This window comes from Sciurus carolinensis, chromosome 15, assembly GCF_902686445.1.
Source record: "Sciurus carolinensis chromosome 15, mSciCar1.2, whole genome shotgun sequence".
Lineage (NCBI taxonomy): Eukaryota > Metazoa > Chordata > Mammalia > Rodentia > Sciuridae > Sciurus > Sciurus carolinensis.
Window position 1 is genome coordinate 61,658,608 of NC_062227.1, and position 144,179 is coordinate 61,802,786.

Below are 144,179 nucleotides of genomic sequence, written 5' to 3' on the forward strand. Positions count from 1 at the left end.
GTGAGGGTGTCGAAGTTCATCTTTCTGATCTTCATTGAGAAAAATACACACATTTAAGCTACTAGGCCTCAAGGAATTTTCTTTATTTGTGGTAGACACTTTTCCTGCAAATCACTCTTATTTTGAGAGCCTGATATACAATACTTTGAATCATTTTCATAAACCTTTGTTTCCAACTCTAAATATCTCCGTTATGAAAACCCAGATTTATTGAAATATAAACAGAATGATAAGGTTCTATGCTATACTTAAGTTCACACATATATTCCATCTGTTGATATATGATTATATCTATGGGTAGTATATGTATTGTCAGTTGATATATGATTATATCTATGGGTAGTATATGTATTGTCATAGTGACTTGTAGGAAATTATATTCTTTCCTATATACTTAATTTTTATTAATATGATTGCCTTCTGTTTGACATTGTAATTGAGACTGATTAAACAATCTTGTGATGATAATTATGTCCACAATTATAGAATACTGTTCTTGTCAAGGGGTCTGAGATCACTCACAGGCAGAATCATGGTACACTCAACTGCTGTAGCTTCTGGGCAGTCAAGAGCTCACATTAAAACTGTGTGTAAACACTGCTCATGAAACTAGGCCCTTCCGGTAGCACGTTCCTTGAACGTAGAAAGCAAAAATTCAATTAAATTACTTCCATATCGAGTCTACATGTATCTTCGTTTTACATTCTAGGAAAATGAGATGAAATGAGGTTTAGAAACAGAAAGCTTATAACCTCATAATTGACTAGATGTTCTGTGTACAACTGTAAAAATAAGTCCAGTGTAAAAACATATCTAAAATAAATCTTAACTTGCTTCACATTTAAGGTAATTTGCTTCAGCACACATATTTCTTGAAGTTCCATCCTTGAAAGTGGTAGAACTGGCATGGCCCGGGAGTCCAGTCTTACGACCTGTTAGTCACACTGTGGGCTTTCCTCAGACTGGGGAGAGGTTGATCTGGGTCTGTGATTAGACTTCACAGGACTGACGATCAGCAGGAGGTGGAGGCACACCTGTGCGTGACTCCAGCCTAGCCTGCCCTCCCTGCAATCCTGGGCAGGCAGAGGGTTAGTCTGGAAATTTCTGATCTCATCAGTGTGGGGGGGTCAAGTCAAGAGCAATTTTTAAGAAGATTTTGAAGGATAAAAGGCACTATCATGATCAAAAAAGCAGTCATGTTGCCAAGAACAAGAGAGCAAAAAATCAAATATATTTGTTGTTTGAAGTTTTAAAATACTCATTTCTCTCTTGAGCACTTTTATACTTCCTTCTTGTTCTCTACTGTATTCTTCATGCCTAGCAGAGTACTGTGCAAAAGTTGCTTCATAAATGTTTATTGAATGAATAAATCATTGTGCCAATCTTTTAAATCTGTCTTGATTCTGCACCCCAAATTCACTTTCTTCACTGCTTGTAGGTTATTATATTAATAGATGCAGATACTTCAATAATAAAACGTAATGCTATGTCTCTTGAACAAACATGGTTTGTTTCCACTTGTATATTTACTTCCATTCATTTTATTTTTATTAAGGTAATAGATTTCATAGTTCAAAATGAAATAAAATGTAGTTTTAAAGTTATTCTAAAGTGGCCACAGACCCTCTTCTAAGCTCTGGTCCCAATTCCCACAGGCAAACATCTGATTCGTTTAGGGGTTTCTTATTGTTTTTATGTGTTTCTATGTGGTTTGCTTGTCCTGCTATTTTTTATTTAGCAATTTTGAGCATTACTTATTTACTTTATATTATCATCATTTAGGATACATATGCACAGTCTTCACATACTTTTACGGCAGTTTTTTGTCAGTCTTCTCATTATTCTGATTATATCCACATCTGAATAAAATAGTGTTCTATCACATTTTTTTCTTTTACAGTGTTTTGTTTTTCCTGGAGTTCATAATGTCCCTTGAGAATTTATTTAGCATACTTTTAACCAACAGTAATTTATTCCAAATTGCCTCCAAATTATCTTTCAAATTGTGACAGAATCGTCTAATTGCTGTAACAACCCCTGAAATCTTGGTGGTTTTATGCAAGTTTATTTCTCGTTCATGTCACAGTTCAACAGGTGGCAGCTGGGGTTTCTATGGATACAATCATTAAGGGCCACAATTTTTTTTTTTTTTTTTTCATTCAGCAGCTGTCATGTCTCCTAGGGTCTCAGAGCTCTTCATTGCTTCTGTTGTCTGGATCCCATAAGGAAAGGGAGAAAGCATGGAGGGTCTCTGGAGCCATTTTGTGGGTGTGGCCTGGAAGTGATGCTCGAAGATTCTGCCACACTCTGTGGGCTAGAGCTCAGCTGCATGCCTCTCCACTTGCAAGGCGCTTAAAATGAAATCTACTCGGGTGTGCAGGATAAAGAACATGGAATCTGATGAGTGCTGCCAGTTTCCACCATTAAAAAAATAATTGATAAATTTCAAATGCACGGCCATACCAAATCATCACTTTCTATCTTCCTTGGAAACATTCCCACTGCAAGTCATCCTCCTGCTTCTCTGTAGGACTGCTTCACTACCATTGTTCTGGAAATTCCCTTTTCTGTCTCCCATGTTGGACTGACATTTATTTATTTTCATCTCTTCCTCTTTCTTAATTTATAAGCTTTTCTGGAAGAAAGGGACTCTTCCTTAAAAATGGCACGCAGGAAGAACATTTTTTGAGTTCTTACATGTATAGATGTCTTATTCACACAGGTGACAGTATGTCTAGGTATATGATTCTAGGCTCAAAATTGTTTCATTTTAAAGATGTAAAGGCATTCAAACTTCTGGATTCATTATTGATCTTGAGAAATCCAATGCAATTTTTACCCTTTTACTTTGTTTCTGGAGGATTTTTGAGCTTCCTATTTCGTATTCTTAGGTTCCTATTATTGAAGAATGATGTATCTTGGAGTGTTTTACTAATTAACTATTTAATTTGAAATTTATTCACCTGGACTTTTAGTAGAAGTTTTGATTCCTAAAGTGCTTGATATTTACTTCTGGAATTTTAAAAGTCTTATTTCTTTTAGTTAATTTTCCATTCCTTTCTGTATAAAGAGAACTCTATTCTGGAACTTTCTGGTATTGCTGTTAGTTGATCTTTTCCTCTCCACTTTTTTTATATAGTTTTTTATTCTAATTTCCTGTTTGTTACAACTCAATTTTCTATCCCATCTATACATTATTAAAATTTTCAGTATATTGTCAATTTTTTAAAGATCTAATCTCCTGGAGGCTGAACTGAGCAAATAAAGGAATTTATTTATTGTTGATTGATTGCATGGCAGTAGGGAAGGAAACTTTGGGTCCAAATATTCTGGAAACAGATATCTAACTGAACTAGTTCTCAGGAGAACTGGCTTGCTTCTTGTCTGTTATGCTTTCTGTAGACACACTGTGTGTAATCTATGCTCTATCAGGTACCAAGCATCCAGCTGATTTAAGTTCTTCAAAATAGTCACTGTAAATTATTTTAACTGTTCGTGTTTCTTCTCCCTTTTATTTTTCATTATGGTTTAAAAACATTTTAAGATTTTCATTTCTTTGTCAAAGAAGTTTGAAGAAAGGACGATTAAATGTGATCAACTGACCGTTTTGCACTACAAGTCTCCTAAGTACATTTATATATCTGTTGATCTCAGAGCTGTTTTATTGAATCAGACAGAAATTACATCTATTTAATTTGTGCTGCATAAACTCCAGGTAGAGGAAAGCTTTATTTTATTATTATCAGAACACGTGATACATCCCCTTGTTTTTACTAATATTCAGAGTTTTTGATTCTGCTCTACCTCTGGTCAAAGTGACTTTTGTGAAACAACAAAATAACATTTCTCTCTTGTCCTCTACCACCCTCTCCTCCTGGGCCTCCCTCGTTGCACAGGGAAGAAAATGTTGCCATTCTTCAGAGGTGTCACTTTGGGACACTAATGGCTCTGGGTCTCAGAATAAGAAAGACAGTACTGTATGTGGCTAGTCATTCCACCAGAGCTGTCCCTGCAAGAGCCAACCTTACCAGGCAAGTGACAAACTTATCTGGGGGAAGGGTGACACAGACAGCAGATAATAAATGTGTGTGTTAAATTTGCTCGTGGCAGGGACTTTTCCAGAAGTACTAGGGAGGCAGCAAAATATAGTGACCACCATGAGCCCTACATAGGGTAGATCCACGTTCTACCGTTACTGACCTTCATGATTCTAGATAAACTATTGGAACTTCCTCAACCTCAGTTTCCTCATTCTTAAAATGGGGACAATAAATATAATAGAGGCTTTGCCTATTTCAGAGCACTGTTGGGAAAGTCAAATGAGATGATCTATGGGCAAGGGCTTTATAAGCTCTATTGCATACAAGAAATAACGATTAGGATTAATACAACTAGTGAACACATTAAGTGAATAAGGAGATGAACTAACATTGTAAACACAGAGCCATTTTAAATCAATGCATAAAATAAAATCAATAATCAATGTTGTACTTTCTTTTCTCTCCCAGAGGTGTATGAACACATACTTGTTATATGCATACATATTGTTGAAGGAAAGCACCATGGATTTATCATTAACTACAGACTTCTAAGACACATATTGTGAAAACATACAAACTAAACTTCCTATAATTTCTCCTATCAAATTCAAAACAGTTTTTATAAATGGTATCATGCCTTGGGAGAATGGAGTAGATTAGGAACTACTACATCAATAAGCCTAGACAACATATCTGTAGAACTTCTTGTGTCAAGCACCATAATAGTCATCTTACTGATATGAACTGAGTTACTCACAATGACACCGTGAAGGAATTATTATTATCCCCATTTGCAAGACAAAAACACATCCAAAAAACAGAACATCTTCCATAGATTTCTAATAGAATTGACAAACTTCTGTGAGAATGAATGTTTTCTCTAATTCTCCACTATTTCACTATAGTTTGTTTGTATAGGCTTTGGTTTGGGGCTGTTCCTCTGTCCCTTCCACAAAAAATTCTCTGGAATACACTCCCAGTTGACAACAGCATTAAGTCTCTTAGACACCCAGTCGGAACGGTTAAGCAATTAAAATTTCAACGATTATCTCATTGCTTACTAATAAAAATGCAAACAATAGGTTTGGAATATTTTAATTTTCTTAGAGGAATAAATCGATTGTAATTACAGGTATTCTTACCTTTACCATGTGTCTGAAAATTAGGAATGTCAGAGTATGTCCAAAATGCAATCCCCAGAAGGCCACCCAGGATCTTTGCTTTGAGAATAAACCTGAAGTGTTCAGAACAGGACCTACCACGTAGTAGGTACTTAGTAAATATTTGTTCAATGACTGTGTGTGCTCATTATTTTTTAACAGTAACTTACTGATCTCTGGACTGGTTTTAGGAAGCCAGGATTAGGTTGGTGCAGTCAATGTATTCATATGCGCACATTCTAACTTTTAAAATGCAATTTCTTTCCAACCCCCTTTTATTTCCCGAGGCCTTTCTCTGCCCCCCACCAGCACCCCTGGCTCTCTGTGTATTTATAGACGCCCCTCGGAGGAGAGCAGCACGCCAAGCAAGCGGTTCTTAAGGTGCCCTGGGCCCTTTGAATATATCAGAGAAAAATAATGAATCAAAATGAGCTGTCTGCTAGGGCTTGTAGCCCACAGTGCGGAGAATTTAACCAGGAGCCAAATGCGTTTCTTATTGCAGCGGTTGAGTCACTGGCAAGATCTGCCTGAGGTGAGCTGGGCACATCCGCGTTAGGACTCGGAGACACGCCTTCTTCTCACACAAACCTTCCTGATCCGAGTCGCCTCGGCGGACTCCCAGGGGTGGTGCTACCAGCCCTGCCACTTGCAGTCCTGACTGGCAGGGGCTGGGGACCGCCTGGCTTTGGATCGACCCGGAGCCACAGGTTGGAAAAAGAAGGAGCCTTCCCCATGCCTGTCGCCCTGTGAAGCAGACCGTGCGTGGTGGCTGGTGGTGAAGCCCGGAGTCCCAGGGCTCGGGAAGGGAAGGAGACGTCTCTGAAATCTGACACCAGCCCTCTCGGCGCGGAAACTTCGCAGGCTGGTGAGTTGGGGAAGGCGGGCTGTGGTGGCTGGAATGCGTCCCCACCCACTCTGGGTGTTCGGCGGCTGCCGGCGCCCGCCTGGGGATCTGGGACGCGGAGGCCCGGAGGCTGAGCCGGGCCGGCTGCGCTGCGAGCGCCCCTGAGCGCAGCTGCAGACACGGATCCGGGCCGAGACCACTGCGCCCGCCGCGCGCCGCGCCAAAGCACCGGCCAACTCCGGCTGGCTCTTTGTTTTGGTCATTGCCTATCCAACAGCTGGTTAGGGACAGAAAACAAAAACACTGGGTACAGTCATGCCCGTCATGCCAATTCCCGTCCCTGTGTGTCTTAAAAACAAAATACCGATTGATCAGAATAAGGATGATGATGTGTTCAGAGCTTCGTTGGGGAGAAGTGACTGAGTAAGGCCAGCCTGGCAAGTGGTAGGACAAAGATTTTTTTTTTTTTTTTCTTCACTTCCTCCGGTGACTCAACCATAGAGAAATCAAGAGTAATTTCTGTTTTTCAGTTTCTCAATGTTACTTTCGAATTTTGATCTACGTGTTGCTTGTACTATGGTGTGCATACATGATGCGAGTGTGTGTGTGTGTGTGTGTGTGTGTGTGTGTGTGTGTGTTCCTTCAGGTGGTCACAATAAACTAGCTTCCCAGATTTTCCCACCTGGTATGTTATCTAGTTAAGCCCCTGAAGACTATTGGAGCAGGTGAACTGTAAGCACAGACTCCCTTCCTTGGAAAATCTACCTTTGGTTAAAATTGGGTAGAGCTGTCACCTGTAACTTGTTTAGCAGCATTTTTGGGGTCAAGATCAAAAAGTTAAGATATAGGATTCCAATTATTTAAATGGTATTCATTCTAAATAAATAGCATGTAGTTTCAAAGTTGTTTGCAACAGAATTCGTTAGGTATGAATTTTGATTCAGTTCTGTGTAAAAGAAAGACATCTACATTTCCCAATATTTATTTATATTCACACTTGCTCATAAGATGATATGTATAGAACATAAATGGTTTATAGTTTTAAGCTTCAAAAAATAACAGAAGAGGTGGACTTCACTATTGTTACAAACTCAGGTGTGTAAGTTTACTGAATTTTCAAGCTACCACAAAGTCTATAGTATAGTCATGAGAGTCATAATAAGTTATACTCCATGTGTAAATAATATGTCAAAATATACTCTCAAGTGAATATACTGTCAAGTATATCTAAAAGGAACACATTTTTAAAATACAAAAAAAAAAGATGCTCAAGTATTTGAAATTTTGAAGTATTTCCTTAAATGATCTGAGTTGGGGCTGAATTATTGCATACAATAATAGAAAGCTCATTTAAATATAAACAAAATAAATAAAACGAGAATCAGGCTCGTCTAGTGCCACACCCCCCAGATAGTTACTTTTCATAGTTTCCTATCATACATAATCCCCTGCCCAGATGAGATCAGCCACTCTTGAAGGCAAGAGGAGATGCCTATGGATGACCAAAAGGGTGATCTTGCCTGGTAGTTCAACATTAATGAGGCTTTTCTGCTTCAGAAGTAACTGTGGACTCCCTTACAATGTTACCATCCTTGCTTTCGAAAGGAAAACAAAACTTTTCAGATGAAACTGGATTAGCCTGTTTTCGTGGTTGCCAAGAAGGAATAAAGGGGATCTGTCAAATGCAAGTAAACCACAACTCTTCTTTCTCATAGGTCATTTCTGATCAGGCACATTTGACCTGATGGGGAGGTAATACAAGGAGGGTAATCTCAGTTACTGGGTGTACCACCCTGTTCTAGAATATTCTTCTGCTTTCAGACTCACTGCTCATTATTTATCTGTTCTTTAAGAAATATGGACATCATCCAAAGTCTCAAGTGATTCAGAACAGAAATCTGCTCTTTTCCTACCCTCCTTCTTGAACATTTTGGGTTAGGTTTCTGGTCCCTCTGGTCAGTAGAGTATGAAATGTAGATCAACTATTCACATAAAGTTTGTGTCACGATTAATTTAGTTTCTTGAGTTGACTCATCAAGACTGATTAGCCAATAGTTTGACGCTGAAGCAAATAATTGTTATGTCGAGATACAGGAAAACAATTACAATAAAAACAGACAGGACAAGACAGATGTTTCCTATGGAGAATGTCACTTTCTAAAGATGGCTGCTGAATGGGGAGTGATTTCTTTTTTCCTTAATGGGAATATATGGGCTCAAGCTTATTCTATAGACATGGAAGCATCAACAGCACTGAGCAAAACAAGTCTATTTCAAACCTTGCATATGGAGTGGAGACTATGACCTAACTTGTTTCATTTCCTTCACAATAATTATTCACTCTCTCCAAATATTAACCTTTACTCCCCGTCCCTCTTTAAATGATAGGCTAGATTATCAATGATGAGAAGAACTCTTCAGTAGAAGTTCAGTCTTTTTAACTAAACAACTATTCAATATACTGAGAACATATTATATTAAGTAGATTGTTTATTTATTCAACATGCATTTATTAATAGTGTCAAGCACCATTCAAGACTCTGTGTGGACAGAAGTGGACAAAACAGCTAACATTTCCTCACCCTATGGAGCTTACCTTTCCCATGGGAGACAAGAAAATGAACAGGATGAGCAAGTTAAATCAATGGTGCCTAAAAGAAAAGTGCTAAGGAAAGAGACTAAAGGACAGTCATTGGTCAGCTGTCACTGGCAGAGGGCAGGGAGTAAGGGAATGGTAGACCAGGGGCCCAGGGCAAGCTTCACTGAGCTGGTATTTTAGTATTGATCTGAAGAAAGGGGAGTGATACCTGTGGATAAGAGAAGGAAGAGCATTCCAGACTAAAGGAATAGCCAGCAGGGGTTTGCCTGGCATCTTCCAGGACAGTAAAGAAACCTGTGTATCTGGCTCAGAGAAAGTGAGGAAAGGGCCGGGAGAAGGGAGGGAGGAGCATAATGGGGTCAAGTCATGGAGGGCTTTGAAAGTCATAACAAATATGTTGGCTTTTGATTTTCTTTGGGGTGAAATGAGGAAAAACAAAACCACTGTGCTTTAGATACAACCTGTCAAACATTTTTCGAGAAAAACTTTCTTGAGCACTCTATGAACTTTAATATTCCTCTAAGCACTGTGGATAAAATAGATTAATAAAACATACTGGGTCTCTGCTATCATGAAAATTACATGCTAGTGTTGGGGGGATATAAGTAAGTAGACAAACAATTCTACAAGTTTCCGTGTTGTTAAGGAAAGCATGTTAAAGAGCAAAATAATGGCAGACCTGAGGGGCTCTGTATGAGGTCAGGAAAATTCTCTGGAGGTGGAGGCTGATTTTTTTTTTTAGTTTTATTTTATTTTTTATTGACAGACAATAACCATACATGTGTGATGTTTAATATATGCATACAGTTGGCCCTCTGTATTGGTGGGCTCCACACCCCCATATTCAACCAACCACGAACCAAAATATTTGAAAACAAACTACATCTGTATTGAACATGGACAGACTTATACTCTGGTTTGAATCAGGAATGTTCCCTAAAGCTCATCTGTTGAAGGATTGCACCCCAATGCAGCAGTGTTCAGAGATGAGGTTTTTAGGAATTGATAGATTTTGAGGGCTGTTACCTTGTCAAGTGACAAAATCTGTAGGAGGTAACACCTAGTTGAAGGAAGGGAGTAGGTCCTTGGGGGTGTGCCTCTGGGGACAATATCTGTCCCTGACTGCCCTGTTCTTTGCCTCCTGACTGCCATGAGGTGAGCAGCTTTGCTCTGCCACACCCCTACATGATGTTCTGCCTCATCACAGGCCCAGAAATAAGAGTCAAGTGACCACAGACTGAAACCTCTGAAATTGTAAACCAAAATGAATCTTTCCTCCTCTAAGTTGTTTTTCTCAGGCATTTTGTCATAGTTACAAAAAAACTGACTAGCACACATTATTCCCTAAATACTGTAGTGTAACAACTATTGGCATAGCATTTATACTCTATTAGGTATTATAAGTAATCTAGAAATGAGTTCAAGTACACTGGAGGGTGGGTATAGGTTCTATGCAAATGCTGTTCCTTTTTCTGTAAGGGATTTGAGCATCTCTGGATTTGGGTATCTGCATGAGGTCTAGGAATCAATTCCTTCCAGAAACTGAGGGACACCTGTACATCGTGTAATGATCAAATCAGGAAATTTAGCATATCCATCACCTCAAGCATTATTTCTGTGTAATGAAAGCATTCGTATCTAAGGAAGTGATCTTTCTACAAAGATCTCTCTGCTTCCTTGAGTGCAGTGGGTTGTGTGTTGACTGGAGTAGAAGATAGAAGGCCAGTTCGGGAGAATGGAGATGATGGGGCACGGAATAGGATGGGAACCAGGGTCCTGGAGAGAAGTGCATTTGTTCAGAAAATATTTGAAGGAAGAGCGAAGAGGATTTGCTAATGAATTGGCTAAGGGTAAGAATGATGGAAAGAAAGGGCCAAAATGATCACCAGGGTGCATACTGAAGATACCCAGGAGATGGTAAAGCCATTTCCTTAGTTGGGTAAAAGTAGTGAAGAAAAAACTTTGCAAGGGAAATGCTGAATTCGTTTCTAGCCATTTGAGGTATTTTTAGATGCCCAAGTGGAAATATCCAAATGAGCTTTTGCATATATGAATCTGGAACCTTTAGAGGAAGTCATAGCTGAATATAGACATTTCAGAGTCCATTGCTTTTGGATACTGTTTAGAGTCATAGTCTTAGGGACATCACCCAGAGACAGATTAGAGAGAGAGATCTTGCACAGGAAGAGTCAGTAAAAAGCCAGTTAAGTGGGCGGTAAATTACCAGAAGGCAATATCATCATGAACTCAAGCCAGGATGTTTTTCAAGAATGGTGAGTAGTGTCAGACTTTTCTAGGATAAAAGGTGAGATGGAGAGAAGGATATGATGATTGCATGTGACTATGTGGAAGCATTGGCAACTCGTTTAAGTAGGGGATGGACCTCTCAAAATAAGATATTGAGAAAGGGAAACGAGAGAGACCACTGGAAAAACTCAAGAGGTTACATGCAGGCTTGAAGGCAAATCAATTTTTAAAACTAGTTTGTAGGACAAATCAGCATAGGAATGTATAAGTAGAAATGCTGGCCCAGGTGTTGGGTGAGCTGTCAGCATAGTGTGAGGAAGACTGGAACCCAGAGTGGGTTGAAGTTTGGGAAAAAAAAATACTGAGAACCAAAGATTCTGTGAGCGTTGTGCAGAATAACACCATGACTGAGGGGGGTCACCTTACGTCATGTGAGTGCTTGCAAGAGAGAGTGAATTTGCTCAATCACTGTTTCGCGTCCCTCCTTTTTCTGTGTAAAAGAAAAAAGTGTTCAAAGTTGAAGGGTTAGACAACACTAAAGGAAAATTAAAATCTAAGACTGTTAAGAGGTCATCGTGACTGCATGTAGCTTCTTTAAATGGGAACTAATAATGGTGGGAGTGGTCAAGAGGACTTGTACGAGGAATTAGCATTTCAGCTGAGAGCTAAAAGACATCTGAAGACGTCTGACAGGTGAAGAATCAGGAAAGAAGAAACCACATCAAGCAAATCACTGCTGAGTATCAAACCTGGCATAGAGCTGGGTGCATTCAGAGAAAAGTGTGGAGAGTGCAAAGCAGGTGGCAGAGAGGGCCAGGGTGAGGTTGGAGACACCACTTGGGAAGTCACTGCAAGAATCAGAACAAGGAGGACCAAGACCGGCAGCCCCCCAAGATTTCCTAGTCAGAGGCATTGTGAGATGGCTGCTTCTGGGAAATGGAACTCCCTGGCCTTCAAGCTCTCTTCCAAAGATGTGAACCTACAAATGTAAGAACACAATTTGTATAATATTGGGTAGATATTATAGATCAAAAGTTAAGAGCTGAGAGTGGAAGTTTAGTTATAAGAAATAAAAGAGATTAAAGTAAATTAAGTTATAGCTGCCATAAAAACCAATTGCAAGGTATCTAGAAAAGCAAAAGCAACACTTTAGGTCTGTAAAGCTATATTCAAGGATACTAAGATCCACCCACATAATTTTGGAAGCAACTTCATAGGAAACAGATATAGTCTTATAAATTTGTGAACTTTAAGTCCAATAATTATTTTACTCTATTATTAATCCAATATTGTCAGTGTTGCAAACTGTATAGCCACAGCTGTGACATAGTTTCCTTAAGATCTTGATTTTCTGCTGCCTAAAATGAAAGGAATTACTGATTATTTTAGCATTTCTACTAACTCTAGACCTGGGGAACTTGTAATTCTTGTTTCAATTTTAGTTTATTCTTTCCTTTTATGTATCTATTCATTTAGATATACAGATGTATATATCTATAAGTACATGAGTGTGTGGGTGTGTGTGTATGTGTGTGCATGTGAACACACACACACACAGAAATAAACTCTATAAAAGAAGAAAAAAATCATTTAAAGGTATTTAGAAAGAAACTACCAGACTTTATTTTAGTCTTTTTGTAGCACACAAATTTATTTCTAATTATAGTGAATCAAGGGGCAACATCTTTTATTGTTGCTTCCTTAACATTCTCAGAAAAAATAAAACTGTACATTAAATCTGACCTGAGGGATACAGCAGAATAAGAATAATTAGAAAAAGTAATTTAGGAGAGATAATCAGAGCCTGAGAAGTCTATTGAAAAAGTTACTCAGTACTTAGAACGTTATTTTCACAATAACATGAACAGTTGATAAATACTTCTGGTCCTATCAAAACATTCAAAATATAGAATGAAGTTAGATTTTTCAAAGAGGAGGGGGAGAAATGCTGGGCATCTCAGTGATTTAAAAAAAAAAAAATGTTGAAACCTTTTCCAATACCAGGGGTTGCCACGTATTGACTCAGGTAACTTCTTGACCGATTTGAACTCTGATTTGATGAAGTTTTCCCCAAGAGGCAGCAAAATGCAGAAGCATCACAATTAGTTTGCTAATTTCTTAATTCCTGGAGTGAACTAAAGATATCTCCCATGATCTCTATGGGAAAACTCTTATTCCTGTTTCCTGTACTGTCCCTCTCTCTCCCTCTTTGACCTTCATCTTCCTGAATTTAGTAGCACTGCCTGCATTCTCAGATGTTGCCTTCAGGGTTTGGAGGTAAAAGCTTCTTTAGAAACCACACTGTCAAACATAGCTCAGGGGAGATCACTGCGCTGCTGATGTTCTCACATGTGTAACAGGGTGAACCAAATGACACTTGCTAAAAGTGCCCCATGGGAGGAACTGTTGCTATTCCATCAACTGGAAGAGGGGTGCTAGCTGATAAACACCCCATGGTAGTACTAAGACAGATGAGCAGCTCCAGGTTGGGCTTGGGACTGCACTAGGCCACCATTACCTACTGCTGATCCTGAAGTGGGCCCATACAGTCTCCCCACATCTCCCTTGCTTGATTTTAATTTCTCACTTAGCTACTAGAATAAACGAGCAAACAGAAGTATAAAAGGTAGCTCGTTAGTAATGCTTCTGATGTCCTTAATAGGAGTGCCCTTTCTCTGCCCCAGGTGTTTACAGAAGTGATGAGAATTCATTCCATCTGAGTTTATAAAGAGTGCATCTAGATTTTAAAGGGCAAGATGAAAGATGGCGCATGAGGACTTTTGTCCAGTCTCTTTTGTCCTCCTCCAGGTAGAGTCACAGCAGCCTGCAGACGTGGTCCCCTCTACAGACTCGAACAGCCCTGGTGGCATCTGTTTCCTGCATGAGCTCTGGGGCAGTTATTGAATTCTATCATGTGGTTTTCTCTGTAAAATGATTATATGATAATAACTGAGTAGTTATGCAGATGAATTTTCTCTGTGTTGTAATGTTCTTTCTAGTTCCCAGTGGTATTTCTAATCAAGTCTCATGGTTCTGACTCCTTAGAGCAGTCACCCTTTCGGCGTATGCTTTGACTTTTAAAGTAGACTGGTGCATGAGCCAGGGAGTCAGAAGACGGTTCCCTAATCTTCGGTTCCTGGTAGGTGTGATTAGAGCCATCTTAGTGAAGCAAAGTCTTGAGGTATAGCATAAGCAGTCTGAAACAGGGGGTTGATTCTTAAAATCAGATCAGTCGACATTCAGACACATAAGGATCAAGGCTTGGCACCTTGAGAACAGAACTAATTGAAAATAGAAAGGGAACATTTGAAATTCATACATGTTGCCCATAGAGTTAAAGAAAGATGTACTGTTTGCACCATGACATTATATAATTGGTAGAAACATTTTTTAGGAATCATGTTTTTAAATGCACAGGAATCAGAATAAAAGGGTTTAAAAATAACTCAAAACTGCTTCTAATCAGGCATTTTCACACAGTAAACATGTGTTATGGATGGTCACTGGATAAAAAAGATAGAAATAACAGATTCAAGAATTAACATTCTTTGGGAGCACAAATTCTGTTTATGGAATGGTATAAACTTTAAGGAAAATGTCAAGGTAGTTAAGTGGCATTTATTGCAATAAAAGACCTGGTTACCATGCTATACTTGCAACAGCAATGTAATATCCAATATAATTTTTGTCTGTGTGAAGTTTTTAACTAATAAATTTATTAAGGTCGTATGTAGGATCTGCTCTGAAAGAGCTTAGAATCTGGAGAGGGAGAGAAAAGGGTGCAGGTGATTTTAGTGAAAACTGTCAGGTTCCGCTCATCATTTGGATGTAGGATTGTGGTCATAAATAGGAAGATAAATTTAAGAGAATTAAAACTGTAGAGAGATCCGTTAGGAATGGAAAATTTTTTAAAAAGATCCCAGTGGGCATTGACCAGATATTGGGAGAAAGGAGAAGTATGAAGTCTCATTTGCTGGTTTCATTTAATAAGAAAATTGATAGATGAATAGTGGTTCCCAAATTGAAATCAGGCCTAGACCTGGGGAAGCAGATTGGGGGAAGAAGACACACTGCTTTGAGGTGCTTGTGGTCCTTCTATTGGGTCTGTGGGGAAAAGACGGCAACCCAGACCTCTTAGGAGAGGTCAGGCAGTGAATAGTGTCTGGGAGTATTGGTGTGCAGGTCATCACTAAAATCCATGGGACCAAATGCCCCCTTTGACAGTGGCCCTGGGGAAAGGCAGAAAAGGGAGGCAAGAGATAGGAATAATGTTTTTTTCTTCTTCTTCTTTTTTTTTTTTTTTTCTGTAAGCATCACTCTGCTTTGACTAATAATGGCATTTAAGTTCTGGAAGGAGTACAGGGAAGTGTAAGATATATAATCATGTATACTTACCAGTATTATCATTGTTGCTGTTAGATCGGAAAGACATAATTTAGCCTGCAGTTCTTCAAATGTGAATACGGCATCGTTTATTCCTTTATGTGGTTCAATCTGTTCACCTGTATTCATTCACCCAGCCCCCCCTGTGAAAGACAAGGTGTGTCTCAATTAACTAGAATATGTGCTAGTACTACAGAATGGGAAGCTAACAGATCCCTGAAGTGATTGAATCTATTGATTCAGGCTCGTTAATATCATGCCTTGGAACTGACACCCAACTGCTATTAATTTCAGAGCAAATTAACTCTTGCTCTTCATTTTGCTTAAAAGCTTTGTTCTAGCTCTGCTATGATTAAATTTATGACAATTTTAATCTCAAGACCTACCTACTAAAGCAAACAAAATATATTTTGACATGCAAAAATAATTTTAAAAATTCTCTAGTAATAATTATATTGTAGAATCCAGTAACATGTAAAATATTGTCAAGTGATTGATTCATAAAAACATGACAAATGATTAACCAAGTTGAAGGAAGTTGTTCTCTCTCATTACCTTCCCTTCTTCATCCATCTTTGTCTCTATGTTAACACTCTTTCCAGTTGGCTATTTGAAAAAAGTTTGGAAAACATTCTGTTTATAGTAACTCTTTGCATAGCCATCTGGCTGCTTCTCACTCTCCATCATAAATATTTGTGAATATTAAATAATTACTCTGAGAACATACTGCGTGCCTACTTGTCCAATTTATATGCTCTCTGTGTTCCTTGTTCAGGTATGCAAAGGTTTCTTTGTCATGCATGCATCAGAGAGACATCCAATTCTGAAAAACTGTGTTTTTCATAAAAGCTCCTTGTAATTTGCCAGGAGCCTGGTTATTTGCTTTTATTATAGACAGAAAAGTAAAATCCTAAAAAAAACCCTCAATGACTCATGTGTGGTTGGATACACAATCCAGATCTACAAATATCCCAGTCAAGACTCTTAATAAGAACCCTGTTGCTTTTAACCCTCCTATTCTTTTTCTCCTCTAGCCTTTGCTTGCTTATGTTTTTCTCTCAGCTATTATCCAACTGTGAATCTTTTCCATTAAACCCATCTGTAAATTCATCAATACGTCTTCAGGAAAGATCAATGTGGTGTGTGTCTGTGTGTCTGTGTGCATGTCTTGTTTGAGTTTTGAGTACAGGTAAGCTGACATGACATTATGGGCTCAAATTTCTTGTTTTGTAAAGCACGTGGACCCGTATGAAAGCATAATAATAAATTTGACAACACAGGCACAAAACATGATTTCTGCAGAGGAAACGTCCTCCCAGGACTTTGCTCCACCTTCCTGAGCCTCTTTAAAGGGTGACTTTTGGACCTGGTTCTCAAGTGTGGAAAGCTGCATCATGTTGTGCCCTTAATTTAAGACAGACAGGAACCACCATCATTTCCAGCTTTGAAAACCCAAAGCAGGCGTTCATCACGTGTGACAGTCTTCAGGGCTTCATAGTTGTGCAAGAACATCACAGGTTTGGTAATTTGGGCTTTAAAGGGCACAGTTTGGCAAGTTCAATTTGTTCTTACTACTGTTTCCTTTTGGGGTCATTTTTGACATACAACTTGTTGAGATTTCAGGGCTTTTCTACAATGTACATGCAAAGTATGAAAAAAATGAAAGAGGGCCAAAGTAAAGAAATATTCCCTCCATGCTACACATAATCTTTCTGAATTCAGTTTTATTTAATACAATTCCTGAAAATGGGCTCAAGAAATGATTTAAAAGCAAAACTGAACTAGACGATATAAATGACAGGTCTTTTCCAAAATGCAAGGTTCCAGGAAAAAGGGGATAAAGAGACATTTTTTTCAAACTACTAAGGGCCTTTTTCTTGGTCTAATGTTATCAGCTGCTTGACGATCACACGCCCCGATACTGAGAGCATACATTAAATCCACTACCAATAAATAAAAATCTACAGAGTGGACTGAATGTTGAATAATATTTTTTTCTTTTTTCTTTTTTAAGCAGAAAATAACACTTGAGTACCGTGACCTTAAAATTACCTGTTTACTTGGGTCTGAAATGAATCAATACTAGAATTAGAAAGAAGTGAATAATTTTATGATTTCAATCCCAGTGACAAGTTTCCAGAATACATTTATACAAGAGCATTGATGTCTACATATAAACATATAAATCCATAACATTCTTAAGAACGTTTACTTTTGACATGAAATTTTGTTAAGAAAGAAACAAAAGATGCAAACTTTTTAGAGAAATAATATGTCCTCAGCTTCTCCTACTTAATTGGGAATAATGAAACTTTTTGTAAGGCTAAGTATGCCTGAGGGCTCCTAAATTACTCTCTGGGCAAATAACCTTATTACATGTCTGCTTTATCATGCAGGTAAGATTGTCTCCTTGAGTCTTTTATCTTTGACATTCATTGAGGGTAGAGAAAAGAACTTACTTTTTAATACAAATCATGTGTAAAATTGATCTTAAATGGTACTTTTATCTCAGAGCCCATCTTTCTTTCTTTTGATATTTTTCTACATTGCTTAGTGGCATTTGTCACTCCCAAGCTGGGGAAATTAATGACGTGTGGACCAATCTTTCCGATTAGTTGATTTCTGCTAAAGCACCTGTGGCTGAAACAGCTCATAAATTATACTTCCCAACAAGCATATTTGCTTCTTTACATGCAGTAAAAATCCCAAGACGTGACTAATCTTAGAAGTCCCAGGCTTGAAAATGGAATTTTAAGGAAACATTTTGAAGTAAAAAGAAGCTTTGTTGGTCAAAGCTAAGGCGGCCTATGTGGAGGACATTGCTATGACCTGGAATTTGCCTCCACTTCAAATCTTCCAATATATCACTGACTTAGGGCTCAAAAGTTTGGATCCCCAGTTCTGAAAATGAGGGCACTATCCCTCCTTGGGGAAAGGGGCTTTGGTCTCCTTTCAGCGCTCAAGCAGCCTGAGCATTCTTGATTTGCCATCAAGAATGGTGACTTTTTTTTTTCCCCATGAACCAAATTAGGCAAGAATAAGGGGCGGGTTTATGAATAAATGTAGGCTCTGCATAGGTGTCACAGTTGCAAACTCAATGGCTGACTTCCCAGACGCATGATAGCTGAAGATCTCTTGGTTGATTGTGCCTTGGTAATTTTAGAGTAATCTGAGTGTAATTTTTTGTCCTCTGAAATAAACAACAATATATGATTAGGTCCTATTTCTAGGCTACCAGCCTAGATAAACAGATTTATCACATAGAATAAAATGGTTCAAAAATCAAGGAATTATAAAGAGATGACAGCTCAACTTTTGTTAAAGACAAAAACATACCTTATTGGTTACAGTAAGCAAACTGGTGTCTCACTCTCACCGCACTGAGATATTTGGAAATATGAAGTAAAAAGTCAACTTAGATGTGTCATGGGAGAAGACTGCGATCTAAGCAGTAGCCCTAAAGCAAAACAAATAGGTCATCGGGAAAATTTGGTTCTGATTCCATTCCCTCCCCTCCCTCCCTCCCTCTATTCCTTCCTTCCTCCCTCCTTCCCTTCCTCCCTCCCTCCCTTCTTTCCTCCCTTCCTTCCTTCCTTCCTTCTTGAAATTTTATTTGGTCCTAGTTTTCTATATGTACTTGACTTACCTCCCAGTAATATTCGATCTCAAGACAGTGAAATTTAGAAAATGGTGCAAAACTGATTATCTCGCAGATTTGTAAGAAAGCATGAAGTTTGTTGTTTCCTCTGCCATAGGAAAGCCTGGGTCTGGGTCTGGTAACTTGAAATTCTTGGAGATGTTATGGGTCTTTTTTTTTTTTTTTTTGCAGAACCACTAGGGCACTTCATCCAATGCACTGAAATAATTTCCAGTCTCATTTCAAGGGCACAAGTTTTTAGAAAAAGATTTCTGTAAAGCTGTATGTGTGAAACAAAGTTAGGATATTTTCATCTAATCTTTGAGCATAACCTGATTTGTCAGGATCTTCACAAGTTCCTTAGAACTTAGCTGATAATATCAAGAAGGACCAATAACTTAGCCATACATATCATTAGGGCAGGTAGAAATTGTTTTCCTGTGCAGAAATCAAAACATTGACAAAAATATATTTTATAGCTATTGCTATTATCAGGTTTTATCTGTCTTTACTCTCAAGTGCAAAATGTTTATTTAAAAAATATTCTTAGATTGCCAGGTGCAACAACTAATAATTTTGTCTTAGATTTGCTAATTTCAGACAAAACACAAGTATTGTGAATTCATATACTCTTGTATTCGTGTCTTTTAATGAACGGACACTAAACCTGGTCTTCAGATTCATTTGTATAATTGTTACTGTGTCGGTTGTTAACATAACCTGACTAGAGTTTGCAGTAAAACTTTCTTGGGTAATTTTATTTCAGGAGGGCATAAAAATGAATTACTGACCTATAGAGTTGATATTCATGGAAGTTTGGTGGTGATAATGTTTATTTTCAATAAAACATTGTTATTATTATTATTATTATTAGCACTGGTAAACTGCCCTACTTTTAAAAGATGCTTTTAAGTGCTGGGGATGTGTGTCAGAGGCAGAGCACTTGCCTAGTCTGCCCTAGGCCCTGGCTTCCATCCCAGTACCAGAGGTGGGTGGGCAAACGTCAAAAAACAAATGCTTCTAACTCATTGCAAAAAGAACTTACACGTGAAGTCATTGGAAAATAGTGTCAGGAATGAATTTGTACTTATCTCTTCTGTTTCCTCTACCAATCAACAACATATGTTAAATAAGGTGTCATATTAAATGAGGTTACATAAGAATCCCATGATGAAAATGTTGTGACCAGAGACTGGAGGGAGCCTAAATCTGTGTTTTCTCTAAAGCGGTGGCTCAGAATTCCCTAATTTCATGTTTGAAGCAACTTTATAGAACATAACTACCATGAAAAACAAGAACTTACTCTATTTACTTCCTCCCATGGAAAGATTTGTGGTAGTTTAACCTTAGAGATAAAAATGCAGTCAAGTGCCTAAAGGAAAAATAAAATCAAACAGGAGCTGAACCATATGGTCCAGAAGCAGAGAGAGAAAAGGTAGTTTCAACAGAGAACCTTTGATGTTTATTACATTTGAACCAAACCTGAACTCTGAGGTTTCAGGAAATAGAGGTTTAAGGAAAAAAAAAAAGATAAAAAGCACTTTTTCTTTTCGGATTAAGGACAGTATGCCAGTTTTTTTGAGTGAAGCACATTTTTTTTTTTATTACATTCTAGGAGTAACATTATGTCATGAGGTCCATAGTGGACAGTGTTACTGATAGTGGTTTTATAAATGAAGTGGAAATGGACTTGTAGGACTCTTTCTTGACAGCAGCAAAGCCCAAGGCATGGACACTTTTCCTGTTCTGTGAAGGCATTTCTACCAGGGTTTGAAGTTCTGCATATTTCTGTGATTCTGACATAAAGTGTAGTTCTATCACGCACCTTAGGTTGGCCAAAAGCTTCGCATGAAATTATTCTAATGGTAGAAATACCCAGTTCTCTGATTGGAGGAGGGGTAGCCGCTGTTTGGGACCTCCAAAACCACTGGGAAAAGAGCCTAGCACCTGCAGAGACCCCTGGGGCAGCCCAGAGAGATGAGGAATGCTATCCTCTCTAACCCTTCCCCAACCACTCCAGTTAGGAACGTGCCTTTAAGCACAAATATCTATATAATTATTAATTATTATTAATTATGTACCTGAAATGCCACTAAGACCCTGACTTTAAATATCCACACCTATTTAATTTATCAATTTGTTCTACCACTGTTGCTAATCATTTGCTGATATGATACAGAGAAAGGTACAGAATATAGACTCAAATAACTAGAAAAAATGTTAAGAAAAAAAACAAAGATTGAGCAAAGACATAAATTTACTTAAACCTCTCCACCTGCATTTCATAGATTGATTGCCCAAATTCTTGAGCTTTATTTGTACTGATTTTCCAAACATGATCATTAATCTAACTCTGGTGAGACTTTATAAAGGTAAGTATTTATGACTGCCTCATAACTCTAAATTATTAGGAATTGTTTTAGATTTTTATATTGAGTCTTGAGTTCTTCATATCCATAAACTATTAAGTGGGAAAAATTCATGTAATTTTTTTCGTGAATAGAGGTACATATATTTCCCAAATCTCTAGATAGAAAGCCATTGAAATAAAAATGGGATAGTGACTTACGTGGGGAAATGAGGGCTTTAGAAAACAGGGAAGAAATTTTAAGCCTATCATGGTTCATAAAAGATATTAGCAATTCAGTTCCCTGTTTCTTAAAATTAAGAAAAGTAAACAAAAAACTTGATTCAGTTAGATATAACAAATATGATTAAATGGAGATGCAATTGAATTTATTTGAAATAATATAAGTTTTATGCAGAGTAACTTCAGACAGTACCTTACCAGTTCATAATGCATTCTGGAAGATATTTCCTGAATCAAACATGGGAAGATATAAAAAATTCCATGGTGGAAGCTAACTGTGATATGAGGTCCTCCATTATTTACTGCTCTTCAGACAGGATCCTTGACAATGTAGATCTCACATGTTAGGCATGTTCTTTAATTTTGTTTTGTCAAAGAAGATGCTCACTTTGATGAGGAATAAAGAAGAGAATAAGTGGAGTCCCGAGATGGTGGTGTACAAGATGCAAAGCTGACGGATGAGCCACAAGTGGGTCAGTAGCAGCTCAGGGGCATGGTTTTAAATGTTCATTCCCTAGTTGGGTGTTTAAAAGCCTGCAGTAGGATTGTAACACTGCCTGTTCAGAAGTGTTGGTTGGTAATGGCAGAAAGTACACAGCTTGAACACAGGGGTAATACCTGGTGTATAGGGAAAATGGCTTAAGTGTTAGTCATTGTTATTACTATAATCTGTCTACCCACATTCAGTTTTGCTCCTCTCTGCTAAAGGAATGAACACACACACACACACACACACACACACACACACACACTTTAACCCATGTCCTGCTTTGGTTCCTGAGAGCAGGAGAGGACTGGCAGGCTGGTGACCTGCCTAATGTCCACATTGGTCAGGCATCATGACAACTATTCATGGAGCCTGATGCTCTCTTCGTCGGACAATGGCTCTTGGTAAGCTGTTTTAAAAAGTGTTAAGCTTACAGAGCTTCAGGATTAGTTTTCAATAGTTATCCAATGGATAGTCCTCTTTCTTCACACCCCTCCAAACTCATCAGCACTAAAAAGGTAGATCACCGGAGAATGCATGGAGTGTAGAGACCGAGACAGATTTTGAAGAAATCTTTTAAAAACCATTCACAACAGAGAACTGAATAGCCCTCTAACATATTCCTGTCTTGGTAAATTGTGAAAACAGTACTGGTTTGATGAGTTAAGTGACAAATTCTGCTTCTCTCTGGAAAATATTTACTCATACTTTTAAAACAATAATTAGCTAAAGGCTAATGATAGAAACTTAACCTAATTAATTCCTTTGTAATTTAGCAAAATGTCATCTCCACACATAAACCACCAATCACGTTTTGTATTAAGACCTTCAATTCTTAGCAAACTCTTAGATTATTTCATTTTGCACCCTATCTAAAAACCACTGAACTGGGGTCAGTTGAATTACAAAAATCTCTGACCATTTAAAAAAACATTTATCAGAGAACTTGTCTAAAAAGCAGACTCTCAATTTTATCCTAAATATGATGACATTTGCATAAATTATATTTATAAACTACTTTCATGAAACAGGAGCATTGCCCAAAGTGAAGTATATTTGTATATTTACTTATAACCAAAGAAGGATGGAAGGAGGGAAGGACTTATTAGTGTAAGATCATTCATATTTCAGTGACTGATATGAATTTATTCATTGTTTTTTCTCTTTGCATTGATTTTCATCACTAAAGACAAGTGTTCTTTTTAGAAATACATATTCTACCAAATAGCCTTGTGTTGGGTTGCGTTGTGTGGTGTTGTGTTGAAAAGGAATAGGCTGTGGATTCTCACAGACCTGGATTCAAACCCCAGGTCTGCCAGTTAGCAGCTGCGTGGTCTTAGGCAAATGACTTACCCTTTCTGAGTTTCAGCCTTTTAATTTGCAAAGCACCAAAGGATTCTTGTGAGAATTAAATTAAATACTACTATGTGTAAAGTGCTTAGTAGAGTAGCAATTCAATGGGAGATTGCTAACATTAATTGAAATATAGTCCATCACCTTGACAAGTAATTATCAATACTTTGCCTACATCTAACTACACTAAAAAATTAAGGTACAGTAAAATAAAGTATTTGAGCAAATTCCTATTAGTTTTGTTTTCTAAGTGTACCATATCTTCTTACATTAATATTTTAGCTCTTATCAGAAATTATTTTTCAATGTTATATTTGTTTAAAAATATGTACAAATACATTCTTGTGATTCAAAATGCACAAAACATCTACATTAAAAGGTGTTCTTTCCTTTCTTGCCTCCTACCAGAGTTCCCTTCCCCAGAAAAAGACTTTCAAAAATCTGTGTCATACATATACAATGAAACAATATCCACCTCCACCTTTTTTTGCATGAGACTTAGCATACTATTTAGGGTCACCAAATGAGATAGGGTAATATTTGGGGCATACCCTAAAATCTCCAATATTGGTAGTATATGCTAAAAATTTATAGGTATTTTATCTGAAATTCAAATTTAAGTGGTTGCTCTGAATTCTATTTGCTAAATCTGACATCCCTATAGTACTCTTTACACTATTTTGCATCCCGTTGTCTTTTCATTTTTATTTTTTTCCACATTAAATCACCTGCGATAGTTTTAAAACTCCCCAGGCCCAAGTCACACACCCCAGAATCATTTCAGCAGAATCTCTAAGGGCTAGAATTGAGCAACAGTATTTGTTTTCAGCAGTTGTCTTTAATTGAGAAATCATTTACACACACACTCACACACAGATACACACACACACATAACCAGTGAACCCATTTTAAATGCAGAGTTAGGTGAATTTTGACAAATGTATTCCCCTGTTTTAAATTAATAACGTATTTTGGCAATCACTCAAAAATCACTTCTTAACTTGTAAGCCGTTTAGAGTGAACATGCTTCTCTTTCCTAGGACTTCTGTGTTTCAGACAAATATAGGTTGACTAGTTCTTTATTGCACTTGGTATTTAGTTTTAATGTACAAAATGAGAAATGTTATTAGTGTTTGCGACTGTAACACTTATTGCCAAGAAAGAAAGATTGCAAAGAAAAGCTTGCAAAGTGCTCCACATCAAGAGATCATCTCCACTTACTCCAGGTCTCTCATTGACTGAAGGGAATGCTAGTTGATTCGTGGTGTTGTGTGGCCCCGTGCGTCCCCATTGACACAGGAGGACCCTGAGACCCGGGTTAAGAAATTGCCCTCATAAGTAACCAGAGGAGCTAGGATTCGAACTGCATGTCCTGACCCCAAAGTCTTCTTAGGGTCTGTTCTTAATTTGTTCTTGATTTTGAGATTCCACCATTCTGAGCATAATTCAGAGACTGCTGTTCTTTGTTGGAAAGAATGATTCAGGACAGTGGTTTCTGTTTCTGAGCCCATGATTCTCGGCCAAAATACCTTCCCGAGAATCAGCCAATTGAAATCAAACAGGTAAAATTCCTCTGGGCTCAAGTTTCTTGATCTCCACTAAGTCATTACTAGGTGGCTCTGGATTTTGTGTTTGTTGGTTCACCTGCCTTGAATCACCTGAGCGTGAAGGGCTAATAAAAGAGAATTGCAAGGATGTAATTACAAATTCTGACATAGGGGAAAGGCAGTTGGGTCTTTTGCTAATGGACTTTATGATTCTCTTTGAATTGTGTGTAAACCACACCCATGTGTGATGCACAACTAAAATGAAGGAATTACAAAGCCAAGGTTGAATAGCTTCTTCCTGCATGTGCAAGATGTCTTTTTTCTCTTCCTTTATGAACACTTGTTTTTGACATGCATGCTATAGGGATAGGTCACAAGACCATTTGAGTTTCTGCAGCAGAACCCACAACGTAAGTGTCTATTTCAGGTCATTTCCTGATAATGATGTCTTCCCATAAATTTGGAGGCTTAAATTCAGGGAGGAGGGAAGCTGAATTCTGTTCCTGGCTTTGCTAAGTTCATATGTCTCTGTTTTTACAGCAGTTTTGAACGTCTCTTACATATAATCGATGTTCAGTAAATATTTATTGAACTATTTGATGTTTGAAACCTGAGGCTATGCTGTATTTTGGGGTCATTTGGAAATAAGGGATATCAGTGAAATCAGTGGCAGGGGGCGCTGCAGTGGGGTCTTAAATTCTTAATTTTGACCATCTCGATTTACTTAGAAGACCTTTAGAAGATCAAATAAACTCAAAATCTTAACATTCAGCAAAAAGTAGATGAGAAAACACTACGTTCTGGGAATTTCAGAGAGCCACACAGGGCATGATGCCAGCAGTGTGTGGCAACTTGTGGATTTGCTTTAAAAAAATCCCTGAAACCACAATTTGGGTGATTCCAGTAGTTTGGGATTGAGTCTAGGCCCAGAATCCAAAGAATAAAGCTACAACAGCAACAAAGACATTTTAAATATAATTTTCTCTGAGGACTATTTTAAAAAGGAAGAAAAGTAGGGGCAGGTTACCTTCTGGGTGTTTTGCTTATGCTGAAGATTCTCAGCTCTTTATTTTTTTTTTTTTTTTGTTGCGTTGCTGGGGATCGAACTCAGGGCCTTATGCTTGCAAGGCAAGCACTCTACCAACTGAGCTCTAGCCCCAGCCCCTCTGGATTCTCTTTCTCAGAAGGATGGTGGTCAGGTGTGCGTTTCCATTCGGTGGGTTCTCCCCTGGTGGTAATTGCTAGTCCTCCTTCTTTTGGTTGACATGCTGGCTGTTACAAGCTTAGAATGATGTGTAATTTTTGTCAGGAGTTTTAAGTTACCCCCTTGGCCCACCTCAGACCTCTTTCTTCAACTTGCTTCCATTTGGATTTTGGGGTAGCTTTTTGCCTGCGGCTCCTTTTACGTGCAGAATCCAGTAATGCCACATCTTCATGAATGTACTTAAGCGGAGCTTTGTGATGTCCCCCTTTCTTCCCACCATCTCGTTGCTCCTAGCTTCGGCACACAGCTCAGACGTAGTGTTTTAGTAAAACTGCAGATTAAAGTCGATTCAGCTAAATGCCACTGGTAAAGGACAGAGTGGTTTCCCTAGGTTAATTATTTACAATAGCTAAAGAGCTCCACAATTGTGTGCTGAGACCAGCTACAATACAGTATTTAGAATTTGTTTTAACAGTGCCAGGGCCAACGGGGAACAGAATTATGAAGGAGGGGAGACCAGGCCTTGACTTTGAGCCAACCCCCACTTTTATTTTTTCCTTCCACCTGCCCCTTGACCTTATTCTACTGTTTGCTGTTTCTCCTCTGCTTTCCCGTTCAGAAATTTCACTGATAGAAACCCTTTGTCTCTTTTTCGTTATCCCACAAATGCCTCTTTCTACCAGAACTCTGCTAAGGGCACCCTCCCTTTAGTAGATTATGGGAGGTAATGAGTCATTTAATGAGTTTACCTAGTCAATACAGATGAGAGGAACCAGGTCATATGTTCCCTCCTTGGGGACCTCTTGCCCTAGTACAGTTAATATCACTTTTCCCTCTGGGCCTTTTAGGAATGTCATCTCAGGAGAGTTGAAGCCAGTGTGGCCTAGCAGATGCTGAAGGCCAAGGCGGTCTTTGAGTGTCCCTGAAAAAACTGTCTATTGAGGCTAATTGTAGGGAGGAACAACTCTGGGGGGAGAAGGGAGAACAGGAGATTTGTACGAGTTTGCCTTCCTATCACACAGGAAGGTCAAATATAACATTTATTTAAAAAATATGTTGAAATTGAATAATATAATAAGATGACTAAATAAGGTTTCTATAACATGGGTTCTGAGAATTTATAGCAGTAGAAATTTGTCTCTCAGTAGACCTTCCTTGTGTCCCGTTCTTTACTGAGCCCTTAATTTATCAGCTGTTGAAGAATCCAGTCTAGAGTAAAAACAGTGGCAGAATACAAACTTCATCCTTAGGTTAGATGTACTGTGAGCTGTTTACACTCATGGTGATAGTGTTTTCCGGAATCTTCCTGAAATGCTAGCCATTTTTATGCATCAAAAACATGATTCCTGCTGGGCACAATGGCACACACCTCCAATCCCAACAGCTCAGGAGGCTGAGGCAGGAGGATCTCTAGTTCAAAGCTAACCTCAGCAATTTATCAAGACCCTAAGCAACTTAGTGAAACCCTGTCTCAAAATAAAACTATAAAAAGGGCTGGGAATGCAGCCTGGTGGATAAGTGTCCTGGCACCAAAAAACAAACCAAAAACCATGATCCCTGCTTTTATTTGAGGTACGGATTTTTTGTGTTATGTCTCACCGTGATGTATCCAGCGTGAAGGGTTGCTGCGTGCACTGCCTTGCATGCGGTGGCAGAGCTGAGCGTTGGAGTCCATGCTTCTTTCTCTTGGATTCCCACTTTGATAACCTTACCCTGCAGCACCAAAGACTCTCCAGCATCTCATCAAAATCCTCATCAAGTATCTTTACCAAACATGGTTTGGGAAACCAAGACAGTAGAAGTACTATCTTAAATATTATCTTAAAAACATCTGTTGAGCTGAGTGGTGGCCATGCCTGTAATCCCAGTGGCTGGGGAGGCTGAGGCAGGAGGATTATAAGTTCAAAGCCAACTTCAGCAACTTCAGGAGGCCCTCAGCAGCCTAGCAAGACCCTGTCTCAGAATAAAATATGAAAAAGGCTGAAGATATGGCTCAGTGGCTAAGTGCCCCTGGGTTCAATCCTTGGTACCAACCCCCGCCAAAAACAAAACAAAACAGAACAAAAAAACAGCTGTCGATGGGATTGGGCACTGTAAGCTTCCTCATCAGGTTCTTTGATTTTATAGCTTCCTACTAGGGCATTTTAGATTGGTTTCGTCTTTGGATTCAGTATTAGGGTAACTGTTTCTTAAATAAAGTATTCAGTTTTCTTGTCTATACAACCAGAAATTCTCCAAGAACAGCAGTGTTTAGTACATACCACACCAAATTTGGTACATCAGAGCATGTATGAGTGTATTCACCAAACTTCTGTTGAGTGTGTGTTTTGATCTAGGATCCAAAGTGAACAACGTGCACAAAGATTCTGCCCTGTTACTTGCATTCTGCAGGGAAAAGGGGAAGTGATAATAAACCAGAAGACAGGTATCAGCTAGGGTGCACTAAGGAGCAGGGCTTTCAAAAGAATTAAGATAGGCAAAGCCTTAGTAGTTGGTGGGTGGAAGATTTTTTTTTTTTTTTTTTTTTTTTTTTTTTTTTTTGGTACCAGGGATTTAACCCAGTTGCACTTAACCACTGAGTCCACATCCCCAGCCCCTTTTTATATTTATTTATAGGCAGGGCCTTGCTAAGTTGCTGAGGCTGGCTTTGAACTCACAATCTTCTGCCTCAGCCTCGAAGCCTCCAGGATTACAGGTGTGCACCATTGCGCCCAGCGGGTGGAAGACTTTTCTAGATATGCATCTCTGCAAGATCTCTCTGAGGAAGAAACATTCCTCATGGATGATAACAAGGAGACAGTTTGTGAAAATGGAGGAGGAAAAGTTATAGGTAGAGGGAATCACAGGTGCAAAGGCCCTGAGGCAGGCTGAAACTTTGCTCCTTCAAGGAGTATTATTACAGTAGGCAGAGAGAATTAGTAGAGATCATCATAGAGCACTTTGTAAGGCAGACCAGAGACTTTAGGTTCTATTTTCAGCGTGATGGGATAGAACTGGGAAATATTAAGTCGAACAGTAAAGTGGTCTCACTTGCACTTTTAAAAGCTCACTCTGTTTTGGGACAATGGATGGGGGAGTGCAAAACTGGAGGCCAGGAGACAAGTCAAGGAGACTCCTTAGTTGCAGGGACCATGCAGTTTATCCACACGAGGATCCTGCTGAGTGAAAGTGGCTGCTATTAACAGAACAGGAGATCTAAACAGCCTGTGCAGAGGAGAGGGTCTTGTGGAATTTCAACCATCACAGTCATCTCCATAGGGACAGGAGAGTGGAGAGTGCCTTTTATGTCATTTCTTTTAATCCCCATAATAAACTCGATATGCCCAGTGCATAGTAGGTGCCCAATAAGTGTTTGCTGGTGAGTGACCGAGTAAGCGAGTGGGTCTGGGGCGCCGCGGCGTCCTTGCTTTGTGAGGGTAGCGGTGCCAGGCCTTGCTGCGACGACGTCTGCTTCCCGTCGTGAGAGCAGCGCCCCCTGCAGTTCCTCGCACAGCGTCCCTTCACCTTTGCTGTTCAAATGCTCTAACTCTGTGGCATCGATCTCTCCATTTTCTTCCTTTATTTCCACTTTCCCCTAGGTTGAGCGTTCCACTTTCAGAGATTCCAAAAATGTATCAGCTGTGCCAGTTTTTATCAAAGGCAGGGATCAGAGAGACCATGGACAGTAGAGTCCTCAGGTGACTTTTGATCTTTCCTTTGAAGGAATCCCGGCCAAGTCTGAAGCCCAACCTTAGCAGCCGGCCACGTGGCCCATCTGTCAGGGTTCCTTCAGCCAGACAGGTAGTGCTTTTCCTCTCCCACCTTCTCCAGACAGCTCTCTCCTTTGTCCAATTTCCGATTTGAAAATTTGGTAAGATTTGTGTTGTCAATTTTATGTATTTCTGGATTACTTTCTAAACATTTGAAGTGGGCACATCTTCTGACAAGACCAACTTAAATAGAAGCCTGGCTTTTAAGGAGTGGATCAGAGTCCTCATGATCCTCCAGTGTGTGATGTGTCTGTGCACATTGTGTGTGTGTGTGTGTGTGTGTGTGTGTTCATGAGCGCATGTGTGTTCTGCATGCCTGCAGGTGTGACCCCACTGCCCCCACTGTGACCATGCTAGTCCTCCACAGCCCGGTTAGTACTGTTTGCTGGAAGACAGTATTGTAGCTCCTGTCCTCATACTCATCCCTTATATTTTATCCTATTTATTTGCATTGCTGAAGAAACTATAAGCCCATCTACCCTGAGGGAGAGAGAATTTCCTCAGCCAGCATTTGTGAGTATCCCACAAAGGTGACTTACCTGTAGCTGAATTTAGGAAACCAGGTTCTGTTTTAGATGCCAGGGAATGCAGCTCTTTCAGATCGTGCTGGGAGACTTTCGGGTGTCCGTTATCCAGCCTTTGCTTGATTAGGAAAAGGACAATGGAGTCGATATTAGCCTGTGTTGGTCCTTCTGTAACTCTGAGCTGGATGATGAGCTGCTGTCTAACACTAGGAGAGAAAGCACATTTGAAGAGAAACCTTCTTTTAAAGTATGAACCCTCTCAGAGTCACATACAATGCTATGTTCCACTTAATGTAGTCAAAGGGAATGCGGAATCAGAGTACGTGCAAAAGCATTTTTATTCTGTTTTTATATGTACTTAGAATTTATACTCCTAAAATTTAATATGTAAGAATTTAGCTTCATAATTACGCCTCTTTTTGGAATAATACTATTTACCAAAACCTTGATTTTAGCTATAAGGACCTCTCATTTATAGTTAAAGCTCCTAGAATATTATGAAGTATGATATAAAAGAAAGATTTGGATTAAATTTGGACTTTCCTTTTTAAAAATTGGAGGAAATGGCATAAGAAGAGCTTTCTCTGACATTAGAGGAATAGACTGCAAGAATTTCTTTGCTATGCAGACCTTCCATAAACTGCGATGTGTCAGGTGTGGCACATGTGTGTACTTGGTGACAGCTTATTGTGATTTTTTCCACTATATGGTTTACATTAAGTATTTAGTATTTGATTTAACATAGTAAGTTTATTTATCCTTTTGTTAAAATACATCACAAACTTACATGTCAACAGAGACTGTGGTCATGTTTTTTTCCTTCTTGGCCAGGAATCATCTTCAGGGCCTTGACTTTTGTGGCAGTGAGATGTAACATCACCAGTCTGGGTTCTTTCAGAGGCCACAACTGTGTCCTCTTCACATCAACACCAGAACATACAGGCAAAGCTCATTTCTTAAGCAGTCTTAAAACAAATTTATTTTTATAAGACTTCAACTCTGGGATCTTTTTTTTTTCTTTTCTTCCAATTTTGTGATTTTTGTTCAGCAAGAACAGTCACTCTGAGAAGCACAGTCGAGAGAGGGTGTGTTTCCACTCAGATTCCTTTCTCAGCTTAAAGAAAAATTGGGCAAAAGTGTAATTCGAAATTCTAAGTGGAAAGCTTTTGATCAGTGTAATTTCAGCACACAACCGGTGCTGGCCCCAATTGCCCTCTCAGCGCTTGAAGCTGACACTTGCAGAGGGGAGTCGTTGGAAAGGAAATCAGGTTTATTCAAGAGCTGGCAGGCTGAGAAGATGGGGAGAGGAACTATCACCCCAAAACAAAGACCCTCTTAGAGACCTCAGATTGACAGTCAGTCTTCACCTCCTAGGCCAGCCCCTAGAATTCTTTTTTTTTATGCCCATTTTTCTATATTGTTTGTTCTATTTAGTTAGACATGACAGCAGAATGCATTTTGATTCATTGTTTACAAACGGGGTACAACTTTCATTTTTCTGGTTGTACATGAAGTAGAGTCACAGCGATTATTTCCCTACAGGTGAAACATTCCACTTTTTAATTAAAGAAAAAGTCAGCCTCCAGTCCACACTTTGATGTTATCCAAAGACCTTCCGAAGTTCTAAAAAACTATAAAATGATTACTTGTTAGGGGGGTCCTGGGACCAGAGTTTATCTAGTCCTTTTCCTGCAATAGTTGACTCCAGCAGGTAGTGTCTCAAACAATTAAAGGTGGTTTTCTTTAGAATTTATAATACCAGATTAAGAAGAAAAAGAATAACTAGATGAGGGGAAATTTCCAAAGTAGAGCTAATCTAATAGAGGTTGGCATAATATCACTGGCATTGCCATTATGGCTGTTAAGCTCCTCATACTTTTAAATATTTCACATTTTTTGTCAACCAAAAGTTAACTTCCTCAATAATGTTCACCACCTCTAAGGTGTAAGCATATGAGAACTGCCCTGCTTTGCTAGAACACTCCATGGTTAGATCCTGAGCGAGACCCCAAGACGCTGCCTTCTGCCCTGCTCTGGTTAAACTTTAAAATGTACCAACCGGCAGGAAAGTTGGTCAGAGCTGTAAATGTCTTGATGCTTAAGCTGTAAATGTCTTGGTGCTAATGAGGGCTTTTCTCACTAGGAACAGCTGGGGGTGAGAGTTGACAAAGACCACATTATGAATGTTTTATACTGGAAAATGTTAGGTGAGTCTAAGACATGGTCCATTGATGAGGTTACTGCCAAGAAAGAAACAATAGTCTCATTAATGCTGTAATTAGTCATTGTTCACTATTGTTTTTTTAATCAGAGCTCCAGCAGGGCCTGAAATGGCTGAAATAATCTACTGCTACTTTGTTAAGTACTTTCTTAAGTAGCAGTAAAACCAGCTTTGTAAACTTTAGCCAAGGATTTTCTTTGGGTTTTCTACACTATCTTTGTTCTGAGGTGTCCAGTGACTTCATTTTAGGCTACGTTGATTGATTGATGATTTTGTGGTCAAATTTATGTATTTAGGTATTTATTTGTTTGTTTACTTATTTGTTTATCTTTACTCTATTGCTTGGCAAGTCAAGAATGGAGAGAAATTCATGGTGCATGAATGCACTGAGCTAGTATTTTTGCATACTCACAACTGCAGATAAAGAACCTGAGAATCCAGGGTTAGGTAAGTTGCCACCCGAGTGGAAATGGCTGTAATTCTCCTTCTAAACCCAGGGGTGTGGATTCTAATGCTTGCCTCTTATCATTATACCACAGTCAACACTTAACCCTGGATATCCAAACTCATCAATTGCAGCCACCAAAAGAGTTGTGCTTTCATCTAAACCCAGTGATACTGGGTCCACGTCCTGCCTCCAGGATCCCCTTTTCTCCCTTTTACCCATCAAGCTACAACTCTTGTATCACCTCCTCTGTGCAGCCCTCTTGAGTGTTTCTGTCCTTCCCTACCCATCATGCATGTGTTAGGAGTTTTTCTTTCTCCTCTGAACTCCTATCAGACTCAGCCCTAGAGCTCCTCAGGTAGCCTTCCTCTCAAATAACATATCACATGAAAGGACTTTCTCTCCAACCACATAAGATGGCATAAGAGGTGCATGCAATAGCCTTCTTTAGTTTCTATTCACCCTCATATATGTAATATATATACATATATATATATCATACATATTGCATAATATATATACATATATATTGCAGAAATAATAATTGAATTCAGAAATTTCCAGCATCTACATAATGTAGAAGGAGACTTTATGAGACAAATAAGCATTTTCTTTGGACTAACTCCCTTCTCTGTAGCTATAATCTTTGTTTTACCTCAGCATTTTTTTTTCATAATTACTGCTTATAAAATATTGACCAAAAACCCAGTAAATATTCTCTTCATAAAGAGGTCTTACAGTTTTTATATTTCTTAGCATTGGAGTCGCCTGGCTCTGTAAGTTATTCAGAATTATATTTAAATGGGAAAATTTTAGTAATATGGAACTTGTTTTCATAGTTATCTGCCTATGGATCCAGAGATGCTATCTAATTTGCTTCCTCCCATCTCAGAGGCAGAATTTGTGGGCAGATATTTTGATTATTATGTTTTTTTCTCAGATAATGAAGCAAAACAGCAGAACTTTGGCATGACTTCCTAAAAGCATCAGCCAACACGTAAATTAACCATTTTGCACAATTATTAGACAAACACCTGAAAATTTAGTGAAGTCTCTTATAAAACAAGCATATGGTGGGTGGGGGATTGGGGAGATGTGGGTCATAGAATACAAAAGTTCAGTTAGATAAGAGGAATGAGTTTAAGAGAACCAAGGTGCACCATGGTGCCTATGGTTAATTATAATCATATTCTTGACAATTGCTAAGAGAGTAGATTTTAAGTGTTATCATGAAAAAGATTTTGCGTGGTAATGAATTTATTAATTAGCTCAACTTAGCCATTTCACAACATTTCAAAACGTGTTGCAGACTCTAAATATATACAATTTTACTAGTTAATTTAAAAATAAAATGTCTTTAAAAACCACAAGTATGCCTTTAATTTATAAACCATGTCTTTTTCTATATGAAGACATCAAGATAAGCTTCAACTTACAAATATAAATGTAACATCTTTTCACATATGATATAACTCTAAGGAGAAGAAGGATGGATTGTCTCTTCAGAGTGGTGTTTCTTATAAGGCAAGGAATTATCCTGTGCTTGGTGCTGGTTCACCTTGAAGCAGGTGCCCAAAGTAGGCAGGGAAGCATCTTCCCACCCAGGCAGTGTCTTAGGAAAAGACACATCTTTAGTGGGTGTGGTCCTCTTTTCTCCTGGTAGCCATAGAGTGAAACCAAAAGTTGGCACTAGGATAGTGGTTACTGACCTTGGCGAAAGGGTTGGATCATCCAGGAAGCATGAAAAAATGCAAGTGGTTTTGTCTCATCATCAGGATTCAGATTTACTAGGTTTGGAGAGTATGGCTGATGCACTGGGGAGTTCTAAAAGCAGCCAAGCTCGAGGACTGCCAAGGTCAGAAACCCCATTTCTGCTCTTGGTAACTGATTTCAGGGAGGCTGTGGTTTATTTGCATGCACTTCCCTCATCTGTTCAACAGGCATTAGTTCTGCTTCATTGCATCACTAGGTTCTTCAGTCTTGGAAGAGATCTATGGGGAAAAGATTCTTTCACTGTACCGCTTTGCAGAATTTTAAGGAATTTAATTGTTTATTTTACATTTATTTTTCTTGGTCCCTAGCTGAAGTTCTGGCTAAAAGGATCTCACAAAACAGTAAAACAACAACAACAATAACTTCCATAGAAAAAAATGAGCCATGCAATCCCCTTGTCAACTCTAGCAGGAGAGCTTTTCAGGCTAAATATAAAGTCTTTGATAAAACTCTTGAAGTTTTGTTTACTAAATTCAAATATTCATGTAACATCTTCAGTACATGTGTTTTGAGTGGGTAAAGCTATAAGGTTTCAAGGGCTCCTCCTAGTTTTCAAGGAAACAAAACTGAATATGCAAGGAAACAAAATTCCACATAGGTGGGCAGCCTGAAGGGAACTGTAATGTTTTTAGCACAAGGAGGTATCCATCATTCGCTGTGCGCCAAGGTTTGCTGATGACAATCAACTAGAAGAAATTGCTCTAAACTGTAACCAGGTCAAATGAGATCAACTTGTCTCCTTTCTTGACAATGGGTTTTTCTACAAGGAGTTGCTGATAGCCTTCTGAAGCAGGCTGTTGATGTGGGCCTAGATAAATAATGATGGAAAAAAAATTTCCATCCAGGCTGCTGTCCTCTCCTATTTTAGGGAATATTTAATCTCCACATTCCAAGACCTGCCTGCAGACGTTTTGATTCATCCCATCTGGAAAGGCCCTGGAGTTTTTATTTGTAACCCTTCCCCAGGGAATATTGATGACCACCCATCTTGGGGACCCACTGGGTTATGTATACTCCCATGTACCACTCCAGTGTTGACAGCACCAGGTAGTCAACCCACCCTGCTGTTTCTCAGTGATTTTCAACTAATCTCTTCATTTGTGAGCACATGGACACAGTAGATTGATTATCAGGACCGTCAAATAATCAATATTTTTAAATTAATTTTTGTTTTAAATTATTGTACATGACAGTAGAATGCATTTATACATTTTGATAGCTCATACATAAATGGAGAGTATAATCTCTCATTTTTCTGATTATACATATTATAAGATCACATGGGCCATGCAGTCATATATGTACATGAGATAATAATGTCTGTTTCACTCTACTATCATTCCTACCCCCACACTCCTTCCCCTCCTTCACTCCCCTTTACCTAATATAAAGTAACTCTATTCTTCCCTAGCCCCCACATTGTGAATTAACTTCCGCATATCAGAGAAAACATTTAGCCTTTGGTTTTTTGGGTTTGGCTTATTTCGCTAATTCAACAAATGCCATAATTTCATTCTTCTTTAAAGCTGAGTAATATTGTGTATTTATATATATATATATAAAAAATATATATATGTAATTGTGTATATATATGTATATATGTGTGTGTATATATATATGTATATATACATTTTCTTTATCCATTCATCTGTTGAAGGGCATCTAGGTAGGTTCCATATTTTAGCTATGGTGAATTGAGCAGCTATAAACATTTATGTGGCTGCATCACTGTCGTATGCTGATTTTAAGTCCTTTGGATATAAACCATGGAGTGGGATAGCTGGAACAAATGGTGGTTCCATTCTAGGTTTTCTGAGGAATTTCCATAGTGCTTTCCATAATGGTTGTACCATTTTGCATTTCCACCAGCAGTGTATGAGTGTACCTTTTTCCCCACATCCTCGCCAACATTTATTGTTGCTTGTATTCTTGATAACTGCCATTATGATTGGAGTAAGATGAAATCTTAGTATTTTAATAACAAAGAAATAGCTGTATTTGTGCTCATTAGCTTTATAGCATGCATTCTACAAGCCATTTCCATTAGGTTTCAAGCAAGTATCAATGTTCGGATATGCATGATTCTTACTAGTATGTTGCTAAACATAGTATTACTGAATACATAGCTAGTAGTACTGGCTAACTTTTTTACAAAAAGTTATTTGTAAAATGAAATGTAGTATTCCCACTTTGTTGGGGTTTTAATAATAGCTTTATTGAGCTAAAATTCATGTCATAAAATCTGTTCATTTAACATGTACAATTTGGTGCTTTTAGTTTCTTCCCAAAGTTGTGCCACCCTTACTATCTAAATCCAAAACATTTTCATTTGTCTCCCTGTCACCAAAAGTCCCTACCCCTCTCACCATTCCTCCTCTCTGCAGCTCCTGGCAAACCCTAACTGACATTCTGTACGTATGAATTTGTCCATTCTGGACATTTCATATAAATGAAGTCATTAACCATGTAGCCTTTTGCTTCGGCTTCTTCCCCTTAGCAATGTTTTCAAGGCTTTTCCAGGTTGTAGCAGACCAAGTACTTGAGGCCTTTCTCTGGCTGAATAGCTTCCACTTGCGATCACACCACAGTTTGTTAACACGTTCAGTGGACGGACCTTTCTTTTGCTCCCAGTTTGGTGCTGTTGTAAGTAATTCTGTAACGAACATTCATGTACAAGTTTTTGTGTGGACATATATTTTCATTTCTCTACTTCTCATAGACCTAGGAATGGGATTACAAGGTCACATGTTTAGTTCATGTTCAAGTTTTGGAGGAATTACCAAACTCTTTTTCAAAGTGGATGCACCCACTGCATTCCCGCCAGCCAGGTGGGGGGTTCCATCTGCCTCATGCTGGAAGCCCTTCTTCTCCTCCATATTTGTGGTATAGGCTCCTGGTGGGGGTGAAGTGTCACCATGGGTTGGATTAGTACTTTTCTAATAACTGTTGCTCTTTTAGCATTGTCTTATGGCCATTTGTATAAGGTCTTTGAAGAAATACCTGTACAAATCCATTTTTTTTGCATTTTTAAAAATTTATTTATTTATTTTGTTATTTTTTATTTAGTTTTAAATTTTTTACAGACTGCATTTTGATTCACTGTACACAAATAGGGTACATCATTGCGTTTCTATGGTTGCACACAATGTAGATTCACACCATTCGTGTAATCATACATGTACATAAGGCTAATGTCTATTTTTAATTTTATTTTTTGTCTCTTTAGTGTTGAGTGGTAGGAGTTCTTTGTGCAGTTTGGATACAAGTCCTTCATCAGATATATGGTTTGAATTCTCTTTCAAGTCTGGTAGTTATATTTTCACTTTTTATGGTGTCTTTTGAAGCACAAAACTTTTTTATCTATTTTTTTGTCACTTGTACTTTTTTTTTAAATCTAAGAAACCATGGCTTAATCCAAAGTCATGAACATTGACTCCTATGTGTTCTTCTAAGAGTTTCATAGCTTTAACTCTTACATTTAGGTCTGTGTTCCATTTTGAGCTGTTTTTTTTCTACATGGTGTCATGGCACCTAAGAAAAAGACTTCTTTTCCCACTGCATTGTCTTAGAACCCCTGTCACAATTGAACATAAACGTTAGAACCAAGAGTTTTAAAGTAAATTCTCTTCCATTGACTTAATGTCTGTACTTGGGCCTGTGCCACACAGTCTGGACTCTGTAACTCTGTGGTAAGTTTTGAAATTGGGGAGTATGAGCTCTCTGGTTTTGATGTATTTTAGTTAAGATTGTTTTGATTATTCCATGTTCCTTGCACTGGCGTGTGAATTTTAGGATCAACTTGTCATTTCCAAAAAGAAAGGGAGAAAGAAAGAAAGAGAGAAAGAAAGGTTCCGATGGGAATTGAATTGACTCTGTAGTGCTGTTGGGTTACCTTAAGGTAGAGTTTAGTACTTAAAAGAGAACCTAATGTATAAGAAGGCGATATCACTGTTGTTAGATATCATTATTTTATTATTACGTGAGTTCATCTCAAATATCCTTTTCCTGTAGATTGACATTTTTTTTTCTATTTTTGCTGCAATGGTCTGTGTGTGTGTGTGTGTGTGTGTGTGACTTTTCATATTAACGATTTACTTCCTTTGATTAAAAATATTAATTTTTGTGAAAATTCTGTTAGATGGTGTGTCTTATAAGAATTGCCTAGTGAGTCTTACCTGTCTGGAGAAACAACCATAAAATCCTGCACCATCATGTTTTAGAGAAGCATCTGTAAAGCTTCTAACTACTATTTCTGGATTTCATGAGGTCTTTAACTGAAGAATAGCATCTGAAGATACTATTATTACAAATCATGCAAGAATTATTCTCCATTTGACTTAATACACTGCAAATTGAACAAGAAACCAACATTTTTCTCTTCATCTCATCATGTAAGCTGAAGATTTATGTGTATATTTAAAGCAAAATTCTTTGATTGATTTGCTTATGGGCTATACAGACATATTAGCATCCATAGGACAACTTTTTGAGGATTTAGAGCAAAATGCAACACTTTAGAGTGAGTTTAATGTTAAATGCTCATAACTACTTTGCATATATCTATAAATACATGTATCTCGTAATATTGGATAAATATATATATCCCATAATATTGTAACCAGGTGGCTATCTTTCAAAGCTAGAATTTGTAAGTCTGATATAAGCAGTGCAGGACATTCTATTTGAAACAGATGTTCTTTCCATGGTACTGTCTTAGCTATAACAAGATCTACTATCCAATTGTTAAACATTTGAAAATAGAGACACATACCTGATGTTGGCTTATCAACAATCTAGAAAATTTGTATCAGTGAAGATTTTATCCAAAAAAATAAAAAATAAAGGCTCATTATGAGTGATTCAGAATCCCATAGTTATTCGTCAGATTAGACTATAGGCAGTTGAAGGAGTTGACCAAGCAATCTGTGCAGCCTGTGCATTTTAAGTCTTGTGTTGTAGCTGAAATCGTCAGAACCAGGGTCAAGAACAAAAAGATGGACATGAAGCAGGGGAGAAGGAGCAAGGTCTAACGGGAACCCCTGAGGTCACACTGGATCCAGTAGGACAGGCGGGGCCCTTATGTCTCTCCCCCTGCAGTACTGAGTGATGCAGATGATTTGCCAATGAAGTTGGTGTCCTCCCACATTGCTGTGGGCACTGGGCCCACTTTGTGACCCAGGGCATGATGTGGGTTGCACACATGCAGGTTCCCAAGAGGTCTGTGAAGTTCTTGGCAATCTCACAGAATTAAGAAGTATTTTCGACTGTCAGCCTTTTACAGTATACCTCAACTACTTTTACCCTTCACATGGGCCTTCAGAGAGGTTTCTCTGAGTCTGAAACAGAAAGTTTGAATAGTACAATTTTGTTCCTCCTTACCAGTTATTTGCTCATTGGAAGCCAAAAGCCTGAATTGATTAAACCCTGACATTTGGGTCTCACCAGCTAACCAGTGTTCTAAGCACGCATGCCTAGGGGTTTGCTTTCTATCATGGGTACAGCTGAGCTTTAGGGCTCAGGTCAGACCTTTGCCCCCACATCCTTCTCAGAAAGGTTCCATCTAGATCACGTGTCCAGATTATACTGCAACTGGGGACAAAATAGCTTTGTGCTTGACCGACTCCTGCTAAGTTATAAAAATCCAATAGGGAAATAGATGAAAAGCATGGATCTAAGTGGATTGATATTAGTGAGCAGAGTGAATCTAAAGCTTGTTCAACTGTCAATGTCTTAAACCAGGAAGTAACTTCTTCTCTTCCCTGATAACCAGTATGGTTGGCAAGCTGCAGGGTTTTCAGCAGGAATGCTTTGTGAGCACATTCGGGTTTTAGCAACTTCAAGTTCAGAATTCCAAGAATCACTAGAATTGGCTCACAGCCCTATGTCTCTTGGTGGGTGTTGGGAACTGGGGTGAGACAGAAATATAAAAACTCATGGACCAAGAAATCATGGCTGTGATTACATTTAGAAGATAAAGTGTAGGACAATAAAGGACTTCCTATGGATAAAGTGAACGATGGCAAGAAATTGAGGATTAACAGACTAGGCTGTATTATGAGCATGAAAACTAAAATTTTGAGATCAAATTCAGTGTTTTCATATGGGAAATAAGTATTAAAATAGAGGAAATTTTAAAATTCATATAAGTAATTTGTACAATTACATTAGAATTCCTAAGTGAAATGATTAATACTCTACCAAATTATAACTTTGCAAAATTAAATAAAAACAAGATCAAATGGATCCATCACCAAGGAAGAAATAGACAAGGTGATATTTTAAAAATACTTCCACATAAAAATACTTGGACTAGATGTTGTCACATAAAAATTCTTTCAACATCTAAATATGCCAGAGCACAGAAAAAGGGACATTTTATATTTTATAAACTGAACACAATTCTAAGCTTGAAAACCAAAGATTTTTTCTAAAAAAAAAAAACCCCACAATTTTTACTAATGAATACTAATGAAACAACTATAAAAAACTTTGAAACAGTATATTAAAAATTGAGATATCATGAAGAAGTGAAATTTATGTCATAAATTTATGTAAAAATGTTTCTATCTAAGGTAATCTATTAAAATTTTATCAAAATTAAAAATAGTACTGTCAAACTCTATCAAATGAAATAAAGAGAAAAATGAAAAGATGATCTCATACAGGAAAAAAGGGCAATTGAAAAATTCAGTAATTACTCATATTGATTCAGATAGCTAAATGGAAAAATACTGGAGAATTTCCACCGAAATCCAGAACAATGAAGGCCACTATGTCTGCTTCTCTTTCATTTTATAATAGAGGTACTAACCAGTGAAAGTAGACTAGATAAAAAATAAGAGCATAAAAATGTGAAAGAAAAACTAAAACTCTATTAAGAAAGGGTATGATTGTATATCTAGAAAATTCAGAAATAGCAAATTGAAAAATCATCATCAAAGAAGAAAATTTAGCAAAGAATTGGGTAATAAAGCCATTTCACAAAAACTGATAACACATAACAAACAAGATGATAGCTGGAGCTCAAAGATAAGAAAACAAAAGTAATAGTTATACATAAACAATAAAGATATCCAAAACCTGAAGGAAAAAAAAAATCATGAAGTAATTAAGGTCATAATAGAAGATCTGACCACATGGAAAGACATGTCATGTCTTTGGGAAAATCCAGATCATAAAGATGTCAAGGAAAGAACAATGAGGAGGAGATAACCCTCCCAGTAAACAGTGCTGTATGACTAGAAAGTCAGGCTATGAGACAGCAGAGAAAAAAATCCAGAAACAGACAACTGTGTGTCTGTTGGATCTCAACTCAAGGATAAGAATGGATTTTTAAGTAAGTCGTATTGCAATGGCTAGAAGAGAAATTTGGACCAATTCTTTATACTATATATTATAATAAATTCTAGGTGAGGTAGAGATTTAAATGTAAAATTGAAACTATGTAAGGACTATAGGAACACCTGTGATTTCCTCTACGTCCTGGACTTGGAAAGCTTCCTAATTGGTAGAATTTTATCCCTCAATACCCAAAACAGTATCAGCAGTAATAACAGAAGTGCATGAACACCACAGCAAAGTAAAGAGACAAATGGGGAAAAGTATTTGCATCTTAAATAATAAAGTTTTCATGTTCCTGACATACAAAAACAGATAAAACCATTTTTAAAAATAGGCAAGGAATATGATTACTTCATTCACACAGATAAAATAACACTCAACCTATGAAAAGATGTTTGACCTTATTTGTTGTAAGTGAAATGGAGATTAGGCTATATTAATATATGATTTCTGACCTATCAAATTCTTAAAAAGTCAAATGTTTGCTCTCTCTCTTTCTCTCTCTCTCTCTCTCTCTCTCTCTCTCTCTCTCTCTCTCTCTCTCTATATATATATATATATATATATATATATATACAATGTCAATGACACCAAGGCGGAGAGATCTCATTTTACAGTTTATATTGAATGTTATGACACCTGGTATTTTCTTTGGAAAAAAAAATCTGATAGTTTTAAGGTGGATGAAATAAGATTAGCATTGGTAACTTAGAAAGTGGGTGATGGGTCTATGGGGGTCTTTTATTGCTATTTTAATTCCTCAAATTTAGTATGTGTTTGAGATTTTCCCTAATAGAAAATCAAGAAAAGAAATGTGCATAATTTCAGGGATACTGTCAAACTAAGACAAATGAAACTGTTACTTTAGAGAAAAAAAAATCTGGAGAAAAAATTACTCATTGGCTTAGAAACAAGTTTAGTGATTGGGAGCCAAGACAACATGCTGATGCAGATACATCAGTTTAAATGTACCCTGTGTTGGAGTTTCTGCCCTTTACTTCTAGGGCAAGTAAACTAAACTTCAGAGCTCGATAAATTCTGAGTTCACCTCTATTTTATATTAAAGCCTTTGCTCACAGATAAAATAGATACTCTTATTTTTTTTAAAAATTGATCCGATTGCTCCAGTAGACCCACTGACCACTGTCAGATTAAATAAACATTGTTCAGTTAAGTAGACATTGATTTATATTTGCAATTTAGTCTGAACCTTCCATATAAGCTCTCTTCTATTAATTCATTCTAAATGACCTTTCAGAAGAATTGAAATAAAAATCAGTTGTAATGGACCTTTCTAACAGAACAAAAAAATGCTGTAAAATATACTGAAGAGAATTAATTTGTAATTTAATTTTTAAAATTAATTTCAAAATCCCCCCCCCCGAAAAAAAGCATGTCTTCTGTTCCTTTGATGCATAGTTTGCAAATCCAGACTAATCCAGCCATCTGTAATTTGGTTCCAAGTTTCTGGTATATTGTAGCTATGGGAAGCAATATTTCAAGGTCAGTTAGTGGGAACCGCCTTCAGGCTGTCATTCAGTTGGTAGTGCCTTGCTGAGAGTCCCACAAGTCAAAATGTACCTACTGGAGCCCAACACAGCCAATCAAATAAAAATTAATGAGGAAATAATAAACATCTGTCCATCTTATGCTCAATAGCTTTATTTTATTGGCATGATCTACACTAAATGCACTAATACTTTATTTGCCTACTATTTTAAGCTTTCCAAAGTGCCTTAAGAATATTGAGTTGGCTTTTATTAATTTAATAAGCTGGAGTCACAGGGTCATAAGCTTGTCATGGCATTCTCAAGATCGTTATTCACTGGACTAGCAAAGAACAACACAGTTCACATGGGTAATTCCATCATTTGTAGTCATTGATACATCAAAGTGGCATTTGTTAAGCTCCCTAGTAGAGAACAAGGAGTGTACCCTGAGATCCAGGCAAAGAAGGAGTGCCCGTGGGTGTGTGTTAGATGGACAAATGAATGGATCCTGTTCTCTGAGCCCTAACCTTTTCAGCTGACAACTTTATAGGCTCTTAGCCGGCATACATCTTATCCTCAGAAAGTACAGTCCCTCTGTCTTTTGTCTTTTACTAAGGTTGTTTGAAACTGTTCCTGTGAAGACATAAATATTCTATTTTGAGAAGATCTTTGTATCTCATGCTACTTAAAATGGAAAAGTAAGTTCAGGAAGTCAGATCTGGAAAGTACCATAGTGATCCTTCAACCTAAACACTCACACATAAACAGGAATTCAAGTCCTGAATTCGGATGGATCGTTTGTACCAACTTACTCTTGAGATGATTCCATGAATCACAACATTGGTATCGCTCGGAAGAGTTTAAATATATTTTTATACTCAACAAATATGTGTTGAGCTCCCACATGCCAGCGGCTGTGCTGGGCTCTGTGAATCTAGCGTTGGACAGAGGAGATTAAGTCCCTGCACTAATGGAACTTATGGCGAACCAGAATAACAGGGGCTTGGGGGTGGGGTGCAAACAGAGGATCCGTGGGCAGCTCACTTGAGATATTCTGACTGTGAAATTATGTTCCCAGCCACACAAGGCCATCCCCTTCCCCACTGGAATGAAAACGTTTCTGCCTGTACCTGTCCCACAGGCACAAGAGTTATGGGTTTTCCTCAGCAACTTGCAGTCACTCCCACAAGTCATGTATCTTCTCTGAAGGTGGCTTTTTACTGGAAACTGAGGGGCTTGACCGTGTGATCACTTGGGCTTCTTTCTGCTCTTTAGACTCCATTCGACTGAGCCTCCGGGGTGCCGTGTATTTCAGTCCTTTTCCTTGCTCTTCCAGCCCCTTGCGGTCCTGTGCAGGGGTCTGGGTGTGGCACTCTGGTCTGTATCTCATGGTTCTCCTGACTCTGTGGTATGGCTATAACACTGTGCTGAGGACCAAGAGTCAGACATGACCCCAAACACTGCAATCTTCTAGCATTTTCTTCCTTTTTAATCCAGAGAACCAAGAAGTGCAAGATCATCTATCATGGTGCCAGAATATGCAAGACTGTTAAACTTGTCCACTTTCCACCCTTTGAGGATCATTTCTTAGCCTAGTTGTCAGAAAAGGAAACCGTGCCACGGATTTATTTTTCTTTGTGGTGCTGTATTTGCTGTGCCAAGTATAAAATATCAAGGTCATATGAATATTGGAACTCAGAAAATCACGTAGTAATAAAAAGAGGGACTGAACTAAAAAGAAAATAGGAGAAAGAAAGAGGGAGAGAGCAAGAAGAAGGTAGTGATAAGTTGACAAAAGGAACTTAAACTATGTTATACCTAGCTCAACATGTCAAATAGGGTATTGGAAAAACTAAAAAAAGGGTTTTAACAGTGCCAAGCTTGACTTCATTTTGGGTGGTATTTGTCTTAAATGCCACCAAGGGTCCACCACTCTTCATATACACAAAAGAGGCAGTGTAGGCCACAGTGAAATTGATCCATTTTAGCCTGCATCACTTGCTCTGGATTACACCTTGACCGACTGCAGCCCCACTATTATTCCAGGCAGGTTTACATTCAAGTAACAGGACACACTAGCTGCCAATCAGCACTCCATGGTAGATCATGCAGTTGGCAAGTGGCTAATAGTCTCATTTTGCAAGTGGGAAGCAATCTCATGTGCAATGATCCCGAATCTCTCTCCTCCTATTTAACTCCTCCCTGTGCTGGAGGGTTAAGTGCAATTTTGTGTTCCTGTTAAGTCTTGTTGGGAAACTGCAGTTCATAAGGGTCACTGCTTTGTTTGAATTAAAAGCACAATGATGATTTGACTCATTTATCAATCATGTTCCATCTTGAAAGCTTATGTTGTTTTCTCGCAGTCTTTCTCAAGTGTATTCATATCTTGTCTGAAGCTCCTTTAGTCATTCCATTTTTTTCAATTTTCATCTTTGGGTCTAACTCTGTGTATTGAAGGTATTTGGCTAGATTTGCTTAAGATTTAGTTTTCTTGAGACACACACACACACACACACACACACACACACACACACACACACACAAAGTGTAAGTAACTTTCAGCAAAATTTAAAGGATGCTGACTCCCTTTTGACTCCATTCTCTTCATTTACCGTGGAAACACAGTATCCTCCAGCCTTATCTCTATCAAGGCAGCCAATGGCTTTAGTTTTTATGCCACATCATTAAGGCTTACACCTGGGGACCAGTTTGCCTTTAGTTATTTGTATCTTAAAATAAAAATTTTAAATCGTCTTTGACTACTAAGTTGAATGACAAAGTAAAAACGTGGACATTATGAACCTCATTTTCTTACATGTAGAAAATTATTAGAATTGTCTAGTTTTTTAGACATGTCCATGTAATGGATTGTTATTGAAATGTAGTTTTAATCTCTTCAGAACTTTTGAAGAATGAACTCTTTTCCAGATCTTTGCAAGTAGGGAAATAATCTTCTTTTACACATAATGAGAGCAACTTTTTCCATTCTAGAAAAATCTTCAGAGGCCTTCCTCTACCTAGGATATGATAAACATTTGATTCTGGAACCCATCCATCAGAAAGTTGTACTAAATAGCAAATCATTTTTCTAAACTCGAAAGTGGAAACTTCACCAAGTATCCAGCACACGATGCTGTCATTCTTGTGTGCCCTGGTGTTCAGGGGCACCTGGCATTAGTTTGTGGCTCATTCTTGCTCAGAATCAGGAGAGATCAGAGCCCTGGAAAAAATGGCAAGTGACGCTATTCCTTCCGACAGCAGAAATTTTAGCAGGACTACCATTACTATACTTTCTGACACCTCTTCCTCTTTCCGGAGGTCTGGAAAATATACGACTATGTAGCCAAACACAGTAGAAGGTGGAGAGCAGAAGCTCTGGTGTTTCAAAAAGGAAGATTTCTCAAGCTTACTTTTAAAATGATTTCAAATTGATGTTTTAAAGGTTATTATACCAGGTGTTAAATTTTTAGAATTAAAAAGGAATATCTTGTATGCACATAATAGAGAACTCCTGCGCGATTAAATGCAAAATATACCCCTAGGCAGTTCTCTTCTATTATCTGCAAGTAGTTGCCATTCTCTCTAGCATCCCCGCAGCATCTTGCACTGCCGTTTCTGTTCCTGAAACTCTCTTCTCTCCCTAGCACCTCTTCTGATTCCAAAGGGCACTGATTTCAAAACAAATGTTTTTGGCTTCTAATTTAATTTCTGTGGCAATGGCTATTTCATATATTTTTGGGGTTAAGTGACATGACATAAAAGGATCTGTACTGAGAAAAATGAGAGTTGTGCCCTCATCTACAAAGCTGCTTTGATCAAGTTAGTTCTGAATTTGGCAGAACAGAGGCATTTGATTTTTTAATCTTGAAAATTACATTTATGTTGTATTTAGGAGGCAAAGGAAAATCAGCTTTAATCATAAAATGCTTGTTTTTCCTCTCTTACCCAGGCCCACCAACACCATCACTATGACCGATGGGGACTATGATTATCTGATTAAACTCCTGGCCCTTGGAGATTCAGGGGTGGGGAAGACGACATTTCTTTATAGATACACAGATAATAAATTCAACCCTAAATTCATCACTACAGTAGGAATAGATTTTCGGGAAAAGCGTGTGGTAAGTTTTTAAACATACGGTTATTATTTATCCTCCTGTATAAAGTAAAAACTAGGAAACTATGCATTTGCATTGGAAAGTGTTTTTAAACTCATAACCTAACATTAGAATATTATTTACTACTTTTTTGAATATAAATAACATTTTGCTTGAAAAATATTGAATGGCATTACTTCTTGTCTCCAAAAGTACACAAGGCAAATAAATAACTTTTGGATTTGTATAGTGTGTTTTCTATAAACTCTCAAAGAATCTTTCAAAATTTGAGTTATTTAGGCTCTAAAAAAAAAACATTAACTCCTTGATTGGAGTTAAATTCCTAAAAAAAAAAAAAAAAAAAAAAAGTGTAAGTCTTGCTTGTAATGAAGAGGTTAAAAGTATGATTGGCAAATAGCTGGAACATGAGCTTTGTAAGTTCTTGCTGCATTTTTATTTACATGGAGCCTCAGCCATCAATCACTGGCTTATTATGAACAGAATGTGAGACCAATTTCATGCTATTTTCCAAGATAAGGGAGTTTAAGTGAGAATCACAACCACCCCTTCTCCTGTGCTAGACACTAATGACAGGAATAAGGATATTGTGACATGTGAGACATGCAGCATAGGCCCATAAGCTTAGCCAGATTTCTTGCCACCCAAGTTTTCTTGACTGCCAAGATGGCTGTGGCTCCCAGTTGATGTCACAAATCCACTCATTCCTTGAGAATTCAGAAAGAAAACAAAGGAAATGGTTGCCGGAAGACCATTGCCCGAGAAGCTGAATCATGACCTGGACCTTATTTCAAAAGTCGCAGTGTAGTTTTAGCAAACTGGCTTGCTTCCGGTTGGCCTGAGTTCTCCCCTCCCCCTTGTCCCCACTCATCTGCATATAAACCCTTGCAAAATTTTCCCTGTAAGTCATTTTCACTAAATCAACAAGCTTACCTGAAAAGAACCTTTGAAGAAATGACTAGTTAAAAGAAGGCTTGAAATGTCCTGTGTTAACTCACCGAGAAAGTCTGTGTATATTTCATAACTAAATCATTTTGAAAGTCCATTTCACTGTTAATGAAATTCAGGTATTTGTAAAACACTTCACTATTAAAAAAATACTTTCCCATTTGTTATTTCATTTTAGTTTGCAGTAACTCTGCTAAGTAGGAAGGGATTATGGGCCTCAGTTTGCAGATAAGAGTATTAGACTCAGAGAGGTTAAATGAGTTGCTTTTTGAACCTAGAACTTGTGTCCTAAATCTGATGTTTGTTGCCTCTATAAGGAAATGATAGAAGGTGTTTAAGTTTGCAATGTGGCTAAATTGCATTGGAAATCATACTTGTACTTGACATTTAAAAGTGATATTTTTATGATACTTGTGGGAAAAAAATGGAGCAAATATTTATTCTGCACTATGAACTTTGATTATAGTAATCAAGAAAAAACACACTGGCTGAATCCAGAGAATTAGAATGTTAACAAGAATACAAAGCAATATTAACTGAAGGGAATTGTATCTTTCAGGTTTACAACACACAAGGACCAAATGGATCTTCTGGGAAAGCATTCAAGGTGCATCTGCAGCTTTGGGACACTGCAGGACAAGAGCGGTAATAGGAAATCACTTTGTTTCTAGTGACATAGAGTTGAGAAAAAATTCTTTTAAATGAATGCTGTATATTAATTTAAAAACAAATCATATGCTGCTCTTCTTTCGGTGTAAAAATGGATATGTTATTGAGAAATAAAATTAAATGATTTCTAGTTCATTAACCTTACTAGCATTGTGTAGCTCATACAGATACAGAGATCAGGTTCAAGTAACTCTGACTCTGCTTGTACTAGGAAACACCCTCTCCAGAGTTATTTGCATGAAGATGTGAAAGTGCTGTTATAAGTGCTTTTGAAGCGGGAGTTGACAGCTTTCTTGTTTCTTCCTATTCTTTCACACAGCCTCAGTCCCCTGCCAAGTGACTGGCTCTGGTTACACCTGTTCGCCACCCCCCCCCCCCCCCATCTAGAATCTTGAACTTCCTTCCCACCTTTCCTGATGTTCTCCTGTCGCCAGGCTTAGCTTGGATTCCACCTCCTCTGTGAAGCCTCTCAGAACACCCCAGCTGCAAGGAACTGCCACTATTTTCTGAACACCTGTGACCCCCTTTTACTCACTAAATTAATTAAATACCACTTTGTAAAAGGTCGATCCTTCTAATTTCTACCTCTAACTGCTCTATATTGATTCTCTTGTGGTTTCCTTATCCCATCAAAACTGTGAGCTTCCTAAGGGCAGAGACTTGGCCCAGGGCGTCAGTGCCAGCCTGGTGCAGTGTCCAGGATCGTAGACAGGAGTGTTGATTCCTTGGAGCTGGAGGTGTCATTCCATTATTTAATGAACATGCATTTCTTTGGTTCCTTTTGGATCCAAATTTTAAATCGGCAATAGAGGGGCAGCAGAGGTGTTCAGAGGGTACATACCTCCACATCCTGCGTCGTGTGTCTTAGAATGCTCTTGCTTGTAAACACTTGCATTTTTTGAAATGCATCCAAAGTGTTCTCACTTTCAGTGGGTGTAAACGCCAAGAGAGGTGCCGGGCCCTCCCTGTTCGCTTTTTTGACTGTGAATTCCATTTACACACACCCTTCAACACCACTGGTTCCTCTGAAGTCATTCCTCTGGCGAGTCTCTGTTCGTGTGTCAGTTTTATTGTCACAGAGATGTATGCTTTATAGACCAATTTAATTCATTTTTGAAGAAGTAATATGAGAAAATGTGGTTCCCATATGTCCTCACACATGAGATGTCAGCTCAGCATGATGGCAGGCTTCTCTCATCTGTCCCCCGGAGACAGCTGTGCTGTGAGGGAGACGGGGAATACTAGGGGCAGTCTTAGTAACACTTGGGTTACTCATCCCCCGAGAATGTGACATTCTGCCTATGTGGGGCGTAGCTAGGCAACAAGACCAACCATGCCTCACACCTCGGCCCTGTGCCTCAGGACATCTGAGGATGATCCAGGTATCGTGATGGTTATTAAGGAAAGTCATGTCATGGGAAAGAGGAAAAATGCATGATCCTTTTGTCACCCTAAAGGATATAGGACACAGCCTTAGTGCCAGGTGAGGGAGAAAGAACAGCAGGTGACTGACTCTGGCCTCTGTTTCTTTATGAGGTCCTAACTCTCCTCATCCTGCTGATCCCTGGGCAAAATGAGACAGCAGGGGTTGGGGGCCTGAAACTGGAAGCAAATTTCTGTTCCCCCTGGGTGGAATAGGGGTAACGAGAATACTGGACAGAGCAGTCAGAGTATTAGAACCACCCAGCACCAGAGTGTCCTATCCACACTGCTCTGAAGGAGCAGCCCAGGCAGGTCTCTGTGACAGACATGTCTTGAAGGACTGGTTGTGTCCTGGAGGCAGAGGGAGGGAATGGCACAGCCTTGTCCTCAAGTGAGACACGCACACACACTTAGAGAACAAAGAGCAGTTTTCTTAGCCACCTCACTATTACGGTTGAGTAGGAAATGATTTTGTGGGTACAGCTAGTCTTCAGAGAGAGAACCATTCAACAAAAGCACTAGAACCTCCGTGAGCTCCCGGGAAGTGGTAGAGACAAAGTCACAGAGAAAAAAAAATCGAGTAAATTTTTTGATATTTATATGCTACCTTTTTAAACCATGATGATGATCTATGAAAGAAATAACTACTTAGGAGATAGACACTAGATAAATCGTCTCTTTTCTTCTGCTTTGCTATTAAAAGTATCATTCTCTATGGAAGTCATTTTAAATATTTAATAATTTTTTATCTTTTTTATTCTTTTTTTTCTGTTACTCTCTTTAATTTTACAAATATTTTAAAACTAATTCACAATGGATAGTGAGTCAGAAACATATGCTTTCCCCTTGGAGATTCCAGAGCAGAGTGGAAAGTGGACAAATAAATGACTGCAATACTATCCTAGAACAGCAACAGGGAACCAAGAGCACTAGGTGAGCCCCTAGGAAGAGGCTGTCACCCAGATGAGGAGGCTCCTTACGGAATGCTGTTACCTCCGGTGCCATTATGTTTATGCCCACACACAGAGTATGAGTGAGTGGTATCCGGTCCAAAGGAAGGGAAGGGGGATAGGAAGCCTTTATATAAGGTCACCCACTGAAAGACCAGCATGTGTGAGAGCCCATCAGAGGAGGGTGAACTTTCTCAGAGCTGAAGAAGTTCAGCATGCCTGTGGGCAGTGAAGAGGTGAAGATCGGGGATCTGTTCCTGCAGAGCCCTGACGGCTTATGAAGAAGCTCAGGTGTTAAAGAGTTGTGCATGATCATTAAAATGTTGATAGTAGAGGATTGATGTCATCGATATGAAGCTGTGGGGGTGGGGGAGGTTCCAAACATAACTGGACTCAGGAAACCTAATAAGGGAGCCGTTGAATTTATCCGGGTGAAGGACAATGGTGTGAAACTAGTCATGGCAGGGTAGGTGGACGGAACTGAGCAGGTCAAGAGGTACGTGTCACGTGCAGGTGAAGAAGTTGTGGCAGCTGGGTCGATGACGATGCCATGACAGGAAAAGAAATCAGAAGGAGGGACTGGTTTGTTTGGGACATAGGAAGTTGGAGGTGCCTGAGTTTCCTCCAAGTGAAAATATCCAAGTCCTTAGGCACATGTGTGAAGGGCAGGAACGATCTGGATCTATAAACTATGGGTTTCTTAACAGATGGGCTATAATTGAACCAAAAAACTAAATGACATTTTCCAAGGCATACTTAGAAGATGAGAAAAGTCAAGATAGAACTTTGAACCAGGCATGGTGGCACACTCCTGTCATCCCAGCATCTCAGGAGGCTGAGGCAGGAGGATGGCAAATTTGAGGCCAGCCTAAGCAACATAGCAAGACCCTAAGCAACTTAGCAAGATTATGCCTCAAAATAAAAAAATAAAAAGGGCTGAAAGGGCTGAGAATATGACCCTTTATGGGGTTAAGAACCCTTGGGTTCAATTCCTGGTACAAAAAAAAAAAAAAAAAAAACAAAGACAAATATAAGACTAGAATTTTGAGAAAACCAACATGAAAGATCTACAAAAAAGACTAAAATAGGAAAACAGCAATTAGGAATACATTTAGGGAAGAAGGTGATTACTTCTCCATTTCAAAATCAATGCCTTTCTAAAAACCCATGGTCAATTCAAAACCTGTGGTCCCTGTGTGTGGTCTGTGGTTTTGCCCATTGCTAATGTCTCAGTGTATCTCAGCACACCTTCAACTTCATTGAAGAAGGTGGGGAACTGGAAGAGGAGCAGGAGAGAAAGGTGTTCCTAGTGCACACGGGAGAGCATGTCCTTCAGCATCTTCCTAGAAATGAGTGTTCTCACTTTCTTTCTCCAACTACAAACCTCTTTGGTCCTGGGCTCCCTCAGACACCCTAATTATCTTCTTCTCCTCCTGGATGCCAGCCCAAAGCTCCCCTTTACCCTAAGGAATGACTTTTGAAAGAATCGACAACATTTTCCTTACAAAATCAGTCTAGTTCCAACTGCTAACAGTTGTGGTTTTCTTCATATGCTTCCAGCCATTCATTTTCAGACTCCCCTGTGCCAAGTTTTCCTCTGGGCACAGGCAAGACAAATTGAAATGTCTAAGTGTAAGTCCCCACTCTCAAGTGGCTTACATTCTAACTGTGGACCATGACATGCCTGTAAGTCAAACAGAAACACGTTCCAAGAAGCTGTGTAAGCAATCATGTGATGGAACGTTACAAATGCTGTCCATATATAAGTGCCCTGGGGCTATAAAGCCAGGTCTGTGGTCTTTACAAATATCTACAACCAAACCCTGGCCTGGCCCTTCAGCCATCTTTCTGCCTGTCCTCCCATTTCTGTAGGATAATCCAGCAGGACCAGCCTCAGAGATCTCACACCTGAAAGAGAAACAATGTTGTTTGTACCGTGATCATAAGTACGTGGACTAATTCCCAAATCCACCCACTGTGCTTCCTCGTAGGTTCCGGAGCCTCACCACCGCCTTTTTCAGAGACGCCATGGGCTTCTTGTTAATGTTTGATCTCACCAGTCAACAGAGCTTCTTAAATGTCAGAAACTGGATGAGTAAGTAGGACTGAGTCATGTGTACTGGCCGCTTTGGGCTCCAACCGCACCATTGCTTGTTTGACTTGGGAGATACAGCCAGATTGGGTACCATGGTCTATCTCTGAAAAGGATAAGTCCAAGTACAGCCAGATTGGGTACCATGGTCTATCTCTGAAAAGGATAAGTCCAAGTATAGTCAGATTGGGTAGGGTACCATGATCTAGCTCTGAAAAGGGTAAGTCCAAGTATTTCCTGTGTCACTCTCACAGTGGTGGCCTTTATATGGATCACCCAAAGTGGCTTGGAATCACATTTTCCTTTGACCCTGTTCTTGGAGGAAGCCTATGCAGCTTCTTAGCAATCTATATTTAAGACCTTTTTTGTTGTAAAAGACCATTAATACCACTTGTCTACTAAGTCTCGAATAACTTCTTACAACTAAGTGAACTTCCACTTCTACGGCCTCCAACCTGGAGAGGGCACAGTGTTTTCTGAGATGGGGACATTAGCACCTCAGATGTTTTCAAGGATGAATGGGTTAAGGTTGTCAGAAACTGCTCCAGAGCAGACAGCTATGTGAGGGTAAAGCCTAGCCCGTCAGTCATTCAGCTCACATTGGAATTGACTTCTTAAGCAAGTGTTCAAATGTAAGAACCAGATTTTTCTCATATAGGAAAATCTCTACCATCCATGTATTAGGTGTAATAAAAAACTGAAACGTTGCCTGATCAGTGATGGAAGTCAGTTGGTATGAATCAACATGGGAGAGAAGTGTCAGAATTTTCCCTTATTTTTCTAAATCACTGTGCCACAAAAGAGACTATTCCATTCACATTTTTATGACAAATAAGAAGTTTGATCTAATGGGATGTACAGTTGCAGGTCAGATCTATTGCCCTGTGGGCTGGTGCTGCTCTTGTTATTTCTGGATTTGTCTGGGCTGTCAGTGGCCAGAGTGACATTGGGTTTTGTTTTGTTTTGTTTCGTGGTTTTTAAATTGTAGGTTTGTTCCTCTGCTCAGATTTCTTCTATGACTTCCCATTTCACCTGGAGAGCAAAAGCAAAGTACTTGAGGTCCTCTTTCAGCCCTTGTGATTAGATCTGACTTCTTCCTGTTCACTCTTACAAGGCCCTGGCTCCCAGGCCAACGGTCAGAGGACATGAGGCCTGTTGGTGCCTTGGGCCTTCTGCTTCCAATTCCCTCCATCTTGATTTCTCTTCTTCTGTTTACAGTCAGGTGCTAGGCACTTCTTTCCCAAGATTTTATCCAACACTTTTTCTCTTGGGAGAGGCTTTTCCTGACCACAACCCCATCTGAAAGGACACATGTCATCACTGAGTTCCTTCAACACACTTCACGACTCATTTAGTCACTACCACCACCTGACATTATTTTAAGTATTTTTGTATTTGAGTTTTTGACTCTGCACCACAAAAATACAGGCCTGGATACGTGCAGACTTGGCCTATTTCTTCCATTGCAGAATTCTCCAGCTTGGTGAGCACCTGACACAGGGTTGATGTCCCCCACCCCTCTCTCTCTGTGTATATGTTTATTTTGTTTTCCTTAAAATTAGTAGTATACACTTAATCATTAATATCTAAAACTACTTTCAATGTGAGTTCAATAATAGTTGCAACCAATGGGGAAAATATCAACAGATTCTTTCTTAATTGTTTCTCCAAATGAGTGTTTATTCTAGGATCTGTCTTTATTTCCTTTTAATATGTGTTTCCTTATCCCAATTTTTGTGGCATTATTAGATTCTGAGGAGACAAGAAGATAATAAGATTATTAAATTCTTTCAGAGGATTGTTTGTTTGTCTTTTTTCAAGGCAGATGAGACTCTGTTTTTAAGTTTTCAGAAGGATAATGTTGGGATTTAAGATAGTTAATTGCCACATCTAATTAACACTTCAATTTCTAACACTCAAATAATTGATATTATAGGGTAAGCCTCTGTGTTCTCCCTGTAGTTTTGGCAGGATTCTACACAACACCCATAAAGTAGACATTAAAGTAGCCTCTGTGATTTATCAAACACGAAGGGACAGGTTTCTTATCTTTCTTTCCTTCCCCATCTCTTCCCTCTCTCCCCTCTTCCTTCATTCTTTCCTTGTTTCTGTTTCTATCTCCCTCTCTCTCTGTGTCTCACACACACACACACACACACACACACACACACACACACACGGGGTGCACATGATATTTTCTTGGAGAAAGGAGAAAAACAAGATACCTGTCCTAAAAATGAAGTCTTGGTAGTTCAAAAATATTCCATTGCCTAGATCACCCCTTGGGACAACAGAGAAGGTAAAAATCTAGCAGCCTCCTAATGGAATAAAGAGCTTTCAACAGCTTAAAGTTATGTTCTGGTATCTCCACTTGTATCTGGGAAGCAAGTGGCATGCAGCAGCATGCGGAGCTCTGGGCATTTCCCTGGATGTAGAAGGGCACAGAGAGGTATTGAGGCAGGTCCTTCCTGGACATTATTCACAGTCTGCAGTTTGTGAGGCATTATCTCCATTTTATAGACAAGGAAACTGTGACTGAGAAGAGTAACTAACTTGGCTAATTATTACTAGTAAGCAACCAAACTGTAGATGAACAATTCGATTAGAATCTGGAGTATGAGCAGTCACTTGACTTCGCTTGTTTACATCTAACTTGCTGGTTCCATCTGCTTCCCTTCCAAGGCCAACTGCAAGCAAATGCTTACTGTGAAAATCCAGATATAGTATTAATTGGCAACAAGGCAGACCTGCCAGACCAGAGGGAAGTCAATGAACGGCAAGCCCGAGACCTGGCGGAAAAATACGGGTAAGTCAGTTCCACTGAGAATACTCTGACCTTGTGCGCTGCTGCCAATGAGTGGAGCAGACACGAGATTGGTATTTGAAGGAATCTCCTTGGATCAAGAACAGGATGTGAACTGGAGAAAACCTTCCAGAGAAATATGTGATGGTGTAAAGCACTACTTAATACTAATAGCAAGTGACATTTACTGAATCCTAATTATATGCTAGTAACCATTCCTAGACTTTTAACTCATTTAACTCCTTATAACCATGTGGAGATACTAGAGTAATACCATTTTTTACATAAAAGATTGAATCATAGTTATATGATGGAGGGCCATATCACTAGTAAACAGTAGATCTTAAATTCAGCTTGGACAGCCTAAGATAGCAGCTCAAGTGCATAAACGGTATCCTGTCGCTCAATAACCACACAAGGCTAAAGAGTAGGACCTGACACAGACAGGGTAATGTAGCCCTTCCTAACTGAGCTTCAATGGCAGCTAGAAAGAAAACCGAAAACAAACCTATGTACTTAAAAGGGGACTCCACCATAAAATTTGTCATTATTTTTTAAGCTGAAAGCAATTTCATCTTGCCAGTTTTTTACTAAAGAACTCTTATTCAGAGTTTTACATTTTACATCTTGGAATGCTTGATTCTAAATAAATATAGGCTGCATTCACCTGAATATCCATTCAATGCATGCCTCGTTTCTAAATTAGATTTCTAAATGATTGATTGGAAGGAAAGTCATATTTTAGTGGCAGTTTCAATCACAAGATAAGGCATTTCTCCCCTCCTAGTTTTTTAAAACAATGATAACACCTTGGCTTCAGCTTCCTGACAACCTCCTGTAGCAGTTTCCTTGCCCATAACACCAGTTATAGTCATACTAAACATCAGCCCACTAATTTTTACTTAACTGAAGAAAAGCAAGGGTGTTTTCCAATGTATCCTGTGAAAACATGATTTCACAATCTCTGTGCCAGCCATGTGTTTGCATGTGTGATTTCTTCCTCTTAAAAATATTTATCATTAGCATTCTGTGTGAGAACCCTGAACATCCACTTTTCTTGGCATTTTTTGAGACTACAGTAAGTTCCAGAAGTGTAATATACGGCACAGTGATTGTACTTAATAATGACAAATTGTACACTTGAAAGCTGCAGAGAGGATGTTAGCATAAAAATGATAACTGTGAGGCAATACATTTGTCCATTACCAGATTTAACCATTTCACAATGTATATACTTCAAAACATTGTTTTATGTGATACACACAGTTTTATCTGTCACTTTAACTGACAATATATATATATGATCTTTTCTCTGCTAGCATACCATATTTTGAAACGAGTGCAGCGACTGGACAGAACGTAGAGAAATCTGTGGAAACCCTTCTGGACTTAATAATGAAGCGAATGGAACAGTGTGTAGAGAAGACACAAGCCCCTGATGCTGTCAACGGTGGAAATTCTGGAAAGCTAGATGGGGAAAAGCCCACAGAGAAGAAATGTGCCTGCTAGACTCTACCTAGGGACTGACAATCAAGAACCCCACCCAAATATTCCTCCCCAAAGCAATGATAAGCTGCACAATCATTGTCGAGTAGACCATGGACAATGGCATGTCTTTCTTTTTCTCCCAGAGTATCTATTTTAAGAAATCAGAGTAGTCAACAGTGTTCAAACAAATTAACCAATTGTCCTGGAGGCCCTTCCAAACAAAAATCAAAGATTTTTAAAGGTGATCTCACCATCATGGATGCTCGATTTGTTTTTAATAAAGAAGTTGAGCCTATAAGAGAAAATATAAGAAAGAAATGTTGGTGAGTTTTAAATGAGAACAAACAGCGCCTTTTCACATTGGAGAAGGGGGGACAACTTAAAGGAGAATGTGGAAAGTTGACTCTTTTAAAAAGATTGTATTTACTTCTCGTACAGAATCTGATAACCTAGTTCCACATTTGCACTGGGGAAAATATAATAGCAACAATGGATATACAATGAAGAATTCTATATAGCTCATAAAGAATGACATTACTGTGCATACCCACTAAACTACACCAGAATGCGCAAGTACTGCTAGCGTTGTGAGAGGGTGATGGTCACATTTCTGCTAAAATAAGGAGATTGTGAACAATGTCATTTTTATATTCCTAACAAGTGGCAGATAGATCACAGCAGAACCATGAATGACAGAGTAGAAGAGAAATGCCTGAAGGAGAAAGGAAAATGTGGGGAACATGGCATTTGAACAGCTGAGATTAATTGTATCTGTTGCAGATGCCTGGAAGAGTTACTTAGCCAAATTTCTCTCAAGCCAATTAGAAGCTGACATTATCCTTTGGGATTAGGAGAGTCTCCAGAGGTTTCCATTTGAAACAAAATTTTAGGAATCCATTCAGGTGGTGTTCAACCTCACATTTCATTTTTCATAGCATATGTTGATAGTCACAAGGAGAAATAAACTATTGCTGTTTACTCAATATCTCTCTTAAAAATGTAGTCTAGAAAATCTATCTAATCCTAAAAATTTTTTAAAGATAAAATATGAAAACAAAAGTGACTCTCAATTGTGGGTTTCCTTTGTTTACAAAATCTGGGAAACTCTAAATCACATTTCTTCCCTCCATGCTGGCTTTGAATCCATTGCAGTAATACAAATGTGTCATTTGTAGATTAGCAACTTCAGAATAATGATGGGATCAATTCTGGGGTCACTCTGAATTTTCAAATTATTAATCACACAGAAATTGATGATATCTCTTATTAAATTTTTTTTTAAATTTTGCCTAAGGCAAAAGAACATCTATGGTTGAGCTGTCTTTGAGGGGTGACCAAGAATGGAGCTATATCTTATCTCACCAAAAATATGGTCAGTTGTTCTATTTTTTCACCTAAGTTGTCTTTTCTTTATAAATATGGTCATAAAAGTATTTTTCATTGGCCAGTTCTTAACGGTGTCTAAGCTAATATTACATCATTTTTTTTACCTTTGTTTCTGATAACCATTCCTATAGCAACATTAAGAATCTTATCAATAACAAAGGCAATGTAATTCAAATGTTCTCTTTCTGAGTATATGGCTTTTTGACAGCATAGTTCCTCTACGTATAATTTTTTTCCACCCACACCTAGTTTTTTCCATACTTTATGCATATTTACTTTGTTAAATCAAATACATTAGAGACAAAATCCCAGCCCCTCCCTCCCAGTTTCATAAGCACAGGCAGATCCAAGGGACCGTCTGTTTATAAGGTTCACGGGATGGTCTAGACCCAGAAATGTGCCACAGGTCAGAACAATCTGGAAGCTTTGATGGGACCAGTCCCCATGTTGCTCTCTGACCTCTGGAGTGCGCCCCCAGCTTCTAAGATGGATCATGGTGTTTTCTCTGGAGTGTTCTTCAAGATCTCAATGCCTGTACCACAAAGATAGAAAATTATTATCAAAATTTAAGATATTTCTTCTGGAAAGAAAGTGGAGAGGAATGATAAAAACCACTGCTATGGCAAAGTTTGGCGAACTTTTGTGGTCATGATAATAATTTCTTCTTTGGATTCAAATTGTGATGTCCCCTGCATTTCCCTAATAGGGAGTGTTTGGTCTCTATAAAATGCCAAAGCAATTATTTTGTTTTGATACATCTTTTAGTTCCTCTTCATTTTCCAGTTACATGATTGATTTACTTATGCCAAGATTCTGTCACTGTCAGTTATTTAATGAGTATTTTTTTTCAGGGTCTTTTTTAATATAATTATTTGATAGTTGTAGCGTGAAGCAGAAGGTGATGGTGCCTGTAATTATAGAACTATGCTTGTAAAAATAACAGTTATTGGGTAACAATCTCAACAGGAATGAAATTTTAAGATTGGCCAAAAAAATGAACATATTATTCTACTTACAAATAAAAAACTTGCCTAAAAAATATTTTCTCAGGAAAATTTGACACCTGACCCCAAATCTCTGTAATCCATTGTTAGAATTTTCCTCTGTCATTATATCAGGATTAATAGCTCTGTATTAATTCATTTTATAATTTCAAACTGATCTGATACCATGAGTATAGAATTTCATATTATTTATCCCAGAACAACATATATTTTTAGCCACGATGTGTCCTGTTACTAATTATCTCCCAGATGCTTTAGTAAACCATACTATATTTTGGAGACATATTTTAAAAGTACATGAAACTCCTTCCTGATACAGAATTCACTTCTGGAGTTTACACTGGTTTGATGTTTACATTTCCCTAACTCAGTGCCTAAGATACCTTTGTGACCAAATTCATCTCCAGCCACATAGCTCACTTCCTCTAAGCTTATGTTTTAGGAGGACTTCACAGAGACAGACCCCACACAGCTAAAGGTCTTCTGAGATCTTCAGCAAAAGATTCAAGGACTTCTTGGTATCAGGTGATAATCACCCCTTTCTCTTAATTTCCTAGCTTACTTCTCATGGATGGGAATTCCTTGAGACTCTTGAATGTGATTAGGTACAAGGCTATCCTTTCATGTAAAAACAGGTCTTTTGAAAAATGTACCAAAAAGAGTTGAGAAAATGTAATGTTTGCCTTGATCAGCTGATGGAAGCCAGTCATGAATTAGCAAAGAAAATGCTGAATGTTGGGAGCTGCATTTGTGTCTCTTTCCCTAAGAGTATTCAAATTTATAATTTATCTCTCCAGCCAGTTGTGCTATCACGTCCATATTATCAGCTATCACACCACAAAAAAACTTCAAAACCAGCATTTTCTAGTACTTTATCTGTTATTTTTAACCAGATGGGCCATTCTGTGTCTCAGTCTTTGTCTTGCACCTACAATAAGTTCTTGTTTGTCCATCTCTTTTTCAACAGATAAGATGAACTGGATCAGCCTTATTTTGCTCCCTTGATAGGAAAGAGAAGCTTGACTATAAGGAAAGATACATTAAATATTAATTCAAGAGCAGCCACAATACAAAGTTCTTTAACTTTACTAATAAAGTATTAAGCTGCACGTTGAGTGTGCTGGGACTCAACAAATGTGACGGAGCCCACGTCTCTTCTTGTTGCCAATGAGCGAGTACAGATGTTAGGGTCTACACGGTGCACGGGTGAAGTGAACGAGGAGGCATAGGTGTGACCCAGAATCTTGTCCCATGAAACAAGTTCACTCCCCATTCCTGCTTCTCTGCTCACTTAAGGATGTGCAGGCTTTCCTAGTGGTGTATCACACCAGAAATTTGAGCAAATATCCTCCTACCTAAGGATTTAGAGTTATACTCTCAAACTCAAACTATCAAAAATAATTTTCCAAGTCTCTGGATTCCTAAAATGCATAATAACTCTAAAAGGGAGATTTGAAAGCTGTGATGTTAGCCAAAGTGTTAGAAGAGTTCTTTCACCTTCTATCGCCATGCTTTATAGCATTAGAGGAAGTCTAGGTGTTTGCATCTTTTAGAGGAAATATGAGCTATATCATATTTAAAGATGTCAAGATACTGTCTGTATTTGAAAAGGTTGTCTAAAAATCTTCCATAAGTTATATTTTCTTGATTTTTTGAGATATCGGCTTATTTCTGGGAGAGTGCTGAGCTCTTAAACATGAAAGTGGATGTAGAATATTCTCTGCATGTGGGCTCAGTGCTTTATAAATCTCTGAAGCTGCTTATCTCATAATGTAGAGCTTTAGATAAAAATTGTTATATATACATAGGAGATTTTATAAAATTTTTGCCTTTGAATTCTTGGGTAGAGACCCAACCACAATGATATTGGTGAATAAGAACTAGGAAGAACAACAACAACAAAAAAAAAAAAAAAAAAAAGGAAAAAGTTGGCTAAATCATACTTTTAAATACAGCATAAGAAGGAGAAGGTCATAGGTTGATTTTTACATAGAAAATAAAAACAGAGATTTGTAACCAGATTTATGGAAAATATTTATCATTTTTGCTTGCCAGAGTGAATGCCCTTATAACTAAGTTAATAAAAATGAACACCAAATATTTCAGTATGTCATCAAAATTTTGAATTCTTAAAAACATTTATTCACTGTATATGAATCCAATACTCCCATAAGTTGTACTTTGTTTAATTTCAAGGTATAGCATCTTAAATATATTTTCCTCCAAAGTTCTGTGTACAATTGATGCTTAAGATGTTTTCTAATTTCATATATGAAGAGAAGATCATTAGCAAAAAATAAACAAACACAAACATGAGTACCAGAATAGTGTAACTATTTAAAAGAAAGTTATCTTTTGGGAAAAATATATAAGGGAACTATCTTTCAATGGAGTGGTTTGACTTTGTTTTCCTCATTCCTTTCCTTTTCAAGAGGCCATGGAAGTCATGGCAGAGATCCCTTAGCTGACTTAATCTTTAAGGATGATCAGCAAATTCTGTAGAAACCAGCATATCTGACTTTAACTGAATAGATCCTTTATTTAAACTACCGCTGCCATCTTTGTATCTGTTGGCAAACCAAAATACTACCTGTCTAGCATGCTAATTGTGTATACCCGTGCTTATTTTTTCCAGGTGATTTTTTTCCCCCAAATATTCTTTGAGAGAAAGCTAGTGTTATAGAAAGAATAAGGACCAGAAAGAACGATTTGAGGACCACGGTATGTCAAATATCTTGGCAGCTTCTCCTCATACAGTGTTTATGAACCTTGAGTGCCTCCCAGGGTTTAAGGGATAATATACATAAGAAAGTGACTTGTAAATTATGTTCCATTTCATAAACACATGCTCTTATCACAAGATAATAATGAATAAAAAACTCAAGTCATAATTTGAACCACTTGCGGTAAGAAGTATAACAAGGACAACATACTAATTTTAGTAGGAAACTAAAAATGGGCCGGTTACCTCAAGGTCATTGTGTTTGATTGAAAATATTTAACTTAATTCGTTATTGAAAAAGATGAGCTCCATTTTAATCTGTATGTCCTTTTGTATTTCTTTCAAGGAAACTAAGTATATTCTAGATAGTATATTACAACTTGGTCAATATCCTCCATGTATAAAATAGGGCTTCTGTGTCCATAGCCTGGTTAAATTCTGATTGTACTTGAAATTAAGTAAAAAAAAAAAATCCTGCTTTGGTTACTGTGTTAAATATAGACCACGTTCTAATTACATAGCACTCAAGTGCTCCACTGTATCCCAACCATTTGCCTTTCAGTGACACTACCCTTATTTTTAAGCTAAGCATGTTTGTTTTGTCTCTCTCTACACAGAGTTCTGTTTTGTCTAATGCTTTAATGTAGCTTGAAACTTTAACATGGATTCTTCATTATATATGCCCCTGAATAGACTGTGGTTCCTGATAAACACTGCTAGGTCATTATTTTATTGTACCAAAGTTCTAGTGGCTTCAGAAATCTTAGCATCCAGTGATTTTTATGGTGTCTGGGTTTGAATACTATGGTTAAGAACTGTATTCAGTGATTGTTCTGCTCATTTTTTCAAATAAAAATACATTTTTATCAATTATTTTGTATACGCGGAACAACTTTATGTCTCATGCTGGAGTTAAAGGTGCGGTAGGTGGGAACATTAAATCAGTATCAACATGAAATTTGTATCACATCTAAAATGGAATCCATGCTGAACTAGGAAGTAAGAAGTGATCTGAGCTCTGCCAAGTGGTTTTTGTTTCTCTCTTTTAATTTTCTTATTAGTTAAAGACTGGGCTTTGCTAGAGAAATTTTCTAATAATTTTGAATGATATGTTCACTAAAATTAACTATTAACATGTCAAAGTGAATTCAGTGATACACAAGCCCTTTCACGTATTATAACACATTTCTCCTCCATAGCAAAATGCTGGGCAGATGGTTTATATCTCCCTTGGCCACAGACAGGTGAAATCCAGTTCAAGGAATTCTAGACCACAGACACACAGCCTTCTTTGAAATGTTCATTTGCAAAGACTACCTCGTTCCCAGATCCATATGCTTCTTAGCCTGGCTTTGCCAAGATGATGATGAGTTTTTAATTTAAAGATAAACAACTCTGCCAATGCAAGCAAACCACGCCTGGCACCTTTCCCTCCACTGTGCTCCCCGGGAGCCATAATGCTGTTTCACACAGGTGTGTTCATTTTCCGCTGGGTTCATATTAAATAATTCAAGATAAATCATTAGGGTTTTGCTTTCCCTAATGATTGCATAGGATTTTAAAAAGTCATAGCATGCTCCATATTGAGGAAAAAATAGAGCATCCTGACCTTCATGTCATTGTAGGATTTCTGGTTTTAAGACTTTATGGGAGATTTTGATTTACATTCCCTGTCACATGGAATAGACAGTATGTCTTTTACCCTCCGACTTCTTCCAGTTAGCATAATGATTAGAAGTTTCTCTGTTGGGTATATTTGTTTGTGACCTGGCCCTTTTATAACTATGAGCTATATTCCAAAACTGAGTTGTACCACATTTTGTTGATTGATTTACCTCTCAGTGGACATTCGTTTTGTTTTGTTTTTAGCACTTACAAATAAAGGTGCTATGAAAACTCAAGCACCTTACTGCCTTGGCTGCTTTCTCAGATGTCAAGGGGCCTCACTTTGAGGGAACATGTCTTGAACTCCATATGTATACACTTTAACAATAAAGCAATTAAAGATTACTATTTAGAGCTGTATTGCTTTCTTAATATTTTTCATCAAAAAAAAAAAAAAAAAACGAGAGAGAGAAGGAAGAAAAGGACGGAGCATGGAATGAAAAGAATTATAAGGACTTACCAGTTCTGGGTGGCTGCAGGTAACCTCCAGTGACATTGATAAGGGATCTGTATTTATTTGCAGGTCAGAGGAAAGGCAGGGAGTTTCAAAGTGAAAGAATTTGAGAATGCGTATGTGTATGCTTCTTATTACTATGTTTTAAAATTTATAATACAAACAATTATTTCTTTTTGCTGTTAATTTGGATCCAGGGAAGTGAGCAGATAAATTTCAGGAAATCTATTTAAATATCCAATTACTGACAAAAACAATCCATTTCTTGTGGATTATTTTGTTATGATGAAATAAAGATATTAATGCATAAAAATTTTAATGTAAAATAACAAAATTTACATTATATCTAATTGGTTTGTTTTATCATAAGGCACATAAGCAATTGTTCAAAGGATACGCTATGCCAATTATTTAATCAACATATTTTATAAAAATTTTTTAAATCTACACATTTCTTAGCAATGATTTGCAACAACATATGCAATCAAAGTAAAACTAAGTTCCCAACTTTATGAAGCATGAACTTTAAGCCCATCTCAGATTCTCTTTTGTTTTATTACTTAATGTATTTAGAAGTACAGTTATTTAAAATACAACTGAACTTGTATTTCTTTTGCTGTATTTTCTGTGTAGTACTCTTTAAAACTAATAAATTTCATTTCCCATTGTAATATTCATTGTTCAGAAATGTCTATTTAAGAAACATTTCAAACTGTTTTTAAATGTTATGTAAAAAACATTTTGAATAATAAAATCTAAATCCACAAGGGTATGAGAAATAACCTTTATATAACAAATGAATGATAAAGCTGATGCTACGATAAAGATAACTTTGTTTTTGACGTGTTGGGATCATTTGAGGTTTCTGAAATTGCTTATTGTTATTCTCAGGAAATGCAAAGCCCATTCCAAAGTGAACCTGGACACCTCCTGAGCAGGTCGCATCTGTACTGCATCCAACTGTATTTCAATGTTCAAAAATGCGTATGGTGAAGTCAAAATAAAGCACATGAGGGATTTTCCATTTTTGACTTTAGAATGCATTGTTCTAATAGAAATTATGAAGCTTGTTAGGTCACTTAAATGAGTTCATGCTAAAATCTAAAAGTTATTAAAATCTAACATAATGCTTGAGGTAAAAAAGTTCATCTAAGTGAACTCCAGGGAAAGGTGGATTCTCTGTGTACCCTCAAAACACTGCATAAAATCATGAGTAATAAGCGTAAATAAGCAGATTCTTACCAGAAAAGTTTGTCTATCTAAATTCTTTTGATGTTAGTCTAACAGGTGAAAGGCCAACTCACTACAGGAAATGCTGATTGTCTCAGTAAATGTTGTTTCTGACCATCATCCACAGGATAATGCCGACAGCCCTCAAGAAAGTTGCATGTTTGTTATATAGCAAGAAGAGGGTTCTTTCTATCACTGGGAACTGTCTCGGACCACCGAGTGAGAAGGCAGAATGAATATCAACAGCCAAGCCAGAAGGTTCAAATCCTTATCCACAGTTAGCAGTCAGGAAATTACATAACCACTTTCAATATCTCTTCTGTAACTAGGGATAATGACCTGACGTGCTTCTGAGGGTCTGGGGGAAGATCAATACAGGTAAAGTATTTAGAATTGTGCATAGGAGAACTACGATGTATATTTATTAGACAATTACCTTAAAAACTAGCAAGAAGTGAAAATGTTTGCAAGAACACCATGAAGCATGAAACTCATGCAGACAGTAATGCAACATTTGAGAATTACATTACTTGGATGAATTTATGAATACCTCATTTCACTTTAAATATTTAATAAATAATACTGATATTTTGCATTCTGTATTGAAAGGTTGGAAGCATTTTCCTGAAAAAACGTTGAGAGTTATACACAGTGGATGACTAAGGTCCTAAAGAGAATTCTCCTTTGGGGTGACTGAGTCTCTCCTTAATCGTTTCATTGAAGTGTATTGCCCTTTCCTGAGCATCAGTATGCTTATATGGGCGCAGCCATGATTCTCAACTTTTGAGGGCAGGATGGGTTATGAAATTAGCTCAGAAGAATCTACTCCTTCCTTTATGCATAATTCAGTAGGAAACAACTCTTTAACAATAGATAAGAAGATAAACGTATATCATAGTAAGATATTTCTTATTAGCTAAATCAACTTTAAAATACTTCATTTATTCATACATCTATACACTCTGCTTATACACACAAAAACCACTATCCAAAGGTCAAAAATGTTTTCAAGAGTTCCTTTAGCAAAAATCTGGAAACAAGATTCAGATTTCTCTCTCTCTCTCTCTCTCTTTTTTTCAGGTTTAAAACAGAATTCATCTTCCATCCGGGAAAGCACCTGGTCTCTTCATCTATTTACCAAGTTTTGAAGAAAGGGTTCCTCCCTCAAGTACATATTTGCATGATTTTCTGGAGTATCATCTTCCAGCAAAGTGACTGATATATAATAAATCCCATTTAAATACTTTCATTGTGCTATTTTAACAGGAAAGTTTAGACACTGTGTTGAGGAAAAAAATAAGCTCCACATTGTCCTCCTCAATTGGATCTTCATCCAGACAGTTCATTTCCGTAGTCTAATCAACATCACATAAGGGGAAGTACCTTCAGTCTTCATTTCGCTGGAGAAAAGACCACATGATTATAAAAGTAGAGCATATGAAACTCTAGTGATACGACAGCTGTACCAGCACCATGACACCTCCACTCCCACCACACTGCCAAGTTCCACCAGCTGCATTGGTCTGAGAGGTGGCCCTCATGGACCTGTTCCAGTCAGCTCCACGGAGACTAGTAGAATCACAGTGTGAAAGCACTTAACATATGCAAATTCAGCTAGGTTTGACAGGACAAGAGTAAGGAAGAGTGCGGGGAAGCCAGAGAGGTCAGAGCCTGTGTCTGCCTTTCCACTTAGGGGAGACAGGCACCAGAGTGAGCTTGAAGTTAGAAAATGCAAACCAAGCTTTCCCTCAGCACATTTTAGTCCTGAGAGCTTCTCATAGCTTGACCTTCTCTTCTCACTATGTGATTCCAGTGTTTAAAATACGCATGTATGTATACCTGTATACACACACAACCATGTATGCATACGCCTATGTAAATACATGTGACTTGTTATTTAACAACATGGCTCCTAATCTCAAGCAAACCACTTCTTCTGGTGTTCAACTCAAGAAGCATCTGTATATTTTAATGTTTGAGAATAAAAACGTTGCTTGTACTTCCTGAGATATGGCATAGAACTTACATAGAACTCCCTCTTGGGGGTAATTTAATAGATTTGTGAAGACTAGATTTTAGGTGTATGATTTTTTTTGTTTTGTTTTTTTACTTAATGGCTACTTTTGTAATTTACTTTATCCCTAGAGTTATAATTCCATTGTATATTGGTGAGTCCAGGCTTATCAAACAGTATTGCCTTCCTTTTTTTTTTTTTTTTTTTTTTTTTTTTTTTTTTTGGCATTGGGAATTGAACACAGGGTCACTTAGCCACTGAGCCACATCCTCAGTCCTTTTTTAATGTTTTATTTTGGGACAGGGTCTCACTAAGCCCTTCCAGCCTCACTAAGTTGCCCAGGTTGATCTCAAACTTGCAGTCCTCCTGCCTCAGCCTCCCTTGTCGCTGGGATACCTGGTACCAATTGCATTCTTAAAGCAGTCAGTGGTTAGAGTTCATTTTGCAAATGGGAGAGCTGTCTTAACACTGGAATTTCTATCAAAAATCACATAACACAAGGGATATTCAGTCCAGTTTCACCAATTCTATTAGGAAATTTCCCCTCTTGACTTTCCCCAAAGAAAAATCTTTAAAGTAGTAGACCTTTAACTATTAATTAACTGAAGCTAAAAAACTGACCAATAAAACCATTCTCTCCAACACACCCCCTCTGTAGCAACCAGATTCATGGCATTCGATACTGCAGTGGCTGCAATGTGATGCAACCAGTTGTTTCTCCTCTACTCCACTCTGGTTTCATTCCCTCCAGGGTCAAAGCCATGGTGCGTAACCACCCCTGGGAAATGCTATCTGCATGGAAGAGACCAACACACTGATCAGCCTCCCTTCTCTTGGAAAGTTTCCTGTTCCAAAGCCATCACCTCTTCCCCTGCACTGAAGTGACTACTACTCTCCCTGCTTCTGAAATGTGGGCATCTCCCCTCTTCCTTAGATACCTCTAGGGTTTAATTTCTTCTTTTTCAGAAGTTGCCTTGCTAGTGGCCAAAAAGATGAGAACTTGGCACCTGGAGGCCCAAAGATTTTAGAGGACTTGATTCATAATGGTTTCATCTCTAGTCTCTAATTATATCCATCATTAGCAAAGTGAGACATTATTGCAGGGAGTTTTAAAGAGAGAAATGAATCTGTCTGAATTCCTAGACTGATGCTAATCATGGCCGAATATGATTTTCTACCTCGGGCACTATGCCGAAGAGAGTTTCAGAAATGAGATTCTGCCCTAGAGGGACCAGACTGGGAAATTCAAAAGCTGCTGGAACGGGAAGTTTTTAATCACTTTTTAAAAAATGATTCATGTAATTATAGGCTATGTTTTCTTTTAAGTGAGCATCTCTTAGAGTTTATGCAAATGAGATTTGAGACAGATTCACATTCAAATTCAGGCAACAACAACAAAAACTAAACATTTAGACATGACTTAGATGGTTTCAACCATCATTTCCTTGGTTTTCTTGGGTAATTATCATTGCTGGAGATTATTCATTATTAGGTAGTTGTTGACAATACTTGTTCTTAGCAATGAAGAAAAAAAATGAGTTAGGTTTGCCCTGGTGATTTTATGTGCAAACTATTAATTTGAGAGATGGTATGGAAATTTCAATAAATACTAACAATTCATAATTAAAATGTCCATCAATCGCATATTTCTTATGAACAACAGAAGGAAGGACATTGTAGGAGATAATCTGTAATGCTTGAAGAAATTATTAAAGTTGAGATTAGGCTTGTTTTAAGGAAGAAAGAGCAGAAAGGGTACCTAAATGTATTCACTCATTTATTCATAAAATAATTAGGGGTTGGGGTTGTAGCTCAGTGGTAGAGCACTTGCCTAGCATGTATGAGGCACTGGGTTAGATTATCAGCACCACATATAAATAAATGAATAAAATAAAGGTCTATCAACATCTAAAAAATATTTTAAAAATAGAAAATTATATGGTAGGATTCAAAGACTTAATGGTGAGCAAGATTAACACAGTTCTGAATAGGACCCAAGAAACAGAAAGTAAATGAATGATTACATAGGTATTATCAGATTGGAGTCTTCTCAGGGGGGTTAAATGTCAACCATGTTCAACAGAGGTTGTGAAGATGGGGCTGGGGGAAGAAAGACCTTACTTACCTGGTAGAGACAGCCTTAGATGCTTTTGTCCGAGGAATTTCAGACCAAAGCGCCACCTTGGTTTTTAGTTCTTTATTCTAAAATTGAAAAAAAAAAAAAAATGCCGAGATCAGGTAGTTAACCCACCTATTAGCTATATCCTAATGCTTCTGCTCACCCGGCCACACACACCTGCTTCATGCCTTGGCAGTGAGTTTGTTGTGGTCATTCTATTAGAACACAGGGAAAAGCCAGTTGAAAGTTATTTGTATCCAAAGATACAAATATGCCCTGAAAAGTGCATAATATTCTTTTTCTTGTGGCAGTGGGTACCAGGGTTTGAACTCAGGGGTACTCAACCACTGAGCCACATCCCCAGCCCTGTTTTGTATTTTATTTAGAGACAGGGTCTCACTGAGTTGCTTAGCGCCTCGCCTTTTGCTGAGGTTGGCTTTGAACTTGAGATTCTCCTGTCTCAGCCTCCCAAGCCTCTGGGATTGCAGGTGTGTACCACCCGTGCCTGGCGCATAGTATACTTTTATGGGATCAACACACGGTATTCTGACTCAGCCTCAGATTTGCAACAGCTGAATATTTATGTTTTGATTTTATACAGTTTCTTTTATATAGACAAATAAAATAACTTTCTTAAAGAACCTTATTGAAGATACCCACAACATTGATTACAAAACTGTACAAAATCTCTTGATTATAAACCCCATGAGAACAGGCGCCATCTCTTCCTTACTATGCCATTCAAGGCATCTTCAGTCTCAGTTGCTCCTTGAGGCTGAGAATGCTCATCTCTATACTAGTGGTAAGTGACATATGTCCAGTCTGTTTTGTATATGTCTTTTGGAAGAAACAAATACAGTATGATGATATATTTCAAATATGGAAGCATTCTCATAATTCTAGGAGATAATGGAATGTTTAATAATAACAGGCAAGAATGCCAGTTCTCAGTTACAAAGCCTAGCACAGCCACTTACTAGCTATGAAACCTGATTTAGGTTACTTAACCTCTTTCTGCCTAATTTCCTCATCTGCATAATAGATATATTAATAGCCCCTTCTTCATAGATTTGAAACAAGATAGTTCAGTATTTACTATGGATTTTAAGGCTTATAGGTTTTAAGTTAGTTATAGTTTTCTAGTCTAACTGCCATTTTTTTAATAACAAAAAAATAAGGTCTGTCTAAAACTTTTGGTTCTCTGAGCCAGGTACAGTAACATGCCGATAATCCCAGAGACTCTGGAGGGGGAGGCAGGAAGATCCCAATTTTGAGGCTAGCCTCAGCAACTTGGGAAAACCCTGTCTCAAAAATAAATAAATAAATACATAAATAAATAAATAAATAAATAAATAAGGCAGGGGATATCTATCAGTGAATGCCCCTGGCTTCAGTCCACAGTACTTCAGAAACAAAATAAAATCAATAAAAATGAAAAATAAAAGTCTTTAAGGGCCCAAGTCCTGTTCATGGCAAAGTTCAGGGTCAAGATGCGTCTTGCCAGTTCAGGGCCAGTGATTTCTGGACAACATGACAAAGCTGAGCAATTTCACTGAACAGATCTGGAGAGTGAGGTTCAAAAGAAGGAAAGAGCATGGCCAGGACTGAGCTGCCAGTCAGCTGCACTGGCAGGCCGGAGGTCTGTAAGCCCAGCTTAAATGCCTCTGAAGGACAGACCACATAGAAGTGTCAGAACAAGTAGTCAGGCGGAAAGATGACCAGAGAGGCTGTGGCCAGCACCACAACAGCTCCATTCCGTTAGGAAATGAAGGACTCAGAGAGACATACTGGAAGTATCCGAAGCATTTTCTATGACTCTACCTGTTGGTTTGGAGTAAGTCAACACCAAAATGCACAGTTTTGAGAAATAAGAATCAGAATTTTGATAGAAGCAGAAGAGTTAATAAGGATGATTGCCTAGCAAATGTTAAGACTTTGGCCAAGTGTTTTATGTCATTTTTCCTTTGATATGACTTGACTGCATAAAATGCATCTTATGCATTATAATAGTATAGTTATGCATAACAAATTTTATGTTAATATGCATAATATTTATGTTAAATGCTTAATTCCTATTAAAGAAATAGAACTGGAAAAACTCCAATTGACTAGGCATCTGCCTCTGAGAGACCACAGGTAATGTGTGCAGCATTGGTATCCAGATGCACAGGCTCAAGCAGTTATTTGACTTCAAAGCCCAAGTTCTTTTCTCTGCAGGATGCCATTTTTCTTTATGAACACAGGAATTAGCCTGGCCTCCTTATATTACAAGTGAGATAACTGACTAGGAGATACAGAGATTCAACAGTTTCTGAAAGGACTCCAGGTATGATGAACACAGAGTAGAAGAAAGAGAACTGATAGGAAATAAATCAACAATCACTCGAATTCAACCATCCAGCTTTATACACACCACACAGTACCTGCCATTTGCTTGACATTGAGTCAAGACCAGAGGGAACATGAAGAAGCACAAGAAAACATGGCATCTTCTCTTTCAGTACACAAGATGTACATTTTTTTTTTTTTTTTTTTTTTTTGGTACCAGGGATTGAACCCAAGAGTGCTTAACCACTGAGCCACATCCCTGGTCTTTAATATTTTTTTTTAATTTTGAGACGGGGTCTAGCTAAGCTGCCAAGACTGGCTTTGAACTTGGGATCCTCCTGCCTCAATCTCCCTAGCTACTGGGATTACAGGACTATGTCACCACACATTCACGTGTGGCAAGCACATGAATATTAAAAAATAAGTAAAATGAAAGTCATTCAAAGAAGCACAAAACAGTAGGTATTTAATAACTGCTGGAAAGAAGTAAACAGAAATCATTGTGACTAGAATAATTTGGAACATTTTCATACACAGAGACTTAACTTGGACATTAATGACAAAAAGAAAAGGGTGAGGTGGGAAAGAAATGACCTTTGGCCACAGATCCTAGAGTGATCCTGGGATCAATATCAAAGTCACCTGGGAACCTGTGAGCACAGATCCTCAGACCCCAAGCAACCTCCTGAATCAGAAAACCAGGCACCTGCTGATATGTGTTCATAAGCTCACCAGGTGCTTCTGGGGTCAGCTCAAGTTTAAGAGTGACTGGACTGAGAGAGTGAATTTCAGTCTTGGTTATACTGGAATTGCCAGGAAGGCTTTAAAATCATTGGATGCCCAAGTTGCACCCCAAGATTCTATTTCATTTAGTTGCTGTCAGGACTCAGGAGTTTTCCAAATTCCACAGGTGATTCTAAAATGCAGCTAAAATAAAGAACCAGTGAAGGAAGGAATTGGTGTAAGTTGTGAATTTTCCTCTTTCCAGACCCCAAATGTATGTGGATATATTGAGTAATAACTAAAAGATGGAGACAGCATCATTGGCTACATGAATCATTTCAAGAGTTAAGCATTTAAGACTGATACAGGGAATATACTTCAGATTTGATAAGTTGATAATAAGGATGTTCCTCATGTAGTGGAGATAAATCTAAAATTCACTCCACACAAGGAAGGGCAGGCATCTCATAGGACCAGTGTGTGACCGAGGGAAACTCCCCTCTATTCAAGTTATGAAGCAATTGGAAACACGATAGTGTGATGACAGCCGGAAACAGAAAATATTCTGTGGCTAGACAATTATGTAGAAGTTAGTTGGATTTTTTCCAAAATAAACTCCCACTTTCTCAAGTTCCAAACAATGCAAAACCATGAGTTATGAAGTCTGTCTTTAATTTATTTCAACTTCCATGTTGATTTGCTTCGTCTACAAAATTAAGGCATTTATCCTTGATTCATAGCTGTTTCTACTTTTTTGCTTTAAGTAAGATGGATATGTGCATGAGTTTTATTAAATCATTTGCTTACAAAACTACAAATCACCGGTCAGAATTTGTCTGTCATTGTTATGACTTTATCTGAGGAAAGCTTATTAACACAGTTTTCCTCAAGAACATAATTTTCACACACTTAATCTTCCATATGAGCAGATCATTAGTAAAGAAGTTAGAAATGCATGAAATGTAAGATGAATATCAGCTTGTAAATCAAGATGATGAAAGATGGAAAAGCAGAAAGAAAGCAAATAATTTAGGTAGAGTTAAGCAAAAATTTTCTGATGATATTTAAAAGAGATTTAAAAGACTTTTCTAAGTCTTAGGAAATTTTTCTAAGAAAGTTTATATGAGTCAATTTTATCTCCTACTTAGAGGGAGTTAAAAACATAAAACTGCTAATATAGAAAAATTCTTTTCTTGTCTTGAAAACTAAGAATAAAATAGAAAATATTTAAAATAGTAACACTGACAATGGCTAAAATAAAAATAATGGTTATGTCTACTCATTTCTAAATATATATTAAATAATCATGTACATTATATTTCACATGATACGCATATATTCACACACACACTCATTTGATAAGTAGATATTGTGTAACAAGGAGTCATATGCTTTAAAGTCAAGTAGAATCAAATGCAGATTCTGCCACCTGCTAGCCTAATGATTTTGAACAAGCTTGTTTTTTTTTTTTTTTTTAACTTCTCTGAATCTCAGTTTTATCACTTGCCAATATATCTTTTCCTGGTCTCACTATTGAACCAAAAGGCCAACTGGATCAATGTACAGTGTATAGGATAAATTACCATTTTACTTATGACAATAAAATCTGCTTGGGGGATGATATGGACAGACACAATTCAAGAACACAAAATTGAATTAGAAGTAGTAGCACCATTGATTCATTGACTCTGTGATGAGACCTGGCGCTTAATTAGGTATGACCAGAGCCCAGGACCATAATGAAGTGAAAGATCAGAGAGAGATGCCAGCTCTAAAATAATCTCTCCAATTAAAATTTGTCACAGATGCACAATAATTAAAGCAGTAGTTTATTGGAGCCAAAACAGACTGATAGGCCATTGAACAGTTTCCAACGTAAGAATTTAGTCTAGAATACGTGGGCGTTTCAATTTCATTCACTGGTCATAAACCCCAGAGTGCAGGGCTCATGGTTCTCTATTTCAACACTGTTTTTCTGAATTCAGTGCCTCAGTGATAACAGTCACTCAATACTTGTAGAGCTAATTACACCCTAAGTGATGTGAACAAATGAATGGAATGAGTCAAAGTTTAACAAGTGTCAATACCATAGACATAGTGCACCATGTATAATCTACAACTTTATGTACACACAGGTGTATAGCACATGGAATCCCACAGAAATAAGATACAATCGTGGTGCTCCTCCCTGGTCTATCCTGGGGAGGAGGAAAGTTCCAAAAGATGCTGCAGGTTTCCAGTGTGAACCAGAGCATCTCTGTCTTCCACAGGGCAGGACAACACTGGCAGGTGGACACCCACTGGGAAATCAGTATACTGAAGGATGAAGTAGGAAACGTAAATGGGTTCAGGCAGTAGGAGATGAGCCCTGGATGCAGACGAAGGGGTGACACAGTGGAGGCAGAGGCCCATATGGGTCCTCTGTGGTGCTCCAATCTGGGTGGGGGCTTGGCTGCACTTCCTGTGAAGCAGGGCCACCACGGGCCCAGGATTGCCACTGCTAGAAAGGGGATGACGAGGAAAGACAAGTGAGCGCTGGGGAAGGAAAGCATCTTATTACGGTAGCTTAGAGAGCATGGTGCCCCGCTTTAAAACAGATAAGGTGAAGAACTGCAGCAGGTTTCTGGAAGCAGGTGAGGCAAATTGAGAAGCCAAGATGAATATGGATGAAGAGAGAGGAAAAAAGAGGACATCTCAGGCTGGGAAAGAAACGTGTGTGGGAACAAAGGCAGGCAACAGGAAGCCTGGCCATCTGGCTAGAGTGGAATTTACATAAGAGTGGCCTTGAACAAACTTCAAATTCAAGTCCATATCAAAAGGTCATCATCTGTCTCACCAGTACAGCAAGTATAATGGAAAATGTGGATGCTTAACAATCACTTAATATATACTTAATGTGTAATTGAATTATTGATTTAATAATTCAATTAAATATTCATTAATTTAATAATGATTTAATGATTATTATAAGTACTCCTCCCAAAACTCTAATTTCTTTTTTTTATTATTATTATTGTATACAAATGGGATACATGTTGTTTCTCTATTTGTACATGGAGTCAAGGCATACCATTTGTGTAATCATACGTTTACATAGGGCTATGATGTTTGATTCACTATTTTAAAACTCTAATTTCTTATGCATAGAAGATTCACATGTATATAGTCACAAGAAGACAACTGTATGTTCACACAAGCACACATACTGACATGTGGTCACTCACACACAGTCACAAGCAACCACACACACACTCAGATATAGTGTCTCACAGGCATGCAGTCATGCACAAGCGCTTACGCACACACTCACACAGGCTCACTGAAACACAGACACACACCCCCTCAGGCTGTAATGTACCACAGATTCCCTTCTTACCTGAGCTTCAAGGATGTTGACTTTTTCTTTGAGATTTTCTATTCTTTTATCTTGTTCTTTTAAATTATTTTTTAATCCTTCCATCTAAGAATTAGGAGACACAATAGGAAAAGTCTTGTCAACCCACAGGGAATAGTTAAGTCAGAAATCATATGGCTTTCTGAGGTCAAATGGTGCTCATCAGATAAAAGCATGAAATCCCCCAGTATTAGAAGACTCAGCAGGCTACAGAAAATCGCAGGCCAAATTGGCACCTGGGGAGGAAAACCCTCAGAGGGTGCTGTTATACATTTTAACTTCTGCATAACCTATTCACACCAAATTCAGCAGGTGTCCATCCTGTGGAAAGCAGCACTGGTCTCCCCAGGTGTCTCAGCAACCTCAAGGCCTCCTCCTATAGACGCACCTGCTGACAGACATAATGCTAGGCCCACCTGGCGCGCAGAGGCTCCCTGAGGGACAGCGTGTGGAGCAGCAGCAGGAAGATCTGAGCCTGCTTTGCCAAGAGGTCATGAAGAATTGGGAGACGGGGTGATGAGGTGCAGAACAGTGCCAGAAGAGAGGGCACAAGTGGGTTCTAAAGCCAACTCCATCACCATTAGCTCAACCATCAAACCACTATGAGCCTCAGTTTTCTCATCTGTAAAATGTGCATGTGGAATGCCCCCAAGGTCCCTCCTGGCTCTCAAATTCTTCTACTCAACTTTCTGACCTTTTGGTGAGGTCATAGCCAAACAAATACAAGTGCTAACTTATGTCGGGAAGGCACTGGAATTATTTGGGAGGATCCCTTCTGCAAATATTAGGCACAAAAACACTGAATGGAAGTCCAGTTTTATATACATATCTTGAAGTCTATCTAAAATACTCAAACAGTCTTGCTGGTTGCTACCACCATTACCTCTCCTTTTTCAGCTGCAAGGATGTTCCCAGAGAACAGGTTAGTTCCTACCCTAAAACACATTCTAAATGAATTTACTAATTATAAGATTATTTAAAAAGAAAACTTCTTTAAAAAGTATGATGATCTACAAAATCTGGATAACAATGCATGGTATCTGACTCAGACCACTTACACAAATATTACTGAAACACCTCAAAAGCAGTTAAACACATTTTCTCAAATGATCTTCACTGAGAACATGGCAGGTACTGGTGTTACAGACACTAGAAAGCACTCAAAACTGAGCCATATGTCAGTGGGGAGAAAACCCCATTGCTTCGAAAGTCCAGGCAAGACACTCGTATTTGGTCTTCAGGCTGTAAACATACCATCTACCAGAGAAATGCACTCGATTAGTCTGACCTCCAGGATGACGCTGCGCAGGTTCTGATGCTGGGAGTGAATCACAAACTGCAAATGAGAGATCTGCTCCTGGAGGATGGAAATCTCTGTTTGAAGATCCTGGCAACTGGGAATGCAAAGGAAAAAAGAGAAAAAGCTTTGCTAAAAGGCTTGGTACCTCTTTCTCCTGCCCGTGGGGCCAGGCCCTCCTTACACATCCCATGCTATGGAGCACTGCCTATGCAAGGTCCAGGGTCCCCTAGACCACACAGGAAGCAGCCTGTGATGTGCCCAGTTAGGAACTTGAACAAGAATGCCAATTCATGTCACAAGTTCCTCCAAGAGGTAGCTGGGTGAAGTCGGATTACCCCACATGAAGCACTTACATTTCTAAACTGTCTTGTATATGAGCACCCACAGACCTGGCACCCAACAAAATTCACAGCTAATTACATCAGAGGGGCAGAACATGGGAGCAGGAATGGACACTTTATCACACAGATATCAGAAACCAATTTCCAAAGATATAGGTTTGGTATATGTTGTGAGTTGTCTGTCTTTCCCTCCCTTTCTCCTTGGTTTTCTACTTGTGATAATTCTACTTTCTGTAGGTAGGGAAGAGCAGAGGAAGTAAATTAAATTTCAGCTCACATTTTTGAGTCCACATAAACCATGGTGCAAAAGGATGAGTCAAGTTTGAACTTAGATCGCTCATACTTGGGTTACTGGAATTGCTTAAATAGCTTTTGGCTCTTTCTCTTCTTCCAATACTAGTTATGAAGCCACAGGCATTGTGGCGAGACCACCCAGATTGAGGGTACTGGGAAACTGAGAAACAACTCACACTTTCTAAGCCTCAGTGTAAGACTGGCAATAATCTCTATCTTTGCTACTTATGAGATTAATCCATAAACCAGAAGAAATAAAGTGAATGTGCTTTTTGAAAGTAATGACCATTTCACAAAGTAATGTATCAGTATTATTTCAGCCTGTTTAGGTCTTGCAATTAGTAGCCCTCATCCAATGCAATTGCCTCTATACACAAAGATCATGGAAATTTATATAACATAAAACATGCTGGAAAGGAGAATAAAAAGGTTATTAGATTCCATTTATTTCATATCATGTATTAAAACATCGTTTCTCAAAGTTAACATGCATCAGGGATCTTGTTAAATCTAGATTCCAACATAGTAGAATGAAGTAGGACTTGAGTTTCTGCATATACAACTGGTTGTTCCATGAGGTTTCTGGTCTATGGATTATGCTTTGAGTGGTTCAGCATTAGACCACTAAGAGAGGCTCAGTAACTTTTAGTACATATTAGTCTCTCAAAGTCAAGTGATTTACTATCAGACAACTTGCAAGATTTAGGAAATTCTTTTTGTCTTTCTTCCTCTTTTGGTTTTGCATGAGAGAACTTAAGAAAAGTTTAGTTTACTGCAGAAAACATTGCTTTCCATAAAATTATACTAATCCTTGCATAAGTACAAATACCATAATGATGACTATTACTATATATTTATTATGTGGAATTAAATAATTTATCCTATCAAAGTACTGTATAATTATACAAAATAAATGTCACAAAATATAAAATGAGCTTCACTGCTGTTCATAGCATAAAACAAAAGGGAATGATCTAAATGCTCATCAATAAAAGACTGAAAAAATGAAGCATGGTCTATCCATGCCACTTTGATTTTATAGGTATGTATGTATCACAGGTCAATACACTTGATTTATAATGTAGGTAGTTCTGTCGAATGTTGAAGAATGAATTGTCTTTTCAACAAATGCTGCAGAGACACAGATTGTTGTATTTTTTTAAAAAAGGAAATAAAATTGATCCCAATCCTACCTCATAACACAAAATTCCACTTAAATTGGAGGAAACCAAAACATTTGTCAAAAGATTTCAGAATATCAAAGAGTATCTTCGTTAATTTGAAAGAGAAACTTTTTAAAATTGGACTCCAACAATTATAACCATAAAAGGGAAGATTGATACGTTTGACTAGACAAAAGCTAAAAACTTACAGTAATTAAATGAGTGAAAAAGATGGCATCAAAATGTTGACAACACAAATTATTAAAACATTGTAACCAGAATAAATAAGGGACACCTACAAATCAGTAGGACAGATGGCCTAGTTGGAAAATTAGAAAGTGACTTGAAGAGGAACTTCACACACAAAAAAGAGATTATATATATGAACATGCAGCACATTATCATTATTATGCAGTACAGCACAAATGGTAGCCACGCACACACCTACCCACAACCAAAATAACTAAAATTGAGTAAAACTGAAAACACTGAGTCTTGGCAAAGATTTGAGCAACAGGAACTTCATACTCTGCTATTGGAAATTAAACTGATATAAGCATTTTAGAAAACACATTTTCTTCTGATGTCAGCCAATGGCCTGTAGTTCCATTCCTAAGCATATGTCCAAAATGTGCATTAGGAGACAGATAAATAACGTATATGGAAGTTTTATTTATGGTGAAACCTGGAAATAAACCTGCAATATTCACCAGCAGGAGAGTGGATAAGTGATTGTGACATTTTCACACATGCACTATGAATGACAGATGACAACATGACTGACTCTCAAAAACCACAGGGAGCAAAAGGCGGCACAGGGTGCCAGTCACCAGACCTCTGCAAGGTCAGCTGTTATGCTAAGGGATGCATAAAGGAAAGCAGGGAAGTGGGCCGGGCCAGGCCAGAGTAGTGGTTACTATGTAGGGAGAAAAGAGCTGTGCTTCGAAGGGTCATGGCAGTAGAAAAGGCAGTGCCACTTTAGGAAGTCGCGATGTTCTGTTTTTTGACCTTGGTTTTGTTCACCCACATGTTTGCTTATTTTTTGGCAGGAGTGGGGATTAAACTTAGGGGCACTCAACCACTGAGCCCGTTTCATATTTTATGTAGAGAAAGGGTTTCACTGAGTTGCTTAGGGTTTTACTTTTGCTGAGGCTGACTTTGAACTCGAGATCCTCCTGCCTCAGCCTCCTGAGCCGCAGGGATTACAGGTGTGCACCACTGTGCCCAGTATCATGTGTTTGTTTTTAAATAATCCATTAAACCATAGGTAGTATTCATGTTCTATGCATGTTTCTGTATGTGTGTCTTACCTCACAAGCATGTGCGTGTATCAGTATTTGTTTAAACAAAAAAGAGATGCAGGGGACACAAGCCAACCAATTAATGCTAGTTAGCTTTGCATGCATTTATGAATTTGGAAGAATTCCATTTGTCTTTGAAGGTTATTATGCAATTTAATCTTCTTTTGCTATTTTTGTTTGTTTGTTTGCAGTAGCACTGGGAATTGAACCCAGGAGACTTCTACCACTGAGTTACATCCCCAGCCCTTTTTTTATAATTTTATTTTTTACTTAGAGACAAGGTTTCCCAAAGTTGATTATCATTCCTACACAACACAATCTGCCAGCTAACTCCTCCTTCCCCATCCTGACTGACATGTTAAACAACTATCAAATTAAGAAAAGTTAGGAAGGAACAAAAGGGCAGATTGTCAACGCAGGCTGAAGAAAGGCCACCAGTTCAATGGTACCTTTGCTACCTGCTTTTAGTAACATGATCCTCTAAAGGACCTAAGCCCCAGCTAAAAGCCTTACTTGGACCTTTCTTTATCTTGGACAGAGGAAATGGGAAATTGGAACCAAGTAAATGTGCACGCAGTCCATTGTTTTCTGCCCAGGGTTTGTGAAAGAAAGTGTTTGAAAAGAAATAAGCTGGGTGCTTGATTCAGATGAAAATTCTGTGGGCTCATATGGGTCTGACCAGGGAGGCAAGGCACAGCCCTCTCAGCATTTCTGAAATTCCAGTTCAAGGAAGAGCTGCTGCAGTGGCAGATGTCCCTGAGCTCCAGGATCAGAGGCTTCCTTAAGAAGGAAACAGGAGTCTGAGCAAATTTCAGATCCCCTAGCAGGTGATGTTCAGGACCTGAGGAGGGGGCTGGGAACTCAGAGGCCTCCAAGGAGAGTCCAGACTTCAGAGGTTCCCTACATTTCAAAGAAAGTGACAGTGAGAGGGACAACAGTCCTGTGAATCCTCAGGGGCAGGGATCATCAGGAGTTGGGGAATCCAGAGCAGGTGAGGGGTGGGGCTGAGAAATCTGGGAGTGACACCCAGACTCAGGGAGGGCAGAGTTGCTGAGAATGTTTAGAGGATAGGAAGAAAGGAGTCTCCGAAGAAAAAAATCCTTGGGCACTAGGAAAAGCTGAGCTGAGGACATGAGGATCAAAACAGTACAGAAGTCCAGAAAGCTGGCCCACAACTCATGCTAAAATTCAAAATTGCTCCAATGAGGGGGGGGGGGGAGAAAGAAAGGAAAAAAATAAAAGGAGAAAGAGCAGCAATGTCCCACTCAATGGTTGGACTTAGGACTTCTCTGGGAAGTAATTAGGAAGAATTCCAAATGCTTTGCAGAAGCAAGCTGGCTTTGAATACACATACGATATAAAATGCTGTGAACTGTTCAAGGTGAATACTCAAAATGGTTCTCACTGTGTCCCACGATCCAGAACCCCAGAATCAAAGGAAAACAAGATGGGTTGGAGGGCCTTGACATTATGTTGCCAAAAATACCAAGCCAAGGATGTTTCCTATGCATTTATTGAAAGTCTTACCTTAAAGTTCACTGCAAAAAAAAAAAAAAAAATTGTGAAATTAGTCTCTGGATGGAAAAGCATTTCTAGAGGCACCCTTGACAACTGGGCTTCGAAGCTTATCTCTATTAATATTCTAGTGACTAATGGATATTGCAGCTAATCTCTACAGGATGAATATCATTTATCCTTTAAGCTTTATTATTTATCTTTCCACTTACTCACTCTGTCTCAGTAAAGAGGTGTGCAATCAAAGCAGAGGCAGAACACAACCCAGAGCCAAGCTTAGGAAAAGGAGGCAAAGATCTTTTATTAGATGTCTGTATCTAGGATTCACACTCTGCCTCCCAATGTCTCAACAGAATTTTTGATGGACATTTTCCTCTGCCATGCATTAGAATGGGAAAAAAGAATACATGCTAAAATTAAAATATCATTTAAAAAAGTTTAACTTCAGGAAAGATATAGAAGAACTACTTTTCTCAGTCCTGCTCTGTTAATACAGCTAAAATCCTAGGACTTTAGATATAAACAAGCATAAGAAGACTGATTAGTGGAGAGGAGGTGGCAGATTGGCTTGGGAGCCTGGGATCCAGGGAGGAAAAAAAAAACAGTGGTGAGTTCTCCGAAATTTCTTTTTACTTCATAAATCCCAGACTTAAAGCTGGAAAAGCAGGTGGTCCGGAATGTCAATGAGAGCAGACCAAAAAGAAAAAAAAATGAAAGAGAGAAAAAAGAGAAGTCTCTCCCTGACCCTGCAAAAAAGACAATATTGGCCCTTCCCTTTTAGGCAGGGAATTGAGAATTACTGATGAAGAGACTACCTTTACTGATTCTCTTCCCAGTAGGATTCCTTAGCTCTCAAGAAAGGAATTCAATCTTGTCTTTAACTTGCAGAAATGTGAAAACAAATGCCCTTGCCTTTATTAAGCACCTGAGGTCCTACTGTAAGTACTTGACAGGAAGTCCACCCTCAGTCTCTGTACCACTCAATGTCTGCCAAAGACATGGTGGGAGGCACCAAGTTCAGGAAGGGCTGTCTCTGCATCTATTCTTCAGGATTTTCTTTGAGTAACAGTATTGGACTCTGCTACACTGCCCTCTGTTCCATGCTGTTGCGATGGCTTTGATGGAATTGTTTTTTGGTGTCATGCTATCCTTTTTTAGAGGATGCTCTGGGTGTGGCTTCAGATGTTTATCCTGATTTAGTTGAAGCCATTGTTCGTGATTTCGCTCTATAAGCATGTCCTGGTCAATATTCTTTTTGGTTATATGAATATATTTCAAAGAACGAAATGTCTCCCAAAGACATTTGGTTTTAGTCATGTGGACACTGTGAACCACAGAGCAAATCATTAATTTTCTTTTTGGGTTGGCTGCTAGAATATTTAAAGATGAACCAGTGGTCTACTGTGAGCACCTCTACAGCATTCCACCATATATATTTTGTAGATTAACCACATGAAATGCCTATTCTCATATCTCCTTGGTCTCACCATCTATTTTATTTCCAATTTAAGTAATGATAATGTAACTTATATAGGTTTTTAATAAGCAATCTTAAATATACTTAGAATCCAGGACACATAAATCTATGAGTTTGTAATTCCTGGCCACAGTCACACAATTCCAAAATATAATCTTTTTAGGTGTTCACAAAGTGCACCAGGGATTAGTATTGCACTCAGATGTTACAGAATAAAAATTCCAAAAGAAACAAAAAAAGGAAAAAGAAGAAGGAAGTGAAAGTGGCAACTGAAATGAGAGATACCATTTGTGGGCACCCCACACATTACCTGGGCACTGGAAAATTAACTCTTCATAGAAGTGAGATTGAGAGAGAAGATAGTGAGGTTGGTGGTATCCAAGAGCTCTGAAGCCATGAAAGAATCTTCTGCAGCTATAGGAACTCAAAGATGGCCTGCTGTCTAGGATCTAAAGTTTCTCTGGACCTCTCTGAGTGTCATATTACTAACTGTGGGTCCCCAGGGGAGAAGGGAAAACTGAGAATCACAATAGTGAGAATAGAAGAGGATGGATATTACCATCACTCAGACCAAGAGGAAGAATCAGTATGGATGTAGGGGTAGCTTTGTTCCCATTTAAATACGATTCAGGAATATGACTTTTTATTGCCATCAAAATCCTTTCTATGGTTATTTACATCCAAAGGGATGGCCTTAGAGGGCCCCCAAACTACTGCAGGTACATGCACGCATAAGTAGCAACCGCAGTGCACTTTGACATGCAACCTCAGCTTCAAGGTAACCATCTTTCCTTCTCTGAGGAGTTGGGCATGCCTGAGCAACTCTTACCTAAGTGGGGGAGCCACAGCTGCTGATTTTTATAAACCCCCAATATACACAGGTTTAGCATGGACCTGTGTATATGTCTGTGAGGTAGCAGCTGGGCAAATTGGAAAGTGGCCTTCTGCATGCCATCACACAGCGGGGTGGGAACACCCATGTGGAATGTTGGAGCCAACTCCCAGCCCCCCAGTCCCTGAGAAGCCAAGTACCTTAACAAAGCCCTTAACTATTAAAAGTTCAGGTTGCTCCTGGAAAGGTCAATGGAAGGATTAAATTAGATATGGTACATGGGGTTACTCTGTAAACTGTAAAGCACTGTACATGTGTCAGTTAGTAGTAATGGTAATGGGAACACGGCTAACCTTATTTTATAGAAAACATACCTTTTAACTTTCCAGTTTCTTCTACATGGCCATGATTATCCAGTTTGAGCCTTGTAGAAATCCCCTTTACTTGAGAGAGCTTAACCTAGTCTCTACTGCTTCAACCCGACTGTTCTGATTCATACTGATTTCCCTCTGCTGTCACAGCAAAGCTTATGCCTCTCCATTCAACTCAGAAAAAAAATAACAAGGAAGATAGAATACATGTGATGCTCCACACTATGAAAACCACAGAAGCCCGGATGTCCAGACACCTTTCTGACACAAAATATCCGCTTCCCTCAAGAAACTTCTGAAATCTCTTCAAGAACTTTGTGAGAATTCCTTATGACAATTGCTTATACATAATAGAACTGAAAAAAAAAAAAAAAACAGTTTGGATTTTTTAAAGGATTACACTGTTGACTCAAAGACTGACACAAACTTCATTATATGTTAAAAAGATCTTTTAAAGAAAAATATCAAACTTAGACTGCCTAGACTCTTCATAGAAAATACTGTATGGGCCAATAGTTCTGCTACATGGACAAAAGGCTGTATTTAAGGGGAACGAAGTAAGCCAAAGATGTACTTGGAGTTAAGTTATGAGTATTTGTAATTCTACAATGTAAGGAAGGATGCTCTAAATCCCACAATCGTAGGATGCTCTCTGCCATAACCTCTTCATGTCCTACCAGGATGCACAGGGCTACACAGCTGTTGTAGAAGTCCAGCTGCTGGGATTATACAGGTGTCCAGAGGGAAGAAGGTGGGAAATAGTAACTTACTGGTATCTCACCGTATTTCAAATATGTGTGCCTGATTGCCAGGTTCACTCCATTTCTGGGCAATAGCATATGTGGTAATAAATCTGTGAATATGAGCCAGACAGAAAGCAGAGCCTATAAGGAGAGAAGAGAAGAGAGAAAGAGAAATCTGAAGGGAAAAGAAAGTAAGGGGGAAAGACAAAAGGTCAAACAAGAAGGATGTGGGTGTGTATATTACTGAATAAACGAAAACATGAATTTGTCCTTGTAAGGGTCCTAATAGTGCCTGATGTCCTGGTGAGCAAGAGTTCGAGGTGAGTGGACTAAGCTGTCAAAAGACAGTTGGCTTCCAATGTAATCTCTTTACATCAGAACTACCATGGCTTTGGAGGGCTTAGAATAAAAGACAAGTGAACAGAAAACATGATGGTGTGAATTATGAGCCAGCATTCCAGAGGATCCTCCTAATGGCAACTGAGTAGGACAGCAGCTGGGATGTCCACACACCCAGCCCATCCCAGTGTGTGTAGGACTGCAGCAGCTCAAGGGGCCTGACTGTGAGTCAGCACCAAGAAAGCAGAATGATTTCCATAGTATTTCCTTCATTCTCTTCTGTGCTGTGGAGCACCATAAAAGTCTCTAAAATCTGACCTGTGGGCTGGACAGCTTGGTGTGGGCTGCAGAAGAGATCCCTGAACAGACAGAAGCATGGGGAATGAGGGTGTCTTCACCATCCCTAGTACCAACAGCAAACAGGGAGGCTCCAGGGACACTCACTATTCAGAAGGAGTAAACCCACAAACACACCAGGTACCCCATTCCTCAGTGGGTGAGGAAGAGAAGCGTAGGGCTGTTATTCCTAGGAATTCAACCTCCCTCCCACTTCACTGGGGATGAAAAGCCTCTGTCCACAGGAGAGCCTGTCAGTGGAAAGGAAAGATATCAGGACCTGCTTTGATTTAGTAGGTCGATTTGCAAACCTTTTAGCATAAGCAGTGTTGGATTCGAGTTGCAGCAGCTTGGTTTCCAAAGACAGTTTTCTTTCAAGCAGTGTTCTCTTTTCCTAGGGGAAAATAAAATAAAATTTTTGCTTATTTTTGTGGGTGTGTGTATGTGTGCGCGGGCGCGCGCATACGCATGTGTTTAGTAAGGCATTCTTCTTGCAAACTGTTCACAAAAGATGCCTCTTGCAATACTAGAAAGACAGATTGAGTTAAAGAGCTCATTTCATAAGAGCTGTTACGAGGTACCCCAAGACAGCCTGATCGGGCATTCCCCTGAGTGCTTCACAAGGAAGTCAAAAGTAGTTTTCCTCACTCCCCTTCTGCCTCTAGCCCACTGCTGAAATGGAGCCCCTGCAGCTTGGCCTCTCCCATTGTCCTCCTTCCCATCCCAAAATGCACAGTCTGCTCAGTCTATGCTCATCATGCACCTGCCTCTCCTACATTAGGCTGAGTTGTTGGTACCCAAGGACACAAATGCACCTACCTTGATACCTCTACCTGCTCTCATGGCATCTGTCGGAAAGTAGCAAAGTAGTAAATGTATTTTTAATAATGGATCAAGGCCACAAACAATTAAACTGCTTCCTAATTAGGATCCCAGAAAACCTATGACTCTAAGAAAGAACATCTTTCCACATGCTGTTGTTTAATTATTAAACCAAACTATCTTCATCCCAAAGGAAAATAGACAAGTCCATGGAAACCCAAGCTGGGATGACTGTGTTCAGTGTATGTTTGATGGCAACATGCTGAAAGAAGGAATTTGGAGTTGGGGCTGGCTGGTTTAGGTTGCCAAGTTGGGGGAGATCAGAAAAAAATGAAAAAAAGGCAGGAATTGGTATTGGCAATATGGATGGAACTGACTGAAAGAGATGTTTTGAAAATATCCACAATGCTATTTAAATCACTTCCCACCATGGTCTTTATACGGGTGTTACACAGGCAGTGCACACCGCAGAAGCCTCAGAAAGACTCTGCAGATGGGCTGATCTACTTTTGAAATTGGGCCCAAGGTTTTGGACTCCCTGGATCTTATTGCTGTTAAGAAAAATTAACTGAAACTTGGAAATAAAAGCAACGTGTACTGCACATGGTTTTCATGTCATATTAGGTCATGTTTAATAATCTGACCCCCAAATTATTTAATTTTCTCAGAGAATTTTCCTGTGTCTGACTTTGTTATTTGGTTAGAGTTCTGGCTCTCTGAAGTTGCTTGTTAATGTATGGGTTCCTGTACGGTAGAAAGATGATCCCAAAGGTTATGGTTTAATTGCCTCAAAGAATATTAACCACTTTTTAAAATCTAACCTAAACACCCTATTCTACACTCCTTTCCTTCTTTCAAAATGCTATGTAAGTAGCCAGTTTCTCAAAATACTTTATTTAAATCAGCTTTACCATCTTACTGGTTCCCTCATTAGTTAATGAGTTGAATAAAACATTCGACATGTATTCATTCTATATTTGTATGAGTCACATTTTAAAATTTATGAACATCCCTAAAATGAGGATAATATTCCCTAAGCTGAAATGTTGGGATGATTAGCGATAATGTACATGAGAGGGCTACCTTCTCCCCTGGCATGGAGTTGGACTTCAGTATATAATAAATTTGAAGGTACCAATTACTTCATATCCTATGAGTTCCGAGATTTTTTTAAAATTATGCTAATTTATTCAAATTTCTCTTGTGGAATTCTTGATCTGCAGAAATCGTCCCAGAGTAGCTCTAGTTATGTTCAAATTATTTCTGAGCCATCACAAATACACCTTGCAAGCTAATGATGATGTTATGATGACCAATAAAACCCATCAAAGATCATGCATCTTAAATCTGCAGGGTGGAGGGATGGTGTTTTACCAATATTCTTCCCAATAGACTTCCTCTCAATTAATGGATTTTCACAACCAGAGTAAAAGAGTTCAAAGAGTCCACAGACAACCGAAGAAAACATCCTAGCCAGGCCAGGGTTCTAGCACCTGGCTGGGGCTGTTTGCACCCCCTCCCAGGCAGCACAGAAGGTCACACTTCACCAGCTAGCACTTCTCTGACTGTGGCTTTGGGAAAGGACATACTACCTCACAGAGGGCACCCGCTGTTCTCAAAGCCACATTTCTGGGTGGCAGTATCAATGGGAGAGGAGTGGACACCAATTTGACTCATGATCCAAGGTTCACACCTAACTGATATAGGAACCCAGAATGCCATTTTATCTAGCATAAGGAAAGGGAGGGACGTAATGGGAAGGCTGTCAACGAGAAGCTGGAGGATTTCGGAATACTTCCTTGTTCCTGCTATTTTCATTTATAAAATGATGATGAGAAACTAGGTGGTCTCAGAAGTGCCTTTGAGCTCTAAAATTCTAATGGATCTAAATCAATGACACTAAAAAACAAATATGATTCAACAGAATTGCACTGTTAGCAGAAGGAGCGTGTGCCATATGAAAATGCTCTTATTGGGCGTCTTTGCTAGCTTATCACTGTGTGTGCAGAATTCATTCTCGCTGCATTCCTGATTAAAGTGGGACAGATGGTGGAGGTTTTAAGTAATGTGTTCATTACCAGACCTCATACCACTAATGGCTATTTACTGGAGCAGGACCTTGTTCAAGTGTGTAGCAAATGAATCCTTCTCTAGGGGGGGCCCGTTACTGGGGCAATATTTATCAACCTTTGTGAGAATGAGCATTTTTTCATTTTCACTTCCCTTTGAAACTTGCATCTTTTTCCTATTAATACAAAAGATTTAGGACTTCCTCCCCTCATTCTGATACACACTCCCTACCTGAGAAACTTCCTCTCAGCCTGTCTTCTCATTATCTCCTTAAACTAAGGTGGTGCCAAGTTTTGCTTCTTACAGTTTTGTTTATTTGCAAATACAAAATATCTTCAAATAGGTTTTATTAAAAACCCTCCACTACTTTGCTCCTCCACTCCATCCCTACTCAGCTCAACCTCACAGAGGTCCCCAGAGGCTCCAACCCAGAAGCCGGTGAACTTCAGCATTCTGGAAGGTTACCACATAGCCTTGCTTAGCCATGGGCATCCAGTCTACTTACTCTGTCACAAAGCTCCTACCGGCAGAGCACAGTTGTGGATGGACATTAAAAGCAGACTAAGACATTGCTTCCAAAAGATATCCTGCCAGTATCTGAACCACTGAAACTTCATTTGGAATATGTTCCCCTCCCTACCTTCAACAGGGATTTCAGCCTCTCCCAAAATATCCTTAGGAGAATTAGAGACAGGAGATGTGGGAGATTCCTTAAGCTCCACACAATCAGTCACACACACTCTAATCTCCACAAATAGTGACTGTGTACATTTATTCACAAGCACATTCACCCCAGCTCCACACAGCACATGGTAGGTGCTCAAATCTACTGAATAAAATTGTTGAGTAAATACATCCCAGAATTCTGAGATCTAGTACGATAACTCACATCTGGTATGGCATTTCTGGAATTGTTAGGAAGTAGAAGTTATCTTCCACTATTCTTTTGTTAATTTGCAGGCACTGACAAGTACTAACCTGACGGTGTTACTGGATTTGAGATAGGATGATTGCAAGTCTAAGCTTACATTCCAAACTGGTTGATCAAGTTGTATGGTTAAACAACCCTATGTACTTTCCAGAACTGTTTTCCTTTTCTCAATGAAAACATTCATTGTGCTTGGTTTCTAAATGATTTACTATAGGATGGCTTATTCTAACAGTATCAAATACTCAACCAAATATTGCAGGTTTTCCAAATAGTGTAATTATAAACTAGCATGACTGCATACACCAACTGCTTAAGGACATTCTAGTCCAATGATTCTGATTAAGAATAACACTCAGTGACCCAATGCATGATAGAAATGTGATTTTTGTGATTTCCTCTTAGGACCTTCGTTAAGATTATAAATGCAGCTAAATTCAGTGTCACAAATCCTACATTCTTGGGAAATATTTAAAACTAATCAAAGTACCTTTGGTAAGAAGTATGAATACCATGAAATGTGATGTTTTTGAAGTGACATTTCTGAAATTCCATAGCCCAGGCAGACTTGTAAAGACACTTTCTAGAAGCCAAACCTGTGTTCTTATCTACTCTCAATATAGTTTCAGAAATGCCAATTTCCTAATTGTTTTATTATTAAAAATTAACATTCCTTGTTGTCTGAATTCTAAATTCTAAAATAATTAAATTATTTAAATTCTAAATAATTTAATTTATGGGTTTACATTTTGTATGCATTTGGTGTGCCACCAACTTAAAGGAGCACTGAATGAAACTTTTCCTAATCTTTCTTCTGTTACTCTTTTCTAAATCCTTCTTTTGGAAGTTCCAATTTCCAAAGAATGAATTTTCTTGTTGTGAACTCTTTCTCCTAGTGGAACCATCAGTTTTTATGAACCCAGGAGTCAAGAGGGGACAGAATGAAGATTGCCCTCCCTAATACACACAAAGGACACGAGCTAGCAGCTGCTATGTTATTACTCTAAGAGGTAGATCCTGTGGCATTTTCCATTATTTCCATTCACAACCTGACCTGGCTCCATGTTCTAAGATGTGCATTCACTAGAAAGGGAAAGTGACCATGATATCATTATGGTATTTACCAAAGTAAATCGATAACTACACCACAGATCATATTAAACGTTAAAGAAAAGAAACTAACATTATTGAGTACTTCCTAAGATGAGGTATCACAAGGGGAACTTTCACTTCATGTCATCTTATTTAATGTCCTATTTTTTCAATTATTATCTTTTGTTTTCCCCCAACCCTGTCAGGAAAAAATCCCTTTCATTATCCAGGGACTTACCTGTTCCATTCTTTCTAGAAGGTTCTCCAATTCTGTAATCTGACTTTGTTTTTCTTCAAGTTTGTCAGTGACTTGATTTAGATTTTCGACATGTTGTTTCAATTTCTGTTCTTTTTCAAGCTTCTTAACCTTTGGTCAGAAAAAAACATTACCAGACTTTTGTTTTTATGAAACTGTACATATAAAAACGTGTCCCTCTAGAATTTTCTAACTAGCCACAAAAATGAATAACTCACACTTGTTCAGAATTATTCTTTTGATTTCAGTGTTTTCTTCAAAATAATACTGATGAATGCAATACTACATCAGTAGAGAATAATATATAAATATGATTCCTAGAATGTTGACATTTGTTACCACAAAATGCACCTCCTAAAATGGTACGAGAAAGACAGATGCTAATTTAAGAAAAGCAAAATATCTGACTTTTTCTTAACAAAAATTATCTAGAATAAAACATAGAAGCTTATGTGTTCAGTTGAAAGTGTTTCCTTTTCAATTAGGAAGTGTCATAAAAGCAGAATAATCCCTCATGTGTTTGGGATTTTTTTTCCCAGGTACACTACAGGAATTGAAAGATCACAGAAGAGAAGAGTCAAGTGGCTGCCCACTTGGGAGTGTTTCAACTTGACTTCTATCTGACACGAACATAGATACCTGTGAATGCATTTAGCAGAACTTGAGATTTGTTAAAAAAAAAAAAAAAATCTGTCTGCTCTTGGAAACTCCAGGTGCGCATTCCTGCCAGGCTGCCAGGGGTGAGGCTGATATCCCATCACGAGGACATGCATGTCCTGTCACTAAAGATCCCACTGCTCACACAGTGCACCTCCCAGACGCATGAGCCAGGCAGGCCATTTCATTCTGCTTATGTTCTTCACACCACGCTGCACACAGATGTGTTTGTGGCCATCAGCACCATGGCCCGAAGCAGGAGGGGCATCACCTAGCTGTGCATTTCCTACTGTGCTCCCAAGGGGACCTTCCTAAGACCCGACCTGGCAGAGACCCAGGTGCCCCACCCTATGTTTTACATTTTGAGTTTCAGCACACACACACACACACACACACACACACACACACACACATGTTCTCTCCTCCAATCCTAGAACATTTTTCAGACATTTATCTGCCTCAGCACACATACTTCTGATATAAAAGCAAAGAAAAAAAATGAGTGTGTGCATGTGTGCACATTTATTTTTATATTTTTAAATATATTTGTGTGCACACATAATTTTTGTTTGTTTATTTTTCCTGATCAGAAGAATGTATTCTAGCACCCAAACAATCTTCCATCCATTTATCTGGCCCAACTTTTTCCTTCTAGAGACAAGAAAACCCAAGTCCAGAGAAAAAGAAATGACTCTATCTGGACCATCTCATTAAAGGCAGGGAAGAGGAGGCACCAGCCAGCCCGGATCACCTGGCAGGATGGCCCTGCCTCCTGTACCTGTGCTGTGCAGGGGGCACTGGGCAAGAATGGCAGGCAACACAGCAGCTCAGCCACACTGGGGTGGGCTCAGCAGAGGTGAGGCAATCAGCACAAAGATGGCTATTCTGCCTCTGCACTGCCAGATCATTGGCGCTGGCTTGTTCCACATCTAACTCCCCCAGGAAGAGGGTCTGGACCGTCCTGCGTGAGGTTGGCTCCCAGAGTCAAGCCGAAAGTTGGTACCTGGAGCAAGTGTTTACTGTCTTCATGCTTCTTTCTCACGTCTTCAGACTGTGTTTGGTAGTTTTCAAATAATTTCTGGGCCACATTTCTCAGAGCTGCTGCTCCTGCTTCTCTGGAGGCTTCCAGCTAGAAAAAAGGTCCCTCTGCATGTTTTGACATTTCCAGGAAAAAGGGTTAAAGGCAGAACATTTTGATGGGCAATTAAAAACACAGGCCATAACTAAACCATTTGCACCCTCATAGACAATGGATGGGAGAAAGGACGCTGTTACTCAGTAAAGGAAAATGTCTGCTTAGCGGGTCAGGGAATGGAGGTATATCTGTCTCAGCCAAGTCAAAACAGAGCTCTAGGTGCTGGATGGATGCCTGGCGCGGAGAGACAGCGCCCTTAAAGAGCTCCACCAGGTCCCATCAGCATACACGCCGAAGTGCACGTTGGCACTGTTGGCACTGATGGCTGATAACTATACTAAAAGGTGTAGCTTCCTGAAATAGAAGTATTTGGGCAACAAAATTTAAGTATTGTGAATCCTTCAAAGTCTTAAATAGGGAAATTAATAGATAGGGAAAATGAAAAAATCCCCAAGCTAATGTGTCCTGGGAAAAGGGAGTGAAAAAAAGGCCATGCACTGACAGCCTTCGTCTCCCACCGCAAATGTGTCCCAGGTGCTGGCTGCAGATGGGGAGGGGGTTTTATCACCCCAAAAGTAAGAGCCTCTAGGAGGCATTAATTTCCTTCAAAGTAAATCCTCTCTAGATGCTGCCCACAGACCCCCCCAGCCCAAAAAACTTCAAATTCCTGAGTGCCCAATAAAACTCATATATTCACTAGACCACCCCTCAAAATAACTTATATAAACCCAGTCCCTTTCTTTGTTCAGTGGCTCATTTTTCACCAGGAAAGTGGGTCCACCAGCACTATTTCATCCCTACATCCCCTGTCCCAGTGTGAAACTTTGTTCCTGAATAAACAACTGAGATGATTCATGAGGTTTGCATCTAGCCCAGTCTTTTTGTGCTAACAGAAATAAAGATGACTGCAAAGAATATCTACTAGGATATTCACTGCAGGACTGAATATAAAATAAGGCCCCCAAAAGAAAACATAAAGCATGCAACAATGGACCCATTAAATCAATAGTGAGACATTTGACTATGAATGCTATAATTAATGTTTATTAAATATACAAATGCTTTTTAAATGTATTATGGTAAAGAACACTTAGCATGAGACCCAGCCTCCTGAATTTGGAAGCGTTCAGTACAGCATGGTTAACTGTAAGCTCAATATCCAAAGCAAGCCTTCAAGACTTACTCATCTTTCATAACTGAAACTTTATACCCACTGAACTTCTGTAAGATTTCTTCAATAATAAAAATAATCCTCAAGGGCTGGGGAGATAGCTCAGTTGGTAAAATGTTTGCCTTACAAGCACAGGGACCTGGGTTTGATCCCCAGCACCTCAAAATAATAATAATAATAATAATAATAATAATAATAATAATAATCCTCAAAGTAAACCAAGGTGAGACCTAATTTGTGAAATAGAGAAGTGCTTCTGTACATGTGTGAGCTCACCTGTGGACCTGTGGATGTGTGTGGATGTCACTCAGCCTGCACAAATCCACAGATGCTAACCACCTGACGGCTCCAAAGCTCAAAATGTGAGATTTGAAATTTCTCCTAATGGTCATACCTTGATTTTCAATACTTCATTCTGTTTGTTCACTTCTAAGAGCTGCAGGTCCTTTCCTCTCAGTTTTTCCATGAGCAAATCCAAACTGCAGCAAGAGGGGTCTACTTCAGAGTCGGGGCTATTTTGAAAGTTTCCACAAGGCTGAAACAGACAAACCTGATATCACTGAGCTGATGACTCCTTTCCTCGCGAACTTGGACAACAATGATTATCACTCAGCATGACAAAAATCAAAGCAGCTGGCCTCTACTTTTTTTTTTTTTCTTTTTTCTTTTTGTATAGGAGATTGAACCCAGGGCACCTTACCAGTTAGCCACATTCCCAGTTCTTCATATTTTTTATTTTGGGAGAGTGTCTCATTTAGTTGTTGAGGGCCTTGCTGAGTTGCTCAGGGCCTCACTGAATCACTAAGGCTGAATTCAAACTTTCGATCCTCCTGTCTCAGCCTCCCAAGTTGCTGGGATTACAGGTGTGCCCTATAGCACCAGGTTGGCCTCTACATTTGCTCAAATTTGAACAAATTCTTACAATAAATGAGGTAGAACAACATGACTTATGCCTTTTCTATTTCCTATGGTTTCAAACATACTGTTAAATGCATTTTAGGAGATAATATCCACAAGACCAGATTTCTTATCTAAGTTATGGGCATAAATATATTTTGGTTATACTGCATTACATACTAAAATAATCAGATCTATTAGCTATAATACATAATATTCAATGTTTCAATGTAATTAAATTATATCTCATATTAAATTTCCAATCAGAGATATCAGAATGGGGTGCCACTGCCATTATAACTCTATGTAAACTGTAGCTCACCGAAACTATACTTGGACCACAAATCTCACCTGGAATCTTGAACACCTAGAGGTAGAAAGAAAATCAGCACACTGCCAACTTTTTACTGTCATCAATTTTACAGAATCCAAGGACCAGAATCCAAGCTACATAGCAAGTGTAAGAACTCACAGTACAACCTCTTGATATCCATCCTGTGCTCTTTAAATTTATTTCAAGGAGGATGGAAACAAATTATACAAATACTCAATTTGCTAAGCACATATTATGTGCCAGGTCTTTTTTTTTAATGTTTTCTATACACTCCATTGTCATTGTCTTAATACTCAAAATACTAGAAGACATTATGGCCTTCATACAGATGAGGAAACTGAAGGTGAAAGTTTAACAAGCCCAAGGTTATGTGTAAAATAACTACTACAACCAGAACTAGAATGTGAGTTTGCTTCACGACTGAGCCTTTCTTCTTTCCACTACATATACTGACTATATTTACAAAAATAAAGCCCAAAAAGAATACAGTGCAGAGAGATTTATACCCGCCCTTATCAGAACTCTGCTAATTTTGTCTGTTATGTCCCAACCCCAGTGTATACACTCACCATCCATATAATAAGTAGGAATTATTTTCTTTTAAAATTTGTTATTGAATATTTGGCAGAAAACTCCTGTGGAAGGTAGATTATTAGCAATGATACAAGGCTATAGAGGACATAGATCAGTGCTTTTCAGACTTTAATGTTTGAGAAGAATCAGTTGGTGAAGGAGCTGGTTAAGGACGCAGGTCCTGAAATAAGGGAGCCTGGACTGCAGCTGCATACCTAACAAGCTCCTAGAGATGCTACTGCCACTAAGACTGAGCCCGTACATGGAGCAGCAAGGCCCTGCACTATGACAGAGCAACCTCCACAGGGCCAGGTAGCTGATATTTTGGTGCTCAGTTGTTCTGCTGAGCTTCTGGATTTGATAAGGCAGCCCATGTCTTCATAAGAAGCTATGTCCACCAAGGCCACCAACAGCTCCATCTTGCTATTTACAATGGCCAGTCCTCAATTTACTTGACCATGAACAACATTGGACAGAGCAGGCCCTCCCTCTTTCTGAAATCACTTCCACACTTGCCCTCAGTGACTCCATTTCCAAGGCTGCTCTTCCTGGTCACTCACTAGCTTCTTGTCTCAGCCTCCTGTGATGGTACCTCTTCCTGACACCTAAACTTTGGGAAGCTCAAGATGCAGTCCTTAGATTGTCTCCTGTTTCTATTTATAGTCACCTGCCTGGGAATCTCTTTCAGTTTTAGAACTTTAAGTACCCCTAATGGTGACCCAAATCTCTACCCTGTAACCTGGACCCAGTGCCCAGACTGCTACCCTCAACTCCAGAATCATGCGTCCAGCTGCCTACTCCATGGAGGTCAGCCAACTCAACATGGCCAAAATGATTTTGATATTCCCTATCACCCCCAAGCACACATTCCCCCACCCCAGTTTCAGAGCACTTAATTTAAGAAAATAATTGGGGCTAACTGTATCAGCTTGGAAGGCTGAGGATGATGAAGGGGACTCTATTATACATCACACCCTCTGTTCTGATGGTGTACTCTGTGACCATACTGTGGGTGACACTCATGACTGGCTTAGATGTAGTTAGCCTGGCACAATCCAGATTAGGTGAAGTGCAAACTGTTCCACCTTAGGTACACGAGGTTGGTCTTGAAATGGAAGATGTTGGCTGGCAAGATCCTCACTCAACCCAAGCCTAATGTCTTCAACTGTGCGTTCACTGGTGTGGCCCAGGTGAGTCCACAAGCTTATATCTTAGTCTGTCATTGGGAAATGTTGCTGCCAGGTATCCTTCCTGTGCCAACATCTTCCCATATACATCAGGTAAATTAGCTCCCATTAAAATATTCCAACAAGGCCTGTCCATTCCAATGTGCTCTGCTTACTGGTGGACAAAGATTCCACACATTGGGCCATTAATATCTTTAGATACATATGAAATATTTTACCTTCGAAGCTTCAAAGAAAAATAATTACCAGAAAATTTGCTTAAATAAGATCAATATGGCTTTTTGCTAATTTTCTGAAAGAATGCAAGTAGTAAATTTTGGTAAATTCATTACCTTCGCCTCCAGTTTGTGATTTGTACTGTTAGGTCCTACTTCATCTTTAAACATTTGATTTCTGATCTTTTCCAAAGTAGTTCGAATCTAGAGGAAGAAAAATAATTATTTTTTGCAAAGGCATTTAATGCCCAATACTTTTTAAAAAAAAAAATCTATACCAGCTATAAAATACCTCATTTTTCTAGAAAGTAACATATAGATGCTGATGTCAGATTTAAACGTCAACTTAACTTGCATTTAGGCTGATACTATTTAGATTGCTGAAATAACAATTTGGCTCTTAAATATATTTTTCATTCAAACTAAAAAACCTGATAAGCTAAATTAATATCATACTACAAAATATTTATTTAGTAATTAGTACTTAATATTATCTACTTGGTTTTATTTTATCTACATAGTAATTTAGTACTAATTTACTGTTTAATAATTACTACAAAGCAATTACTATTTAGTAATCACTACAAAATAATTACTATCCAGTAATTACTACAAAATAATTACTACCCAGTAATTAGTATGAAATAATTGCTATTAAGTAATTACTACAGAATAATCATCTAAAAGAAATTAATATAAATTTATGTATGAAATAGAAGCCCCATGTCGTGATGACCGATGGACTTGCAAGAGACTCAAAGATCATTTAATTAGTTGATCTAAACAAGTTATGAACTATCCACATCGGAGTTTATCCATCTGTTCTAAGAAACAGTTAATATGAATATCTCTTTTGTTAGCCCTTATCATCTTGGATTCTTGTAAGACCTCACATTTTAATGAAGGAGTGCCAACGTGTAGTCATTAGCAGTGGCTGCCCCAAACTGTGAAGAGGAGCCAGGTAAAGAGAGAGACGCTCAGCAGGAAACATAAACATCTACTTGGGAACACAGTACCAGCACTCATGAAACCACCGGGAAAGGTTATAAAACAGTAGGAAATCCAGCAGAGAATAGCATGGGGCAAATTAAGTGCTGATAGGTGTTCTGAACCCTCCTGGCCCATCACTCAGTTTTACTGGGGAAAGAAAATCATTTTACTCCAAGTGTAGGATCAGGTTCATATCCTCAAAAGAAATCACTAACCGTGTGTTCAAATTTCAGCTGCCAAGGCCGTCCTTTGCCAGACTAGATTTGTTTCTTTTATATTTTCCATGGGGAAAAATAAAGCCCACCAATCCATACTAGAATTTATCTTAAAAAATCGTATCCTGAAAATGACCTCCGGCACCCAAATACCTTTTTCACATATTCAGTCTCTTCAATAATGTGAGCTGACGTAGATTCATACGAGGCAGAAAGATTGTCCATCTTGCCCTTTGGGGGAACTTCTGTGGTCACTGTTATTGTTGTCATTGTGAACTCGGGCTTTAAGAAAACATAAATGAGCTTATTAGCAAAACAGTGTTTCCTGATTTATGATTGTGTGATTCACAAACTTACAGAAGTTCACTATAATCAAAAGTAGACAAAAATTGTAAGTACTCAGTATCTATAGATACCCATTAAAATTGAATATGGAAGCAAGATAATTCAAAACAATCATAATTAAAATTTTTTTAAAAAATTAAATAATCTGAGATGGGAAAATGTGAAATTTCTTTTTCTTTAGCCTCATCTTAAAATTACTATTAAGCAAGAATGGCGGACATTGCCAGGTATGGCGGCACCCACTGTAATCCCAGCAGCTGGGGAGGCTGAGGCATGAGGATCCTGAGTTCAAAGCCAGCCTTAGCAACTTAGCAAGGACCTAAGCAACTTAGGGAGACCCTGTCTCTAAATAAAGTATAAAAAGGGGCTGGGGATATGGCTCAGTGGTTGAGTGCCCCTGAGTTCAATCCCCAGTACTCAAAAAAAAAAAAAAAAAAGGAATGGGTGAATGGGTGCATGTGTTATTCACCTTTATTTTCTCACATGCTGTCAGTGCTTAAGGAATTTCTACAGAATTAACAATACAATTATAACAAAATCATGTTGTGTTGTGTGAGCATGTATCTTTATATATAGTCTACAAAGGCTATTTATGAAAGAACTATTTGTAATAGTGAAAGACTGGAGAAAAAACCAAATGCCCACAAAAATTGGATTGGTTAAATAAATCCAATTGATTGTGGAATTATCTCCAGGGTGCATTGTTCAATTAAAGGTATGATACTGAAAGGAACATATAGGATCCTATTTTCTATGAGAAGAGTGGGGAATGGGAATGGAAGAGGAAAATCTATGTCTTACAGTTTTGACATAGAGCCATAAAAATATTTTAAATAACTAAAACAGAATTTAGAAAAGTTAATCACACAGAATAAAAACAAAATGAAAAAATGAATGCATCTACATATTGAGTTGATGGCATAGAATTATTTCAGTTGATTCTAAAACACATACCAATCATTGGTGTGCTATATTTATTGTAAGAACAAAAAGAATGACAAAACAATCTTAAACTGTATTCACCAATAATATTGTTAGTGGAAGGTTGGTATTGCTATTTTGAAATCCTGTGTGTGTGTGTGTGTGTGTGTGTGTGTGTGTGTTCAGGTGAGCTTCAGTGCATATTGTAGAAAAAAAGCCAATAAGTAAATGAGTTAACATCATTAAGAGTCAAGATTTTTTGTCATAACAGAAAAAATAAATTACAGACCCAGAAATGTTAGGTAAACACTCTTACACTCTCACCTAGAATTATGAATACAAAATAATGACTTCTTTTCCTTAAAATATATACATTTTACATTTATTCACTACAAGTAGTAACAATTAGCCCCTTAGTGACCATCCTGTGCTCCTTGTGTATCTCAGCCTGCTAAAAAGAAACTCGACTATCTTAGCTGATCCAAATTGTGGGCAAGAAATGTATGAAGTAAGTCTGAGATATTACATCATCCCACAAGCAAAACTTGATTCACTTATTACTTGAATAAGACACAAAAGTCATCCTGAGGAGGTATGATCATGATGGATGGAAATATCAAAATCCTAAATCTCTGAAAGTACGATAGCAGGTGAAAACCCACCACCAGCAGCCTCATTGTCCACCCCTGGAAGTCAATAAGGCCACAACTCAGTGGAGATAAACACCACTACACTACAACCTGAAGGAAGAGAGGGAGGGGGGAGAAAGGAAAGAAAAAAGAAACAAAAAGAGAGAAGAAAGAAAGATAACAGGCAGGGAGGAGAGAGGAAAGAAAAAGAAAGGAAAGGAAAAAGAAGTGTGGGATGGGGGAACGGGAAGAGAAAGGAACCAGCATTCATCTCATCTTCATGAACTGGATTTCATGGTGACCCAATAGTTGATGAGGAAGAGGTTGCTACTGAATTCCAGCTAATGCATTCACAAGGACTCATGGAAAACCCACCATTTTCAGCCCCCTGTGAAATAATGGATCTGAGCAGCAACCATTAACCAGCTAAGAACGTGAGGTGAAGGTGCAATGAGGAGGTGAAGGTTCAATGAGGAATACATTAACCTGAGAGACCTTATTCATCCATCTTGACCAAAAACTGCCATGAATTAAGAGTCTTAAGAGACATATGACCAAAGGCAACATATGAACTGTGCTTGGATCTTGCTTGAAACAAATCAATTACATAAAGACATATTTGAGACTAACTGGGAAATAGCTGATCCTAAGGAATCATTTTAATTTTGTCAGCTGTGATAATAGGAATATGAGATTCTTTTAGAAGATCTTCCTTATTAGCAATAAATACTAAAATATTTGTAGGTGAAATGATATGCATTTGGAGCTACTTTAAAATAGGCAGCAGGGATGAAAAATGGAGTTGGGGTAAAGATGAAAGAAGTTTAGCAAAATGTTGGTAATTGTCGATGCTGGATGGTAGGCAAAAAGGGCTTATTATACTCCTCTATTTGGGTTTTGCTTTAAATTTCTATAATACATAATAAAGCACTAAGAAAGAAACTGTACTAAAAAGTGCTGCAAAATAGAATTATTAAACCCATTTTACTGATAAGAAAATCAAGACTCCCATAGTAAAGTTAACTTACCCAAGATCACAGTAAAACCAGCAGAGCTAAAAGTCAAACCTTGGACTTTTTGACATCAAGTCAGGGTGTTTTCATCCCATTAAGGCCGATTTCACTAGAGAGAAACAACAGCAACCAACAACAAGATGTTTAAAATTGAGCAGTGACCTCTGCTGCTAAAAGAATTTTCACATTGGCCTACATCACTTTGAAATAAGACAGCCTCTGGAGGTACCAGAAAGTCCCACATTTATCCTTTAATTTTCAATGAAATTGACAGAGCACGCCAAGAATTTTCTCTTTTAATGTAAATCCTCTTACACAGTCGCTATGGCTTCTATTTGCTTCGGCAGAAGTTGATTTGGCGGTAGCGACCCTGCAAGTCAGTTTGCATAGACCAGAGTGGCAGTACTTCTCTGACTCAGTACTCTCAAGTCTCTTCAGGATTCAAGACTGGGTTCAAAACAACATTTAAGTCTCAAAATCTTTGAGATGATAAGCAAAGTGCTCAGAAACCAAAGGGAGGGTGGTCAGCCAGGATAGAGATCAGGAAACCACACCTGAGACCCCAATCTGGCCCCCACCTGTTTGTATAGTCTGTGAGCTGAGAGTGGTTCTTACATTTTTAATGATTCAAACTAAAAAAAGTTTCCAAAGAATGACACGTGCAAATTATACGAAGTTGAAACTTTGCATCTACAAGTGAAGTTTGGCTTCAAGGCAACCCTGCATTGGTTTGAATTTGGGCCACACTGCTTTGGTTTTGCATTTGGGGTGAGTAGGTGCAATAGAGAAGACACTTGGCAAGCCAAGCTGAAGCAGTTGCTATCTAGCCCTTTCCAGGATAAGTTTGCTGGCCCTGGAGCAAAATGGGAATGGAAGTAGGACCGGGGAAACAGAAGCCAGGCAAGCAGCCTATCTGGTCTGGGCCGAGGTTTTCCTCCCATTCAATCTCCCTGGATCTATAATCTCACTTGACTGATTTGCTTTCATTTTTCTTTTCGCCTGTCAGGCACCCTGAACATTAACGAACCAGCAGAGGCAATTCATCATGGGGCACAATCTCTCTTTAGGAAGGATTCCGCTACATTCCCAATCTTCATAATTGGAATTTACCTGGGACTTCATGCCATGTATACAAAAAGATACTCTCCCCTGTTCCTTTTATTCTTAATATCAAATAATTCTGCATCTTGATCCCTGATATTTCTCAAAAAGCCCGCCTTTTCCACTCACCAATTAAAGGAGTTGTCCAAGACCTCAGCCATAACTTACACATCTGTCACATAGGGGAAGACACCTAGAGTTGTGAGCATGTGTTGTTACTGTAGTTTGAATGCTTGATAGTAAAGGCACTCGATGGTTAATAAATACCAATATTACTGCAATTCTTCTTTCCTGCTATTGATCATCACAGAAGACAGCCAGCCCATAATAGAGGCAGTTCACACCTATCTGGTTGCAAAGCTCTCCGCCCAATGATATCCACATGAAGTTAAACTCCATTTCTCTATCTGGTTCAGAAAACTTTTGTGCCCACAGTCTGCTTCATTTAAAGAAACCCAAGGGGAACACCAGCCAGCGAAGTCCAAATTGCCATATGGCATTACCATCCTGGGGAAAATCCATGTTAGCATTTTATTTCAGCCAGAAGTAGATTAGGCAGATAGAATTTTCAAAATAAAACACAATCAGTTAATTAAAGTGAGGAAAGACTTTATTTGTTCTACGCTAGAATGGATTGAGACGGCTTACACGGGGCCTCATGCCAAGGGAGTGATTTCCTAGATGAGGGCTTTTCAGACAGGACTCCCAGGGAGGAGAGGGATTGCTAAAGAGAGAGGGCACTGTCTCCTTAACCTCAACCAAAGCAGATCGGCTTTGTCTATCATATACTGAATTTTTCCACGAGATTTTCTGTGAAGAAAGAAAGTTCAACAGCTAAAAGGTTTATAGGCAGCCTGCCCAGTTTCATGTCCTCATTCTGCCACCCCAGAGCTGTATTACTTGGGCAACTTCCTTAACCTCTCTGTGCTTCAGTCTCATTAACAGTACAATTCAGATAATATTAATTATTAACAATAATAATCAACATGGGGTTGTGTGTGAGTTAATATTTGTCAAGCACTTAGCACATATAATACATAATAAATGATGTGCACATGTTTGTCAAATGAGTAAATAAAATATGAGACCATTATCCATAATTAAGGTTGACAAGCAGTTTGAGTAGTTTTCTTCCCTACAGGGGAAGAAAACAGGTAATATTTTGAATAGTCTCTAGACTGAGATGGGCTATAAAGAAAAATTTGCTTTGGGGGATTTTAAGACTGGCAAATCCATGATACTGATTCTTTATTGCTAATGCATCAATAATTTGTCAACATCCCAACCAATGATACTAGCATCTAATGAATAGTTTACAACCTACAAAGCAAAGCACAAACATTACTGTGAATTGTAGTCCCTGTGATAAATCACCTTGTTACTGGACACCTAGGAATACAACCAAACCCACTGCACCATTGGATGACAGGAGAATAGCTACAGTATTACATAATAAACACACAGAAGGCTTTGTTATGGGTTGAAATAGTGTCCCCCCTCCAAATGCATATGTTGATGTTCTAACCCCTGCTACCTCAGAATGTGACCTGACTTGAAAGGAGGGTCACTGTAGATGTAACTAGTTAGTAAAAAGGAGGTGATGCTGTAGCAGGGTGGACGCTTCCTGTAGTTTGGAGGGAGAATTTTCCTGCAGTTTGGAGTACACAGGAAGAACCTATGTGAAGGCGAAGGCAGCAAATAGGGTGATGATTTCACAAGCCAAGGGGTGCCCGAGACTGCCAGCAGACCACCGAACACCAGGGCACAAGCACAACAGACTCTCTCCCAGCCCTGGAGGGACCCAGCCCTCCTGACATGTTGATCTTAGACGCCCAGCCTCCAGAACTGTGAGATGATAAACTTCTACCTTAAAGCCTCAGCCTGTGGTGCTTGGTGAGAGCAGCCTCAGCAAAGTAACAAGGCACCCTTTATTGTCTTGAAACCACAGGGCGTTTCCTTTCTGGGCTAACCTCTGACTCATTCTTTCCTATAGTAAACATTTTTTGAATACCACTGTGTTAGGGGCTGTGGCCGGCAGGGTTGAGCCAAAGACCTGCTTCCAGGGGACTTTCAGTACCGAGAAGAGACAGACAGGAAATGAATAAATAAATATGGGAGGTGGTATCAGTGCCATGAATAAAGCAGATCAGAGTAACAGGATAAAAGGCAAGGCTGTTTGGGATGCTCAGTGAGGAAGGGGCACTGGAGAAAAACACGGGACTGAAGGAACAACCGCAGGCTGTGTGGCCACCTACAGAAGAGCAGAGGCTGGAGGTCACATGCAGTCACACCGCACACAAGAACACCATGGCGTGAAGTACAGCCTACCACTGTCTTTTCCTTTTCTTTTAATTTGCAGGGTTTTTGTTTTGCTTTGTTTTCTTTGAGGAGACTGAAATGGTCTGAGACATCCAATTTGCCCGAGGAGTCAACTCCTTAGCCACAGTAAAACCGCCCTGACTGGCATGGATCCCCGAGAGTTGAAGGACAGGCCAGCTGCAGCCCTACATGCGTCCCAGTCAGCCCAGCAAGGGCAGTAAAGCCCCGGGGACCACACAGAGGCACCCAGCTCTTTTCTTCAGGATGCCTGGCGTGTTTGCTATGGAGTACCTGACCCTCCTTCCCAGACACTGGAACCACCATCTGCGTGAGCCTTGCAGAAAGTGTCTCTTGCTCATCTGTCCCCACTCCCTGGAGTTAGAGCATAGTAAGCTACCACACCTAGACTCCACCAGCTGAGTGCTGCCCCCGGGATGTAAGTGGCCATATGGTTTGGTGATGCTGGAGGCTGTGAAAACCCAATTCTCATTCAGGTACTGGAAGGACTCTAACACAGAGTTGTGCTTCATGGCCAGTGGCCAAAACACCAGTAGTGGTGACCAGTGATCAGTGGTGACACCAGAAGGACCCTAACCTGTTTTACCTGTGGCCTGATCATGCAGAGATATGATAAGCGCGTGAGATCCTCCCACTTTCCAAACCTAGTTTTCTAACTTTCCTAACAATTCTTGGAGTTACTCCACATTCTTCCAGTAAATTCTTTATCTGCCAAGTCATTCAGCCAATTACTCTGGTTTGCAACCAGGCACTCTGATTGGTTTTAGCACAGTCTCTGGGTTTTCCGTTTTTAGTTTCCCAGCTCTGAGCTAACAATATTATTTCTTGGCTCTTGATCTCTATCATACACAGCTTAGATATCAGAAACTGTAAAGCAAGTTACAACTGAAGTACCACTGGATCTTTATCAGGTTATGAGTAGGGAAGCTAGCAAACCTTCAAGTCCTCAGAGAGAATGGCCCTGTCCTGAATCTTAAGCAGCACACCTGTGCCACAGCTACATTACACAGCACAATGGTGACATCCAGTGTCAGCTGGCTCGATCTCCGGTGACTGAGCAGTTTACCTGGAAATGATACACAGTACACCAAAGACATGCCTGTTAACACGGAACCTCACTTCTGTTTTCCAGTAATTGTGTAATGTATTCTTCAGTAGAATTGATTTTATTCAACCATGAGCTACTCATTCAAATACACACATAAATTTACTCCTATAGAAAACTCTTAGATATGAAATAAAGCTATTTATTTTAGAGGGAAAATGACTTAAATATTGGTGTAAAAACTATGTACAAACATATACTGTTAACAAAGCACTGTGCCACTTACCAAAAAAATTATTGCCCATACATTGTCACAATTAATCATTACAACACTACCCTATAGGCATTGTCTTCAGCACATAATAAGTGGAACAAGGCAAAGAGAAGTGATACAAGTTTTTCAAGGTTATAAATTGACCTTATCACCTGAACTCAGACTGACCTCAAGTTCAAATGTCTTTGTATTGAAATAGTCTATATAGTCTGATTTGAAACGTTGTGGAACAGCTGAAGGTGTCAGTCAAGGCCAGCTCAGCAACTAAGTTGCAAAGAGGTACAAGTCACGTGAGCCCGTCTCATTCAGGAAAGAGTGCGAGGGAGGGACCAGGATCTGTGGAGTGCCCAAAATGTGCTGGGTAGAGTATGTTGCCTGTCTCAGCAGCACAGAGAGGTCAGTCGAGGTATTTACAAATGAGGAAAGGAGGCTCAGCAAGATTGAGCAAAGACAGCGAGCGAGTCATGATGGTCATAGCATCCCCACCCAAGGCCTGGGTGACTCTGGCCTGGGAGTCTGATAGCTCTTTCCAGCTCACCACTGTGAGCTCCTACAGCATTTTGAATGAATTTCTAATCCTTGCTTCTTGGACTGATGATAAGAATCAGGGTATTCCAAAGTGAGTCACTAAGTCACAGCCAAGGAACTCCTGATGTGAGATTCCAGGTGTGTCCTTCAGGAACTGAGCAGATGTTGTTACCCAGTAGATTTATTTCATGAATGGAGGCAAGATGGCTTCATGGCTTAAAAACAAAAGACTTGGATGCCATCGGTGATGTCTACAAGACTACTTTACTTTCTTACCCCGGCAGCCTTAGACAGCTATTTAAACTCCCCAGACTTTAGCTTCTTCATCTGAAAATTCATATGCGAACGTTTACCTTCTCATTGAATTATGTGGGCATCAAATGAGACGAGGCATTAAAAGTACTTTATGAAGTATCTGACATATGCACATTAAGCGAATATTAAATAATTATGTTTATATTCACAACTAGTGGACATTTGCTTATAGGATTTCATTTGAGAGTGGCAACACCTAAGCTCAAGTGTCCCCTCAATCTTCCTCCCTCACCCATTCAGCAAATCACTCCTCCTACCTTGAGGTTCTGAACTAACAAATCAAACTGAAAGCCAGTTATGACTTGTCAGCGAAGACAATATGAAAAGAAGCAGATGCCAGTGACATATACCATGTGACTCGTAATATTTACCTGGTTCCCTTTTGGAAAATTTCTTGTGTGGCTTTATAAAATCTTTTAAGAGTCAATAAGTCAGGAATTTACAAAATATCTATAGATTTCTAGACTCCTCCCAGAAGATTTTAGCTACAATATAATTGACTTCATTTTAAGATTAGCCATGGGGAGAGGAGGTAATACCAAGTACTGGTGAGCATGCTGGTCAGTTGGAACGCCTGTCTGTTGCTGATGGGAAGGCAAAACACAGAGTCACTGTGGACAACAGGTTGACAGCTTCCTACACAGTTAAACTGTACAACCCAGAAATCCCAGTCCTAGCAATTTGCCCAATAAAATGAAAAACTTATGCTCCATAAAACCTGTAAACTAATGTTCTTAATTACCAAACTCTGGAAACAAGTCAAGGGTTCACCAACAGGCATGTGAAACTCAGCAATAAAACAAATCACTATAGTTTAAGTCTGGAGGGTCCCTAAATGTCCATGGTAAAGACGTCGTCCCTAGCAAGGTACAACTGGGAGCTGGTGGAACATTTCAGAGGTAGGGCCAAAAGGAGGTCTCAGATCACTGGGGGTGTACCTTGAAGGGGATTCAGGCCCCAGCCCCTTCTTCTTCCTCTCTTTCACTCCGGAATCATGGGGTGAGTGGCTTTGCTCAGCCATACAATTCTGTCATGACATGCTACCTTACCATAGGCCCCAAAGCCACAAGGTCAACTGATCATGGACTGAAAGTTCCAGAGCTATGAGCCAAAACAAACCTATTCTCCTTATGAGTTATCTCAGGTATTTGTTTTGGTGATGGAAAGCTAATACAGAAATTAACTGATACTCACAAAAACATAGATGAATCTCAATATACCATCCTGACTGAATATGGCCATGTTCATAGAGACACATACTCTATGTTCCATTTATATGACATTCTACAAAATTGAAAACTATAGGAAGTGGAAACAAATTGGTGGCTACTTGGGACTGGAAATGAGGAAAGGGAGACACAGAGGATCTGGGAGGGGGGTAAAGCAATTGTTCATAACTTGATGGTGATGGTGGTTCCATGACTGTAACCAGCTGTTAAAACTTACAATACTATGCAGTTAAAAAAAAAAATTATTAAAAACTTTTATTTTCATAATAATGCACAGTACCCCAGAAAAGGAAAATAATTGAGATTCAAAATCCAAGGGCTCTCCCTGATTTTAGGAGAACTGGACGTCTCAATTAACTGAAGTTGTTTTCCTTCATTTAAATGTTAACCCAAAAAGGTGTAAATGAAAAGAAAGGGCACTGAACTCAGAACTGTTAATAAGCAGCCAAGTGAACTGTGACAGGTAGTAGAACTGTTGAAGTTCAACAGTTGACATCCATGTAACAACAAAACAAAAAAAAGTCTTTTTGATGTTGCAAGAAAGTTAATGATAAGCACTATTTCCTAAGGTGAAAAAGTGGAAGGAAATATATAGACTACATAAGAAATACAAGAATGTCTGCAACAAGAACTGGATCTAATTCGCAAATGAAAAACTCCTTCTCTTGTCTAGTCTTCCCTTTCATGATAGTTTTCTAGATGCACAACATCTTTGTCCATTTGCATGTAGACTATGGGGTCAATGACTACAAAGTCTACTCAAGTCCTGGACCCTCCTTTTGGTCATTCCCTGCTCACCCTTCTGTGCCATGAAGATGCCCAGCTTATCAGAGAGCAGCCTCCTCCTAAAATCCAGAGAGACACAAGGCTGAGAGGCAGTCGCCTGTCCAAGTTCCTCATAGCAGATCATCACAACATAGGGAACCCATCAAAATCATCAGAGGGTACTCACGGCACTAGGCTAATCAAGCCTGGTTCCTCCTGGCGGACCACACAGCATGGGTCCGCCCAGATAACTGAAGCACATGAAAGTAAGAAGGGTGAAGGCGGATTCCTGAAAATAGAATATACCTCGTAGAAGAAATTTAGAACAAATTGTCACTGTAAGGCTAGAAAAAAGCATCTGTTTTAGAATTTTTAAAACCCTTACCAAGGTTGGGGGTGTTGCTACCGAGATTGAACATTAAACTTCTGCCTCTGCCTGGAAGTTAAAGGAAGTTGTTCTGACATTTCAGACAAAAACTAAGTTGCACATGAACACATTTAGCTTTAGAAAACTATATTATTTGACCCAGGCTGTCTTATTGTCAGATTTTAGATGTTTAAGCAAATCTCTGGGCATTCTAAGTTACCAATAAAAATAAACTTCAAGCTATTTATTTTACTGTTCTGTTTTCCCCAATAAGAACTTGCAATTTGAGTAATAACTGAAAGGCATTCAGAGAGACACTGTAAAAGACACCTTTAGATTCACAAAAATTGCCAGATTTTAAGAGTAGGGTTTCTGCTCAGATAGAGGACTCTCTCTAAGCCTAAGTTGTCAGGCATGACCTGCCATGGTAGCTCAAGGCAGGATAAAAGGGGTGTATAAGACAAAATTCAGACTGTTCAAGGTTCCTGACTCCTAATAGAGGTATAACAAAAGTCAACATTAAGAAGGTCTTTTTTTTCCTTTTTTTTTTTTTTTTTTTTTTTTGCTCCCTGAATAGTTCCACATAGGAAACCCCATTGCTTAAAAGGAACCTAGATGTTTATCTCTCGGCATTAATATTTTAAATCATGGAAGAGAATCAAAGCATCAAATAAGAAGATGGCTCATGTCAGTTACTTTCAAATTATGCTGCCATGGAAGCCAGATCAAACATATCTTACTATTTAAGCAAAATTGCAGAAATGTCCACCACCTGGTGAAACAAAATGTGGTACAGCCATCAAATTGAATGAATACTGGTTAGCAATAAAAAGAAACCAAGTGCAGATATATGCTACCACATGAAAGAGCCTCCAAAACTTTATTCTATGTGAACGAAGCCAGATACTAAAGACCATTTGTTATATGACTTCATTTGCATGGTATGTCCATAAAAGCCAAATCTAAAAAGACAGAAAGTAGAGAAAGTAGAGAAAGTAGAAAAGTAGTCGCCTAGGGCGAGGGGTGGGGATGAATGACCTCAAATGGACAACAGGTATTTGATGAAGTGATCTAAATTCAGGACTGCAGTGATGGTTGTATGACTATGTAAATTTACTAAAAATCATTGCACTGGACACTTGGATGCATTTTATGGTACAAAATTACACTTCCAACAAAGCAGGTTTTTTAAAAAAAATAACAAAAAGTAAGTATAACTTGAATAAAGTGACTTCTTTTTCCCCTCTAGGAAAAATATAATTGTAGTCATATTTTTCTAATTTAAAGGAAAAATTATGTCCTCTATTTTAAGATATTTTCCATTTAGATTACTGACATACACAATACAAGTTTAGTTTCCATTTAATGTGTATGGAATCAATGTTTAGCTATTTTAGGTTTAATGCTTCAATATTTAGTAATATTAAACCTAGAACACGTGATTCCTAATTTCTTCCCCAACCTAAAAAAAGAGAAATCACTGACTAGAATAACGTGGGAGCTTCTTTAAAATTTTTAGAATCAACAACTTAAATCTGTGTAAGAGAGTACGGAATTTGAAACTAACCTAAATTTAGTCACTATCAAAACTGATTAATAGTCATTGATGTGGTCCTGATCTATGATCTTGGGGTGCCATCGAGGACCCAATGTTTTAAAACAAAAAAGGAATGTGTCGCCTCCTGTCTTCTACACAGAACAGTGTCCTGTATAAAAGGTGCTCAATAAATACTGGCCCAGTGAATGTGTGAGTAGGGCCAGTATTTATTTACAAAGTCACAGATGCAACAAATACAAATATTTTCTAAAACTGAATATATGCACACATATCCCCATACACATTTGTTTTCCAAACCCATGTAGACAACTGTGTTTTTGTGCTTAGTAAAATGGAAATTCATTTAAACATGCTATTAAATCCATAGTAAAATTTTGCTGTTATGAAAATTTTCGATCTATAAATGATCATACAATTTTGATGTAAATATCTTAGTTCAAAAGATCTGAAACTACAACATTAAAAGATTTTTGAATTTCTTTAAAGATCAATTATTTCCCTTCAGTCATTATCCCAAATAAATATGCCTCTCATTTTTCATCTTTTGCCAAATCAAGCTTACAGTTTTTCAGTTTGGGCCAAAATTTAAATTAGAATTCAAGTCCACTGCTAAGCACATTGTAAATAACTAGTCTAACAAATAACATGCCCACTAGTAATTCAGGAAATAGCTTCTATGTTCATTTCAAAAGTCCCTTTTTTAATTAGGACAGGGTATCAATTTATTTTCTAAATAAAGAAAGGTAAGAAACTTGTGAAGTTTGCTTGGTTCTCAGGAAATAGGACCTGATTTCATTCATTCCATAAATAGAACATGAACCACATGGGATCTTTATTGCCTTAGGCACAAATTCCTCCCTGTCAGGGGCCTTCACTCTCAAATTGTGAGGGGGAGGGAAACAACCAAGCAACAGTTTCACAACAGCTCCAATTGTGTGTGCTGGGGCCCCTGACACTACAGCCCAGCTCAAATTTCTGGTAAACCAGTCTTCCCATAGAGCTGAATATTTAATGGCACTAGGTAAAATCAGACAGACAGATTACCTTTCCCCTGTTGCAAATGCAGAATAACTCCCTTTTCTGTTTGGACACTTCATCTGCTCTTTACACACCAAAAAAGGAAGAGCGGTTTGATTCCTCAAATAAAACAACTATGATATAATGGTGATCAATTGTGGTTATGCTCAGGGCTAGTACATGTTCTGAGGTTTATATTCAATTGATTTTTCTTTTCTTTTTCTCTTGGAAAAAAAGCTGAAAATTCACAACTATGTCACCACCCAATCTAAAAAAAAAACATTTGCATTGTCCTGTACTACTTTCAGAAGGTAACACTGCTCCTTTCCAGTGCTGTTTAGGGCTCTGCAATGCGTAACTCAAAAATGTGAAAATGCCCTCTCAACAGAAACAAAACACAACTGTCAAGCAGGGGGCTGCCCTGTAGCTGCACCCGCAAAACCAATGAATGAAGGGCAAGACCACCACCCTCATTCATCTTTGCTGTGAAAAACTGAGGATGCTGTGAGTGCCACGCCGGTGAGTTTTCCGGAGGGTTTTTCTCCACCGCTCCTGAAATTAGCAGACAGAAATCGCGGGGGCCTATAATAGAGGAAATGGATAACAACAAACTAAATAAATAATCAGGTGTGCGCCAGGCTAAGGAGAGATTGGCTCCTTTGCTGGAGAAAAAACTCTCTTTCCAAAGGCGAAGAAATTTCTTGTCCAGGGAATCCAACCTGAGAACAGATTACCTTGGTAAAGTTTTTCTCTTCACCAAGACTTTTTCTAGGAAATGTCCTTGGAGCACCGAGCTCCGCTGGGGACACCCCTCCAAGGGCACCCAGGCACCCGCCCACTTGGTGCGCGCCGCCCGCCGATCTCCATGGCTTGCCTACCTTGGAAGCGCTCAGTCAGTGCAATGACCCAGCTGCTTCTCCCAGGGGCCCTACGGCCCCGCGGTGGGGCCAGAATCTGCTCCGCGGGGCTGTGCGTGTGCAGCTGCTGTCCGCAGATTCGGCTCCGCCCCGCGGGGCGCGTCCAGGGCAGAGTCCGGCGCCCCTGTGGCTCCGGGGAGGAGCCTCGGCTGGGGCAGCGCCCAAGCCCAGGGACCGATACCTGCCCTGCACGCCTCTCAATGGAGATACGTGCTGAAGAGGGACTTATGCTGCTGCATTTCAAGAAGTTTCTATGTGCACCCTAAGTTCATAAACTTTTGTTTTTGTTGCTTTTAGTAAAACTTTTGTTTCCAATATTTGAGACACAAGAAAGGTGGAAGACGGGCATGGTGGCACATGCCCGTAATCCCTGCAGCTTGGAAGACTGAAGCAAGGAGATCCCAAGTTCAAGATCAGCCTTAGCAATTTAGCTAGGCTCTAAGGAACTTAGCAAGACTCTGTCTCAAAGTAAAAATAAATAAATAAGTAAATCACCAAGGGCTGAAGGTGTGGCTCAATGGTTAAGCGACCCTGGGTTCAATCCTTGGTACCAAAAAAAAAAAAAGTTGCAAAACACACAATGTTCCCAGTACCCTTCAGCCCATGTTCTCTTATGTTCGTATCTTACATAACCAAGATACATTTGTCATAACTCTGAAAGTAACATGAGTCCACTGGAATTATTGAAACCCTAGACTTGATGCTGATTTCACTAGTGTTTTGACTAATATCTTTCTATTCCAGGATCTTGTCTTCATGGCTCCCACATGTATCATTTGTGGTTCGTAATAGTTTCTTAGTCGTTTCTCTACTGTAACAGCAATTGAAGAATTGTGGTATTCTAGGTAAGTTCTGTTGGTATCCCAGATTTGGTTCTAATATTTTTCTCACAGGGCTATGGGTTTGGGGGTGTGGCAGGGGAGAAGATCACAGAGACCAAGTGCTCTTCTCCTGGCTGCTTCACAGGTACATGGTAGCAGCATTACTATTTACTGGTGATGTTGACCTTGATGCTTTGGGTAAAGTCAGGTCTGCCAAATTCCCATACTGCAAAATTCTTATTTTTCTCTTTCCATACTTTCTTCTGATGGGAATCACTCGATTCAGGTCACACTCCGGTCAAAGGAGGGATTGAACCCCACCTCTTAGAGAAGGGAGTATCCATCTACTGCTATCAGGAATTATTCTGTAAGAAAGATTTTTTTCCTTCTCTCCCATTTATTTATCTATGCAATCATTTATTTATATCAGAATAGACTTGCATATATTTATCTTTTACTTGGAGGTAAAATTCAATACTACATTATTTTGCTGCTCAGTGGAAACCCTTTCTGGTTGAGTTCAATGCCCCTTTGAAAGTCCAAACACTTTTGGAACTTTTGGTTAAAAAAAAAAAAAAAATATATATATATATATATAAAATATATATATATACAGATAGATATATATACATACACACTTCTTCCACTCCTCTCACATTTAGCAGATTTGGAAAATTGCAGCCTAAATCCCTCAATACTCAAGCGATTTTCAGAATCTTCCTGAGAATCCTACAATCGCTGATTCCCACCACAGTCAGAATGAAATGTTATTTCTTTTTCCAACAGTTTAACTAGTGGATTACAAGTCAGAAGTGAAAATTGATGGTTCTTTGATAATTTTTTTTGTTAACTAATTCTTGTGGTTCTATTAAATAGATATATGTATATTTACAGGCAAATCATGTTCCAAAGATAGCCTGATGTTTATTAGCAGTTTAAACATTGAAGAGCTCCAGCTGCTAAAGATCATTTGTTACGTTGCTCTGGTTTGCTCATGTTTGCATTTGCAAGTCAGTTCGGTAAACACCACATTTCCTCCTCTGAGTTTGGGTTTTGCTCAGCATTCGATTCTGTCCTGTTTTCTGGGACCCCTTCACCTCTCCTGGTCATAATCTTTCTAGGAGAGGGAAGTCTACCATATTGCACCTAATACCATCACCACCATTCCATTAACTTAACATTCAAGAGTGTTCATGCATCCCAATCTTGCACCAAAGACAACTTAATAATAAATGATTCCTATGGAACAAATTTTTTAAAAGTTTCACATAGTGGTCACACTCCACTTTCTTACAAATAAAAATTGGTCATAGCATAGTGTTCCCATGTACATGTATGAAAATGACACAGTGAATCCCACAGTCATATACATCCATAAGAATGGAACTGTAACTAGAATAAGATATATTCCATGCTTGTATGATTTTCTTAGAATGGATGCTGATGTTATGTATAATTTAAAAGAACCAATCAAATAAGAATATAATTTAAAAATTGGTCATAAAAATCTGCAACTATTATGCAGTCAAATATGATACTTCTCCATTAGCCCAGGTTGTCCCAGAAAAGCACAGAATAGATGAAACTGAATAATCAAGAGAGCTAAGTGATTTTCTACTTTTCAATTTTTTTTGACAAAGTTACTAAAAGTAATAACATATTATTAACTTAGTAATAACACTAAAAATAAATTAAAAGAAAACATTTTGTAAAATAAATGTTTCCTCCCAAAATGACTACGTTGAAGCCCTAGTTATCAATGCAATAGTGTTGGACAGCAGAATCTTTAGGGGAGAATTAGGTCATGGGGCAATCATGAGTGGGCTTAGTGCCATTTAAACAACTAACAGGAGACAGAGCAACTCTCTGTCATGAAAGGACATGGCAAGTAAACAGCCACTTGCAAACCAGGAAGAGGGCCCTCACCAAATATCACACCTGTGGGAACCTTGACCTTGAACTTCCCAGTCTCCAAATTGTGAGAAATAAATATTTGCATTTTAAGCTAGTTTAATACCAGTCTATGATATTTTGTTATAGCAGCTCAAACTGATTAAGATAATATCTCAGAAGAAGTTGACAAGATCAGAGGTAAAGGTGGATTTTGTGCACTTTCCTAGTTATAACTATCTGCTGGGCACATTGAAGTGCTACCAAGGAACCCAGTCCAGGGGCACCAGACCACAGGAAACCAAGGGGAGATCAAGCAGAGAAGTGGAAGGTCCAGGAAATGTCCTTTTATTGTTCATCACTGTCAAGAAAGGGAAGAAAAAAATCATTGCAGGACCTGAAACTCTAAATGTTGTTATGAGTTTATTAGTAAAACACTTAACAAGTGTTTGGGAACAATACATGAGTGTCTACTTGTATAAACAACTCTGTCTAAACGAGTACATCTTTTTCTAAGACTCTTTCACATAACAGATACAGAAACCATGACATAACCAGGAGTGATATTCAAAACATGTTCCTGCTGATTGAGCAACGGTACCAACCAATCAGAAAAGCTGCCAGCCATAATAAACCTTTGATGTGAATAACTTCGTGGTAACCTGCTGAAAGTCAGTCCTGGACATTATTATTTAAAACTATTAATTCTCTCTCAGCAAAACTAGATGTCCTTTCAGAAATACCCTTTGGAAGGGAATTTGGACATATTCCTTTGGACTAATAAATTCTGATTTCTGTAGCTTTCTTTGTTGATGAGCCTGATTTTCTCTACCTTGGCAGTAGCTAGAGTAATAAATGTCACTCTTATCTGCACCATGAGTCCTTCTCCCCAAAGGAAAGAAGCATGGGAAAAGGTGGAATGAGGCATGACAGTTGAGATGTCAGTGATAAAAACTTTATCCAGGTATTTCTAAGCTTGGAGAAGGGATGTCAAACCCAGAATAAGATTGTGGGAAGGCAGCGTTAGAAAAAGTTTTTTGGTTATAGATGGAGCCTACATTTTGAGAGGATTTGTGGTAGCATTGAGTTCCGTTCTTTCCCTTTGCCCTCACCTACCTTCAGCTGCTATGGACAATTTTAATAGTAACTCCAGAAGCTCATGTTTCCTTTCTTTCCTCTGCTGGAATAACATGGAATCTGTCAGATTCCAAAGCAGAGTAAACTAAATTTTATCTGCCTTTCGAACCTGTTAGTTAAAACTCCACTTCTGTGGCTTCCTTTTGTTTCTTTTTAAAGGTATTCTCTGACAGACTAATTATAATTTGACACCTAGATTACAGTTTCCAAGGGTTTTTTTGTTTGTTTGCCTTTTGTTTTTTAAAGTGTTGTCCTTGGGCTAACTCAACTAACTCAAGTAAGGCAGAGGTTAACATTAGGGATCACATGGCAATAAGAGAGATAGAAAACTCATGAAGATCCAAATGAAGGGACCCTTCAGTGGCTGAGACTCTTGGGGACCAGCTGGGACAGGGAAATGTAGGATTTGGGCAAGAGTGTGGGGATCCTCATGCTGGAGGGCCATGAGTGTTAACAGGGATCAGTTGCTAGCTTTTCCATCTCTGCTTCTCTAAAGATGACTTCTCACATCTTGCCGCTATCATATATCTCTTACCCCTTGCTCTGTAAATCTCCAGATTAGGCGAGTGACAGACCTCTCTGGCTTCAGTTTCTGTAAAATGGGGTTCCATTTTCATGGATGCTTGTGACTACTGTTGGGTTGTTTTTGTTTTTCTCATTTCTGATCCTGAGGGTAAGGCTCTGTTGAAACCTGCTTTTGTCTCTTTAAAATGCTGTGGACTGGCTACCATTGGGATGAGTGCCATCACTTCCTCTCTGTCTTCCAGGGCTTAGTAAATATTCAATAGTCACCCCCGATGGGGGCGGGGGTCCTCCCTCAACAGAGGCTGTGGTGTAACAGGCCCTTAGAATGGAACTTCAGCTTGAGGGCACCATGGCTAATGTTTCCAAATATAAAGAAGGTAATTGAGGGTTGAGGTCCAAGAATTCAATGGCAGGTTGGTGGGGGCAGGTGGCATGCTCCACACTCAGCCCTCTCTTCCTTCACCCCAAAAGGAGTCTGCGATTGCTTCACCATCCTTCCCTGAAAGATGCCTTTGAATGGGCCTGATTAGATTGTGTTTGATAAGGGTTTATCTGAAAGACTCCTTTGAATGACCTTGATGAAATTTCATTTGATGATGATTCGTACTCAAAAAGAAAAAAGTAAAAAGCAGGCTAGGCCATCACAGATGTGTTTTTACCCTCAAAATAGTAGCTTACTCTACAAATTAAGTTAGTTCAAACAGCTCAATTAATCGCCCTCGCCTAGACATGCCAACAGACAGAAGATAAAACATCCAGTGTTTATGCTAATTGTAGGATGATCTGAGGTTGTTATGACTTTGAAATAGGCTGAAAACAAAGGAATCTCTTGGGGCTATCCTTGCGATAATGGTCAATGTGCTTTCTATAGCGACATCCCAGCCTGTTTTGCAGACACTGTATAATTATTTAATGAGTCTGCCAAACTTAAGGGATGAATGTCTTATTCCTGTTGTTCCCAAAAGAATTGGTGTTGCTCCATCACCACTTCTTAAGAAAGCATGATTTCTGCTGTAAGTCAGAACCCAAGGGGAAGTTTACGCTCTACCAAACACTTCTTTTTGTACCTAAATTCTGGAGACCTAGCAAAATAGTCCAGGACTAGACTAAAAGAGAAAAACACCCAGGTCTCTAGAAGATCCCAGATGAATTTTGAGACATGTTTTCATATCCTGAGATGATGACCTTGACCTCTGGTTCAAGATCTAATACAAGAATGGATGGCCACTTTGTTTCTGGCAATCACCTAGGCTGAGGTTAGCTGATCTGCCCTTTCCGGATTCTTCTTATATCAGAAGTTGGAATAACTCATCCTGCAATAGCATAGGTAGGAAACATAAACCATTTTCCAACCTCAGGCAACATTCTCTGGACTACCTCGCAAAGGTGGAGAGGTGCATATCCTAGATCAATGACCTGGGTCAAATATTAGATGTGCTTGGCCCAAATAAGGACTCAAAAGACAAATGCAACCCATGAGAGCCAGGAGATAGCATGGTACCATCAACTGGCCTGTACTCACAGCTGGCCCATGGATGATATAATATAGAAAGAGATAAGAAAGCTAAATGACAGGCCAGGGGCAGGCCAGCACCTTTCAGGTTCATGTATGTAAATTTCTCAAGCAGAATATTGTCAAATTGAATCCAGCAAGTTACAAAGAGTGTAATATATCCCAATCAAGTTAGATTTTGTGATGGGCTGACAAATCTGACTCCATGAGAATGTTATAGGCCAGACTCTAAGGGAAATGACTAAACAGACTTCATTTTGCTCTGAGATTCCATGTTATGTAGAAAATAAACTTCTCCCATGGGAACACCCTGCCTCTGTGCCCATCATCAGTTACTTGGTGTGACATGTTTAATAATATACAATGGCAACTCCTATATAGTAAAGAATTGCTCTCTTTTGATCTCTATTGCTCCTAAACAATGTACCATGTGAACAGTGATTGTGTGGATATTAGTAACCATTCTTTAGTTTGTACCTAGGTAAGGGTCATTTTGACCCACTTCCCCCTCTGTTGATGATCTCATGATGTTAGTTTGTAATTTCGAATCATAGCAACAGACACTTATGATTGATGTGATTTTTGGTATAAGAACCCCTACAACCCTGTGGTCGGGGCTATTCTCCCAATAGTCATTTTTTGGGGAATTGTGTGAGACAGTTAGCTGGCCAGCTTAATAAAGACTCTCAATTTTGGACTTCTCAGTGGTGATAGGTCTGTTCTTAAGTTGCGCCCCATAACAGATTTGTTTCAGGATCGCAAGATTGACAGAACTATTAAAAATCAATCAACATAATTCTGCACATTAAGAAAATAAATAAGAGATATCTAATCATTTCAAAAAGGAGGGAAAGCATTTGTTAAAATGAGCATAATTATAAAAACAAACAAATCCTTTAGCAAATCAGAAAATGTAGGAAACTTTCTGAATTCCATAAAGATCAGCATAACTTTGAAGAAAACATTACATTTAATAACAAAATATGGAAGGCCTCCAATGTGGAGATGAGACAGGAGTTAACCATGAGTCCATCCCAGGTTTTATGCACTGTCATAAAGAAGATTATTATCAGTGATATAAGAAAAGGAAATAAAATACATAAAGATTAAAAAGGAAAATTATGTTTCATTACTTAAAGATAACATAATTACATATGTGGAATATCCACCTAAATCTGAAGATAAATTCTTTGCATTAAGAAATAAATTAATCCAAGTTGCTGGATACATGGATGATACACATATAAAACCTGTCAATCAATTTCAATGTAAAAGGAACAAATTAGAAAGGATGATTTTTAGAAAAACATCACTTACAAATAGGACTAGTATATATAAAACACTTGAAATCTATCAGACCAAAAACATGTAAGACCTCTAACACAGGAAACTGCAGAGCAGACAGTGCCAATCTGAAGAAGTCCTAAAGAACATGGCAGGATGTAATGTGTTCATAATTTGTAATGTAGAAGATGTTCCTTAAAGATGTCAGTTGTCCTTCACATTGGTTTCTCCTGATTTAAAGAAATCAAAATTAAAATTTCATTTTCTAACTGAAGTTGACAAATTATTTATAAAATGTATAGGGAAATGCAGACATCCAAAAATAGTCAAGATGAACTTGAACAAAAAAATGAACCAAGTTGGAAAACTCTACACAGATACCAAAACTTTATAAAAAAGACTAGTAATACGCTTGGTAAGTGGCCCAAAGATAGAGAATAATACAAACTGAATAGACTGGAAATTTTAAAAGGACATCCATAGAGCAGCAGTCACATATTTTACAAAATGAAGAAAGGTTATGTTTCAATTGGAGAAGACATTCTTTTCAATAACAGTACCAATAACCCAGTCAACCAAAAATGAATCTTACTTTCTATCTCACACCATACTGGTAAGTGAATTTTGGGTGGATTGCAGATGTAAATGTGAAAGACAAAGCCACAGAGCTGCTAGAAGTAAACATAAGAGAATATCTTCATCATTTTGGCACAGACAAACTTTCTTAACAGGATACCCAAATCACATACCATAAAGGATCAATAAATTGTATTCATTAAATTACGTTATTAAGATAGTGGAAATTTAGTTGCTGAGTGATATAATGTACAAATTAAATACTGAATGGAAATGAGAACAAATGAACTTTTTTGCATATACCAGCATGGATTAATCTTATAAACATCATGTTAGAGAAGGAAGTCAGACATAAAAGTGTACACACTAAACTATTCCACTTATATAAAGGTCAAAAACTGGAGAAACAAATTTGCGCAATCAGAAGCCAGTACACTAGTTAGCTATGGGTGCTCAGTTCTTGGGCTGGAGCACAAGGGGTCTTCTGGAAATGCTGGTACTGTTCCATTTCCTGACATGGGTAGTGTTAAGCTTGTGAAAACTTGTTCCATTTTACTCGGTTGGGATCTTTGCACATCCTGCCTGCTTGCTACACTCCAATTAAAATGATTAATGAAAAAAGAAGAAACCTCTTAATCTCACTTCCTCTATCAGTTATCTTTCATTTCTTTGTATCTAGGTACAGCAAAACTCCTAAAAACAGTTATTATTCCTCTTTTCATACTCTCTCTTAAACCATTTCTAATTAGGCTTTTGCCCCTGTTTTCCATCAAAACTGTGATCCTGGATGTCGGTATCCCCACATTGCCAGACCTAGCAGTCGGCTGTCAATCCTCGCTTTGATTCACCTATGTGCAGGATTTGGGTCAGTGGCTCTCTGTCCACTCTGCATGTGTGTCTCTCCGGGACTCTCAGACACTACACTCTCCTGTTGTTCCTTTTCTTCATGCAATTTCTCTCCCTCTCCTTTGATGTTTCTTCCTGGTCTATTAATTTTGGAATGTCCCAGACACTCAGTACTAAGTCCTCTTTGCTCCTCAGTCTAAGCTCACGTCCTTGATTTAAGTCCTATTTGTGTTCCATGACTCTGAAATATGAATCTTCCACCCAGGGCCTCTCCTCTGAGTTCAGACTCATGTTTCCAATGTCCTGCTCGGTATCAGCAGTCGAATGTCCAGCAGACATCTCAAACAGAACATGTTCCAAACCAAAACCATGTTCTGAACATCCACCTGTTCCATCAGTAACCTCACTACTCAGTAAACAGCAAATTTGTAATTCCAGTTGTTTAGTCCCAAATCTTGACATCATCCTGAATTCTCTGTATATTTTTTACCCTATGTCCAGTCCATCCAAAAATACTACAGGCTCTCCCCTCAAAATACAGCCTTCCTCCACTACTCCTCTGGAATAAATCACTGTTATTTGTTGTCTTAATAACAGCAATAACCTCCTACCTAGTGTGCTGGCTTCCATGCTTGCCTCTTTGAAACTTATTCTGAGTCAGAGTTCGGTTGATCTCTGAGAACATGAATGAGATCCTTCTGCAATGGTTCCCCAATTCTCTCAAAAATAAAAAGCCAACTTTCTTGCGAAAATTACAGAGACATGGTCCCTGCTCCCTGCCTCTTTCCTCCCATTCCACCTCCATGACCCTGATCCCTGGCTGTTCCTCGATTTTGTCAGGTGTGCTCCACCTTCTACCCTTGGCATTGATTGTCTCCTCTGCCTGGAATTGTCTTCCTTCTGTTATCTGCATATGGAACTTCCTCGCTAATTGCAAGTTTTCATTCAAATGTGGCCTCTTAGTAGCGGGTGAATGATCAGGAACGGGTAGATGTGAACAGTGGGAAAATGAGGATAAGGGAATAAGTCTATAAACTGTGCCCACTGTGCTGCCCCCTCTCTCTTCCTTCCTTCCTTTCTTTCTTCTAAAGCCTTTTACCTGCAGCCCTGCCTGTCTTAAGATATTTTGCTCCTCAGCAAACAACCCGTGATCTGCAGGAGAAATTCAGTCCTGCAATGCTGATGAAAAGAACGTAAGTTGTCCTGCAGGGGTGGACTTTTGTGACCCTTACACAGACCGTGACCCATAACTCAGGAAGATAAAGTAATACACCCTAACCATAATATCTGTAAGAATGGGTTCCAATTAGAACCAGTCAGCCTGGGCCAAATGACTTAGAGTTGTCATCCATGGTGGGGATTTGAACATCTGATGTCATCATGCTGTCAGTCAAAAGTCAGGAGGTGGACCTGAGCAGGACTTTCTGGAAACTTCCCTGGGATTCCCAATAAAATGAGAGGGCAGGATCGGCACATCGTCTCTCTCCTAAGAGGATCTACTCTCACATCTGGGAGTGTCCGCCTTTCTCTTTTCCAATCCTTTCCAATAAACTCATGCCTGTTACACTGAACAACATATACAAAATCTTTCTGGTGTGATGTCTTGAATCAGGGCTTGAAGAGAGGGTCTCTGTGGCTGCCTGAGAGTCATGCCCTGAAACAGTGAATTAGTTTAAAATCTGGGAAGCAATGCAGTTTGCATCATGCTCCTGAAAACAGTGATGAAATGTCATGACTTAGCTTTACTAGCAACTAAGTGTCCCTTTTGTGTGCAGATGATTTGTATGTGTGGTATCCAGCTGTCACAGAGGCCAGGGAAGTAGTTTCAGCTAGCTTCAGAAACAGAAGCTGACATCTCGGTCTCCTGTGTCCACAGCTGACCCTGAAATTCTCCCTCAGTGCTTCACCTTCCTCCTGTCCTGTGCACTGATTCTCCCTGGGCTTTACACCCGCTGACACCCAGATGCGGAGACCTAAGGAAACACTGCTCCCCTCTCTACAACATTAAAGAGACTCAGAAGGAAAGATGTTTATTTAAAAGAAGAAAGAAATTAAAACTAAATAATTACCAAATTACTGTAAAGAAAATTGTTCTGAAAACTTAAGTAAAATACTGTTCTAACAGAGGTAAAATTAGTTCATGAGTGTTAGGTGTGGCAGGATGTTCAGTTTATCCTGGAAGATTTTCCTCAAAGTCCTTTCTGGTCTTTCCAGGGGGCATTTATTTCCTTTTTGCTTTCTCTTCTCTGCCTTTCTAGGATTCCTCAAACTTTGCTCTAACTCTGGTTCACCAGAAAGGAAGGAATGAATACATACATACATACATACATACATACATAATACCTGCATACATATATAAATACCCCCCGGGCCTCCCTGGAGTTTTGGTCCATGGGTGCTGCTCCATGAGGCCCACCTGCCACCTGGTCCTTTCTCTTTCTGGGCCTCTGTGTTCAGTCTTCACCTTGAGCTTCCTGATCGGCATTGCTTCCTTTTCCCTCTGGGCTCTCTTCAGATCCTCACAGTAAATTGTTTTTCCAAGTTGAAGAAAACCTCACATTCTTGGTTTATTTGCAGAGTTAAGTCAACTGCCAAGGGAAGTGACCTTTCTGCCGAGTCCCTAAGACTCACTCCGATGTTTAAGGAAGTGGTTCTCCAGGCTTTGACAATGGAAGCATGGCTTACATTTGCATTGAGGACAACTTCCATATAACTTCTACCAAAGCAGGAGTAGATGTAATCCCACGGTTTCTGCATGCATCTTTGCCTTTAACAATGAAGCTTAACATCCTGACCAACACAATAATATAAACAAGCTTCTGGAATTAAAACAAGAATAAAGGGATGTATTCATTTACATTTCACATTCTTCTTCCAAAAATAGCTTCAGGTAGAATATCATAAATAGTATCAATTACCTTAATAGTTGGAAGCATATAACATTTACCAAGAAGTGAGAATTAAAAATGAGCTAAATCTCTGAGTGAAATTAACTCTGAGCAGGGGCTCTGAGTATTCAAATATTGATTTTCACTGCAAAGAAATACTGTTTCTTGCCTTACAAAATTAATTAAGCTCTGTGTTAATTAATCACTACGCCTCTATAATGAGAGGCTGCCAATCACCCTGTCAGATTGTTTACAGCTAAAATCCTAGCCTAAAATTCATCTGGTTAATGATCTAAGTTAAATTTAACCCAAGTCTCAGGACCTCAGACATAATTCTGGATGACAGCAGCGCTCACAGCTTTGGGGTCCTGTATGTGTTCCTTTGCTTTTCCATTAAAACAGCCAAGCCCAGGATCTTGCTCACTTTCTGGGCCCACAGCTAAAACAGAACTGAACCTCCCTAGAATAGAGCTAATATACAGAAAAATTTTGTATATTTTTTTGTCTCACAGATGAATATGTTTGATAAAGAATTTCTTTTCTTCTGTCAAGTATATAATTACCAAACTGTTTGACATCTTTATAACTAAAAAGTTTCAAAATTGGGATAAATGTGTCATGGACATGTGAGAAAATAGGAATTATGGTTTCAATTATAGCACTGTGTTTATTTTAACTCAAGAATTAAAAACTTTTGGCCTTTTACCTTTTGGTGATTTTTCATCTCCTTTATGTGTGTTACTTATATAGAGCCAATTTCCTCAAAAATGAAAATCACAGGATTCCAGAGAGCTCTCCTAGGGAAAATGTTAGTCTGTCCAACACTTAAGATTGTAGAACCAGATTTAACAATGCTTCAGAGGTGCTTCTTGGACTGAGTCTTTGGTTGAGCCTTGTTGTGTAATGGAAAAACCCATCCAAGGCAGCTTTGATGACCATGCACTATAGTCACTGACTTTACATGGAATAGGCAACGAGGTCTCTTGAAATCGTGTTATATTTGGCATGGAGATTCCCATTCTTACGGTTTCCCCTTGTTATGGTTTAGCTTTGAGGTGTTTCCCAAAGGCTCATATGTGAGACAACACATGAATTTTCAGAGATGAAATGATTTGATTATGAGAGGTGAAACCTAATCGGTGGATTATTCCACTGAGAGGGATTAACTGGGTGGTAACTACAGACAGGTAGCATGTGGCTGGAGGAAGTGGGTCACTGGAGGTGTGCCTTTGGGGTTTATATTTTGTCCTTGATGAGCACAGCTCTCTCATTCTTGGTTGCCATGTCCTGAGCTGCTTTCCTCCTCCACACCCTCCCACCATGATGCTCTGCCTCACTGTGGGCCCAGAGCTATGGAGTCGGCTGACTATATACCCAACCTCTGAAACCAGGAGCTAAAATAACCTTTTTCTCCCTTAAGTTGTTCTTTTATAAATTTGTTCTAATTAGTTATCCACGGCAGCAGAAAGCATTTCAACTCATTGTACACAGATGGAGTACAACTTCTCATTTTTCTGGTTGTACATGATGCAGAGTCACACTGTTTGTGCAAAAATACATGTACGTAGGGTAATAATGTCTGTCTCATTACACCAACCTTCCCACCCCACTGCCCTCCCCTCCCCTCATTCCTTCTGCCAAATCCAAACTTCCTCCATTCTTCCCTAGCCACCCCACCACCCATTATGGATCAACATCAGCATATCAGAGAAAATATTCAGGCTTTAGATTTTTGGGATTGGCTCATTTCACTTAGCACAATATTCTCCAACTCCATCCATTTACCTGCAAATGCCATAACTTCATTCTCCTTTAAGAAGAGTAATATTCCATTGTGTACATATACCACATTTTATTTATCCATTCATCTGTTGAAGGGTATCTAGGCTGGTTCCATAGCTGAGCTACTGTGAATTGAGCTGCTCTAAGTCAGGTATTTTTTCACGGTGATGAAAAACTGACTGAAAGACCCCTGCAGCAATGACACAGGGGTAAGGAGGGTGAGGGTAGGGCTAGAAATTCAAGAGGAAAGGAAAGTGATCGCAGGGTATAGCTGCATGGGGTGAGTCCCAGTCTATGGTCAAAGAAGAACAAGGGGCTCCACCAGGTGACCAGTCTGCAGTCAAGCTGTGCCTTCAAGTGCAGGAGCAGGCAATGGTTTCCGCACACCAATGTTCGTTAATGCAGCTAAGGGCCACCCGAGGCTACTGAGCAGTGAGATGTGATGAAGTGTGAAATATACATCAAATTTCAAGGACTTAGTATGAAAAAAAATGTGAATGATTTCATTCGTACTTTTATAATGATTACACATAAAATGATACTTTGGATAAGTTGGTTAAATAAAATATTTATATTTTTCTTTAATTATTTTAATATAACTTCTAAATTTTTAAAAATTGCACACGTGCTTCACATTATGTTTCTATGGGGAGGCTCTATTCTAGAGCCACATAGTCGAAGGCAGAGATAAGTCATGCTTCCAACTGTCCCTTGAGAGGGGTACCCAGAGAGGCCCTGTAGACCCTAGAGTTGTCATGGCCATCAAGAAAGTTATTTTTTTTTTCTTATTCAGGCACCCAACCCTATAAAATACTCCTCTCCATGGCAAAGCTTTTCCGTGTTCAGTATTGCTGATGAAGATGGTCGTGGCATCTGCTCAGTTTTCTAATCACTGACTAATACACACTTGAAGCATCCACGCACACCAATCAACTGATGGAGCAGCGGTTCTCCTCTGTGGTTCCTAGATCAATAGCAGCACCTGGAAAACTTGTTAGGAATGCAAATTCTTGTGCTTCGCCCCAGCTCCAGGGAAGCAGAAACTCTGAGAGCTGAGTCTTAGCTCTACATGTTGAAACCCCCCAAATGATTCTGAGGCACTCCCAGGTTTGGCAACCACTCACTACTTCACACCAACAGAGTTCTCAGATCAAACCTAAGATGCTCAATTAAATTTGAACCTTCAATCAATATCAGAGAATTCTCTAGTATGCTTAAGGCCTATTTATGCTAGAAAATTCTTTGCTTTGGATCTGAAATTCAAACTTACCTGAACATTCTATGTTTTTGTTTGCTAAATCAGGCAACTTAACATTAGAACAGTGGACCTCACCCTGGATTCTAAATTAGAATCACCATCAACGGGTTGGAAGCAGTCTATTAACCCACTGATAAACAAATCTCAGTCCATACATTTTTTTTTTTTTTTTTTTTTTTTTTGGTACAGAGGATTAAACCCAGGGGTGCTTAACCACTGAGCTACATTCCCAGTCCTTTTTTACATTTTATTTAGAGACAGGGTCCTGCTAAGTTCCTGAGGGTGACTTTGAACTCGTGATCCTTCTACCTCAGTCTCCTGAGCCAGTGGAATCATAGGCATGTGCCACTGCTCCCGGCCACATATTCAGGTTTAATTCACTGTTTGGAACCCATGCCTTGAAACATATATTTTTAAAGCCTCCAAGTTCTTCTAATGTACAGTTCCATACTACTGCATTGAAATAATGCTTTTCAGACTTTACTGGCTATTTGAATTATGTGGGAATTTTGGTAAAATGCAAATCTTAATTCAGTAGGTCTGGTGGGGAGTCCCAGATTTGACATTTTTTAACAAAATCCCAAGTAATATCTTTTCTCCTGATCTGGGGACCACATTTGAGGGAGCAAAGCATAGAGAGTGTAAAGATGAGGCTCTCGTATCTCTTAAGATGCTCCAGGGGAGACAACCAGCAGCCAACAAAGCACAGACAGATGATTGAAATCACAAATACTCAGAGAAAGGTTCAAAGCACTAGATTTCAAATAAAAGAGAAATAACAAGAAGGGAAGGCTTCATGGGAGAGGTGGCATTTAGGACCATCTTTAAAAAAATGTTATATTACTTTAAAAAAAAAAAAAAACATGGCTACCATATTTTGCAACCGAGATAGAACTTGTTACCTTTTGTTATGTGTGTTAGCATAACAAAAAATTGAAACACGTGGCTTCCACTTTGTGACAAGATGGCAGGCAGAGGCTAGAAAAGCAACACGGAGACTGTTGTTGGAATCTAGAAGAATAGAGAGGAAAGTACTGATGAAGGGTGGGAAGTGGCCACCCAGATCCATGTTTTATGCCTGTGAATCCGCTGGCCAAACAGTGCCTGAAAGATGGATTATGAGTTTAAAAGTGTGCATTGGACTTGCACCTGTAAGGAGAAGGGAGAAACTTCTTCTGTTATCCTTGCTATGTAACAAACTACTGCAATATTCAGTAGCTTAAAATAAAGACGACTGATCCTCTCTCATGATTTAATTCTGTGGATTGTCTAGCCAGCTCATGAGGCTTCAAATGGAGGGTCTGCTGGAGACTGGGACAGCTGACCCTGTCTCACCCTGGCCAGGATGAGATTTTGTGGCATGGGGCAACCATGTTCCAAGAACACAGACCCAAGGCTTAGCACTTTTCTTTTTTTGTTTCTTTTTCTTCTGTTTTTGTTGTTTCTTAAAATTATTTATTTAAACTGAAAAAAATGTATATATTATTGCATATTACATATTTTGAAATACGCACACATATATACATATACACGTGCAGGCACACAGAGTGGAATTGTTAAATCAAGCCAATTTACATCTGCATTGCCTCACATTTATCTTTTGTGATGAAAATACTTAAAATCTACTCTCTAAGCAATTTTCAAGACTACAACATTGTTATTAACTAAGGTCACCATGTACTACCGATTGCTTGAACTCATTACTTCTATCCAACTGAAATTTTTATCCTTTTTGAGTCTCTGCTTCTCTCATGTTTATTAATGTCAGCTGAAGCAAGTCACATGGCCAAGCCCAGAGTGAACACAGAAGGGACTACATAAAGGTGTGGACACCAGGAGACATGACTCACTGTCAGCCCTTAGTATAATCCTTTATCACAGAGGAGTAAGGTCAGGTAATTTATTGACTAGACAGTCAGATATAAGTAGGGAAACAGAAATGAAATTGAAGTAGATTGCCATTTTATTTTGGAAAGCTTGAAACTCCATTGTTAGGAACATGAACTTAATTTGTAGGTCATAGGGAACAATTAAATATGTGCTGTAGAAAAGTCCAGTACTTTCAGAACAGAATGATTCTTTAACCTGGAGAATCAGTCAGTGCTACGGCAGCAAAACAGAAACAGAGTCCTGAGCAGAATTAATGGAATTAATTTAGTTGAAGGAGCTCATAGAATCCAAAGAACCTGGTCAGATGGCTCCACTGGACTAGGAGTTCATGAGCTGGACTCAGTGGAAGTCTTCTCAAGGCACTGACTTTAGAGTGAGTCAACTGTAATAGCTCTTTTGCTTTCCATCCAAGAAGCAAATTGCCAAGAGAAATCATAATTGGCCTGTGTGTGTCAGTTGCTCATCATTTGGCCAATGTCAAGAAGAACATCTTGGTCAACAGTTCAATCAAGAATGCATGCAGGGTTGGGGATATAGTTCAGTGGGTAGAGTGCTTGCCTTGCAAGCACAAGGCCCTGGGTTCAATCCCAAGCACCACAAAATAAATAAATAAATAAATAAATAAATAAATAAATAAATAAATAAATAAAAAGAATGCATGCAGTAGAGACAGATCTTGTACCATGGAGTCTCCAAAGATAGGTTAAGAATAAGAAGTTATCCCAGCTCTCCAACTCAACCTCAGTCCAAACCATACATGGAGTAGTTCAGAGAAAGTCAGCCACAGCACCCCTGGCTATTCAGGGCCACCTTATTACACGGACTATGTTTAATATTAAATCTTAAGCCCCTCAAGTCCTGTTTTTCAGTCCTCATGTGGCTCAGTTTTCTCAGCTTCCCTTCAACAACAGTTGGGATCTTTCTTTCAACTTCATTGATTTGATCTACAATGATTTGTTGGAATGCCTCTGCATCCCTGGTCTTCTCCTCCTCTCTCTTGCCCGCCTCTCTTTATCAAACCCACCCGTGCAGTTCCCACAGACCTTTCCAGAAAGACTTGGACACCCTAAAGAGAACTGCACTTTAGGAAGATTATCTGGCAGCCATGCCTAGGGCAGACTGGAGGCCGTGGGCTAGTTGGGAGGCTTCTGTCTGAAATTGAGCAGACTGAGAACAAAGAGGAGGGCGAGAAAATGGAAGATGGGAGGGCTCTGGTGGTTAGGATGTCAGAAGAAAAGTCACAGTCACTAAGGTCTTGACTCAGGATCTGAGGGGTTAATAAATGGAGACAGGAGTGCGTGGCTGCTCTTTCCAAATTTGTTTCGATGAAGGCAATTGTGGGGACATCCAAAGAGTCAACTCACCAGGTAGAAGCATGAAAAATGATACATGGAGCCTTCAAACATTTGACTCTAATTAAAACCTACGTGTATGTGTATGCCCCACTATTTTGAGGCAGGGCCCAGCATTTTGAGCACTGGCGAATCTCTCCTTCTTCGAGCATATTGATTTAAAATGAGCACAGCCCAGGGGCATCATCTACACTGTTCAACTTCTGCTCTTTTAAAAGAAAGTGAAGATTTAAACACGTTCGCGAAGCAATCTAAGTGCAGGACCTTGCTAGGCTTTCTTTTTTTTTTTTATTGTAAACAAATGGGATACATGTTGTTTCTCTGTTTGTACATGGAGTAAAGGCATACCATTTGTGTAATCATAAATTTACATAGGGTAATGTTGTTTGATTCATTCTGTTATTTTTTTCCTTCCCCCCACCCCTCCCACCCCTCTTTTCCCTCTATACAGTCCTTCCTTCCTCCATTCTTGCCACTCTCCTTAACCCTAACCCTAAACCTAACCCTAACCCTAACGCTAATCCCTCCCACCTCCCATTATGTGTCATCATCCACTTATCAGCTAGATCATTTGTCCTTTGGTTTTCTGAGATTGGCTTATCTCACTTAGCATGATATTCTCCAATTTCATCCATTTGCCTGCAAATGCCATAATTTTATCATTCTTTATGGTCGAGTAATATTCCATTGTATATATATGCCACAGTTTCTTTATCCATTCATCAACTGAAGGGCATCTAGGTTGGTTCCACAATCTGGCTATGGTGAATTGAGCAGCAATAAACATTGATGTGACTGTATCTCTGTAGTATGCTGATTTTAAATCCTTTGGGTATAGGCCAAGGAGTGGGATAGCTGGGTCAAATGGTGGTTCCATTCCAAGCTTTCTGAGGAATCTCCATACTGCTTTCCAGAGTGGCTGCACTAATTTGCAACCCCACCAGCAATGTATGAGTGTACCTTTTTCCCCACATCCTCATCAACACCTATTGTTGCTTGTGTTCTTGATAATCGCCATCCTAATTGGGGTGAGATGGAATCTTAGGGTAGTTTTGATTTGCATTTCTCTTATTACTATAGATGTTGAACATTTTTTCATATATCTGTTGATTGCTTGTACATCTTCTTCTATGAAGTATCTGTTCATTTCCTTAGCCCATTTGTTAATTGGATTATTTGTATTCTTGGTGTAGAGTTTTTTGAGTTCTTCCTATATTCTGGAAATTAGCACTCTATCTGAAGTATGAATGGCAAAGATTTTCTCCCACTCTGTAGGCTCTCTTTTCATATTACTGATAGTTTCCTTTGCTGAGAGAAAGCTTTTTAGTTTGAATCTATACCAGTTGTTGATTCTTGCTTTTATTTCTTGTGCTATGGGAGTCCTGTTAAGGAAGTGTGATCCTAAGCCGACATGTTGAAGATTTGGACCTACTTTTTCTTCTATAAGATGCAAGGTCTCTGGTCTGATTCCGAGGTCCTTGATCCATTTTGAGTTGAGTTTTGTGCAGGGTGAGAGATAGGGGTTTAATTTAATTCTGTTGCATATGGTTTTCCAGTTTTCCCAGCACCATTTGTTGAAGAGGCTATCTTTTCTCCATTGCATATTTTTGGCCCCTTTGTCTAGTATGAAAAAATTGTATTTATTTGGGTTTGTGTCCATGTCCTCTATTCTGTACCATTGATCTACCTGTCTATTTTGGTACCATAAATCCAATGCATTTTTATACATAAGTGATGAATCTTCAGAAAGAGAAGTTAGGAAAACTACCCCATTCACAATAGCCTTGAAAAAAATAAAATACTTGGGAATCAATCTCACGAAAGAGGTGAAAGACCTCTACAATGAGAACTACAGAACACTAAAGAAAGAAGAAAGAAATTAAAGAAAACCTTAGAAGATGGAAAGATGTAGGCTTTCATTGACTTTCCTACCCAATACTTGTCTTATCTATCTCTATTTCAAGAGCAAAATATGTTAAAATATATATATTTTTTTCACTTAAAAGAACATTTATTAGGATGACATTTTAAATACTGTGTTCAGTGTACCTTGGCATATAGTGTAAATATATTTTGTAATACTAGGAACTCATAAAAAAAAAAAAGCCAAAAAACCCCCATATAACTTAGATAATGTGACTCTCCCAGGCTGATCGTTGTTCAGCTACTTTGTAAATTCTAGTCTTCTCATTTAACTTAGCTTATATCCCACTCTAAACATGACCCATAAGACTGCTGTGTAAAGCAAGGTTAGTAGATGACTATTTGGGAGTTTCTGGAATACTGCTCAAACATTACACCTTTATGCCACATAAATCAAACAAATTGTGACTAAATTTCAGCAATTAACTTGATCTACTTAACTGACTCTCTCAGGGTGAGTATGTTCCATAACCCTTTTATTCATGATATGAAAGTCTTTATAATTGTATACCAGTAAAGTTTTGTCTCTTATTTTGTAAGACAGGTAAGAGTGTCCTTTACTATTTTGCCTTGTCTGCCAGGAATTTTAGAGCTCTCTTGTAGTGGTTATGCAGCGAAGGTTTTCATGTGAGGCTTAGGAATAGAAAATACATGCATTGCTATCTCAGAAATTATGAGATAGCCAGTTTCCAGTCTTGAATTTTAAATCTAAGACATGATAGCTCTAGAAAATATTAGGCTTTAGTAATGACAACATATCCTCAAGATGACTTCTAATTACAAATGAAAGAATTAACACAAGTACTTTATGTGCCTAGAAAAACACATCTATTAAATTCCTGTTTGAACAAAGCATTTCTCAGGAATTTCTAATTTTTTTGGTTTCTTGAGGCCATCCTTTTCCACTACTGCTAATATTACAGAGCTTAACAGCAAGAAGTAGGCATTCGGTAATTGCTGAATTTATTGGATTTGTCTGCCACAAAATGTCAAAAAGGAATTAAGAATGTTTATAATAAAATATATTTTTAAATTTATACAGAAATCATACATATTTTTGGATACAGTTTGATAATTTGATATGTGTATATTTGTGTAATGATCAAATCAGGGTAATTAGCATTTCCCTATCTTCAAACACTTATTATTTCTTTGGGTATAGAACCTATAAACTTCTTTTTTTGTTGTTTTTTATAAAATGTATAGTAAGTTGTTATCAACTACCGTCGCCATCCTGTGCTACAGAACACTAGAACTTACTCCTCCTGGTGTTTTGGTAGCTGCTACTAAACCCTCTGCACCCTGCTTTTCCAGTCTTTACCAATCATTATTCAGCTCCCTTCTTCCATGAGATCAATTTTCTTAGCTTCCACATATGAGTGAGAACATGTGGTATTGATGAGAGCAGATATTTTTCCATCAGTCTGAGTATTTTCAAAATATTCAACTAACTTTTCATAAAAAACCATCAATCTTTTGGCATTACTTCATTGGTTCACATGATATTTAAGTATGTTGTACAACAAAAATGTAGAGCAGAACTGGCATCAACGAGTCTGAGAAAAAAAATGTAACTAGTGGTTAAGAAGTATACAGCTTCCTAGTGTGAGCGAAAGGACCTGGGCTTCCAAGGCACTTGCTAGACGCCAGGCCCCAGAGCAGTGGGTATCACTCAGGGCTGCCAGTGTGCTGGACACTAGAGGTTATAAGCAGGGATTCTGTTAACTGGGCATCTGCTGCTTTTTTAGGGTGTGTGCTAGCTTGAAGCACATCAGGGTACCAAGAATTTGGCCCTGTACCATGTTTACTGGTCATTCGAAAGATGGTAGATCAGTTATAATAAATCATATTAGATTTTGTTTGGGCGTTGTTTTTTCTTGTTTGTTTTTCTAAGCAAACTTGAATTCCAATGTGTACCCTGGGTGAACTTTCTTCTCTCATTTCAAATCTCCACGTGCCTGCTCTCCATCATTCCTGCAAGTCCTGCGATTATTTGCTACCCGTCTTCCTATTGGAGCAATGGTGAACGCAGACTGTGTCCATTAGCATCACCGCTGAATTCCCAAGGCCTCGCCTGGGAAGTCATTGAATATTTGTTTCATGAACAATGATGCACTTTGTCCTTGCTAAGGCCTAGTTTTCAGTTTTCATCAACTGTAGTTGAGTTTTAAGCCAATACCAGCAAGTGAAAAACAATCATGATATTTTAAAAACAAAATCCCACTAATTGGTGCCTTTTTGTTGTTTTGTTTTTGTTTTTGTTTTTCATATAATTACTGCAACCAGTCCATTTTTGCTTGTAAAATTCTTAGGTATCCAATAAGGTGAATGTGATCTCTCAGGTTCCTTGTAACAAATTTAGACTGTGGGACAGTAAATATGACGACATGTTGCCACCTAGTGGTCATTTCATAAAATGTCTAGGTATCCCGTTTTCTGATAGTGTATGTGCTTAGGAAGTAAAACAGGGCGGATGGGATCTTAGACCTGCTTGTTTCACAGCATCACCCTAGGCTCTAGGCTAATCGAAATTCGAATTCTCAAATCAAGGCTTAGAAGGCAAAATGTCTAATGTTTATTGAGCAACTACTGTGTGCCAAGCACTGGGCAGGATGCTTTACCTAGATTAATTAGCTCACAGGAGCCTCACAGTAGCTCTCTTACTATCATCAGCACCTGCTTTCATACAAATTTCATGTTCTTCAGTGAGTTTTACAACAATGCTAGTGATTTTAGGCTTCCAAGAAAGCAAGCAGGAGGACCCTCACTGTGTGTGCCTTTGCTAGGATGAAGGCAGCCCCTCTAGCCATGGGCTCTGAGAAGCCCACAGCCTCCACTCCTGCCCATGGAAACATTGCCCAGCACCAGAATTCAAACTCCAGGGGTCACTGTTCACAGGACAAAACATTGTCTTGGAGGGTTACCCAGAAGCTGTGGATATTCTGACTCACTGATTTCCACCTGTTTCCTCCAAGAAGGACCAGAACCTCTTGATAGAAGAGCAGAGAGCAAGGGTGGACTCTAAGCACTTGTAAATCAAGCAAGTTCCCCCAAAACTGGACATGGGATTTGCACTTGGAATGAAGGCAAGATAGATCGTGCCCTGCCTCAAAATCCCCAACCATTTGTTCAAACCTTTATTTGTGGTTTTTGAAGCTACATTGTACTGAATATTCAGTTTATTCATGAGCTCTTTATCTCCTCTTATACTCCCTACCACTGTCTCCAGAAAGGCTTCCACAAAATATAAAAAGGGCATTACAGAAAATTTCCAGGCTTTCTGAGACTAGCATAATACCAAGCTCATGGAATTTATTCAATAAATGTTTGTTGGGTGATTAAAATTAATTTAGATACTTTTAAAATTGGGCTGGAGATGTAGTTCAGTGGTAGAGTGCTTGCCTAGCATGCACAAGACCCTGGGTTCCTTCCCCAGAAACACCCCCCCATTAAATAAATAAATCAATAAATAGAAATAAAGAGAATAGATATGTCTAAAATTAAAACCCTACTTGATGACAGTAAAAGATCCAATATTCTGTGTAAAAAATAAATCAAAATCCTTAATATACAATCAGACAGTATGCCAATCTCAATTCCATTTCCACTTAGCATTTGATATGAGGTGACAGGTACCTTGAGAGTTTTTGTGACCTTAACAGAAATATATGTTATCAAATGAAATGCTTAATTTGGAAATACATAACTCAGTCTACCCTAATAAGGAAGCATTATATTGAATATGCAAAAGTTGAGGTCAATAAAATGGAGATGTAATTTAAAAGACAAATGAAATCAAATAAACAATAATAATCATCACTCTTCTAGAAAACTGGAAATCTCTGGATTTATGGATATGTTTGTATGCTTTGAAAAGGAGGAGTTTTGCCACGGAATCCAGAAAACCTCTAGTATTACTAGATGTACATTCTAGTATTATAAAATATAGTCTGTCTCCACTTGAATGTCTAGCAGAAATCTCACTCTTAACTTCTCCCAATCAGAACTTGTAGTCTTTCCTCTAAACTCTGCTCCTTCCAGTTTTCCCATCTCAGATACAGAAAGATCCATTTTTCTGGTTTTCACTCAGTTCCAAACTGTGAATTCAGCACTGACTTCCTGTCTTCTCAGGCCCCGCGTCCTACCCTGGTAAATCCTGGTAAATCCCTGGCAAATCCTGTTGGCTCTTCCTTTAATTTATCTTGAGACTCCACCCCCTCCTCCTACCAGAGCAGCTGAGCCACCGCAGGTCACCTGGAGTTCTGCAGGGGTTTCTTACCAGGTCACCACTTCACCCCATCGTCCCACAGCTGACAGCTGGCCGGATTAAGAAAGCATGCTCACTCAGAACAATCCAAAGACTTCCATTTTCTAAATACCAAGCCAAGTTCTCACAGTGGCTTTCAAGGCCTTAGTGGGCTTTATCCCCTCTCATGTCTCTTTTATTTCTAACTAGTTGTCTGAGCCCTGAAAAGAATCTCCCTCCCCCTTTTAGCAGGAAGTGCAGAATGTTCATCTGAGGACTTTTGAACCCCCACTTGTCCAAGAACCTTTGAACTTTATCAGTCCATAAGAAGTCAGCAGCACTTCCAAACAACAGGAAGAGAAGACTGAGAAGTCTGAGGAATATGAAGTCTAAAACTGTTCCAGCACTGGTCTGTCAAAGGTGACTGAAACTGAATGTTGGTCCCATTTTCTGGGGCTACAGCAAAGCCCTCTGTATCAGTTACCACCACAACAATGCTGCGTAACACACAACCTCAGAACCTTAGTGGTGCACAGGGAAGTGGTTTCTTGGCTCACAAGTTTGCAGAGGTCAATCAGTTGACAAGAGCTGGGCTCAACAGATATTGACTGGTTACTCACACATTTGAGGTTTTATGTGTAGTTTGCCTTTAGCTGAGACTTAATAGCATTTCAGTTATACAGCATCACTTTATCCTAGCTCCATGCTGGACACTGGAGCGGGGATGCAGACACAGTTATTACTAGATGAGAAATTTCTAAGGACCTGAGCAGGAGGTATCCACTTACAATTGAGGAAACATTTAAAAGACAACAAAGAGGGTGGTACAGCATCCTATGCAGACAAGATTTTTAAAATCTTGAGGCTCATACCTATATAGCCATCAGTCCTTTGTGGTATCTATCTACAAAAGTGCCCACTGTCACCACCCTCTCCTCTCCAGTCTCCTTTAAATATCTTCTTTTCCTCTGAACCCAGCTCTCATTGCAGAGTATCAAGTAATTTTAGTTCCATCAAGAGAGTTTGGAGAGGGCTGTGTCATGACTGCTGTGTTGAACCACAGAATGGATGAGTCTAGATGCAAATAAAGGAAAGGTCTGGCTCTTGAAGAACTTCCGATGTTGTTGGAGGAGCATGCGCCAGCCAACAGTAAATAGGACAAGATAGAGTGGATCTGGAGCCAAATCCAATGGTGTAGACAAGGAACTCTGGGGAAGAGAAGTATGAGGATTAAGAAGACACAGTTCCTGCCCTGAAAATTAGCCACTGCCCCAATGGAGTTTGGAATCACAATGCTAATAAGTCCCGTTTAAGACCTAGCCAAACCCCCTTTCCCATACGGCCTTGGCGTGCTCTCCAATCTCAGAAACTACTGTGCGTTCAGTTCTTGAAACACTCAGAATCTGCACCACGTAATTGAACACTTAATTGTATTTTTTCTAGTAATGCTTACTGTTTTTTCAGGCTGGTTAGTCTTCTGCTCCTACCAGATTGCAATCCCACCAAGGCCTGGGAACATGTGCCTGAATAGAATTGAATGAGGCCTTCGAGATTGTTCTGTGTAATCTTTTCATTTCTTCAACTGGGCAAGTCCAAAACTGACAAATCATGATTTTTCCAAGTTCACATAGCCACTGTGTGTTTACAAAACTTCTTAAAAGTCTGCTTGTGGGGCTTGGATGTAGCTCAGTGGTAAAGTACTGGTCTAGCATGCACACGGCTCTGGGTTTGATCCCCAGCATCATCAAACAGCAAAAGAAAACAAAGCACTATTTTCATCTCCTCCTGACTGGTGAAGAAAGAAGTTGCAGCTTTTTCTTACAACTTTGTTATAGTACCTTGTTTAGGATTTTCTTACTTTGAAAAGAAAAATTGAAAAGATGAAACCTTGTACTTTATACAAAGTGTGTGAGTGTGTGTGTGTGTGTGTGTGTGTGTGTGTGTATATATATATATATATATATTTTTTTTTTTTTTTTTTTTCCTGAGGTTGTGGATCAACTATCATTCTGTGATGGACCCAGACTCTGGATGAATTCTCTCTCCCAGTACAGGATGAGGTAAGTAAGAACAGATAGCTCTTGGAGATGATGAGAAAAACTGGCTCTAAGATAGAAGGAACAATTGGGATCTGACCTGAGTTGATAAACCAGAGAAAAATGGGAGCATTGTGGGAGACTGAGTCTGGGTCTGGAGATGAGAATACTGTGATTTCTCTTTAGAGGCCAAAAGGAGAGACGCCTTCCTCCCAGCTGGAAGCCTTCAATGGTTCATGAAGACACAGCCCACCTAGATCATTGCCTTTGCCTCGTTCTCCACCATGGCCAGTAAATAGCCCATTTCAATATTTTTATTCAAGAAAAATGATCATAAGCACTTTGACAAAAGTAACTGAGTTGGACAGGATTTTAAACAAGTCCCTTCACCTCCTGTCTGCATCCTTGAACACTAGTAGCCCTTCCTCACATGGAACTGAGCTGTCCATCAGTCTTCTTCCTCTCTAGAGGGTTGGAGAAGAGCCTGTGATGCTGGTTATTTGTAGATTTTTAGGGTTTCAGTGGCATTATAGAGTCATGCCAACATACACTGAACTGAACATATTTAATGCTCACAATTCCATTTGAAACATTTCAGCCTGTGAATACACTTGTGAAACACCAAAGTTAATTCATACCTCTTTGAAATCTCCTCCTATGATTTCTGACCCATGGTCCCCTGTCTGCTTTCTGTCCCTTCTATCATAGAGCCATTTTTTCTAGGATAGATCACGTGTTCTAGGACCTTACATAAATGGAATCATACGACATGGGCTCTTTTTTTTTTTTTTTTTGCAGTTTCTTTTATTGAGTATAATCATTTTAAAATTCACTCATTTTTATCATGCCATTTATTCTTCCTGTTGTTAAACAGTACCCTATTGTATGGTGACACCACAGTTTGTTTATACAAGCACTTGTCCTTGCACATTTGGGTCATTTCCAGTAATTACCTATGACAACTAAAACTGCAATGTATGTCCATGTACAAGTCTGTATATAGCTATTTCGTTTCTCTTAGGAGTGGAATGGCTGACTCATGGTGTAGGTGTATGTTTTAGCTTTTAAGAAACCGCCAGGCTGTATTTGCAGCATGGCTGTACCAGTTGACATCCCACCAACAGCTTTAGCGTCAGCTCCTCCCCATCCTCACCCACACCTTCAGTCACTCCGTTAGGTGTGTCATGGAGTCACATTATGGCTCCAGTTTGCATTTCTCTCATGACTAATGACGTTAAACATCTTTTCATGGGCTTATAGACCACTCATATATCTTCTCTGGTAAAATATCTGTTCAAATCTTTTACCTTTTGCAAGTTCTTTATGTTTTCTAGATAAAGTTCTTTATCAGATATATGATGTGCAAATATTTTCTCATTCTGTAGCTTGATAGTCATTCTGGTAACACTCTTTCCAAGAGCAATTTGTGTGTGTGTGTGTGTGTGTGTGTGTGTGTGTGTTACTGTGGACTAAACCCCATCTGTTCTACCTCTGAACTACATCCCCAGTCCTTTTTTGTAATTTTGTTTTTTTTGTTTGTTTGTTTGTTTGTTTTCCTGAAGGGTTAATTTCTCATAGTTTAGCTTCTTTCTGCCCAAATGGTACCATTAGAGCATCTCATGTCTTAGTAGTACCATTCTGTATTTGGTAAGTTCTCCAGGTTGTTCTACCTCTTCAGATGCCCTTTGCAAAACGAGCCTCCTACTGTTGGTAAGCTTCAGTCTTTCTTGCCTGCATAACATTGTGCTGGCTCTTCCCACCCTAACTACCAACTTTTGGGGAAAAGAAACGAAGGTAGAGGGTAAAAAGAGTACAGAAGGTCAAGATTACTTAGAAAAGAAGCACTCTTTAGAGTGCTCACACCCATTATCAATAACTAACCACAGAACCACCATTAAGGACTGGAAACAAACAGAAGTTTTCCGAGTTCACATGACCAGTCATATACACATCATGGAGTAACTGATGTTCGGAGCTTTTAAATCATCTTGCCCAGAATTAGACAGTTAGGAAAGCAAAGCATTGAATCAAGCCTAGACCTTAAAGCTCCAAATCTAAGGCTTTCCCTAATATCTGAAACAATTGCCCTTCTCCACTTTCCTTCCTTTCTTCTTTTCCTTCACTTTTCTATGGGTCAAATTCTGTCAATTCTTCCCATCTTGCCTTCTCCACAAAGTCTCTTCTGGCTATTTCCAGTCCTTAATGGTGGTTCTATGGCTAGGCATAGATAATTTTGGTTTTTGAGACAGGGTTTCAATAAGTTGCCAAGTTTGATCTTGAACTTGTGTCTCTGGAGGGGCTGAGGTTACAAGCATGTACCACCACACCAGGTAAGTAGAAGTTTTTAAGTTTTATGAAATCAAACAAAGCAGATGAAAAAATGGAAGAGACAGTGTGTTCATTGGTGAAAGACTCCATACTGTTAAGATGTCAGTCTGTCCCAATTTCATGCATTTCTATAGATTTCATGCAATCATGGCTCCTATATCAAATACAGTTGACTTTTATATTGACTCCTTATCCTTCTGCCTTACAAAACTCACAAACCGTTTTGTTTCTTTCCTTCAAATCTACTTATCTTTTATATCCTTCTCTTCTTGTATTGTGCAGGTGAGAACCTCCAGTGTAATGCCGAAGAGTGAACATCTTGTCCTTTCTTGGTCTTACAGAGAAAACGTCTAGTCTTTCATCACTAGACACCAGGTTCGCAGCAGCATTTCCGTAGGTATCCTTTCTCAGGTTGAGGAAGTCAGCTGCTCTCAGTGCCCTTTGCCTCTTTAAGTTTCCAGTCTGACTGCTGGGAACAGGCCCTGTTCCTGACCCCCTGTGAGCTTTAAGGCCGTGTCCTTTGAAAAATCTACAGCTCATTCTTGGATTGAGGAAGTTTTCTTCTACGCCTAGTTTGCTAAGAGTTCTTGTCATAAGTGAATGTTATCTGACACTTCCGCCCCACTCTTGTTTTGAGTGATAATGTGGATGATTAGATAGATTGATTTTCGATATATTCTTTCTACAGAAAGAAGGGGGCTCCATTTTAGAAAGAGGTTCTGAAGGCTCATCCAGGTTTGGAAGGCAGTAAGAGACAATTGATGAGCAGAGCCCCACCCAGGACAGGAAGGGGATTGGCTGCTCACAGGCCCCAGAGTTGCCCATTCGTCCCTCAGTGGCGACGTGTTCACTATGTTAAGTGTCAGAGACGCTTTGCTTACTGCCTGGCAGCCTGCTCGGGGCCACTTCTGCTTGTGAAATTCCCTCAATGCAGCAGCAATCTCTAAGGGTAGCTCCTGCACCCTCAGGTTATGTGATTTCATTTTGTTTATGTATTTTTTAGTTTTCCCTTTTCTCAGTGGAAAAACAAAAGAATCTGTATCTGATATATAAATACCATATCTATAAATATATGGAAAATTAGAGCTCATATTTCTTATAGATAAGTTTAGCCTTCATTTCTCAGTTTAGAACCTCTGGGGTGTGATTGATTCAGAGAAATGTGCTTCCATCAAAAGTTTTAACACAATATTGAAGACAGAAATTATTTATGCCAGGCTCCTCCTTCTACCCTAATCCCCACCTGCCATCCCTCATGCCCCACACAGAGAAGCCCCTGAATGAGAAGAGATGTGCTCCTGGTATTGACTGGAATTCAGGATGAATTTCTCCATATCACTGGGGAATAGGTGCCATTAACATATAGCTTAAAGTATTTTTTACTGATACATTAGCATCTATGGCTATTTCTTTTTCTTTTTTTTTAAACTTCGTTTTTTAAAAATCTATCCTTTAGTGCTACTAGTATATCTCTAGAGAAATATATAGCATGCTTCAAATGTCTGACTGATAAAAGCATTTTTAGAACTTATCCCATTTGTAAGTTGGATTCAGTCTGAATATTGCACTAATACCTAGTGCTAATACATGTGTCCTATATATATTTAACAATATGTGAAGACATTTAAGATTGCAATACAAAAATAAACTTAGTTTCTTGTGCAGCAGAATAAAACTCATAGGAAAAAAAATTGCAGACTGCTACTGAACTCTTTGAGACAGCTAAAGTTGAAATTGATTCTGGCAAGGCCATTACAGGGGTAATTGTCCAAGAGAATGTTTTCTTACACAGGAAATTAGAGACAGGGA

General features: G+C 38.9%; 2 protein-coding genes across 7 annotated transcripts; one reads left to right on the forward strand and one right to left on the reverse strand.

Moving 5' to 3' along the window:
• The first annotated feature begins 5,735 nt into the window (after positions 1–5,735).
• On the forward strand, positions 5,736–62,410 carry Rab27b (RAB27B, member RAS oncogene family). 3 transcript variants are annotated; one of them, XM_047526454.1, is made up of 7 exons: positions 5,736–6,065; positions 39,070–39,194; positions 47,584–47,755; positions 49,257–49,342; positions 53,730–53,833; positions 56,513–56,636; positions 57,953–62,410. In XM_047526454.1, coding segments are annotated over exons 2-7 (678 nt in total). In that variant the 5' UTR covers positions 5,736–6,065; positions 39,070–39,192; the 3' UTR covers positions 58,143–62,410. The 3 variants fall into 3 exon arrangements, with proteins under 3 accessions (XP_047382410.1, XP_047382411.1, XP_047382409.1); XM_047526455.1 differs by lacking the exon at positions 39,070–39,194 and having other exon boundaries at positions 5,739–6,065; XM_047526453.1 differs by lacking the exons at positions 5,736–6,065; positions 39,070–39,194 and adding an exon at positions 11,779–11,877.
• A 2,901-nt stretch (positions 62,411–65,311) lies between these two features.
• On the reverse strand, positions 65,312–114,159 carry Ccdc68 (coiled-coil domain containing 68). Of its 4 annotated transcripts, XM_047526450.1 has the most exons (12): positions 114,037–114,159; positions 102,638–102,731; positions 99,868–99,996; positions 98,627–98,713; positions 95,698–95,853; positions 94,001–94,126; positions 92,323–92,451; positions 87,484–87,566; positions 78,449–78,554; positions 77,143–77,226; positions 70,722–70,798; positions 65,312–67,982 (listed from the first exon to the last, which is right to left on the reverse strand). In XM_047526450.1, exons 3-12 carry the CDS (start codon positions 99,982–99,984, stop codon positions 67,925–67,927), a joined length of 1,023 nt encoding a protein of 340 aa, XP_047382406.1. In that variant the 5' UTR covers positions 99,985–99,996; positions 102,638–102,731; positions 114,037–114,159; the 3' UTR covers positions 65,312–67,924. The 4 variants fall into 4 exon arrangements, with proteins under 4 accessions (XP_047382406.1, XP_047382407.1, XP_047382405.1 ...); XM_047526451.1 differs by lacking the exon at positions 102,638–102,731 and having other exon boundaries at positions 95,698–95,838; positions 114,037–114,158; XM_047526449.1 differs by lacking the exon at positions 102,638–102,731 and having other exon boundaries at positions 114,037–114,158.
• Positions 114,160–144,179: the final 30,020 nt, after the last annotated feature.

What these genes read in the sequence shown, in the direction of transcription:
- Rab27b (XM_047526453.1), top strand. Translation starts at nt 11,810, where the DNA reads ATGGCTGCTTCTGGGAAATGGAACTCCCTGGCCTTCAAGCTCTCTTCC. An exon ending in AAAGATGTGAACCTACAAAT is followed by an intron (nt 11,878 to 47,583) that starts GTAAGAACACAA and finishes TCTCTTACCCAG; the next exon opens with GCCCACCAACACCATCACTA. An exon ending in GACCTGGCGGAAAAATACGG is followed by an intron (nt 56,637 to 57,952) that starts GTAAGTCAGTTC and finishes TTTCTCTGCTAG; the next exon opens with CATACCATATTTTGAAACGA.
- Ccdc68 (XM_047526450.1), bottom strand. Translation starts at nt 99,984, where the DNA reads ATGACAACAATAACAGTGACCACAGAAGTTCCCCCAAAGGGCAAGATG. An exon ending in ATCACAAACTGGAGGCGAAG is followed by an intron (nt 95,854 to 98,626) that starts GTAATGAATTTA and finishes CAGTGATATCAG; the next exon opens with GTTTGTCTGTTTCAGCCTTG. An exon ending in TCTAAGGCTGTCTCTACCAG is followed by an intron (nt 67,983 to 70,721) that starts GTAAGTAAGGTC and finishes TCTTTTCTCCAG; the next exon opens with CGAAATGAAGACTGAAGGTA.